Below are 119,350 nucleotides of genomic sequence, written 5' to 3'. Positions count from 1 at the left end.
ATTATTTCCCCACAAGCACAGGTTGAACCAATAAAGGATTTATTACATCGTGTTTCACAAGCCACTTGGTTCTCATCCTTTGATGCATCTAGTGCCTATTATGGGATCAGTTTGCACCAAGAGTCATATCAATATACTAGTTTTGTGTATAAAGGAAGGCAATATTGCCTTACCGTTTTGCCACAGGAATTGAAGAGCAGTCCTGCTGTTTTTCAATCCGTCATGACTAATTTTTTCAATGAATCAGCTCATTCTTTTGTAGTTTTATACCTTGACGATGTTATGGTAAAATCGGTCACAGAAGAAGAACACTTATCTCGTTCAGAAAGAACCTTTGAAATTTTCAAGCGGGCAAATTTTTACTTAAACTTTCAAAAATGTAAGTTCTTCGCTCGGGAAATAAAATTTTTAGGTCATATCGTTAGTGGCAAAACTGTAAGGGTCGACCCTAAATTAAACGAACCTATTCGTTGTTTTCCGGTTCCGAAACCGAAACGGGCATTACAAAAGTTCCTAGGCCTCATAGGGTGGAGGAGAAAGTTCGTACCAAACTTCTCTGGACTTACCGCTAAATTATATCAGCTATTAAAAAGGATCAAAAATTCACATGGAACGATGAAACATTGGAAACTTTCCATAAGTTAAAAGAGGTTATCAGCAATCCGCCTGCTTTCAGTCAGATTTCTCCCTGCCATTTCACATACACAGTGATGCGTGTATGGAAAATCTGGCTGGCTATCTTGCACAATATCCTGCAGGGCAAGAAGATCCTAATGTCATCGGATATGCTAGTCGACGGGTAAAGCCTTACGAGTTGTCTCTGTCGATTTCTCAGTTAGAAATTCTGTCCGTTCTGTTCCTATGTGAACACTTTGAACAATATATTATGAGTCGTATCACGTATGTTCATACTGACAATGCAGCAGTTACTCATGCTTTCACTCAGAAGAACCTCGAGCCAAGAACCACTAGGATCCTACTCAAATTACAGAAATTTGATTTAACATTTCGGCACTGTCCGGGCCGCGAGAACTTTATCGCTGATACACTTAGCAGGTATCCGCCTGAGGTATTGCTTGAACCCGAAACCCATTATGTGCATTTCGTAACGAAAACACAATATGCTGACATTGATTTAGATCATATAAAGAAAAATCAGGAAACTGATGAGTTATGTCAAACGTTTTTAAGGCAATATGAAAATAGTGGTATTCAGGGTAGAATCGCAATGCATTGTGGGTTAATGTACATAAAACCTTTGCGAGTTCAAAAATTTCTTTTAGTAATACCTCAGACTTGTATTCACCAAATTATCAGTATTGTTCACTCCACAGGTCATTTTGGAGTCCAGAAATGTTATCGCTTTTGTCGTGCAATCTTTTATTGGAAAAATCAAAAATCTACTATAAAAAACTTCATCCGAAACTGTATTCAATGTGCGGAAACAAAGTTCACAAACCGAACCATAGCTCAGCAAGAGTATCACATAAAAGCAAATGTATCCCATGAGACTCTGGGGGTGGACCTCATTGGGAAATTACCACCTAGCCAGGGATACTATTATATTTTATCGCTAATAGATATTTACTCTCGTTTTGTTACTTTTCTTCCACTTAGAAAAGCTCATACCAAAGAAATAATAACGGTACTAGAGAGAAGATACTTTCACCTTTTACCATATCCCCAAGAATTCTTAAGTGACAGGGGACCACAGTTCCAGTCTAAACTGTGGCAGTATTTCTGTGCTAAGTACAAAATTAAACATAAGAAAACAGCTGGCTATTCACCTCAGGGTAACAGCGTAACAGAGCGCAGCCATAAAGAGCTCAATAGATTAATTTGACTATGGTGTAATGAAATCAAACCACCTGGTATAAATATCTTGTGAAAATACAGGACCTTCTGAATAATTCTTATTGCTCAAGCATTGGTTGCACGCCGGCGGAACGCTTTCTAAGTTACTCTGCTGTTGACAACTACCGGAAGGTGTTCCCATGGCCAAAACAATTAGACTCGGTGATAAATAGATTTAAATTTACGGAAATAGATATAAATTCGCGAAATTATAGTAAACGGCCAACACATTCTGTTATTCTGGAAGAAGGTCAACTAGTAATGCTAAAACTACACAACTTATCGTTAATAATAAAACAGGAATCCGCCAAATGGATGAAAATTTTCACTGGCCCGTTTCTCGTGAAAAAATTGCTAAAAAAATGCGCCGTTTTGCATAATCTAAAAGGTGAAAGTATAAGAACTCATAACTTCCGAAATTTAAAGATTTTTGACTGCACAGAAGATAAACGTAGCGAACTACTTTCACAATACCCTAAGTAGATGTAATATACTATCCTAGTGTGACTGGTAACGTTTGAATGGGATGAATGAGTGTGTTAACAAGCATCAGTAGTTAGTATTCCCAATTAGCAAAATTTTGTTATTCTAACAAAATTTTGTTAATGTGCCGGGGAAAACTGTAATGTACCATTACAGTTGAGAGCAATGGCAACTTTTTCTTTTCTCACCCTGTACCTAGTGAAATTTTTTAAAATTCGATTTCAGTTTAATTACACGATGTATTTATTCTCTTTATTTCAAATTAATGTAATGGATTGAAAGGTCTCATTAGGAATCATATTTTCATTGAATAACATTTATTTATATTTTGATTAATTGTAAATCACATTTTCGCATATACAAGTTGAATAGTTACAAGGTTTACCATTCTGACGTCATACCGAAATATAGTTCCGCTATTGGATATAAATTTTCTTAATTTCAGACCAATGTAGAATTTGGCCAGGTAACTAAACTTTCCCCCATCCCTTCTCACTAGTCCATAGTCACTTTCAGATCCGGTTATATCTGAATTTCACCAATTTCTATTTGCTTTGTAATTTCCGCGGCTGAAAGATTTCGCCCTGATTGGAGGAATCCTCCTATCCCTGTCGTTTTCGGCGCAATGTTATCATTCTTACCGAAGAAGTTTTGGAAGCACAACTCGTAAAATTGTTTATCACATGTCGACTGGACAGGACAGATTTTAATGGAATTAAGGTAAAAATCCAATCTAATTTAATAGTGAAACACTTACAACGGCTTAGGAGCCCCAAAATATACTTTTTATTAAAGAAACAGTTAATACTTCAACAAAAGATCAGGATTTCGGTTTGCAGGGACGCCATGTTGCTGCCAAGATAGAATGGACAGAAAGGAGAGTGATTTATGATCCTTTCACATTCAGTTAGGGATTAGGGACAATACGATCTGTTTTGTGCATTTTGTTAGTGTATCTGGTAGATGTGATTTTTTTTATTATTTAGTAAGTGCATGTATCTCGTAGGTTTCATAGATGTAATATTAATGATCATAATGGCAGCTTAATTTAACTAAAAGGGCTCCTATTAATTTTTTCCGAATTGAACCAGTTCTAGCAGGAGGATGGGTTAGTTATTGTTTGTTTTCGGGCCTTTTTCCTCTCAGGAGAAAGGTCCCTCAATAAACTTTGTTAATGTGCCCCAGGGCTTCAAACTCTAGTAAACATGTTTTAAATAATTGGCCAGGTCAATTGGACCTAGGGTTACTCTTCTCATTTTGTCCCCCTAAAGTTCGATAGAGCCAATTTTATATACCGACAAGGAGTAATGTGTTTGAAGGTACTTGTCTTTAACATGCCTATAATAAATGGTGCTTGTTTAGTTAGTAGTGTTTATGTGTAGTATTTATAGTGGTGTATGTAGTTAGTAGTTCTGTATGAATGCATGATTTTTACTGCGAGGACAGTGTGTTAACATGCGTTAATTTGGTACCATTTGTCTAACTCGAAGTACACTAAACCAGAGTAAATATTATAGTTCTGATTAATAAGTGTAAGGGTATATTTTATTACACAGTAAATTATTTCTCTACCACAGCACCATCGTGTTCGTTTTCGGTAATCAATTGTTTGTTGACATCACGTCATTGCATGAGTTAGCGATTTAGGTTGTTATATTTCGGCCCCTTATTTCTAAATTACATCCAGTAGACACGGTTGTTCGTTCATATGAGCATACATTCACATGAAATAGCATGAGATCTTACTGCTCTGAAAATTACAGCTTGCTATGTCAATTAGAAACCGAAATATCCACTGAAATCAAGAATGCCTATTTTCTTAATAGAAGTAAGCCTACATGATGTTACTGTTTGTTTCAAAATGCAATATTAAATTATCTTTTCCCGTTGCTGTAGAGATATTCCATTGTTGCTTTAGTTCTATCAGCAAATCAGAAATAAAATAATCGTTGACAATTTAACTTTCAGTGAATACACGTATGATTTTTTTCAAAACTGCGAAGTAAATATAATTCTGGTGCTTCGGAACAAAGAGTCCGTGGATCGATGAATGTTATCGTGTAGCAGTTTAAGCGTGACGGATTGTGATAATTATAGATTTATTAGTGCATAATGTAATATGTGTATGGCCTGCGTGCAAATGTATATAATAGGGTGTCTGTAAAATATTACTTCGCGTGGAAATGATATAGTAATGATATAGTAATAATACGATTATGATATAAAATATGAATGAGATGATAGGACACCTGTACTTAAGTGAATAGGCCCAGTGTATATTATATATTGAGAATATGAATATGTTTACTGAAAATCTCTGGCGTTTTGACTTCTACACTGATACATTCATTACAACCGAGTTTGCTATTGGATAGTAATGTGTAGTTGGGAATTATATGTTACTTCACATTTAAGTATCTCATATTAACAGCTCCGGTTCTTAATAATTTCATCAGATAGGGTAGCCTCATGTAGGAATTACCTTTGAAGGTTTACGGAAATGATAATTAAGAAAAATAACTGCTATATCCTAGGATCATCGAAAAGTACAGGTTTGGTCATTTGTACCTTTAACATTCATTGACTTTCCGAGATTTTTTCTTTTCCTACGTTGCTTACATTATTTACCATACAATGTTTGCGTACCCGGACGTCAACCCCTAGTCCTCTTAAGTATTTTCGTTTCTTTTCTTAAATTTAATTAGATGATGGAAATTAACGCCGTCCCAGACTTTGGCATGTCTGCGCAGGGTAGCCATCGGTGATGTTTGGTCACTGAAATCACCGATCCAAAATTCAGTTTATTTTATTTTATTTTTTTTATTTTGGCAAATTACTAGTTAGGGATATCTTAGCTATTACTTTTACTCTAGTTTCTTTACTGTCCTTGAACCTCCTTAGTTCTTCTGAGGGGTCGAATATTTTTTTCTTAGAGATTTCAAAATTGGGGACGAATTTACCTGGTCCCTTTCCCTTCTCCTTTTATCCTGCTGGTCTGGGCCGGATACGGGGCTCAGATTTCAATCTTACAAGCAAACTCTTGTGGGATTGGGATCTGATGGACACAGACTTGCATCCTTGGCAGCAGGACGCCCCCGAGTTTACGTATTTAAGTAAACCGCCCTCTTTCGGCATATGTGAATATTTTTGGCTGTGAGTTGTTATATATTTAAATTCGATCACTCGTCTGTGTAGTGAGTAGTACCTCAATCTTCCTTCTTTCGTTGGCACCGCTTTCTCTATCCTGTCTCTTTCTTCCTTCTTACTTCAAGATGTTTTTTTGAACCTTCCCTCCCCCCGGTTCTGAAACTCATGAAAGCATACAATGTTCATATCACTTATTTCGATAATATGTACTGACTGAGACATCGAGGGATACGATTCGTGGAGGTATTTCCCGTTATTTCAGGACAACTCAGGACCGTTTTTCACGATACTCAACCCACCATGGGAGGGACTGACGAGAGGGTACACTACGATTTCAGATTCCCAGAAGCTTGATTATTATTCATCGATCGTACAAACTATACCTATTGATTACTGACTCCTGGTTTTTCTTTCTATTAATTGGTTATATTGTGTGTATGTATTAGTAGTTTGGGCCCACTAATTTCAAATAATCTTGATTTTTTTTCTTTCTCTGTATACACATTTATATATGTATGCTTACATAGTTTGAAAAGTTACGTGCCTGTTCTATTTGCTGTATTTCCACTTCTTGTGTCAACTTATTAAATAATATCAACCATTTCTTTATACGCGGATCTTAGTAAATTGAATCTTTGTCGATTATCGGGTTTATATATATACATTTCAATGTTGCAACCTTATTAAAGGAAAAGAAGTTTTGTTAGTCAGGGTTTTTGTTTGTTTTGAGCCAAGAAAATGTGAATACTTGTTGAATATGAAAAGGTTACGTAGAAAATTAAGTGTCGACGAAATACTAAGATTGATATTAGAATAAAATTTGTTATATTGAGTAATATGAATATATATATATGAGCGAATATGTATGTAAAAGGCTCAGTATTTACCCTGGATGTTTTAGGTTGCCATAGATTTTTGACACCCGATACTGACCAACTAGTTGTGATTGTAGAGTATTACCGCGTAATTTGTAATAAATAACACCTTAGGGATTTGTTATTAATGTTCGTAACTATTAAATTTTAATACTATGTTAAATGTTACATGTAAATAGAACAAGTAACAGGTCGTGAAAATAACCTTAATCCGTATCCAAAGTTATTTTGTGAAACTGTAGCGAAATCAGTGACTTATGAAACAGTGTGCCCCAAATCCTTCCCCTACGACCGGAAACATAACTATTTGTCATTTGTCAGTTTAGTGACTCGAATCTCTTGACTCCACGATATAAATCAGAAATAAAATTTAGTGATCTTAATTTGAACTGAGATTTGGTTAATAATTTAGTAATGTGGATACAGGACCTAGGATAGGTCCAAAGACCTCCATTGATATATCGTATGGTCAGGGGCGTAATTTAGGGGGGGCAGGAGGGGGCAATTGCCCCCCAAAGAGTTTGAGGAATACATATACTTTAATAGATTGCCTACTAATATTCTAGTACAAAACATGAAAGTCTTATGTCGGTGGTGGTCTTGCCCCCCCTAAGCGAAGTCTGAAATGACGCCCCTGCGTATAGTAGAATGGAAATATGTTACCAATGTTTGGGACTGGATTCGATATTTTAAATCTTGATAAATTTTGAATTTTCATACCAAGTGCGTCAAGTGACGAAATGAAATATATATATAATGTGAAGCAACTATTTTGTCTGTAGTTAAGACAAACGACTAACTACTCTCATGGACGCCAATCATAGTGCATAAAGAGAGTTGATAAAGGAGTTATTATCGACGTGAGAAAAGGACTCATAAAATTGTCGACATTTCCCCTCTTGGAATAGAGACTCAATAAAAAGCTACTAGTTTTTTTAAATTAACCAATTATATATTTTTCCTTTTCCTTTCTTCTTTCACATTGGTATGTATTCTTTGTACTGAATCTTAAATATGTTGACCTTTGATTTTTTTCTTCGTCTTTCGTTCTGTCGATTTTTTTTGTTTTGTAACGTAGTCCAACTCTTAATGTATCTGTAAAAATAAATGTGTTATTCGATATTGTTGATAAGTAACAAATTTCTATGCATGTCTATAAAGCATATTTTTATTACTATTATTATTTTCTTTTCATGTGTCGAAATTTCTCCTGTGCTGTCAAATTAAATTTTCTTGGAATGTAATAAATGTCTATAGAAATGTAGTTAGGTTAGTTTAATTCAACTAAATGCAACCTGAAGTATACATTGTCCTGTATGAATGTGGGTGTGAGTGAAATGTAGGTTTAGTATTAAGTGCACCAAATCTTTTGATATATATATGTGACTTACTGTAATTAATTGTAGTTGACAATTAAAGTCTTGAAAAGTCAATACTAACTCAATTTAAGTTGGCTCTATAAAGGAAGCAAAGAGGACGGAAATAGCCTGAACGAATGATCATCATGGGAGAACTTTGAAAGTCAAAATCTTCGACAAATATGTGTGTTACTTTGATTTTTTCTCCCTGTGGTCAATTCTAGCATGCCGTTAACTTCATCATTTATACTTTAAATACTGGATACTAGTCAAGAAATTTCGGAAATATTGAATAAACTGTTAAATTAAACTTTCTCATCTATCTCAGAGCTAGAGTGGGATAATTCGGTAGTTGGGGTTAAATGGATCTAGGTCTGGGGGGTATGGGTTAACATGTGTCTACCTTTGATCACCTTAATAGTAAATACTCACCTAATAGCTATTGGAAATAATCCCAATTCGATAATTATCCACTTTCCTTTACCACATTTCTCAAAAATATCTAGTATCAGTTTTCCTTTTCCTCATCTACTTACTTTTCTTTTTTCTTTTTCTTCTTCCTATCCCATCTTTCTCTTCTCTTTTTAACTTCTTCTTCTAATTTTAATAAAACTGAAAGGGGGTCGTGACTGAGAATTCTATATATATAATAAACACGGTCATGTATTTATTTTATTTTATTTTTCTTCGGAAGTCCGATATAAAAGTCTTCTCATTTTGATTGAACCTTGTATGTTCAAAAGTAAGACATGGATTATATATTCCTATTAAATTAGATATAAGCTGATAGCTTCATGAATATTCCCCCACCAGGGGTGAAGTGTTCCCACTCACGACTTACTCCATGCATCTCATTTGCACAATACAGGGTTTCCCCCTCTTTTGTTTTTCTTTTTCTCTTTTTTTCTTTCCCTTTTCATCCTGGAAAGTTTGAATGGCATTAGATGATGTGAATGACACTTGACATCATTAAGACCATGGTTGCTGAAGATTGCCTTTGTACAGGGACTTCCTATAGCCCCTGGCCTCTTAAAATGGCCTCCAGAAGCTTTTTTTATCCCTGGTAATAAAAAGCTCGTTGCATAATAAGCAGTGTATAAAAGCTAGTTGTTAAAACTGATGCCTGTAGCCCTGGGGCCTCATGGATTTCCTATAGCCCCTGTAGTAATTAGAACCCTCAAAAATCCTTCCAGCAACCCCTATGTGTCTTTTTGCCATCTCCTTTCCTATGGAAAGTCGGATTAGAAACTAAGTTTTGTAGGAATAAAAAAGAATGGGAATGGAACCCGGGAGTCCCACGCCAAAGGCGTGTTCAGTAACTGCTTACCTATGGCATTAGAAACTAAGTTTCATAGGAACAAAAAGAATGGGAACGGAACAAGGGACTTCCACACCAAAGGCGTGCACAGTAAGAGCTTAACTATGGAGAAGACCCCGAATGAATGGCAGTAGAAACTAAGTTTCGTAGGGATAAAAAATGGGAGTCGAACTCGGGAATCTCAGGTTAAGGGCATGCACAGTAAGTGTTTAACATGGAGGAGTAGAGGAAGGAACATTTCTTTATTTATTTATTCACTTGAACACTCAATGAGTGTGGTCGTACTAAAATGCGTGAACTTGTGAGGAGGGGTACAGATGGGGTACAGAGGTAACACATTTCTTTATTCATTTATTTTATTGTTCATTACTTAGTATATTTTATTCTCTCGTAATTTACTCGATAAACACTCAGGTATAGCACGATGCGGAGCAGGTTCATCTCACGACTTCACGAGACTGATTGAAATCTAGCAAGAAGCTTGTTGTTCTGTGAAGTGAAAGTCTCTATCTATCTCTGACGTCAAAGCTTTACTTCGACTATTCCCATACGTCACACTGTCATTGACCAGGCTGCGCTCTCCGTTACAAGAAAATACATATGTAGCTTCAGTAGTTGGCAATGACCTTTTGTATTTTACCCCTTCTCCTGTTAGGCATACTACATGTGAGTGACCTACCAGTATGATGGGAGCTGAGAGTGAAAGGGGTAGAGGGAGGAAGCAACTCTGTGATGTACGAGTGAGGACATAATCTTGCTGGCAATAGTATCCAGCCAACCTCCCCTCTTCCTTTTGCATACTGTATGTTGCGTACATGCAGACAGCTTTCCCCAAAGTTTCCTTATGAACAGTTTGTCATTTACCTCAGCCCCACATACTTTTGCTTTCTTGTTGCAATCAACTTTCGTCTTGGTACAGAGATAATTGATATTGATTACGTTGGAAATTGTCGTTGAAAAGTAGTTGAAAAAATGATTTGAGAACACATTAACAAAATTTATACTATCACCATTTGTAATCAACAAATTAATGGCCATACAATAGAATGAGGTTTTATCATACAAGCTGTACACGAAGTCCAGATGCAAATCACAATTCCAATCTATGAAATACATTTATGCAATAATGTATATGTCAGTTTGAAAATGTTTTTCCAGACAAGATTTAAAATGCAATATCTTATTTGCACTAAAGAATTGCAAGAATTGTAATATTTGAAAAGTCTGATGTGTATGAATTTTTGAAGAAAAAATGTTAAGTAATGCCAGATAAATGGCCTCCTATTATCTCTAAAGTTTTATAAGCCCTGATTCCTTCCCCTTTTTCCTTATCCTGTGATATTAAGCTGTGCTATACAGTGTGTGTGTTTTATCTTTTGTGAGTTATTCTTGGAAGTTTGTTTTTTCACCACCTTAGAAGATACATGTAAATTGTTCCCCATTTTTGTAAGTTGTTATTTTATGGTCTTCTTTTTCTATGAAAAAGGGTTTAAGAGCTAGATTAGACTGTTGAAAAAAGTAGAATGGAAAAGGGGAGGAAACGGGTGAAGTCCGGGAAAAAACATAGGCACAGTTAACTTATGGCAAAAATCTATCTTGTTGAGTTGATGATCAAAGTTCTATGAAAAACATGTTAAGAGGTAGTTTACAGTGTTTAAAAAAATAGTAGAATGAAAAGCGAAAGGAAATGGGAGAGCACCGGGAAAATCCACGGACACAGTTAACGTTTGCTACAAACATAGCTTGTTGAGTTGTTAAGCTTTTTTATGAAAAGATGATAAGACTAAGTTTACAGTGTTTGAGAAATGAATGAAATACTGGCTCAAGAAAACGGGAGGAAATGGGAGAACCCGGGAAAAACAATATGGACACACTAGCTGTATGGTATAAAGCTAAGTTGTTAACTAAGTTTTATGAAAAGGCGTTAAGAGGGAGTTTCCTTCTATGAAAAACGTAATGAGCAGAATTTAGGAACCAAAAGTTGAATTATTGTTCAACACCCCGGATGTATGAGACGTGGACCTACACTTTTTACTGACCAATTTTCAATTCTTACTAGCTAATTACATAGTTAAGAAAGTTATAATTTTTATATATTTTCACAACACCTTGTTCATACCGATTTTCCGATAATCTGAACCAGATAATTGTGCTGATTAAGGTTTGAACCCGGCTCATTTCACACAAGAGGTGTGTGCTATATGAGTTACTGCACGCGAGTTTTAACGTTGAAACCATAAACTGCTTGCGGTACCACGTTCGGCGCCTGATTTGGGTTTTGAAGTCGGGTCTTTAAGCCAAGGACGCATGTACAGGCGCTTTTGCCCGGGGTCGAACCCAGGTTTCCTACGATGGAGACGAAAACGATACACGTTATTGCCGGGGTTTTAACATTCCCCGTCCCCGCCGTGACCGATTTACGGCACAGATGCTTCCGCCAGGATTCGAACTTATATATTTTACCATAGAAGACGCGCTGAATAGATGCTTTTACCGGGGTTGAAACTTCAATCTTTTACTGTAGAAGACGTTTACATTAAACACTTTTATTTGTTTTCTTTCGTATTATTTCTTAATTGGATCTTTCCTTCTGGGAACTCCTTCTTAAATTTGAGTGTGAACATACTAATTATTTGCTGATTCGCTTGCCGAAGGAAGCTCAGCATATTTAATAGGGGCACCCATCCCTTAATCGTTGTGTACCCCCGAATCTTTCGAAATTACTAAAAACTCGTAATAAATTACTGGAACACTCAGTGTGAACAAACTAAATTTTTTGTTGAGAGGGGTTCAATATTATATGTGAAGTAAGAAAATGTTATTAAAATTAGTTCCCTGATAATTATTCATTAAAAATATAGGAGACAAGGGAAAAAAGAATTGTTCCGACTATGCAATGAAATATATGAAACAGAGGAATGGCCAAAAGACTTTCTGAAAACGAACATGATATCGATGGCTAAGAAATCGAACCCAAAGAGATGTGAAGATTATAGAACTATCAGTCTCATATCTCATGCAGCTAAAATTCTGCTCCGAATACTGAACAGAAAGTTATATGAAAGAACAAATAAATAAGTTGAGGAGGAACAGTTCAGGTTCAGAAGAGGCAAGGGCACAAGTGATGCAATTGGTCTATTAAGGGCGATCGGTGAAAGATTTATAGAAAAAGGGAAAGAGGTGTATGTTATATTTATTGATTTAGAAAAGGCTTTTGACCGCGTGAATTGGGAATTGTTGTTGGGAGTTCTAACGAAGATAGGGTTGGAATGGAAAGCTAGAAGACTCATAAGAAACTTATACATGAACCAACGAGTAAGTGTTAGGATAGGGGAAGAACTGACGGAAGAGAGTGCAATTGGAAGGGGAGTTCGACAAGGAGGCTGCCTCTCGCCAACACTATTTAATGTCTATCTAGAAGAGATAGTGAAAAAGAGTTTACATGATGATGATGTCATTTCGGTGGGAGGTAGAATGATTAGATGCATAAGATTTGCAGACGATATGGCGCTTGTTGCAGAATCTGAATAGAAAATCAATAAAATGTTAGAAAAGATGAGAAAGGGCTTTTAAGAGTATGGGCTGAAAATAAATGTCAGAAAGACAAAAGCCATGGTGATTGGAACGAAGGGATCTGTGTCAAATATAAAAGTAGGAGGACAGAAAATATAACAAGTGAATAGTTTTCGATATCTGGGTAGTATTCTTAGTAATGACATGAAGTGCGAACGTGAAGCAAGGTTAGGAATGGCGAAAGAAGCCTTTAGGAGGAAGAAAAGTCTGTTTTGTGGGACCTTGAATAAAGAGTTGAGAAAAAGACTCATAAAATGCTTCGTGTGGAGTGTTGTACTGCATGGGGCGGAAACGTGGACATTACGTAAAGGTAATGAAAATCGACTGGAAGCCTTCGAAATGTGGGTGTGGAGAAGAATGGAAAGACTTAGTTGGGTCGAGTGGAAAACGAATGAGAGAGTGTTAGAAATGGTAGGTGAGAAAATAACACTTTTAGATATTATTAGAAAGAGGAAGAGAAACTGGCTGGGACATTGCCTAAGAAGAGATTGTATCATTTACGGTTCCATTTACGTTTTCCTATCATGTCCCTAAGGCGGGAAATTTTAAGGAAAAGCTGGATTTTTTGGATTTTTTTCAAACTTTGATTCCCTCTGGACCCCCTTTGTTAACGAACAGATCTGAAAATCAACTGAAAAATACGAAAGAGTGTACTAAATGTGTATAAAACATTTCAAGCTTCTATCTTAAAAACTAAGTACCGGAAAATGTTTACCAATGAGCTAAGAACATTGCCACAATGCCCCAGATGACCCGGATGTAATATAAAATTTTCCTGAGACATCCCTATTTATCCTATGATCATTGTTCGTACATCATTTCCTTCAGAATAGAACATACTTTCAAACGATACCACTCACATGTCTCCATCATGTACCTGAGGTGGGAAAATCACGATAAAATGGATTATTTTTTTTTTTAAAAAATATTCCTTCTTTGTAATTTTTTGCCCCTCAGTACCCCCGTGTTTTAACTCAAAGATCTGAAACAAGTCTGAAAAATACTAAAGGGTATACTAAATGTGGGTGCAAAATTTCAATCTTCTAGGTGCAAAAGTAAGCCCGCCAAAAATAATATCTCTACAATACTCCAGATTCACGTATAAAAAAGGATCTCAGGTAAAAATTTCCTCAGACATCCCTATTTACACTAGGATCATAGTTCGTACATCATTCCTTTTAGAACAGAACAGCCTTTCAAACGGTACCATTCACATGTCTCCATCATGTACCTGAGGAGGGAAAATCGTGATAAAAGGGATCTTTGTTAAAAATATATCCTCTTTAAATACCTTTTTGCCCCTCTGGGCCCCCCTGTTTTATCACAGAAATCTGAAAAGAATCTGGAAAATATTAGGGGGTGCACTGAATGTGTGTGCAAAATTTCAATCTTCTAGGTGCAAAAGTAAGCCCTGCAAAAAGTAATAAAAAGTCATAACAAAAAAATAGTTTTTTTAGTTATGACGTCATCACATTCTACGTCTCGTCGCAGAAAGGCGTGAAAGCATATGTAACGTGTTCTACAATGCCTCCAGGCTTAAAAAAAAAGAAGAAGAAGTAAAAAGCTTTTTTGGTACTTTACTAAATCGAATAATGAAGATTCTAGCCTATCACCGAAAAATAGACGATATAATGTAAAAGAGTTAAGTGGTAACTTCAAAAAAAGGGGGAAACTGCCCCCTCTTGTCCCCCCGCTAATCGCCGCCCATGTGTATCACCCATAAATGTAAATGATAATGAATTGTAAATTTAGTATGTCAAATAGTTTAATGTAGATGTTAATTCTAAAGTTTGATTCACTACCACTGAGGCTACTATCTTCACACAACTCATCAAAATGAAGTTTGACCTTTTTGAATCGTCTGCATCTAAACGATGTGTCAACATTCCACTTTTTTTTATACAGTTTAATTGCTTCTTCCTTTAGATATATCCAGAAAAAGGGGAGGGTGGTAGTACATTGCCAACTAATACAAAACTGAAACGCATGTTGATTTTGACCTATTGGGTGGCTAGGGTGAAGGGCCCCCTTGAAAGGTCGGGCTCCCCCGCATTGTGGGATTTCGCGCCATAGTAGTTACGCCCCTGGCTTCATCAGACACTATCTATCTGATCAATAGTGTCTGATGAAGCCAAAGTGTTAGTTGGCGTAACTGTCACACGTATGTAGTTTTTAAAACCCTTTAACTGGTTATGACGTAGTACTACGTCAAGGCATCCACCTGAGAGTACACATTTCCATAAAACTGTGCCAGTTAAAGGGTTAATGCGAATATATTGTTTTGCTTGGCAAATAGTGTGTTTGGGCCTTATGCAGAGTCGTTCTGACGCGTGATTAGTGCCATACTAAAGAGTTCGACTAACATTTGTTTCCTGCAGTAGTCAGGCCTTTAGTATGGCACTAATCAGACATCCAAACGACTCTGCATAAGGCGGTTTGTGTTTAATTATACGCATATACAAAGCAAAGCTACTACTTATGGAAAATACGACAAAAGTTCGGTGATTTGACAAATTCTGAGGAATTCCGCCGCGCACATTTCTCGCTGTTCTATCACCGAGAGATCACTGCAGGTGCAGGGGCGCACCCACAGGGTAGTTCACTGGGTCTGAACCTTCACCAAAACTTCGTAACTCGTTATACATTTGAGCATTTTGTTGATAAAACTACATTTGTTTAGCTGAGAAATACCTGATATAGACTAAAGATTTAACCTTACTTATCATCTGTACTATTTATTTTCTGATAAAAGCAATCTAATTTTATTTTCCGTGAGATTATAAGTGTCATATACGAAAATTACTTATCTTTTGTTTTGTATTATTGGATCCCTTCCCCCAAAAGAAATGGATGAATGAGCTCCTGGATCACTGCATTGTTTTTACCCCATTCAAAGTACCAGCTTTTTCGGACAAAAATATCGTAATGTGTGCATATTTTTTGATTGTTGTTTTGACACCATAACGATAGAAAAATAAAACTATTTCGTAAGTAATGAGGAAAATGCAAAGGTTAAACACCTAGACACGCCGCTTCACTTTCATTCACGGTTTCATTGCTTCCTCCCTGTTCGCCATCAACTGCTTCTCACTTCTTCCATCTACCACGGAACATAAGGTGGGAGGGGGGAGGAAGAGAGGAGGACAAAGCATTGTTACTCGTTTTCTCTCAAATTTAACACTTATTACTGTGCATCACAATATAATTACTATCCATTATATTCAGTAATTAGCGAATTAACATAGGGGAATTCCCATTTTTGCCATTTACAAGCTTCGATGAACAGCAACTGATGCAATAGTTATAATAAGTGATGATATGAAAATGAAGTTAAACGAATTAATACTTCTTTTTCTTTTTTCATTATATGGAACTCTAGGAATGAATATATGTATGTTCAATTGGGACCCTTCTCAGGTAGCCAATATGTATACTCGTTTGAAGCTCCTGGCTGCACTTCCAAGAATTTTGTTCGGCAGAACTTCCGTTCGAAGCAGGGGTAAAAGTGAGGGTGAACGCGGGAGGAACGTTCCTCCAACTTCCTAAAAAATTGCAATGGGCAAAGATAGTGACCTCACCTGTACCCCTACCATTTCAGATTCACTTTCACCCCTGGTTCGAAATATTTTAACCGTATATACGGAAAATAAATAAAATGTTCTATGGGGTATATAACGCTGATACCTTTGTAAGAGGGAAGTTATGATGAGACCCAACAGCACACAGAAGTCTAAGGTGGAACACATAAACACCATTATCCCTTTGGGGATCTTATCGTACATTTTGTACGATATGCATTTTTCATCGTACATTCCGTTATTTCTCTTCTATTTGAGCTTTTTCGTCCGTTTTTTTTTCAAGTCCAGATACATTGTAGAAGACATTACGTATGGTTTCAGACCGTCCTGCGTCCATACATAGGAGGTGATGACGTCATAATTTTGAAATATAAATTTTCCCTTATGAAGCCTATGTTCATTATTTTTTGGCGGGTTTATTTTTTCACGTAGAAGATTGAAATTTTGCACAAACATTCAGTCCACCGAGTAGTATTTACCAGATTTTTTGTTCGGATGTCAGTGCTAAAACAGGGGGGGGGAACCAGAGGGGCAAAGGGTTGAAAAAAGGCATATTTTTACCCAAAAAATCCAGTTTTTCAGGATTTTCCCGCCTCACATACATGATGGGGACACGTGAGTCACACCGTCTGAACGGCAGTTCCATTCTGAAGAGAATGACGATCGAATCATTATCCTAGGGTAATTAGAGACGTCTCAGGGATTTTTTGAAAAATATACTTCTATATAGGGAAAAATGGGACACGGTGGGTATATTTTTTTTGGGCGGGCTTACTTTTGCACCTAGAAGATAGAAATTGTGCACAAACATTCAGTCCACCGAGTAGTATTTACCAGATTTTTTGTTCCGATGTCAGTGCTAAAACAGGGGAGGAACCAGAGGGTTGAAAAAAGGGATATTTTTACCCAAAAATCCCGTTTTTCAGGATTTTCCCGCCTCACATACATGACGGGGACACGTGAGTCATACCGTCTGAAAGGCAGTTCCATTCTGAAGAGAATGACGGTCGAATTATTATTCCAGGGTAATTAGGGACGTCTCAGTAATTTTTTTCAAAATATACTTCTGTATAGGGTAACATGGGAAATTTTCTGAATTTTTTTCGGCGGGCTTATTTTTGCACCTAGAAGATTGAAGTTGTGCACAAACATTCAGTCCACCGAGTAGCATTTAACAGATTTTTTTCAGATTTCTGCGTTAAAACAGGGGGGTCCACAGGGGCTAAAATTTGAAAAAAGGGAAATTTAGACCCAAAAAATCCATTTTTTCTGGAATTTCCCGCCTCAGATACATGATGGAGACATGTGAATGGTACCGCCTGAAAGGCAGTTCTATTCAGAAGAGAATATGGGCGACACATGTCCCTAGGGTAATTAGGGATGTCTCAGGAAATTTTTTCCCTGAGATCATAGTGTTTTGTGGTAATTTGGGGCATTGTGGGAATTTTTGATACAATTTCTCCCGCCCTTACTATTCAAGATAGAAACTTGGCACACACATTCAGTATACCAAGTACTATTTATCAGTTTTTTTTAGATGGCTACGTTCACACAGGGAGGTCCAGTGGGGGCCAAAATTCGAGGAAAAAATTTTCCCTCCGAAATTTTCACTTTGACATTTTGTTTCCCGCTTCTGATATATGGTATGAGCATGCAAGTGGTACCACTTGAAAGCCAGCTCTATTCTGAAGAGAATAAGGTATGAACCATGATCCTAGGGTAAATAGTGACGATGCAGTAGCTGCTTGACTGAAAGTCTAAAAAATAGCCCAAAAAGCCAAGATCCCTTAAGGGTTATAGGACAATACTAACAAACAAGATAATATTAAATCAATGAATTTTGTAACAATAACTAAATTAACTATATGTTGCCTGAGATACCTGCACCTAAATTTATCAAATGTGTTCGGCGGCGATTGGACGTTACAAGTGGGGGGGCAAGGTATGATCTGAATATGTGCCTATCAACGTTAGTGTTCCTGGTTGTTTCTAACACTTTGTTTGACGAAAGGTTGTATAACTAATAGGATACTATTTTTTCCAGTTATAATACCGTACATAGTGTTTCATATTTAATTAAGTAAATTGACAAGAGCAACGCACATAGGTACTAACCCTTGATTCCTTGCTCATGAACATCTTAAAATTCTGTCTGGAAAATTGTGTGATCAGATTATTTAATAACATATTTGTAAAACAAATAAATAGGAAATTTATCATACTAATGAATGATGAGGCTTTATTTGTAGAAGTTATATTGAAACTGGGGATTAATGAACAACTTACATTTTTGATTCTACACTTGCCATTAAATGTATGCAATTACTCTTAGAAAATGAAAGACTGTAAATACTACAAGCATATGCTACGACGCAATTGTAATATTAATTCCTTTGAATTGCAATTTAAACGCAATTCCTGTAGCTGTCTTAACTTCACGGGAAGACAAATAACCAATACACACTTACGCAACGACAAATATTATATGGTACCATTTCTATGAACCAGTAATATATGAAAAAACTTTACATTTCCAAATGAAACTATATACATTAACCATTTTAAATTATTACTTTTTAAAGGCAAATTATTGAATTTCAGTCAATCAGCTACAGCATCATCTCTTTTTATCCTAGGATCATGGTTAGTACTAGTGCTCTCAAACGGGTCGGGTAAGGTCAACTCGGGTCAGGTCAGCCGGGTCAGGCTACTCGGGTCGGGTTGTCGGGTCGGGTTATTCGGGTCGGGTTGTCGGTTCGGGTCAATCGGGTCAGTCGGGTCAGCTCGGGTCGGGTTGTCGGGTCGGGTCAGTTCACTTTGGTCAACTGAGTTTAGGTTGAGCTTAAACTCGGCTGGAGTCGAAAGCTGCTGTTTTTCATTAGCTGCCTACTTAAAAATAGCAATTTTCAATTGATTTTATAGAAACCATAAATCTATTTTGAACACTTGCAGCTAGTGTTTTTATGGTAAATGCTTATTTTTGTACGTGTGTGTACTTCAATTTTTAAATGTGGAAGATTGATTTTACCAATCGACTGTAATATTAATATCTACGCCAATATGGAGTCTGGATTTAGAACAAAACTAGAAGTTGTTTAAGCAACACCAAAAGAGATATTGGATATGGACGACCAAGCCCAAGCAGGGCCGCGGTGGCTCAGTGGTAGAGAATTCATCTCTGGTGCATGGTGTCCAGTAGCGTAGCTAGGGTTTTTTCAGGGGGGGCAAAGAAGGGCCCAAGAGGATTTTGAGGGGACCATCTCCAATATATATATATATATATATATATATATATATATATATGTGTGTGTGTGTGTATTCAAGGTGAATGTTTCCGTCTTTGTGGTTCATGATTTTACTCTTTGGAAAACAGTGAAAATATAAGAATTTAGTACCTCAAACAACTACGATTCATTAATGCAATTGATTTCTAATATAATTAAATAGTTATTTAATCATGGCGTTTAAAATATGTGTAGATGGTTGACTTAAGTGTAAGCAAACACACTTTTACAGGTAAAGAAAATAACTTATAGGTTCATGCCTCTACTTGAAGAGGATCTTTCTATTCGTGTGGGCAACAGCAAACATATCCACAACTTGTTAAAGATCTAACGATTTAGTAATTTTCTTCTCAATATAAAGTAACACTAAGTTTTTCAACCTATCATGAGTCATTGAATTGCGTATACAAGTCTTTAATCTTTTCAAAGAAGAGAATGAACTTTCACATGTAGCACTAGAAACTGATATAATCACAGAGATGATACCTAGCTTGTAGGTTTCTAGGAATGCGTTTTTGTAGACACAAAGAAGATCAACGAAATTCGTTAAGGAATCAGCTTTGGTTTTCTTCTCGTCTTCATACAACTTAATTGTTAGAGCAACCCTCATTATGCTTTATTTCTTGTTTAATTATGCTTTTTTCTCAAATTATGCTTTATTGTTAATTTCAATGATTATTTTACATTAACCCTAGAAAGGCAAACTTCACTATCAACCCATTAAAGGTAAACATACGTAATATTTACGTACACACTAAATAACGATCTATAAATATACGATTCATATAGAAACTAATATTGTTGCTTTGCTCAAGGTTCCAAAATTGAAGTTTTATTGTTTAGATAGTATGACAGCACAACTATTATCCAGGGCCGTAATTTGTGGGGGCAGGGGGGATAACTGCAACCTAGAGAAGCTCCCCGCTGTTCGAAGGGTCTCATTTTAAGAAAAAAATTCTTACTCCATATACGATACGAACATGAAATTATAAATGAAGCATCAAACAGGTTCCCTACATTACATAAACAAAACACTATACAAAATGTATATAAAACAAACATGAGTCGTGGGCCCATTTTAGTAAAATAGAGATCTACAATTTAGGGCCCTAGAAATAATATTTATTCGTATGGCTTTGAGATTTGTCAATATTATCCCCTTAATTAGTTAGTCATGTATGGAACGGGCCCAGGGGCGTAAGTAACCGCCCCGCAGGTCTTACCGTGTGGGAGCGCCCACAGGCTTTGAGGGGCTCATAAAGACTAAGAGAAAATGGAAAGAGAGGGGGCCCAAGAATGAGAAAAAACAACATTTTCTAGGGAACCAAATACGCGTAATAATGCTTTCCCCCCAGGAAAAAAAAAATCATAAGTTACGGTGTAGCTATTATCTTAAATCTTTTAGAAGTACATAGAAGAGCAAAATAAATCTTATTAACACTTAAGAACAAACGTCTGAGAAAGTCAAGATATATCACTGATTATTTTTGTTACTAGGAAATATTGAATTGTTCTTTCACATTACATGTGAGTTTGGTTCCTAAATCATACACAGTTAGGACACATTTTGATCTGATGTTCACCACATGGTCCTACTGGCTTATTGCAGCTATGGCAGTGTTCCTTCTTGGGATCTCCCCACTGGAATCTGTCATTGGATTTGTCTTCCAAGGAAAACCATTCTTTCCTAGCAATTCAGTAACACCACTAACTTTTACTTGCCTTTCGTCAAATGGAAGTTAATTTGCCCTCTCATCTGAAAAATATACTGCCCTCTCTGTCTAATTTTATGCAGATTCTTCTCTTGAATGCGTGGCGAGACTGCTATTTTCGTTTTTACAACATTTGGAAACTTTACGCTTCTTTGGTTGGATTTGTGGTTTCACATTCAAAAGTTCAAATTGCTGACACAAAATGTTGTTCAATATCAATTTCAGTGGGATAGTAATATGGATCTTTGTCGGAGTCACCTGCTTCTTCTTCTGATCTAACATAAAATTCAACATTATCTTCCTACATTTCTGAATCTGAGGTCTTCTCTAATATTCCTAAAATAGCTTCTTTCTATTTATTGCTCCACCCTCGTCCATTTTTGTAGTAATAATTAATTCTTTACGAATGACAATGGTCCATTGGTGGTAAACATACGTACAAAATGCGTGCAAGAAAACTAACGTTAAAGGTAAACACACGCTAAACTTACGTGTAAGAATTTACGTTAAAAGGTAAACATACGTCAAATTTACGTATAAGGTTCTACACTCAATTGTTTCGCACAGAGAACATAACACCTACAGAAGTAATTAACGTCGGAACATCAAGCCAACTAACCCGTGATAGCATATCTAGAGGTTTGTACTTCTACGCACAGTTCCTGCTACGTCACATCAGTGTTTCCAACTCGTACACGTAAAATTTACGTAGTTTACCTTTCTCGGGTTAATCGTGTATAATGTATAATATTTATTATACATTAAATATTCTAAATATCTTGATCTATTTATCGATATTTTTTGCAACTAGTTTCTCTCATATTTAATGAACTTTCTACTTAATTCATTGTAAAGAGATGTGCTTTGCTCGAATAAATTTTTTCAATCATTTGTGTGCGCCTTACAGGTACATATATACAGAAAGAGAAAGTAAAAGATGCCACCAAAAAGTACAGAAAGTGCTTAAGTTCAAAAAGTCAACATAACAATATAGTATGGAGCTCTTGCATACTATTCATTGTTGGCGGAAAAATTTCTTCTTTTACTTTTTTTCTTTTCTCCACGTCAAAGGATTACACCGAAAAGTTTACAGAAATGAAAATAAGCTTTTCATTGATGCATTGTTATGTTCTCAATGATTTTGCATTGTAAATATTGGTTTTAAAAAATATTAACACAGTATGTTAAACTTTCAGTTAAAGAGAATTTTCCAAGAACTGTGCCATATATTTTAAATTATGCTTTATGCTCTATTTTCTAAAATTATGCTTTTAAAACTAGTTTCGTCTGGACCCTTCGACAATCACAATCATGTTCAAGGTACCAACCATATGTGTAAATTGCTGTTATGCTTTATATGCTTTTTATGCTTTTGGGTTGCTCTATTAATTGTGTTTGGGAGGATTTTGAGTTCTCACTTTAATATTTGCAGATCACTCTCATAATGCTGGGCTATAGGCTCGACAATGTTGTAATTTAAAAAAGTGTTTACTTTTTGGATGTAGAGTGGTGATTGATCTGATGATATTGCAACATGATACAAAGCGGTTTTCCATATGAGAGATTGTCTATCAATAGTAGGGAGAAAAATGTCTCTTGATAGATATATTATCTTGAGAAAATTCGTTTTCTGCATCCAATGAATGAAAAGATTCATCCAAAATGAATTTGTGATATTTCGATGGCGGATGTCTAGTTCGTTTCCACGAGGAACCCCTATATTCTATTTGTTTCCGGCTCTGGAATTCGAGACCATTTTCTTTGCTCATCTCCAAACATTCTTCATAAATTTGTTCGAATATTGTTCATTGAGAGTCATATTTACCAGACCTCATCTTGGACAGCGTTTGAACTAGTGTATTTACAAGGATCAAACCTTCTGACATGTCTGCATCTACTTGAGATAAGGTGAAACTCAAAGTTATAGCATGGCACCAGTAATCTTAATTTTAGCAGCCTGAAAACATTCCCTCGTGTACAGATCACACTAATTTTCCGGATGGAATGATGGAGGTAAATAAATATCAGAAGTTCCAGATTTGTTTTAATACCGCATGATAATATAATGTGTTGAAAGCAGATTTTATGAAAAAAAAAAGAATAAATGGATATGATTATTTGTGAATAAAAGTGATAGTGCTTAAGTGAATTATAAGAAAAAGCCTTGAAAAGTAATCAAGAGGAATCATTAATATGTTTTTCCTTTGTTATAATAACTTATCTTAAGGGACAACTGTGATAGAAAATAATGAGACTTTATAATTGCAAAAAAATCATAAAGCACTTAATTTGAAATTAAAGATTGATAACATTTGGTAATATAATGGGGATTCAGGCTGGCAGAGGGGGAGAGTGAAAACGGAGGCAACAGAGACGGTTTTTTTTTTTAAGCCATGTGCAAAGAGATTAACCTTGGACTTCGGGTAAGAGGTTACCATATACTCATGTGAGTTTCAATTGCTACCACTTGTAAAAGTTAGCTAAGAAAGGCAGTTTGAGCATAGTTTTAGTTTCCTAGCGTAATTAGTTTTTGTGACAAGTAACTCGTATATGCAAATAGCATCGTTAATATAATCTTGTATGTTAGAATTGTCTTTGTGTAAATAAAATTGTAATTAAGCATTTCGAGGTAAAACAGGTTCTTTTACTTAACTTCTACAAAGAAAAGATTAGAACTTACCTCTTATGCACAGATACGACAGCGTGGGATACTGTCGGTCAGTAAATAATAGCTATAATCTGAAGTCATCTACCATAATATAATTGATTAATCATTTTTATTAATCAATAAATAGTTGTTTGGTAGATAAACTCATAATAATAATAATAATAATAATAATAATAATAATAATAATAATAATAATAATAATAATAATAATAATAATAATAATAATAATAATAATAATAATACCAATATATTTAATGGATGCTATGCATTTGTTCTATGTTGGAATAATCAATGGAAATCAATTACTTAGTGTACGAAGACTTTTTTCGTCCAACACAAGTGTAATGTTTTACTGCAGTGCATGTTATTTGTAAGTATGCATATCATATTTTAGTATGACTTTCAACATTGAAGCGAATGAGAATGCCGACTGATTTTCTATTTTTCTGGTTGTTTGTCAAAAACAAAGGAGATAACTAGATAATGGACAGAGGTTAAAATGAATGTCCAGGTGGCGAGGTCAATGCAAGCATTCCACAGATTTCCGTGAATTAGATCTTCCCGTACTACAAACTAAAACGAGTGGAGCTATTTTATTCGGAACGCGACGGTATTCTGCAGTTCGTAACTTTGTTGTCGAGAGATGTTTTGGAAGTAGTTTCACTTGTAGCCACTGGTAACTCACCGTTTGTCGACCTATAATAGCATCATTTGTGTGTGGGGGGGGGGCACTAGAGGGGCCAAGAATTTGAGCAAGGGGGCCCTGCCCTCCTTGGCCCTCCCTTGGTTCCGCCACTGATGGTGTCCATGGTTCGATCCCAGCTTGTGCTAAGTGGGCTTTGTGGTGGAAAAACGCCGTGTAGTGGGTTTTCTCGGGGTTCTCCTGTTTCCTCCCACTTTCTTCATTCCACCATTTCATTCACTTCTCATGGTCACCATATCCCTTAGCCTCGGTGCAGAATCGAGGGACCTTAAACTGAATATTTCATTTTATTTCACCGAGCCCAAGGACACCGATACAAGAACAAGATAAAGATTAGATATGCAAGACGAGGTGCATAGTAATCTTGCTCTTGGCCTTGTTTTGGTGATCACCAAGTAGCGATGAGCGCATTTTCTTGCTTTCCGTATAGTATAAAAGACCATAATCAAAATCACACTTGGTCTTCATTTGTACCGATGAGGCGAGCATTCTTGGCTCTTGTATAGCATGAAAGATAACCAAGACTACGAAATGCAGGACCAAGACTTGACTGCAAGACAAAGGATAAGACGCAGTATTGATGACCAAGACAAAGGGAGCGAATTGTTTGAATTTCATTTGTTGGGCTGAAAGTGATGAAATAAAATTAGTACTTTATAATTAATTATCAACCTGTATTTTTAAATTTTAAATTACAAAATTCATATTATGTATCTTCTTACTTGCAACTATATATAGCCCTACTGTAAAATACGTTTTAATTATCGAGAAAGAAAAATCAAAGTGGCACGGGTCCCGGAATCATAGGAACCTATTTTGGAAAAATCACATTTGTTCTCCCGTTTCCTTGTAGTTAAACGATTTCTTTTTGTCTCCGCCAAGATACTCTTGCTACTGCCTTCCGAGAAGACCCCCTGCCGTCCGAGCAGGTGAGAACACTGACCTTGAAGAAAAATTTCGTCACATAAAACTAAAGCAAGAAAAAAAATTCTCCCACGTCAGACATTGGTATGTTATAAAAAGAAATAACTAAACCTCAAAAGTGCCAAATATTCATTAAGATGCATATACAAATCCCCCGCTTGATCTAGCTAGTGGTTAACGTGTAAGACTTCGGTACACGTGGTCCGGGTTTAATTTCCAATGTGAGTGCATTTTGGCGTTCACCCAGTGTCGTGACCATAGTGCTCTCAAACGGGTCGGGTCGGGTCAGTCGGGTCAGCTCTGGTCGGGTCAGCTCGGGTCGGGTTGTCGGGTCAGCTCGGGTCGGGTTATCGGGTCAGGTCAATCAGATCGGATCACGTTTCGGGTCAGTCGGGTCGGGTCGGGTCAGTCAATTCGGGTCACGGGTCGGGTCGGGTCAGTCAATTCGGGTCACGGGTCGGGTCGGGTCGGTCTTCAACCCGACCCGACCCGACCCGTTGAGAGCGCTAGTTAGTACCTCATTCTCTTCAGAATAGGACAACCTTTCAAACGGTTCCATTTACGTTTTTCTATCATATCCCTAAGGCGGGAAATTTTCAGGGAAATCTGGATTTTTCTGATTTTTTTTTAAACTTTGATCCTCTCTGGACCCCCTTTGTTAACGCACAGATCTCAAAATCAACTGAAAACTACAAAGGGGTGTACTAAATGTGTATAAAAAATTCCAAGCTTCTATTTTGAAAACGTGCGGGAAAGCGGGACGTGCGTGCGTGCGTGCGGGAAAATGTATACCAATGAGCTAAGAACATTCCCACAATGCCCCAGATGACCTGGATGTAATATACAATTTTCCTGAGACATCCCTATTTATCCTATGATCATTGTTCGTACATCATTCCCTTCAGAATAGAACATACTTTGAAACGGTACCACTCACATGTCTCCATCGTGTACCTGAGGTGGGAAAATCATTCAAAAATGGATTACTTGTATAAAAAATATTCCTTCTTTGTACTTTTCTGCCCCTCTGTACCCCCTTGTTTTAACGCAGAGATCTGAAACAAATCTGAAAAATATTAAGGCGTGTACTAAATGTGTGTGCAAAATTTCAATCTTCTAGGAGCAAAAGTAAGCTTTGCAAAAAGTACGGTAATAAAAAAGTCATAACAATTTTTTTTAGTTATGACGTCATCACACTACGTCTCGACTCAAAAAGGCGTGAAAGCATATGTAACGTGTTCTATAATGCCTCCAGTCTTGAGAGAAAACGGAAGTAAAAAGCTTTTTTGGTACTTTTTAAAATCTAATAATGAAGATTCTAGTCTATCCCCGAAAAATATATGATATAATTTAAGAGCTAAGTGGTCACTTCAAAAAAGTGGGGGGGGGGGGGGTCAACTGCACCTCTTGCCCCCCTAATCGCCGCCCATGAGCATAGGGTTAAAAGTACCCAACATTGTATAAATTATGCACAATGTAGGCCTAATGCAAATCCATACATGACCTTATTATATGTAGTTAGTGTACCGTCGTCATTCAAATTTATCTTTGGCGACAAATTGAAGGGTATGAGGAAACTATTGCAAATTACCGGTACAATATTAAGAAAAAGAAAAAGTTACACTGCCTGCAATGAAGACAGGGAAAACGAATATGTATAAAAAATTCATATAGATCTTGTCTGGGTTTCATGCCAAAGAGGTCAACTGTAACTAATCTCTCAGAACTTACGCATTTTATAGCTAATCAAGTTGATAAAAAGGAACAAGTAGATGTAATTTATACAGATTTCTCCAAGGCGTTCGACGTAATTAATCATGATATACTTCTAAGCAAACTTGTGACATTCAATTTTTCACAAAATCTTCAACAACTTATAGCATCCTATCTTTACCAACGGAAACATCGCGTTCGATACAAGAATATTTTAACTAAGGAATATGTCGTAGACTCTGGTGTGCCTCAGGGATCGAACTTAGGACCTCTGTTATTTATACTATTTGTTAACGATTTACCACCTGTAATAACATCTTCCCACAAACTTTTGTTTGCTGACGATCTAAAAATCTATCGCAGTATCTCCACGGAATTAGACGCAAAATGACATTAATGCTATTTCCCAATGGTGTGAATCAAATAAGTTGCTACTAAATATTAGAAAATGTAAAGTAGTGTCATACACCAGGAAAATAAACTATGTACGCAATGCGTATACTATTAATCAAACGCCAATTGAGAGAGTGGATTATGTTACTGATCTTGGAGTCACTCTGCAGTCAAACCTATCATTCGATATTCATGTCAACAGAGTAATTGGTGAGGCCTTTAGGAATCTTGGCTTTGTGATGAGATTAGGAGGTGATTTTTCTAATACTAATGCTCTCAAAACATTATACACTGCCTATGTGCGGTCTAAGGTGGAATATGCAGCGATAATATGGGGTTCTAATAGTAAGAAATATATAAATAAAATCGAAAACATTCAAAATAAATTTGTGCGCTTTTTGACATATAAAGAAACAGGTATATATCCCAAATTTGAGAACTACGAAGGTCTTCGAAACAAATATTTATTACAATCTCTTGAAAGCAGAAGAAGTCATTTCATATTATCTTTCTTACATAAAATAATTCAGAATATTTGTTATCAGAAATCAAAATTCGCGTCCCACATATAGCAACGAGACCCCATAATGACATATTCCATCTTTCAGCGCAAGAACTAATGCATTAGATGTATCGCCTATCAGAAAAATGAGTAGGCCTATATTGTATAATAAGACGTCACAAGAACACCCAGATATAGATGTTTTTAGTTACAAACAAAATTTTCACTCTACATAAATTTGTTGTATCCTGTATATCGTGCTATTTGTATTTTAACGTATATTTTACTTTCATATTATTATTTTATGTGTATTTTAGAGTGTATTATAATTGAATTGTGTCATATTAGTATGTTATTATATATGTATTTTAAAGTGTATTAAATACACTTTACAATAAGGGAAAACTGTAATTAGGCATTTGCCTGTTGTTTTTCCGAAATAAATAAATAAATAAATAAATGTATGATACCTCTAACTTAAGTATAAAATTAGAAGAAATCGACAGTGAATAGTTTACATCTTTTATTTCGGCATACAACTAGCAGATTGAAATTGCATGGAAGGACGAGAAACAAGACCCACTCAAACTTTTTATCGCAAAAATACGTTTTTCTTTTTTTTACCTTTTTTCTCTTCTTTTTTCTTTTTTTCGTAGGGGATGTGCATCTTAGACAGGGTTGCCAACCATACAATAATTTATCGTGATATACGATAATTTGAGCCTTAATACGATATACGATAATGCCCTTGCGATAATAGGTGAATATACGATAATTTTAGAACGCACACTTGTTTGCTGTTTTTGAATGTGCGAACAAACTGTAGCCAAACATAATATTTCTATGAATACGCCAGATCACGTAATAGATGTAATTAAAAGTGCGTTCTCTGATTCCAAAATTGCTAACAAGATTCAATTATGTAGAACTAAGACAACGGGTGTGATAAAAATGTCATTTGAAGGAATTGAATGATACGTTACAGAAACAAAAAAAAAAAAAAAAAAAAAAAATAGCTTAATGGTCGATGAGTCTACAGATATTTCGACTGCAAAAAATATGCGTGTTTGGGCGAGATATTTCAATGAAAATAGTACGAAAATACAAACAAAATATTTTGCAGTATTACAAATTTATTGTGATAAAAATGTGGAAGCTGCACATGAAGGTGCCACTGCTTTATGAGCTCCCATATAATACTTTAACAAATAGTAATATTCCACTTGGAAAAGTAATAGGCTTCACATCCTATGGGTACAACACAATGATGGGAAAATATAATTCTTTTGCAAGTTGGCTACAGATGGACTTTCCTGGCATTTTGTACAAAAATGTAAATGTTATTTATTGCATCTGTGTGCAACCGAGGCTAGTAAACACCGATTTGGAGTTCGAAACTGAAGGGTACTAGGTAAGCTTATTATATTTTAGTGCTATTATTAGTAGTATTATACATGTTTCTAAAATTATCACGTTCGTAACGAATATACGATATTTTTTGCAGTATACGATAATTTTATAGATGAAAATCGATAATTTTGTTTTTCGAGGTTGGCAACAGTGATCTTAGAAAAGATGTTTCAGTTAGCTCCTTTGAAGCGAATCAAATAGTGTTTGAGGGTGAAATGTTCCCCATTTTCTCAATCTAACACTCTGGAAATTCAATAAAGAGTATGAAATCTCACCTAGAGATAATATTCTTGAAAGCATATGCATGACAAAAGGAACTCTCTATTTCTTCTTTTGCGATTTCCATTTGAAGAAAGTGAAACACTAGAAAATTGTTAAAAATAGATTGTCCATATTTAAAGAAAGGAAACTCTGAGAAGAGCAACTAGTACGTTTATTGTACCGTTACAGAAGAAGAACGTATGCGTGTTGACAGCGGAAAAAAATGTAAATAGGTAAATCATTTGGTGCGCTACTGAATTGCAAAGCAGTTTTGATACAGAATTTCTGCATCGTCATACGAATTACACGCATGAAGGCATCAATCATTACAAATTTATGAAGATGTGTACTTCGTCACCTCAAAATGTCAGTAATCAAGAAGTAAGTAATTTTATTGATTGTATTATCTTAATAATGAAAATGATACAATTATTTCTTCAAGTGCAACAAGTTAACAATTATTTCTTCAAGTGCAACAAGTTAACTACGGAGCATGGTGTTTACTGAATAAGAATGGAAATACAAAAATATGGAAATTTGGCCAATAAATCTGCTGATAGAGTGGAGGACTTACGCGTAAAATAACAACGAGAAACTAAAGCCTTATTTATGCAAGCAACATACTTTTAGCTAGAGTAACGAAAGAGATAGTTGTGCGGATTATTAATAGGGTTACTAATGCGGAGAGGAAAGGGAGGAAAATTGCTGAAAAATTCTAAACCACTCTACATCAATGGTTACTCAGATCTTGTCTGGGTCCTGGTCAACTTCAAACACACCAAAATTTAGGCAAGTTCAGGCAAAATTAAATACTCGGCATAGAAAGACATTAACGAATTTCTGCAAGCTGCAGAATTAAATAGTGAGTAATACAACTGTATTGTAGAGTGACAAGTATAAGATTACTCGTGCAAGTTTACGTTAGCCTCACCACTCGAAATAATTGTTGAAAAAATATAATTCTGTCACTTATTTCCTTCTTATTGTCCCTTAAAAGATTTGCGCTGGGCGATATGAAAATACTTCACTTGACATAGATGAAATTCAAGGAAGCTACCAGAAATTATTGTTGAAAAATTACAATTCTTTTCTGATTTGCGTATAAATATGGCTTCCGAATGTATGGTATAAAAAATACACTGAAAAAAGGCCTATGTTTAGCAGAAGGGGTCCAGCTCTTTTCTTTAAAAAATGTTACAATTTTGGAAATTTCCGTTCACATTCGGTTAGTTTAGGGTAGGTTAGGTTAGTTTAGAGTGCATTATATTAGTGTAGGGGTCCTGCATAATTTTCCAAAAAAATGATAGAATTTCGCTTATTTCTATTATTAGGTTAGTTTATGCTAGGTTAGGTTAGATTTGGTTACGTTATGTTACGTCTAAGTACTTGCATCATTCATTTCTCCTATAAATTTTGTGTTCTTACGTGCTTCTAGACTCCTTGTACTAAACATGTTCCAAAAAAGCAAACAATCTGTGCTAAGTGGCCACGAATACAATTTAACCGAGTCAGAATAGGTCGAAGTTGATGAGCCCGCGCGTCAGCAATGGTGAATATACGCGTAAATGTGGCCTCATAATATACCTATTATAGTATGGAGTCTCGCTCCCTCCCGCCACTGGTAGTGAAAAGAAGGGGTTTTGACAGTGATACGAGTTTCAGTAGCACTAGTTTCGGAGTATGTTTAGTACAAGGGGTCCAGAAGCACGTAAAAAACACAAAATTTACAGGAGAAATGAGTGATGCAAGTACTTAGACGTAACATAACGTAGCCAAATCTAAGCTAACTTAACATAAACTAACGTAAGCTAACCTGAAGTAACCTAAACTAACGTAATATTAGTAGAAATAAGCGAAATTCTATCATTTTTTGGAAAATTATGCGGGACTCCTACACTAATATAACATAAACTAACCTAACGTAACCTAAACCAGTCTAACCTAACTTAAACTAACCAATTCTACCCTAAACTAACCGAATATGAACACAAATTACCAAAATAATAACATTTTTTAGAGACAAAAGCTGGACCCCTTCTGCTAAACATAGGCCCTAGTTTCACCCTAGTAACGCTCCACTTGCAAACATAAAATACAGCTTCTTTACATTGTGCAGAAATACACCGCTGGTAGAAAATGGCATCTAATAGAAGTCATCTTTCATATGCACTCAGTTATTTTATCCGTCGTGAAGCATCTAACCCTATCCTTGTATATCTAAAGTATAGGCTAGCCGTATTGCTTTGTAATTAATTCTGTCATTTGTTCTTTATAAATATCTTCTCATGCGAAGTATTGAATTTTACTTGTAAATCTTTCAAAATGTGGTGTGCCGAAACTACACCAAGATCAGATTACTAGTTAGAAGAACTTTACGACGGCTAAAATGAGTGAGTACATATGAAAGAAGACTGCATTAAACACTTAATTTCCACTGGTGGGTTATTTCTGCACAGTGTACAAAAGCTGTAATGTATGTTTACAAATTTAGCGTTACTAGTGTGTAACCATGACAAGTGTTATAGAAACTCGTGACCATGACAAGTGTTATAGAAACTCGTGTCAGTGGGGAATCCATGTGTTTTCACTACCGTTGCTTATGCTCATAACTACAGCTAGGTTAGGTTAGAGCTTTCAGGTTGGTTCTACCAAATTTTGTATTTTTGATATTTTACATTGCACTGACAGAAATTACTTGTATTCATACTCTCATTCTTTCACGAAAAATGTTTCACATCATATTTTACCTACAAATTTTCTATGTGGTAGAACCGTCTGCTCTAGTGAACCCCTTGCTTTTTAGGACCAAGGACAGGTTGGCTTATGGTTTTTGGACTGTAGTTTTCGTGCTGTGTGTCCGGACACCACTGTATTTAAATGTAATTTTTCAATAATTACTTCTAGTGACCTCGTTAAACTTCATCTAAATTAAGTGGGTTATTGTCATGTCGGTAGCTTAAATCTTTTGAAGGACAATAACATTGTTGGCTGGTTTAAACCAAAAAACGAAATATGTTCGTAAAAGTGTAAGTGTTTGTAAAATCTTGATGAACACACATTTGTGGGTCATCACATTTCACTCTCGTATATTATTCGTATTATATTCAGATCTAAATTTCCCATTCATTACTCAAAAGGATTATACTACAAAAGCAACTTCTTTTTTTTTTTTTTTTTTAATAAGTTTATAAATGTTTCTTTGTGATTTTTTTGTAGTTGTTATTATTGTTATGTAATTGCAATCAAAGGAAAATTCTAAATATCGTTTCGTTTCAATGTTTACTATTGATAAAATACATCGAAATGCCGTACCATTGTGTGTGTAGGGGGGGGGGGAGTCATACAGACCCCACAAGAGGCATTTAGTGAAATGAGAAATATCTTTGGTATCTATTTATGTATAAATGAGTCTGAGCCAAAGTGGACTCAAATAATTCGTATCTTTAATCACTTTTCCTACTGATATGCAAATTAAGTCGTTGTATTTCTTTAATTTGGACCAATAAGTCGTTGTTAACTAACTTGGACTAAATTAGTTCTTCTGTACTCCGTAGTACTTTGAAATTGTTCATATGTATTCTAATTCTGTGTAATAGTTTCACTTGTGCAACTGTTCATGTTTTTGTCCTTCTGAAGTGACTCTAGACAGTTATATTAAGAAGCATGTAAAGATCAGTACAACGTATTTTTTTTATCAGGATTCCTTCGTGAGTGAGTCGGCAGACGTATCGCATTTGTGGCCAACTAGTCCTGGTTCTGAGTTCAAATGGAAGACAATTTCTCTCGGATGTAACTCGAGAAGCAGTTCTTATTCCGCTTTAAGCTTATGTGACCCCTTCTAGCATAACCCGGTTGTTGCATAATAACATCAAAGCGAAACAAACTTATTTCTGTCCATATATGATATGAATATATAAAGCAAATTATTTAAACCAAAACAACCTAAAAAAAAAGTTTTTTTTTGTTTTTTTAATAAAAACCATGGTTTTTGCCAACTCTGGACAATAAGAAGAAGATTAGTGAAAGAGCTGTAATTTTCCAATAATTAATTATATTTAGTTGTGTGCCTAAACTTGACCTTCACGCTTGTATGTCTGGTAATAATAATTTTCATTATGTCCCCTTCAGGGCTGGCTGGTTTAAACCAACAAGAACGAAAAGTGATTTAAATCGTGTGAACTTCATGGTGACGTTTCTACATATCAAACCATCTCATTAGTAGTACCTCATTTTCACCATTTAATCAGTGCGTTCCATGTTCAATTCTCGGTCGAACTACAAACCTTTTCTGAAGTGTAAACCAAATAGCGGTTTAGATGACACTTTAAGCAAAAGTCTTCTCCTTGATAACCTCAGTATTACATAAGGATGTTAAGCCTAAAATACGAAATGAAACCAAAATGTTGTTTCTGCTTGCCTGAATGGCTGTTGTTTTATAAAGAAGCTAAGGTTGCTTAAATATATTGAGAGAAGTGGCAAAATTTATCGACTGCGTACGTAGCTTCCAACCAGGGTTGGCAAAAACCATGGTTTTTATTGAAAAAACGAAAAAAAAAGTTTTTTTTTTTTGGTTTAAACCCGTTTTTTTTAGTTTAAATAATTTACTCTTTGTATTTATATTAGATATGGACAGAAATTAGTTTGTATCACCTTGGTGTTGTTATGCAACAACAAGGTTATGCTGGAAGGGGTCACATAAGCTTAAAGCGGAATCCAAACCGCTTCTGGGCTTACATCCAAGAGAAATTGTCCATTTCGACACGAAACTGGGACTAATTGGTCACAAATACGATTGCCGACTCACCCACGAAGGACTCCTGATAAAAATACGTTGTACTGATCTTTACATAGGCCTAGTTGTTAATATAATTGTCAAGAGTCATTTCAGATGGACAAAAAGATAAACAGTTACACAAGTAAAAACATTATGCAAAATTACATATAAATCAGGAAACTCCCGCCTTAGCCATTGGGAAAATCCTGTTATTACTTTATCTGTATGTAAAATTTTAAGGTCAACGAATCATAATCACTACGCTAAAACTGAGGTATTAAATTACAAATTTGGTATGTAGGTATCATTCAATAAAATTAAAACAAAGTCGAATCCAAACTGATGTTGGGCAAGGTTCTAGAACACAGGTCCTCTTTTCCATTTATCTGTAATAAAGACGAAAACAACGTGCCCTGCGGGGCTCGAACCCTCTTTCACTCGCTAATGCTCACTCGGCAATACTATGTGATTAAGGAACCAACCTAGCTACTAACCTATATGGAGGGACCTGTGTTCTAGAACCTTCCCCTGATGGAAGCTACGTAGGCATTGATAAATTTTGCCAATTTCTATCAATATATTCAAGCAACTTGGTTCTTTATAAAACAACAGGCATTCAGGCAAGTAGAAATATATAATTTGGTTTCGTTTCGTATGTTTAGGCTTAACATTCTTATGAAATACCAAGGTTATCACGGAGAAGACTTTCGCTTAAAGGGACACCTCGAATCGCTACTTGGTTTACTCTTGAAAGATGGGTTGTGGTTCGACCGAGAATTGAACACGGGATCTCTTGATTAAAAGGTAAAACGTAGATAAACGTAATGCAGATGGTTTGATATGTGGAGACGTCACCATGAAGTTTACACGATTTAAAGCTTTTTTTTTGAAAAAAACAGCTGGTTTAAACCAGCCAACCCTGCTTCCAACGGTAGCTTGGATTGACTTTCAGTTTTAATTTTGTTGAATGATATTTACATACTAAATTTGTAATTTAATACCTTAGTCTTAGCGTACTGATTATGATACGTTGACCTTAAAATTTTACATGCGAAGCATTAACGGGATTTTCCCGTTATTGCTTTCAATTTAAAGTAATAACAGGATTTTGAGTGTCTCTTGAATTCATATTTTTTGATGACTGAATTTCTTGTAGAAGGTGTTGATCTTTTCTTCAAAACACCGTTGAAGTGCATACAAGGAGTTGATAGTAGTACTACGTAACTACGAGCCGAAAACTGGATGCTTTTCTTCTCTTTCTTTTTTCTTTTTAAATACATCTTGTTTGGGGTTTTTGTCGGGACATTAGACGACTTTCTGAAAGCAGACATAATTCCGTTAAAAGCAAGACGACTGGTCACCATAGTTTACTTACAAAATATGATCATTTTATTATATCTTTTTTCTATTTTTCTTTTTTCTTTCTGAATCGGCTGAAAATACCCAAGAACTACAGCATGTTGATATTTTTAGAAGACACGATGTACACCACATCATAGTTTCGTTAACGAAATATTTATTTATAAAGTATTAGCAAAATAGCCTGACCAGATTTTGATGTACTATCTAAGAGAGGGAGAAAATACCAAGAGCAGACTGTCCCCATGTGGGTATTTTCGGAGGAAATAATTCTAAGGAGAATATTATAGTTAGAGGCAAGAGTTTTTCGCAATGCGCGAGAAAACAGAATATGTCAGAATTAAGTTTTGTGTTATTTTATGTGCATTTTAATTGGTTTCTGTCACGCGATAAAACACGAAATTTTCAGCTTTGTGTGAAATTTCTAATAATACTCGATATAATGCAAAATTTTAAAAATACGCTTTCATTCATTTAAAAACGCCAATTTTCTCTGACGGAACGGTAGAACGTGGCATGAACCGTGTTTTTTGGATGATTTGAATACGGCTATAGAGAACATGTTGCGCATAAGCTTTCACCTTCGCAGCTGGATGGGGAGGAGCCGTTTTAATTAGGTAGTCAAAGAGCCTCTTCGTGGGGAAAAAAGTGGCAGTAATGTGCGATGAGACCACTGACCGTAAAGGAAGAGCTGCCTTTGTAATTTTGATCCGTACAATGGAGGGAATATTGGACAGGGTTCCTACTGGTCAGGGAAGTCAGGCAAAATGGTGCAGGTCAGGGAAACTCAGGGGAAAATACTGGAAATCAGGGAAAGTCAGGGAAATTTTATAAAATATGTAGTTTTTATGATCACAGTATGGAACGTTGTTCAAATTTTTATGGATGATAAGTGGAATGTATGAGCAATTGATTATTATTTGTCTCTATAGAATAAATGTTCTCATATATAAATATTCACAGTTATTTATTCCTTACTTATATGTCAACTTCCGACACTCATGAAAGTCGGGTAATTTCTTGCCAAAGGTTAGGGAGAAGTCAGGGAAATAGACTTCTCCAGATTAGTAGGAACCCTGTCGGAGGAAGAGTGTTTTTTGCTTAGAGTTACTTTTTTGAATGCAGTTAATGCAACCACATGTTCTCAAGTAATAGTAAACACACTGCACCGCTACAGTATTGAGTATGAGAATATTCTTAGTTTCATTTCGGACACTGCATGTTATATGTGCAAGTGCTTCGACACGTTGTGATAATTGGAACGCATATGGTTCATGTGCAGTACAGTGTTGGTCACACAAAGTGAGCTTGATTGGAGATATCGGGTGGAACACTTGAAAGAACTTAATAATTTTGTGTGCAATGTGAAAAATGCATTTTTGAACGCAAGGAAACTCAAAAGGAAGTACCAGAGTTTCCTTAAAGAGAAGTATTCTGATCTTGAACACAAGTTGTTCCCGAGCCTGTTCTGACTAGGTGGAGTAGTTGATTTCATGTTGTTGCATATTGAGACAAATACTTAGAACCACTAGATCAGTTCCTTTCAAAATGCGACGATCTAAATTCAAGCTGTAATGCTCAAAAATTATTTGAAAGACAAGAAACTAATTTTGAAGGCTCAGTTAAGTTTTGTTAGTGATAATTGTGGTAACATTGTCAATTTTATAACTTTCACTGAGACGGACAAGTCTCGTACAGCATTCATCTTGACAGTAGTACATCATTCTCAGTAGTCATCTTGACAGACTCAGTACTCAATTCGACGGTTTTCTGAAGGGCCTCTTTGGTGAAAAAACTGAAGCACACACTTTCATTTATTACCAAGTGAAAAGAGGGCAAGTTTTGAATGCGACTTTAGAAAATGTGCCGAAATATCATTATTGAAGCTTTTCCCCAAAGAAAAGACTCCCAAACTACAGAAATATATGATGCTTTCGGAAAGCTGTTTGATCCTTCCGTAATTTCATGTAATAGTGAACCAGACATTGTTGAGTTAAAGAAGTTTTTAAAAACTTTTGCCTTCATGTAAACAATTCAAGCGTCTGATTATGAAGTACTGTATTTGGAGTTTTATAAAGTGGCCTATGAACTCTTGACAAGTGATTCGTTTGGAAAGTGCAGTGTAGTGAATGTTTTGAATGAACAAAAGTCCCGAAGTGATTATTGTTTGAAGTTTTTTGTAAAGCACTTACATATGTGTGGTTTCCAACAAGCAATGCCAATTGTGAGAGGTTTTTCTTCCAAGTATGCTTATATTTAATGCTTAAATGTAACTTTTGCCTGTGTATTTTCAGAAGACAGCAAAACTTTCCTACGTAAGTTGACAGATTTTCCTTCAGTTTCGTTAAAAAAAATATAATTTTTTATGAGTGAAATTTACAGTGTCGAGTGAAATATCCAGTGTTTTTTGTTTCTAGGCAATTAATGATTTATAAAAGGAACAATTGTAAAAAATGTCAGGGAATATCTTTTCCACAAGAGCTACAAAATGCGAAACTTTACTTGGAAAACGCAACAAAACGCGAAATATGATAAACGAAACGCGAAATTTTTAAATTCTTATTGCGAAAAATTTTCAAATTCTTGCCCCTAATTATAGGATTTTTAATATGTGATTATGAATGTGAACGAAATTTCCTGAGTACTTTGAGACAGTCATCTGATTAAAAATTACTTATCTCCAAGAGTAAACAACCCGTTGACTTTTTCTGAAGAAATAGCTTATACTACATTATAACATTGTAAACAAAATATACATTTATTAAATAAGAAAAAAAATATCTAAGAAGTTTTTTGAGAAAATTGTCTGAAAAATTTTCACCTCAGAACATACAACCATTTTTTGCAGGGCTAATGGTTTACGTCAAATTATAGGGTAGTTAATAAAATATATATTTATGAAATATGAACAGAATCACCTTGATATTTGTGAAAAACTTATCTGAAGAAACTAAATGTAAACTAACTGTTGTGGATTTTTGAAGAAGAAATGACTTAATCTCGTATTATAGTGCTATTAATATATTTATAAAGAAAATCGTCTGAGTCGTTTTTTGAGACAATCACCCTAAAAATCTTGTCTCAAGAGTAAACCCTGAGTAACTAACCCTTGTGAATTTTAAGTAGAAAAATGATCTACAGCGTATTATAGGGTTGATAATAACTTTCACTTCCAGCAAACCATCATTATCATGGGGACAGGAAGAAATTCGAGAAATGCCTCGAGAGGATATTATAGAAAATCTTAAGTTTAAAATTCGATCCGGATACGTCGAATAACAGCCTCTAGGCAAGTGTATGTAAATCGGGACGAATGAACAGATACCGGTACATAAAAAAAAAAGGTTCCGTTTTCATCATGTAGGGGCCATGAATCGTATAAATGTGTTGAGATCCCGAATTGGATTATTTTCATGATTACAATACTTATTTCTTTCCTATCGTACTCAAGTAAGAATACACAAATAAAATAGAATATAAAGGAATATCGGACGTGCGAATGTTATGTCAAAACTATATTCCCTTTTATTAAATAAAAAGTAAGGGGAGAACATATAACTTTTCTCAAAATCATATACAGCGTGATTCAAAATGATATGATCGATTACAACTCCTTATAACTTCTTTATTAATCATCCAAGTAGCTTCAAATCTTACAGTTAAATGCTAAAACTCTCCAAGTGTTTGTGATTAAAAAAAAAAATGAAAATAGTACATCACAAATGTTCTATGTGGGTCCCCTTTGTTACCCTGCATACATCTATTCGATATTCCAATTCCGCCCAGACCCGTTTCAGCATGTTTGCACCAACAGTGTGCACTGCAGCAGTGATGTGCTCTTTCAGTTCATTCGCATCTTGGGGTAGAGGGGGTTTGTAGACAATGTCTTAGATATCCCCACAGAAAAAAAAAATCGCAGGGGGTTAAGTTCGGTGATCTTTGTGGCCAACGTAGAAGCTGATGATCATTTTTACCTGACCTGCCAATCCAGCGGTGTGGCAATCTGTTATTGAGGAAATTTCTGTTATTGTGATGAAAGTGACATGGAGCTCCATCCAATTGATAGATGATGTTTGCACTACCATGTTCGAGCTGTGGCATAAGCCACGTAGTAAGCATTTGTAGAAATGTTTGTCCAGTCACAGTTCCTTCGTCAAAGTAGTACGGACCATAAACTTTTGAAGATAAAATTAAACAACACACATTCGTCTTCGGTGAATCACGCACAATTTCACAGATTTGGTGAGGCTTCTCAGTTCCCCAAATGCGAACATTTTATTTATTCACTCTTCCTGTCACATGGAACATAGCCTCAGCACTGAAACAAAGTTTGCCCAAAAAATCATCATCAACACCTCACAACTCTTGAAATGACTCACAAAAAGTCTTGCGGCACGTGTGATCATTAGGTGTTAAGTGTTGTAACAACTGCACTCGATACGGATACATCTTTAAATGTTTACACACTACACGCCAAACAGTTGTTTGAGGCATTTAAAGCTCTTGCTAACTCTCCTTGTTGACTTTTGTGGGTTGCGTTGAAAACTGGTTCGAACCCTTTCGACATCTGCATCAAAAGTGGACGGCCTACCGGGCAATTTTTCTTTACAAATGCATCCCGCTCTGTTGAATTTGTCGTACCACTTACGTATGGAGTTATTTGATGGTGGATCTTTGTGCGGAACTCGCGTTGAACACTAACAACAGACCGACAAATGTGAAACTGTAAAACGCAAAATGCTCTCTCTGCACCACAGGTAGCCATCTTGGAACTAATCACTCTACCACCTAGCGGATAAATTTTAAACTACTACGCTCGTTCCAAACAAAACTTGAGGATAATATTGAAAGTATTATCAGTTATAGAACGTTTCCTTATCGTTCACATCATTTTGAATCACACTGTATTGTTACTCATCAACCCTCACAATTACAGTGCAGTAGCACTATCTTCGTAAATTAAGAAATTTCTTCCAAAATTTTGCAAATTTGTGGGCTCATGTTGACAGTAGCACCGATTGAGTCTAAAACTAAATGTACTCATTTTTCTATCGTCGAGAAATTTATATATATATATATATATATTCCTTATTGCTTCGCGATGAGTTATCAGTCTCATTTTCACTTGCAAATTCCTAAATGTAAACCCAAACACATAAAGAACACCTCAACATCAGATTGAATTAGCTGGTCCTAGCACTTTTTGTATCATTTCTGACTTCCACCTTTTTTTCAAATCCATATGTGTCTCGTTTTTCTGCTTACTACGATTACCATCATTCCGCTCACTACGTAGAGTTGCCGAGAAATTTATTTTAAAAGTTTGGTAAAATAACATGTATTCTCCCTATCACTTGTTTCTCTATTTTTTAAATTTCGTACGTTCTTAACGGAATTAAACCTAAATTTAAAATAAAGCATCTCTTACAAGTATCTATTTTAAAGTGTATTTTTGGTAATAATGTAGCTCGTATTACGCATTGTAATTTGAGGCGGAGGGGCCAAGGAAAATTTAGGGGGCAGGCTTCCTTAGTCCCTCCTGGTCATGGGTCTGATAATGCATATAAATAGCATTTTTTGAATGTTTTGAAAGGTTTCTAATGTGGAGGTCATTTCATTAACTAGTTTTGCAGACTTTCCTTGCTGCAGCTAGGATCCAAATGATTCCGAAGTGTTATTTGCACGATCCATGACCACAAACACTGTTAGGTAGGCAATAAGAACGATTATTTTCGGAACTAGCCATTACTTGTTACATGAACCTATAATCGAGATCTCGGCACGCGAATGTGGTGAGGAATGATGGATACTGTAAGAATTGAACTTGCATGATCTGGGCAGCCGGATTGGAGGCCGGGTTGTGGTTCGGAGTCTATTTTAATAGATTCTAGCCTTTATAACGTCTATGTTTTATAAGAACGTGGAACACTTAAAATTTCTAAGTCATTGTGCACTTTCACTAAATATGCTTGCACAAGGGAATATATTTCTTGATCTTCGTGCAGCAAACACGCACCAACCTATGTGGGTGGTCACTAGAAGGTGGCTTGTACTTATTCCAGTTCAGTGGAGAGAACTTAGGCGGGGTTTATCTAGAAACAGGCGCGTTAGGAACGTTTGGTTCGTCTGTAAACGAAAGTTTATTTGTACCGTTAGTATCTACATAAGGATACCAACTGATGATGCTAATGTTGATACACTTAAATGCCATAAAAACTATTTTTGTTGTTGTTGTGCAAATGTTCACTTTTACCACCTACAATAAGTGCGATCAGCCCTTCAAGTGGTTTGTCCTCTGTCTCTCCTGAAAAGGGTTTAAGCCTTGCCTGTGCAGCCATAGCTTCGTATCTTCAGCAGCCCTTATTATCTCCGTGTAGGCAAATACTTCATCTCATTGGTCATATTTTTTAAATAGGATATTCTCAGTCGTCTTGGTACACAAGGTCTTTCCTTCGAAATGTTTTGGAAAAAGCATTATGTCTGTGTAAGTGTTCAATTAACTTTACTTTGAGTATTTCCGGGTACTTTATATAGTTGTCTTCCCTCACCTACTTCTTGCACTTCCTGTCAATCCAGCTGATTCATGTACTCCGACAAAATCACATTTCCGCTGCAAGTCGAGCTTCTTGTTGGTTTGCTAATATCTAGGCTTTACATCCATATGTCAAAACGCTACATCTTTGCTTTGTAATTAGAAAGTGTGCTAGACATTACGAAATCGTCGTTTTAAACATTAGTCCAAGATGTTTTCTCTGCTCCTAGATTGACACTGGAAATTAGTTCTTCATGTAAAACCATTTTCGTCACATTTCAAAGCCATTTCAAGAGCAAAGGTGAGCATTTTTGAAGAAAGAAAAAAACACGTTTTAACATTTCGCCTATTCTATTCCTATTCACGATTTATACATTATTGAAAAACTAAATAAATATAAATACAGTGCAGACCACTTATAATGAATTTCAAGGGGTCAACACAATGAGTTCGTTATATCGGAACTTCGTTATAAACAAACTCGTGTATTTTTCCGAATAATGGAAAAAACAAAGGATTAGATAACAAGCAGATACGTTTAAAAAAGAATATACAGTAGCATAGCATTACATCTGAAGATAATTTTATTAATTTGATTGTTATCTAGGCTATCGTACATATTGAGGAGTTCTTACCTGTTCAAGCACGCTTGAGAATGTCTCTAATTTTCTTCTGAACCGTGTCTGCTGCCGCTGTTTGCAGCACCTCCGCTTCCACTTCTTCAAATGCCGGAAAAGCACTGTCCAGCACCGTGTTGCTTTGTTCAAAAATATAGCATTGCAAGTTTTCCACACTTTGAATCGCTCCGTTGGAACTCGCGGGTTGTTTCACATTTTCCACTTCTCCCTCATCATCGGAATCTACTTCATCTTTCTTCGTAGCCTCCCCCACGCTTTTTACAATTGAATTATCAACATCGGGATCCTTGGTTACAAGCGCATCAAGAAATATGTCTTTCCTTTTGTTTACCATCTTTCAATCTAGCGATGCACAAACACGAGTAAAAAAGTCAAGTTGCGGCGTGTTCCTATCTTACATTTACCAAAAAACGCATCTTTCTCTCCGCGTCTAACATAATGAGCTTTAGTGAAAACATATTTATTTTTAACCCAAGGTCTGTCGATCACGAAAGTCACAAAAAAGTCACGAAATCAGAAAATGGTCATGAAAGTCACGAAATCTAGCTTTTGGGTCACGATTTTTTTTTAATTGTAAGTACAGATTGAAAAATGTTGTTCTATAAAACGTCAAAATTCACCACCAAAGATGTCTACGGTCGGCTTTAGACGCTACCAAATCGCAAGCAAAGTACGTTTCTATCGCATGGATGAAAATTCGGCCTAATTCACACCCAAATTCGTTCTTGAAAATGTTAAGAAATTTTATGATTTGCTGTAGAAAAGATCACGAAAAAGTCACGAAATTCATTTTGGAATTTTAGTAGACACTCTGTAACCCCGACCTTGAAGTCTGGTGGATGCGCGTTGCCGGAAATATCAGCACTCAGGGCGATTTCTGCTGTCATCCGAGTGGGAGGAGTGAGTTATGCCTGGTTTTCAGAGCGACAACAGCTATGAAAACTACTTGTGTGGTACGTGAGTTATCCACGAGCGGAAGAAAAGAAAGCATGATCCATTCTGAAAACTTCGCTATAAGCGGTTTACGGAAAATACTATTCGTAACATAGGTCAGTTTTCCGTGTTTTTAAATAGGCGGTGTGACGAGGATTTTTTTTTTTTTTTTTTTTTTTTTTAATTTTCGCAATATCCTATAATTCGCTATTTCGGAGTTCGTTGTAAGTAGGCTGCACTGTAGATGATAATATGCTTATTATTAGTAGTAGTAGTAGTATTAATATTAATATTTTTCTCTGCTTCTCATCTGAGCAAACGACATTGTAATATACCAGCCACCCAAATATATTAATTACTGTTTCTGTTTTTTCTGTTCTTCCTTCAGTACGTTAAAACTGGTACTGTAAATGTATTAATAACTTTGCTTAAATTCTTACTGTTGAGGTTTGTTTTGCATATATCTTTCAGTCTCTGTTGGAAGTTTTGTGTTATTTCTTCTTTTATTACTTCCTGTTCTATTCTTTTCGATTTGTTTAAATCTAGATACTTTATACTTCTTTCAACTTACCAACTTCCATTGTCTCTTACGTGGTTAACTTACATTCTTTGACTATTTGTTGGGCTTGATTAACCTATAGTGTTTTACATTTCTCTATTTTAAATTCCATTCTTATATCTGTTGAGAATATTTCAGAAATCTTTAGTAGATTCCTTAGTTGGGTTTTCGTACTCGCGTACAGTTTGGTATTATTCATATACATTAGGTGCATTATTTTTTATTCTGTTTGTTTGGTTTCATGTTGAATCCATAGTTCGTGGTGTCCAGTAATAACAATGGGCTTAAGCTATCTCCTTGGAATATTCCTCTTTTAATTCGCATATCTTCTATTGCTAGTGTTCTGTCAGGTTACTTTTCGAATATGGTGTTGTATTCCATTTGATCATGCTGTTTTGTCAACATGTTTCTCATTTATTACATGCATTTTAAATAGTGCCCAGTGTGTAGATGTGAGGGGGTAGAAATGGTAGGGCATGAGATAAATATGTAAATAAACAATATATGCAAATGGGCTGATTTGAATATTATGTAAAATAATGTACTAATTATGCAAAGTTGGTAGAGCAAGATTTTAATTCGGTAGAGCAAAATGTAAAACAAATGATAAATTGATAAATCGAACAAAATGAATTTATTAAAAAGTTAACTTTGGCTGAGATGAGACTCTAAATTACAGGGTCCTCCAGTGGTTTTACTTCAGGTCTTTAGAATCAATGCTATCGCTCACACACACAACAACATAAATTTTATTGTTAACCATGTCTTGCTTGTTCAAGACAACTCCAAGACAGCTGAAAGAGAATCATGTTACTTCAATTGCTTACATACCTGACAAGATCTCCTGGAGTAGAAAGAACGCACACGAGTTTCATTTGGATTGACAGCTTTAATTGACTCACAAGCACACGTTAAATATTATATACACTTTTCGTACACGAAAGGGAGAGAAAGAAAAAAAAATATTAATTTAGGTTGAAATTTTGAATTATTATTACGAAATTCTTTTTTTTTTTTTTATTTAGGCCTTTAAATTTTGAAATGTTCGTGCACGTTATTAGCTGATGATGTCACCATTGATTGTTCTTCCTGGCTCCTTGGTGTTCCTGTGTTGACTCCATCTCCTGTGTTCCCTCGTTGGTCTTGTCTCTTCCCATTAACAAGACATGTGTCCCTCGTTGGTCTCGTATCTTCCCATTTAAACGAAACGTCTTGTTGCTCTGGCAGATGGCCACAACGACCTCCTTCACTGAACTATAGCTTTCTTACTGCTATAACTAGTCCTTCTTGCAGTAAGAAGCTAGTGTTTTGGGAACATATTTGCATTTCCCATATTCTTTACCACGGTGCACATCTTCTGTTTTGATATGGTAGTCGAGACGCGGGTTTTCCTAACTACCGCAATCCAGCCTGGTAAATAGCTTAAAAGCGTCTAACTGACACTGTCATTGTATGTTAGTCCGCGAAACTTGCGTGAATTTTGATAGCAGTTTCTTTTCGATAAATTTAAACTTTAGCACACATGGTACAAGTATTACAACACTGATGAAGTTGTATAGTTTCCTGAAAAGTCTTGATCAAACAACAAGATCAACCAACTGAAACGACCAGTTGCCTGTAGCACTATCTAGTATACAGCTCATGATGGCTGTAGTTGGTATAGCTTTTCATTACCGAGAACGGAGCACGAAGAATATAACAACCGCTTGAAGTCACAATAACGAATCTCCCCGTCTCCCGGACATTGTCTTTTAACACCACACTTTGTTGCCAAAGTTTTGGGCTCGCCTCAAAGCTGCCACTTTTCTTACGACGGGGGTGTTTCGGTGAGAGGGGGTTTTCACCACAGGTCGTTGGCCTGTTGGACCCAATTACTGCACCTTGTTCGCTTTACATATTAATTACATAAATGTGCAACTTTATATTTAAATTCGGACATTTGCACTATTGTCTGAAAGGATAAACCTTTCCAATGATATGCAACACTTATTATAATATTGAAAAATAAACACAAAAATTAAATAATCCACTATATATAATCTTGTCACTTGAGTTCTCCACACTCTCTCTCCAGGCTTAGCAGGTGCTGCCTCCTGGTGGGTTTTTTGAAAGGTATCTCACCTGCATGAGGAGTTCTTGTAATTTGATGTAGTCACCAAGTTTTCAGTGTTTTGGGGTAAACTAAACATTTGTTTTGTATGCGACACATTAAAAAAACTAACTATATACATATATACACATTTTGTTTTCATACGAAGTGCTGTCATTGCGTAGTTAATTCATTATAAATAATTTTGTCGTGATCAGTGCTGGTTTTCTACCCAGGACACTGTCTGCTTAGGCATGATCCACGTCGATATTACGGGTAGCATGCATCTCCCCCAATTTAAATTGCTGAAGTTTTCACTACGAATTGAAATAAGCCTCTTTCTTATAAATTGACAACACATAACAGAATACGACTAACCTATACTACATGCAGCTATTACGAGAAATTCAAGAATACTTTTTGCATCAATAAAGAATTATTTGCGGAAGCATATTTACAAACAGGGATGAAGGCTTCTAGGAGGAATAGCTCCCTGTCTACATCTCTCATACAAAGCAGCTTGGAAGTTCAAAATTATAGATCCGCCCTGGCTGGCGAAAGAAATCGTTACAACCCAACCTATCGTAGATATATGTGTGAAAACTGGACAGTTTCGCACTTTTTGACACTTCTTTGTATTGAGGGTTTTCACATGTATCCATGAACTTCTGCAGTACTCTTGTAACAATAGGTGCTCGCGATATGGGGTCTCCACGTTACAATGTCTCCCACCATAGCAATATTGTCGACCATTCTTTTGGTATTGCTTTAGGTATCCCAGATGCAGTCATATGTACTTATAACTTCGTTGTTACGGTTAGCAACTATGCTCCGTATGTTTCAAACCACGCGTACTGTTTTCGCCGTGGACAAAGACTCTTGTCTTTAAACTCTTTTTTTTTTTTTTTTTCTATGCTGCGCTTTCAGAGAGAGAGTTTTTTGAAACTTCATATAAGTTTTGAAATAACATAGGTAGCTAACGGAAAGCTTTACATTGAATCTATATTGGAATTTATATTCATCATTAATAAAGTATTAGCTTATTTAGATCCTTCGCACAATTATTATTTATATAAAACATAATAACACATACATAAATCAACCTAAATCTACAGTATTGCTTCCACAACTAATCCTTTATTTTAGCTACCTATACCTGTAATTAAACTGTCGATATGCAAATTATGTAATTACCCTATATGTAGATTACAAAAAGATTTATATGCAAACAAAAATATGAATGTGCACAATATATTTACATATGATATTGTATGCTTGATACATCAGCAGTGTAGTATTAAGTCGTATGATTTTTGATAGTCTATGTACTCTGTGTATGTGTTTCAGCTTGTACCATGAACTTGGCTTGTTATCTGTGTCTATTATTAATTGTTCTCGACCCATCTGTGAGTATTTTCTGGAGTCGTTTTGCATTATTCTGTTACTATTAAAGAGTTAAGAGTTCAATACAGAAAGGGTCATACAAAAAGCACATATAACCAACGAGCTGGGAGAGAGGAGGGAGCGTATTTTACGAAGGGGGTGCAAAGTAAACATGGTTGGGAAGCACTGATTTAATCAAACCGAAAGTTGTAGAAATAAACCGTCTTAGCGTTAATCCCATAGGCCAAAAACTATTATTAGCGACAAGCGATTTTTTAAATCGATTCAACATCTCAAGGAAACATACGTACATAATACTTTCACAAATCGGAAGTGGTTAATATTTCCTAGTACTTCTGGTGTGAATATTGATTTACATAGAGCAAACGGTGAAATATATCGAAAAGCAGTGTTTTTGGAATTGACCTGACGTCCGAACAATAGGTTCCATCTCCTTATTTAACTCTCTCTTCAAATCGGAAGTGGTAGAAATTAACTGTTTCCGGTTTCACCGTGGATCACTGCAGAACAGAAACGATAATAGATAGCGTCAAGCGTTTTCTTAGTAGTTTCAGCATATTTTGAAATATTTAAAATATTTTGAAAAACCACGTTATTCGACTTGAGAAATGGCGAACGTTGTGAAGTTCAAAATTACATCACTAAATTTTCCACATGCTATTGGATCAGGCGCGTTTCTAAATGAAAAACTGTAAATTACTCACCTATCTTCATTTGGTTTCTTTCTTTTCCTCAGCAATGATGTCTGTTACCCTGCTGTTTCCCCTTAGACAAGAATTGAATCTGAAAAGAGTTCATCATATATCTTGAAGAAACTACTATCTTTAATACGCGATTTGATGAACTAGAGAATATTTCTAGATACATGCTTGAAATGCGTATTCTTAGTTTCCTGACATACGTAAGAATTTTTACTGTTTCACATTTTACATAATATAAAATAGAATTGAAATATCTCTTAAACATTAAATTAATGTGGATTTACAATTGTAGGAAAGTAAGTTGTAGAAATTTATGAGCTTTCTATGGCAATAAAAGAAATGTGCTAACTATTGCGTATCTTTCAGGTACATACTGAACGCGTGGATAAAAAGGCTTTGTTCCTGGCCATTTTGTGGAAATGCTTACGCAAATTAATTATAATATTTCATATTATTTTGGATTTCGTCGTAGATGTTGGTTTTGGATATTACTACAGTGATAAACGAAAAACTATACCTCCCCTTAAGGATAAGTTTCTTTTGGAGAGCGCCACATCTCTGGCAAGAAAAATTCGTAACAAAGAGGTAAGATATTTTAGAAAGTTATTATTAAGTTGTATTCAAGAAATCTTTCACTCGCTTTTGTTAGAAATATCCTTTCTTGAGGTGGGACTAAACAATAATGATGGAATGGAACATAGATGAATTGAAAATTCTTTTAACAAAACCCAACAAGCGCCATTTACAAAATTTTACAGGAGTTTCTTTCTTTTCTTTTTTTTCTTTTTTTGTTGTAAGTTGTACTCAATATCGTTGATTTAAAAGATTTCAGAAATTTAACACTGGTCATCCATGTAGATAGAGATTGATGAAGGAATAATTGAAGTTCATCACTAGCGGCCTGTTGAGGAAGAAATAGTTATAAATTATAATTTTTTACAAAACTCAACATATCTCCTTTTTCATACAACCTAGGTGTTATAAATATACATTCTAAGCATTTAAATTTAATGAGCTCTCAAGTATATTACATTTTGTAGATAATTTCAGAATAAGAAGTTAACAATGCGTTAGTAGATTTGTGCTTTTTCTTTTAAATTAACAGATGAACAGAAGTTTCCACAATAACCAAGACTGTTTCTCAGATCCTAAACCTGTTGTGAAACTCGTAGTCATACATTGAAATGACAACTAAAGCAATAGCACATAATATAGTGTTGGGATTTTTAATGCTGTGAAAACAATACAGGAACATAGTCCTCTTTAATGTAAAGGTTCTTCATAATACAAAATTTTGTCTTCAGTATCACTAGCATTTCTTTGTACAACTTTTGAATATAACTCTTTACTTTCCTCTGAATCATTGTCAAAATAAGATATCAACTTCTTCACGTCACTAGCTTTATTTTTGCTTACATGATTCACTGGTGGAAGTTGAGGTGCTTCAAACATTATTGAAGCACTTCTCTTTCCAGAATTAAGTGTGTGTTGGGAAATAATGCTGAATTCCTTGAAATGCCTTTGAGCTTTCAATGTAACACACTGTAAATTATGTGAACTATTCAGTGTAAATTATGTTCTTAGTTCCAACCATGGTGTATGAAAGATAGATTAGTTGAATTTTGTAGAATCAAGAAAAACGGACATATCGAGTGTTGTGAAAATTTGCTATATTCAGGCGCCTTTTATAAAGGCAAATACAGTATTTAGTTTCGTCACATTTTCTGTTAGTCATTTTGTAAGGCTCATATTAAAATACCAGAATTCGTCAAAACATGCTGGCGTTGGGTTTTGCAAAACTGGTCCTAAATTGTAAAGATATTTGTCTGTTTGATATATATATATATATATATATATATATATATATATATATATATATATATATATATATATATATATATATATATATATATATATATATATATATATATACTGTATAATATGCCATCATTATCGTAGGTATTCTGCCCTTATTGGCGTGTCACTTGTCGCAGCTGAGAAGCTTCCATGTTCCACAGTCCTCCGCTAACATCTTTGTCTTGTGTGATCTTTCTGTTTTTATATCATCCATTAATTGTAGTCTCCTTCGCCCCCTCTCTCTCCCTCCCGCCACCATACCCAATAGGACGTCCCTCATGATACAATTTCTTTTTAGGCAATGTCCCAACCAGTTTCTCTTCCTCTCCACATCCTCATTTCGAAGGTTTCCAGTCGTTTTTCATCACTTTTACGTAATTTCCGTGTTTGTGCCCCATACAGTACAACACTCCACACGAAGCATTTTATGAGTCTTTTTCTCAACTCTTTATTCAAGGTCCCATAAACAGACTATTCTTATTCCTAAAGGCTTTTTCGCCATTCCTATCCTTGCTTTTATTTCACGTTCGCACTTTATGTCATTACTAAGAATACTACCCAGATATCGAAAACTATTCACTTGTTCTATTTTATCTCCTCCCACTTTCATATATAACATAGACTGCTTCGTTCCAATCACTATGGCTTTTGTCTTTTAAACATTTATTTTCATCCTATATTCTTAAAAGCCCTTCCTCAGATTTTCTAACATCTTATTGATTTTGTTTCAGATTCTGCAACAAGCGCCAAATCGTCAGCAAATCTTATACATCAAATCATTCTACCTCTACTGAAATGCCGTCTTCATCATGTAGGCTCTTTTTCACTATCTTCTAGATAAATATTAAATGGTGTTGGCAAAAGACAGCATCCTTGTCGAACTCCCTTTCCAATTGCACGCTCTTCCGTCAGTTCTTCCCCTATCCTAACACTTAATTGTTGGTTCATATATAAGTTTCCTATGAGTCTTCGATCTTTCCATTCCAACCCAGTCTTCTTTAGGACTCCCAACAACAAGTCCCAATTCGCGCGGTCAAAAGCCTTTTCTAGATCAATAAATACAACATACACATCTTTCCCTTTTTCTATAAATCTTTCATCGATTGCCCGTAATAATCCGATCTCTTGTGCCCTTACCTCTCCTGAACCTGAACTGCTCCGCCTCAACTTCTTTATTTGTTCTTCCATATAACCTTCTTTTCAGTATTCGGAGCAAAATTTTAGCTACACGAGATATGAGACTAATAGTTCTATAATCCTTACATCTCTTTGGATTCGATATCTTAGCTATCGGTATCATGATCGTCTTCAGGAAGTCTTTTGGCCACTCTCCTGTTTCATTGATGTCATTGAATAGTCGGAACAATTCATTCTTTCCCTTGTCTCCCATATTTTTAATGAATTCAATTAGTATATTATTTATCCCGGTTGCCTTTCCGTTCCTAATTTCGAATATAACCTTTTCTACTTCAGCATTTAGGCTACACGGTCTATCATATATGCCAACGTGTTAAAATAGCCACGTATGATCGTCAATAAATTGGTTTTGAAGCAAAAATAGATAATCAGGCTTTTCAAAAAAGATTGTGTATCATATGCGCTATTTATAATTGAGATTTATTTTTGAAGCTTTGAGAGATTAAGTCAAATTACTGCCAATATTGATATCATTAATTATTAAGATTATGGTTTTGGCCTTTATAAAATTGTAATGTTACTTCGTCTGTTACTGTATACGATACATTTTGAACAAAGGTGATTTTTTTTTTTCCAATTATCGATTATCTCAGCGGAGTTTGTTAATGAAGTCAATCCTTTAACATCTGGGGTAAGTTACTTTAATGGTGGTCATCCATATCCCACTTAAAATCTAGAACAACCCCTAGCTTCTATGCAGTTTGCGCGTAATAAAAGTATATATAGCTTCAAAATGTTCATAAACCTATATTAGCATCACACTAGTGTGCTTATAAGATTGTTATGTTACAAGGGTTAGTCTTAAGTCTTGTAATATTCTGGTAAACAATATTCTGTATTTTTTACAGTACAATGAAAGCAGGCTAACAATCAAAGTATAGCCGCTTATGTTGGACAGTATGCAGCCACCTCCCTTCCACTTCCTAGATTTTACTTCGATAGTACGTCTTTTACTTAGAGGCAAAATTTTCTACCGTTGTTTTCACCTCTTGCTGCTTGGTAATCATCGTGATTTCAGGAAGTGCGCTATGCACCAAAACAAGTAGTAATTTGAAGGAGCAAGGTCAGAACTACATGGAAGATACGACATCAGTTCGATGCTATCAAGTTCCTGTATTTTTCGAGCCATATGTAGTTTTGCGTTATCCTGTTACAGCAGGGCGCGCTTTCTGTTCACCGATGCAGGATATTTTTGGCGTAGAGCAGCATATATTCAGTTGTTCGGAATGAAGGTCTGACCAATAGAAATGAACTCGAAGTGAATTACCCCCTCGTAGGTATATCACGCACAAAGCATGACTTCATGCACGAAACCGTCCTGTTGGACGACCGGTTCTGAAAGTTGACTTTGCTGAACCATGTTTTTGCACATTTCGATTTCAGAAATACATCCATGTTTCGTGCCTGTTACAGTCTGTTTCAGGAAACACTACATTACATGCATTTTGTAGTAGTAGTTGTCGGCACACATCTACTCTCCTCGGGGCCTGAGATTGGGTCTGCTCATGTGGTGCAATGCGGCCTCTCCTGATGGTTTTCCCGAGTTCATGAAGCGATGCACTACAGTGTGGTGGAGGATGGATTTTCCTCAATGGCTTGTCGTATGACTTTAGATACTGTATGTCTTAGAAACTGTGGTGATCGGACCTTGATTGGTTTTTGACATTTTTACAACTTGCACGAAATTTTTAGAATTACCTGTGAGAGCACAGTGACTCAGTGATAGAGCGCTTACCTCTGGTTCTTGAGGTCCCTGGTTCGATTCCTGGCCAAGTAAGTTTGTTGTGGTCAACATCGTGTGTTCGTGTAATTCATTCACTTGCTTTAATCATCGTCTCTCTTAGCTGACAGGTTATAAACGTGGGACATTAAACTGAAAGATATTGTTTTTTTTCCCCCTCGAATTACCGAGTTGCTTTGCTGTAGTTCACTGTGTCTTCCTCTTTTACATGACAAACGTTTTGGGCTGTTGTCGCATCATTATGCCCAAGTTCGAATTCACGTAGTAACTATTCACGTACCAGACACTGTTGAGCACTCATCGTCACTGCCACTTAAAACTGACTGAAGATGCTGTTGGAGTGCCAGCGTACGTGTTAAATAGTCCACCTGCCAAACTACCTCTTGGGCTAGTTTAACCTTGTATTTACGATATTGTCGAACTCAAAATATGACTCATCCTTGTAGTACGTTCGTCTGTTATTCCACATGATTACTCTTTAACAAAGCGAAATTTTGAATTGTGTTTATTGCAATAGACAACTAGAGCAATTGTGTCGGCAGAGTTTGTTAATGGGGTGAATCTTTGATTGGAACGATGACATTAATGGTAGCCATCCATATCCCATACATGGAATTGCGTGATCCCATTTCTATTTCTAGCAGAGTTTACTACTGTTTTAGTATCTCTGATTAATCAAGTTCGACATTGAGGACTGTGATAGCAATGATTTTTAAATTATGTTCTTAGAGAGATTGCATATTTATATTCTCCGAACATTGTTAATGGTTGTCAAGTTGCTTTATTCATTTATTTAAGGAGCTTTGAGTATAGTATTTATGAACATACAGTATTTTAAACAATAACAGGGAAGTGGATCGAAGGTCGGCAAGGGACGAATATTTAAAAGTACCACCTCGACATTCTGGTTGAAGGAAACTGAGACACATATCCTGATTATTACGCACGCGTGGCTTTTATAGTCACCAAATTAAATCTAAAATAGTAATAATAAAAAGTACTCATCATCATTCCATCCGAAGTATTGAATTGAATAGTTCGAGTTTAAGTATAGTTCGTTTATGGTATGTTCAGGAAAATACATAGGAGGGTAAGAAAAACTTAAGGTAAATACACTTACTCCTACGTGTAAACACTCATTAGGTGTAAGGTAAATACACTTACTCCTACGTGTAAACACTCATTAGGTGTGTAATACAATAATCACACACAGAGCATGTCCGTTTGCTTTGTAGTTTGTTACTACTTTTAGATTGGCTGAAGGTGAATAAGGGAAGAAACAAAAGATTAAAAAGAAATTCATGAATTTCATATGTAACAGGAAGAAGAATGTGCTGTGATAGCGAACAACGTTATAAAGGAAAATATTTTAATTGTGAAAACTCTTACCTTAACAAGGGAGTAGACAGAAAAGAAGTTCATGCATTTTTGAATTATTAATTTGCTTATTTGATCACTCGTAAAATACATATGGGGCACATATTACAAATATACTTCATAATTTTATATGTGTAGGTGAAATTACATTAAATAAAAACTCATTGTTTGTGAGCATTTAGTAATATATTTCTTAATGCATTGTTTTCATTTGTATGTATTTGTTAGCGTGTTTATATATAAAGGGATGTATTTTCTAAATGACTTAAATAGATCGAATGGAATACATATTCTAAGTAAAATTACTACTAATCTTTATTGTATTCTAAAGGGAATAATATCCAATGTTTCGGATACTTTATCGAGTGTCTATTATCAAAGCGTATAGGCTTAGAACATATACAGCAACATAACTTTCACACGCTTAAACCTTCGACTTCAGTGCAAATCTTCCTCGAAAAAAAAAAAAAAAAAAAAAAAAGAAAAGTTTTTTAATTCTATAGTGCATGTATGTGGAATGCTGAAGATACGTCGAGAAGTGGTTTAAAATACTCGTAGTTACCTATAGGTAAAATTCTATGGGTGTTAAGTACGCTTACACTAAATTTAATTCCAAAAAAGGGAGAACGCACAGAGTAGGCCTGGAAAAATACAATACGTTATTAGGTTAAAATGGTCAAAATATAGTATTTTTTTTAGAAATAGAATAAATGAAGATTTCGACTGAGATTGAAGCTTTAATCATGTGAAGATCCTGTTGCTGCGTTTATTTTAAGCCTCTACAATCCTTGATAATGGATAGTCTATAAAATATCTAGAATATTGGATATTTCCTTAAGAATATGTAAAAAATTTAGTACAAAGTATATATATATATTGTGGCAGAGCCTGTATTTTTAGATAACAAAGTTCATAATTTAACGATTCATTTTTGTTTATTTTGAGAATATTGGATTTATGTAAGATATTAAAATTGTTGTTTGGTGAAGGAAAATAACAAATATAATTTATGTCAATGCAAGTTTTATGAAATTATACTATTTTGCCGTCAGCGAATAAAAACAAGCAAAAGCACATAATTAGTAGTCTGCGAATGCAGGAAATAAATTTATAAAATGCTTCAGCAATAACAATTTGTAAAATCATGAGTTGCATTTGTACAATGTTTGTGAACACGAAACACATTCACGGATATGTAGAAATTGTCTAGAATCATGAGATCAGAGCATTCCAAGTGTTGCAGTTGTTGTTCGCGAAATGAGGAAGAACCTTGTTTTTCCAAAGAAAGGAGGTCGCACGTGCCTGACGTCAGTCGACGCCACCAAATTCCTGGAGAGAATTCTCAAACAAAACCGGAGGACAGGAGGTCTCTAGAGGGAGAAGTACGGAGCCTATTGTGGGTGCAAGTACCGAGTCGTTAGACGGAGAAGTTCGAATACAACGAAGTCTTTTGAATGTGACTTGAAAGTACCAATTCAATTACGAAGTTGAAACTGGAGTCTCAATGCGCCAATTTTCAACGAACTAACTTCCAACGGTAGTTAAACTAGGACATTGGATAGAGAAGCCATTACCAATGTGGATCGTGTCTTAACCAGAGAGACACCTGTCAACTACGATATTAACTTGGCGATATCGACACCTAGTAGTCAACCCAGGAGAGCACCATCAGCGACCATCGACAGAAGACATCAATCAAGGTATGTGTGACTTCGAATTCAGTGTTCAAATGCTATGCTCAATGCTTGGTATGCGTTGCTCTTCTGGCAAAGTTTCTAGATATCCGGTTTTAACCACGGCATTTACACAGCAACACATTAGAATCAGAAATATAACTGTTAATTATCCATTGAACTTATGAGTTGTCATTTTAATTTAATCCCGTAAGAAACATGCTTAAAGTATTAACCTCTCGCATAGAAAACAGTAACGTACCCACTCATTCTAGATGGTGAGTGGAAGGTGATCTTCTCAGCTCAACGATTGCATCCCCATTTCAAGGCACGAACTGAGGAGGTTGTCAATATATATATATATATATATATATATATATATATATATATATATGTGTGTGTGTGTGTGTGTGTGTGTGTGTGACAAGTGAACTTCATGACAGTCTTCCTTAAGCTTTAACTTACGAAGGGCTGTAAGTAGAGCGACATTCAACCGAAATATGTTACTATACCGGCTCCCCTTATTTTGTTGGAATTTCAAAACAACTATCTTTTAATTCAAGTAGCATCTTAATCATCTCACAGTATTAACTCAACACGGAAAGTGTGCTTATAGAAGTAGAACTCAGAAAGACGCATGCTAACCAGTACATCATATGAATCAGCACGAATTTACTGGTAGATAGAAATAAAATTTTATTCATACAGATAGCATTCATAAAGCGTGGAAAACATGCATTTGAGTTGTCGTCATCGGATTAATAATGTAGGGATGGCCAGATCCGGATATTTTTGGGTCCGGATATCCGGTATCCGGATATCCGGACACTGGATCCGGATCCGAAAAAACGGATCTTAGATCCGGATCCGAAAAAACGGATCTTAGATCCGGATCCGAAAAAACGGATCTTGGATCCGGATCCGAAAAAACGGATCTTGGATCCGGATCCGAAAATCTGGATCTTGGATCCGGATCCGAAATTTCGGATCTTGGATCCGGATTCGAAACTCCGTGTCAGAAAATTCGGGTGTTCCGAATCAGCAAAATTTTCGAAATTATTGACAAAGTGATTTTCATTCCTATGCTTAAAATAAGATTTTAAGACACTTTTGGTATCTGATCGTGTGACAGCCTTGCGTTCCTTTCATTCTGTTGATATTTGGTTTTCGTGCCTTAATATGTCACAATTACTCCAAATTTGATTGAGTAAAACTGTCGAGTTAGGTGAGAGCAATCTCATTGTCAGATTAGATTCTAGTGGAAATACTTGACCGAAAAGGTAGTAAATCTTTTTTAAAGCTGTCGTCCTGGTGGAAATTTGTCCTTTGTTTTCTGTAACACTAGTCAAATGCAGGGATGAAACCTTAGTCTCAAGCCCAAGCTTCTTCATTAGACTCTGGCTGCTTACTTTTCTAATTCTTTCTGAGTTATTGTGGTCACTGAATGAGGCCATTTCCTAGTCGTGATGGGCTAGGCCATTGCTAATAGAACAGCCCATAAAATATAGATCAAATCAAATTAAGGAGCAACTTCCTTTTCTTGCTCTTGATGAGCATTTTTTTTCTTTCTTTAAAAATACGTTTCTCTGTGACCGTACCACTCCAGTTAGAATTAAGAATTGTAGTAGAGATGAAGTTCTAAATGGCAATTAATGTATCAAAATCAATGTATTAATGTACTGTATGTGTATACAAAATACCATATGGAGCCTCGAGCAGTAACACTTTGTAATTAGTAATCCACTACTATTAACTCTGCATAGGTTGTATAAGGAGCTATATCATTCATGTAAACACATAGGCGGATGCAGGGGGAGGGCGAAAAGTCGTTTGCCCCTACCCAGCGCCACCATTAACAGTGTACTTTAGTAGTAATTTGTGGCAATTTCAGATCATCAAAGTAATTTTTCACTGCTAGCATCCCCAACCGCCCCCTAAGAATCCATCCGCCCCCTCCAAGAGTCCGTTCTGGATTCGCCCCTGCGCAAACATAATTTTATACAACTCATTCAAGAGTACATTTTGGTAGCTTTTTAAAATTTTTATCTTAAAGGATTGTCATTTCTCGTGGCTACTTATGCAATTTTGTCCACAGGCATACATGCAATTTCCAGTCATTACGCAAATACATTTATATACTTAATAGACCTCGGCTAGTTGGGGGCTTCGCCACTAGACCCCCGTTACTAGGGCCTCGCACCACAAAAGCCTCTAATCATAATCAATTTAAAAAGAAATGTCTGGGGATTTGCCCTTAGACCCTCTGATATCTCATTTGATCGGCCTATGACCTCGTACCTCGTAAACCTACAACCATACCGAATCTCAGTTCAAATATCAAATTGTATATAATAACATTCCGGTATCCCGAGACATACCGAATTTCAGTGCGAGTACATGGGGGCTTTCCCCCCAGCCCACACATTTGTTCGGTCTACAGCCTCGCACATCATACGCCTGCAAACATAACGAATTTTTAAGGGGCCGCGGTGGCTCAGTGGTAGAGCGTTCACCTCCGGTGCTTGGGGTCCCTGTTTCGATCCCAGCTTGCACCGTGTGGACTTTGAGGTGGACAAACACCGTGCTCGTGGATTTTCTCGGGGTTTTCCCGTTTCCTCCTACTTTCTTCATTTCATTTATTTCTCATAATCACCGTCTCCTTTAGCCTAACCGGCATAAACGTGGCAGTGCACGTGAAACACAAGCATTTCATTTCACAAGATAACGAATTTTTGTTCAAATAACAAGTTTCATTTCTCTAACATTCCAGGATTCCGAGATATAAAAGTCTTTTCTCCCCGCCCCTTTACTTCCCCTCTAAGACATACATAAAAAAACGCTTAAGTACATACCTAATTATTTCAAATGTAAAGTCCAAATACCAAATTCTATGCTCCTAACCTTCAGAGGTTCCCAGATATCGACATGTTATTATAATAATTACAATCCCCACCCTCTTTCCTTTCCATCTCTTTTCTTTTCCTTTTTACTAAAACGTCAAAAAACACTGAAACACATGTCAAATTATTTTCAATGAGAAGTGCAAATACCAAATTTCAAGTCTCTAACCTTAAAGGATATAACATATTAATACAATAATTGTAATCCCCACTTAATTTTTTTCTCGCCCCTTTTCTTCCCTTCTGGGCCACACATAAAAAAAAAAAAAAAAACGTTGAAATACGTATCTAATTATTTTAAGTGAGAAGTCCAAATACCAAATTCCATGTTTCTAACCCTTTAAGTTTCCGAGATATAGGCATATTATTATACTAATTGCAATAACTGCAATTACCACCCGTTCTTTTACTTTCTACATCTTCCCTGCCCCTTCTAATTTAAATATCAAAAAGCACTTTAACAAGTATCAAATTATTTTCAATGAGAAACCCAAATACCAAATTTGAAGTATCTAACGTCAAGAATCATCAATATTTTCCACCCCATTTCCCCCCTTCCTCGTCGAATTTCCCAAAGTCCTTCCTTAGTGGTATCCTACGTCACAAACCCTATAAACTGTCCAAATTTCAAGTTTGTAGCTTAAGCGATTTGGTCTGTACGGTGATCTGTCACTCAGTCACTCAGGACTTTGCTCTTTTTATATAGAGATATTTAAGATTTTATGGGAAAGCCATGGATTTTGTCCTAAGGCCGCCAGTGTCTTAGAAATGTAATAGCTTTGCTACAAACTTTAAGCAATTAACTGACTGATCTGCGTCTATATGTATTATGTAAAATACCGCTTATGATATTTATTTTGCTCGTAATAAAAAAAAAAAAAAAAAATAGAAATGATGATGAAAATTCAAAGACATCCATGATTTTAGCGTAATGCTGCAGGAGTTCAGATCATTGAATTAATCATAAGAGCCGATTGTATAAGATAGACTACATTAAATTCCAATGTGGCACAAAGAAAATATGCAGCATTACTATGCAGTTTTTCAACGTTATAACTCATTCTGAAAATATTATCATAGGTCTCACAAACAATCGAATTTTAATCCTAACTCGATTAATATATAACAAAAGGCAGATCTATACAACTACTGACTTCAGATGAAAGTGGCATACTTGTAGTACGTTTAAAGATATACTAAAGACTAAATGATGGGGTGTGCGGATGGTCTAACCCGAAAAATGTGAAAATGAGATTTTGATGTAATCTTTTGTCATTTAAATTGAATTGTCTTCCCACTGAGTTAGATAAAATTCACCTAGTCAATTTTATACATATGGATATTTTAGTTCTGGGTCTCAATCTAAGGCCTAAAATATTCAAAACAGGAGTATGAATCTGAACTTCGAAATTTCGGGTGTGGATCCAGGAACCGGATATCCGGATCCGGATCCAATATTCAAAACTTCGGATCCGGATCCAAGATACAAAACTTCGGATCCGGGTCCAAGATCCGAAATTCCGGATCCGGATCCAAGATCCGAAATTTCGGATCCGGATCCAAGATCCGAAATTTCGGATCCGGATCCAGGAACCGGATATCCGGATTCAAGATCCGAAATTTCGAATCCGGATCCGAGATCCGGATCTTATAGGATCCGGATCCGGATCTTGTAGGATCCGGATATCCGAGATCCGGATCCGTCTGGCCATCCCTATAATAATGGCCAATTGACATGATAGTTGGATTTCGTTGTCTATATTTGTGGCTTTCAATTCAGAAGTGGTCTATTTCGTAATTCAAGGAACTTTCCAATTGCTTGACGAAGCTGGCTACAACTGCAATTTTATCGTATTACGATAAATCTAAAATGAATCCAAACGACATGTATCCAAATACCCATTTTACTTCGCTTCGTACCTACTAAGGTATTAAATTCATTAAATGTACAGTAGACTTTACTATCCCGCTTCCATGAACGATCTACTCAACTTTTAACGCCTCATAAAAACCAATTTTGCGAAGAAGCGATCATTTACAAAGTTTTTTTTTTTTTTTTTAATAAAAAAAAATCGTAAGTTTCAACTCCTTTTCTTAGACCTACCTTTTCTAATCAATAAACAGTAAACTAAGTTTAGGTTTTCTTTTTAAAATTAGACCTACGTTTTACGTTAGTCTGTTGTTTATTTTAAATTGTGTCTATGTACAGTCAGTGACAAAAGTTCTTTCCGTTTGGTAAAATTCATTTTGGAAATGACGGTGGTATGGCTGGAACGTACAGAAAATTACATTCTTTTTAATTTACTGAAAACTGTACTCGAATTGTCCTTCCATTGTAAAGTTATTTACTAAACTAATTTCATCAAACGGAAAGAACTTTTGTCGCTAACTGTACATCATTTGAGTATAAGTGAGTTAGTACATTTTATCTTAAAGTGTGTATAGCATTTTTATTTTTTGTCTTCCTTTTCCTATAATATTTTTTAAAAACAGTACGTACATAACATACTTTTAAAAAGTTTAACAAGTGTTTATAAAGTACAGTACTAGCCTGTACTAAGGGGTCAGAAAATATGAATGAAAACGGATTTTGATATAAAAAGTGTGCTCTCTGGTATGGGTAAGACAAGCAGTTAGGATTGATTATTGAATTCCGGCCTATCCGGCTTTTTTGTTATCCGGTCTTCCTTTCCGCTATATTAGTCCGGATAGTCGGTGATCTACTGTGTTGTATATCTTATTTACGTTAGAAATTTGATTCTAGGTTATTCTACTTCTATATGATAAGTAATATAACAGCGTAAGATATATTTTTAAGACTTTTTGTATGTTCTCAGCTGAAATCCGTGGAACTTGTTCAAGCCTGCATCAATCGTATCAAAGAGATCAATCCTATTTTAAACTGTGTTGTGGATGAAAGATTTGAAGCAGCTCTACAGGAAGCTCAAGAAGCTGATGATCTTTTGGCCTCTGGAAAGTTATCTGCTGCAGAATTAGAAAATGAGAAGCCATTCTTTGGTGTGCCTTTTACAACAAAGGATAGTACATGTGTTAAGGGTATGTGCAGGATTTTTTCCATGATTTTGTGAACAAAGTTTTTTTTTTTTTTTAATCGAATTTTTGTGTCGTGTATTCATGTAGCAAAAGAATCTTAAAAGATATTTTCGTTAGATTTGTAATAGTAAATAATATTAAAAAATGCAGCAATATGTAACCACACCAATACTAAAATATCATTAATAATTATGACTGTGAAAAGTTGCTAAGATCGTTGGTATTTACAAAATTTGATACATGCCTTCTTAGAAAGTGTGATTGATGGTTTAGAGTCTCTTAATAGCTAATAATTAATTTTTTGTGTTGAATAGCTAATAATTAATTTTTTGTGTTGCAGAGTAAGAAAATCATAAGCGAATATTTAAATCGTTAGCGCAGCGATTTCTGGCATCTATGTTGGATTCTGTGTAAAAAAGACACTAAAACATTAGATTCCGACAGTACATAGATTTGTTGTTCGCGTCAAAACGTGTAGTGTCATTTTTTGTTCATGTATAGTTAACGATCTTTCATTTAATTCACTTCACTATACAGGAAGGTTGATCAGAACATCTGTATTATTGCATATAGACTAGTTTTGAAACAGTATTTCTACCTTTTCACTAATTTAATGTAAAATATTTCTGAATATACGTATTAGAATTCTTCAAGTAATGTGTATACTAAGTTTATGACAGAAATACGTATTTAAATAGCATTTTATGCGGTTACTGTACATGTTCCTTAACTCTAGTTACCTGTTCCGTCGCAAACTCAGGTTTTAAATTCTCTTCATGTGCAGTATAATGTTGACGGAAATTGAAAATTGCAGTCGATTTAGGTTTTTTCACGTGTAGGTGGTTAGCGGGTTTTTGAACTTTAATGTTCCTTTGAGCACCGAGATTACATGAGACGACGTACAGCTTAACGTGGAATCCAAACCACATAGACTTCCACCGGAAATCGAACTCGGCTCTCGCACATGGAAAGCATATTTGTACTATGGTGCTAATCTTATTTGATAACGAACTTAACACAATAATATATAAAGAAATAGGTTTGTTGGAGAAAAGCTGTCACAATGTAAGCCATTTTTCTTTTCACTACTCCTCCGACTGTATATCACTATAAAGTAACATAATATGAATAACACAAAGAAATGTTTCACCTACCTACCATAAACAATTGACTTGTCAAGCCTTCATTCTTGATTGCAGATGATGTCTTCCTTGGGTCAGATTCGCACACAGCAAAGCTGAAATCTTAAGAATGTTCTGAGTACTGGGCTGACAGAATGACAATTACTTGATTTAATCTAACTCACATTGTCAAGTTTTTATTAAAAATAACACGACTATTGAAATTTAGTATTATACTTGGATCGTTCAAAAATGATGGGCATTACAATGATTTTGTGTTCACAGGCACCATTTACTGAAAAAAAAAAAAAAAAAAAAACGAATACAGATTATATTACAGGTATTCCCCGCCAGTGGCTATGCGCTTTTGCCATCGTTTTGGCAGCTTCCGTATTTGCATAGTAAACCATTCTTTGGGGGTATCCCGGAGTTATTCATTGGTGGTGAACTTCTTATCCCGCATGACCTCTTTCATTGCGTTAAATAGTGCATAGTCGCTCGGAGCCAGATCGGCGAATTTGGAGGATGTGTAAACACAGTAAACCCAAGTTCACGCACGGTGGCAATGGTCTTATGATTGGCCATGTGGCCGCACATTGCCGTGTTGGAACAGAACGCCACAGCCCCATTTTCCGTGGAGGCGTTGTTGAATGCGTCGGCAGAGTTGGTGCAATGACCTGGAGTACCGATCACTGTTGACGGTTGTATTGGGAAAGAGCCAGTCTACCTGCAGTATCCCTTCCTGGTCCCAAAACACAATCCATTTGTTTCTGCACGAATAGTCCCGGCCGTGACTTCTTGGGACTAGGCTCCCAGTATGCTTCCACTCGTAGACTGGCGTTTCTTTTCTGGAGTCTCGTTTAAGAGCCATGACTCATCGACGGTGGCCTGACGCTAAAAGAACTCCGCTGGATCTGTATTGTACTATTGCACTAACTGTTGGCATATTTCTAGACGCTTCTGCTTTTGCTTAATGGTGAGGGAATGGGTCATCCATTGTGCATACACCTTCATCTTCAAATCCTCTTTGATGATGGTGTGGAGGGTTTTCCGTGATAGACCTGTTACCTTCTCTAGTTCATCAATCATGATTCGCCTGTTAGTCTGTCAGATTCAGCAAAATTTAACATCACTTAAAGGGAGTAGCTGCAACATACTTTAAGTTGTTCCATATAGTGCCAACAGTGGAAAAAGGCATGTTGCCCATTCTGGAAGAGTAGCTTTCTTAAAATGGCGGCCAAAAACGAAATGGTGGCTTAAATTCTTAAAACCGTCATAAGTGTCCCAATTAACACCCATTTTATTATTTTTTTTTGTTTCTATTCCATGTTTTTTTGATCGAGGAATCTATTAGTCTATTGTAAAACATGGTTCAAATATGTTTTATGATCATTACATAATAATTTGAAAGCGGAAAATAAAATTTGGTGTTATATTAACTGATTTCGATAATTAAATTCCATGATATTAACAGATTTTTCTCCCCAGATTTAAGATGGAAGCATGAGGGAGGTGCATTATCTGTGTAGCATCTGCTACTGACCTCACTGAAACAAAGGATGTGAAAGCTGCCTGGGACATGGGCGCCCGGAAAGGGGGGCAGGGTGGGACCCAAGCCAACTTCTGGCTCACGAAAATGTATTAAATTTCTTAAAATTTTCTTAATACAAATAAAAAATACCATACGTAATATACCAACTAGAGATTTGAGCCTCTCCTAGAAAATTATCTTAAGGTGCTAATGCTGGGAGAGAGTGAAATATGCTGCAAAAACCCGAGTAAATCATCATATAGAATAAATGAGCTCAGTGATGACTGTACCAGTATTGCAGACATTAGATACCACCGAGAATTCCAGCAGGACTTGCCACATAAACAAAAGCTTCAGAAAATACAAGAAAAAGTATCCAATCACAAGATGTGAGACCACGTCGCAAGACAAGTTGGTATCATCAAATATTCTGCCAAAAGTATTTGTATCCTGTGAGAGAACAAAGTATGTTAAAGGTACAAAAACACATTGACAGTTGTGATATGAGAGCTAATAACACAGTTTACTCAGCAGCCAATGAACATTGTACAGGCTGAACAAATAGAATTAACTATGAAAATATTAGGTATTGCTACTAAGGACCTAGTGTCAAGTGAAGCTAAGTATCATTTCACATGTTACAGAAATTTTGTTAGGATAATACACAAACAGAATGACTCACAGCCAAGCATTGACAATTTGGAAATGAACTGTGAAAATGTTTCATTTGTTGAAGTTTTTAAAAGTTAGTAGAACACAGTCAAGAATCCTCGAGTTATTCTTTTTAAACAATTTGTTAAAGTTATGGAAGAAGAAGAAGAAAACTTAGGAGGAAAATAAAGTTTCTTGAGAAGAAGTAATTTTATGAGGCAAATATCATTACACAACAAGAACTTAGTATATGTTAGTACTGAACGTAGAAGAACACCAGTGTACCAAGTTTCGTTAAACATTGAAGTTAAAGTTAGCTATAGAAAATGATAAACTGCCACAGAAATTGCACCAACAGAAGACGACTTGCATCCTGAATGTATTTCTCTATACAGGGTTTGTATGATAAGTAATGAGACCAGGTCTGGAAACATTGTTTTATTGATCTGATCTGTACAGGGACTTAAAAGCTTTCGAAGTACTCTCCTCTTGCGTCGATGCACTTCTGCAATCGATGTTTCCACGCTGCAAACGCCCCCTGGAAGTCAGCAGCCGGCATGTCCTTTAGAAATGTGGTCACGGCTGCTTGGATGGCTGTGACGTCTGCAAAACGGGTTCCTTTCAAGCGTGGCTTCAGCTTCGGGAAGAGGAAGAAGTCGGCCGGGCTCACATCTGGGCTGTAGGGTGGTTGTGGAAGGACTTCCACCCCAATCCGGGTCAAAAAGGAGGTCACTAAGAAGGCGGTGTGGGCAGGGGCATTGTCGTGATGCAACTTCCACCGGCTAGCGATCGCCGGTCTTTTCCGCTTGACGCTCCTGTGCAGTCTCTCAAGGACTTGTTTGTAGAAGGCGGCGTTGACGGCTTGTCCTTGGGGTACAAACTCCTTGTGGACCACCCCCACATTGTCAAAAAAAACAATCAACATTGTTTTCACCTTTGACTTCGACATTCTGGCCTTCTTGGGGCGCGGGGACGCAGGAGTGTGCCACTCCGCGCTTTGACGTTTCGTTTCAGGGTCGTACTGGAACACCCACGACTCGTCACCTGTTATGACGTCATCTTCAAAGTTAGGGTCACTGTTCATGAGGTTCAACAGTTCCTGACAACAATCAACACGTCGTTGCTTTTGTTCGTCAGTCAACACTCGCGGCACCAGTTTCGCACAGATTTTTCTCATTCCCAATTGTTCCGTCACAATCTTGTGCACTGTTGTGTGGTTCATATCGAGTTCATCAGCAATCAATCTCAACGATAATCGACGGTCTGAGTTCAGGAGATCCCTCACTTTTGCCACAGTTTCGTCCGTAGTCACTGTTGTCGGGCGTCCAGCCCTCTCCAGATCCTCAACGCTTTCCCGGCCGTTCCGGAACGCACTGTGCCAACGAAACACCTGGGCTTTGGATAGGGCTTCCTCTTTGTAGGCCTCCGTGATGAGAGAAAGCGTCTGAGTAGCCGTTTTCCCCAGGCGAACGCAAAATTTGATCGCATAACGCTGTTCGATGGAACCCTCCATGTTTGTTGATTTTCCGCCGTGACAAGAATGTTCACAAGGGCTTTGTCCAAGGCTTGTCCGCGCTCCACTAAGGCTCGGAGCCAACTGACGCGCGGTGCGTTGCTTTGCTCGGACCCCCCCCCCCTACATCCTCCATCACCGACAAACCCGCTCCAGCGACACGCGCGCCGCGGCGCGGCGAGTCTCATTACTTATCATACAGACCTTGTATGTACTACCAAGATTAGATACGTCTGTTACAATTGTAATCAGTAGCACATCTAATTCCACACAATGCAGTGCAATGGTTTTGAGTTTAAAGAATTCTCTTTATTTTCTTTTTCAATGGGTATATAATGTTTCTCGAGGTGAAATTAAACCTCCCTAAAAATGTTTTACTCTCATCTGTAGTGATAACTCTGTGTAACAACACTGTTGTACGGCTCCTGAATAGTCATGGTCATGGTATCAGCTATGATATCATTGAAAAACTAGAAACAGAATATGTACTAAATGTTATATCTAAACAAAAACAAGGACATGTGGCACTTCCTGATAAATTTCTAGTGTCAATGAATCCAGAGAGAGATGTTACCCTACTGACTGAAGATAACATTGACAATTTAGAACAAACATTAACATGTGGTGGCACATCATGGGTGATATCAATAAAAATAAGTAACTACTCCTGAGAAGTCCTGCTCGAGAATCGGAGTAACTACGCCTGGAGTAATCTCCTCCCTCAATTTCGTATCAATAAAAGAAGCCACTACTCAGGTCTAGTCTGCTCCAGATTTGTGAACGTTTACTCGCGCTTCCTCTGCACGTAGCACTGAATCGTATCAATAAAAGAAGTGATTACTCATTTCTCCCATTCATCGCGCAGTCATTTCGTTGTTTTTAACCTATGACGTAGTATCTTAAAAGCCATGAAACGGGCAAGTAGCAACGATAGCTTCAACCAAAGTGCATTTGTGGATATTTTAAAAGAGTTTCCAGTGGTACTTTCAAAGTCACAGCTACCAGAAAGTAAACGGAGGAAAGCCGAAACTTTGAAGGTAATTACAGTGAAATGCAACGAAATATCAAATACATCTACGACTGAGAGACGAATTCAAAAGAGAATCTTTAATATTCGAGCGAGAATAAAACAAAAATAAAAAAGAAGAAAAAATAAAAAAAGAAAAGAAGAAAGTAATACTGAAACCATGGAAATGAACCTATTTGAGCTGATGGATGTTGATTGGAATCCAGCAATATCAAGATTAACACGACAAGCACATATCCAGCAATATCAAGATTAACACGACAAGCACATATCACGTGTTGTCCAAGGTCTTTGTAGATTGTTTGGCTTTAAGAACGAAATCAGACACTTGGCTCCTTTGTTTTCTTTTTAAAAAAAGTCCAGCCACCCACGTCATAAATCACGTCCATCTGATTGCATTTTCCACACCATACGTGTCCCCTTTCGCCTTGACATAAACAAAATACATTCTCATGTATACACCCTTTCTATCAACGTTGAGTTGAGTTGATTATTAGTTTAACGTCCTTTTCAGTAGCGAGCCTATATGAGACAGAACCCACTGATTAACGTGGAATCCAAACTACATGAGCTCCTGCCGGGAATCGAACGCGGGTCTCCTATGCCAAAGGCATGTACGCTAACCGCTTAGCCACGAAATAGCTCTTCCTATTAACGTATTACTCTCCAAAATACTAGGTTTCTTTAATGCCACTTGTATATAGTCAAGTGCTCCGATAGCACCCGGAAATGTATATTGTTCTTGCCACTCTGCCTTTGCTGTTTGTATATTACGCACACTTCCGGAAACAATCCATTTTCAGGTAGTCATAGACAGTACTTTGAGCCACACCAGAATCCCCTGACATTCCGACCTGGAATCCCGGATCACTCACGTAACGCAAGAAAACCAAGGGCACCGATTTCTCTGTAAATTTGGGGGGAGAGGTTATTCAGATGCAGAAGGTATATATATCGGGATTTTAAGACAAATTGCACTCTAATTATGCCAAATATTGTATATTCATAAATACAATAGGGGGCCCACATGTGCTTTGGGGGCCCGGGCCCCCACAGGATCGGCGCCTTTGAAGAAAACCCGCATCTTTTCATCATTACGTAGTCCACCACCCCGAATTTCGGTTGATTCTCCTTAAAAGATGTTGTGCTAATCACTACATTTTCTTTCATAAACTTATAATGCTTTTTGTAATCTCCATTTCCAACATTTCTATGCAGTTTATAAATTTTTCTACTTAGTAAAACAATCATACTCTGCCATATTTCGCACGGAGTCACCTATTTAGCTTGCTCCACAAATTTGGAGAAGTTACTAGCATCACAGAGGAGTCTTTGATTTTTATTGATATCAAACGCGTAGTAGTTACTCGGCTCGAGAATAGAGGTGTGGTTACTTCAAAAGGGCGGGGCTTCTCCGAGGTCAGCCGAGACGACTAGTGCTCAGTTCTCTTTTTATTGATACCAATGCGAGTAACTACTTCAAAATTGGGCGTAATGAGTAACTTCTCCGTTTTATTGATATCACCCCATATCGTGTAAATTCAATAATCGCTGTGCGACAAACTGGCGAATCACTGCTGAAGTCAAAAATAATAGTCTTGTCTTCAGAATCTGGCACTTTATTTAGTACTGCCAGAGAACTACACAGCTATCTAATACTCCAATAGAACCCCCTCAAAAACGGCCAAAGAAATCATTACCTGAAGATTTGACAACGAAAAAAATCCTAGAATACTACCGTGGACAGCGGCTTCCACCTGGTGAATTGACACATATTCAAAATTTAGAGAATTCTACCAGCTACAAAGCAGTTTCAGCTCTGCAGAGGGTACAGTACATGTTATGGTTTAAAAGCCTTGCCTCAAGACTAATTCAAGTCTCCTGGTACCAGGCTGGACATGGTTCTTCATCACATTACGGGATGTTGTATTTGTCATAAAAACAAACATTGGTTTTCTAGGTACTGTTGATTTGCCAGCCACTGACATAAAACAGCCTGTGATGTTTTGATATTGCAGAGGATGTGCAATAAAAGACCAGATGAGGTTCTGTTGTGATTTGTATTTTCGATCCATTATTTTATTGCAAAAGCATGTGATGTGTACTGGAAGCACAAGGACCAGTTCAGGAATATATTGCTGATGATGGGAGGATTCCACCTACTGATGATGCTGTTAGGAATAGTTGGTCGTAGGTTTGGAGCTGCTGGTTTAAAAGATCCAATTGTCAACAGTGGAATTGTAGTGGAAGGGTCAATTGACAATGCACTAAGCGGAAAAAGATACAATCGAGGTATTCGAATGCATAAAGCAGTTTATGAGGTATTAGGTTTGTTGCTGATACAGGAATACTAGGACTTAGCAGTCATTTCACAACACCCCTTATTACAGGAACAATTTATGACACTTCTTGAAAAATTTCAAACGAACATCTGCCAGACTACATATGAATTGCTGTAGCATAACAGAATCACAGTAGATTGGAAGAAAACCATACTGGAGTTCATTAGGAACTTAGAAACAGGCGATAGTGGTTAAGCCAAGTTTTGGATGAGTTACCTCAATCTTGTGGATTTGGCATTTAACCTTATAAATTATTCATTGTAGCTTTGGAAGATTCAAGATCGCTAATAACATTCCAACTGAGCGAGCAGTATATATATTTTAAGAGTATACATCTAAGTTATATAGGCCGAACCTGTAACACAGATATACAGGATGTTTCAAAACAACTCCGACAACGTTTGGGAGGTGATTCCTGACACCAAGACAGAAAATATAAACCAACCTGGGTGCTCAAATGCTTCCTTTCGGAGTTATAGGCTGCCGAAAAGATGAAAAAATGAACTTTAAAGATCCATAGCTCCAAAACTATGGGACCTACCGTAGTCAGATCAAGACTTCATTTAGAAACTAGTATGTGCCCTATCCAAATATTCATGTTTCAGAATGCTGTGGTATTTCCGCATCAATTTTTATAGAGGTAGTTGGTGGGTACTTCAATTATATGCCCCTAGCCAAACTCCCTCTATACAAATTGTTGTGTGACTTCTAGAACATGTATTTTTGGATAGTGCACATATTATTTCCTAATTGAAGTCTTGACCCGATTATGGTATGTCTCATAGTTTTGGAGCTATTGATATTTAAAGTTCATTTTTTCATGCTTACGGTAGCCTGTAACTCTGAAAGGAGGCATTTGTTCACCAAGGTTGGTGTATACTTTTTGTCTTATCTTCGTGTCAGGAATTACCTCCCAAACGTTGTCTGTGTTGTTTTGAAACACCCTGTATATACTCTTAAAATATATATATACTGCTTTGGTCAGTTGAAATTTTATTAACGTTATATTTGCAAGTGAAACTGGAGATTGGGATTTATATTGGAAGATTAAGAGACATTTACACCAGATATAGCTCAAAGCGTTAAAACTACACTTAATATGTTATTTTGCAGTTCTGATTATACAAAAATAAAGGTGCTACTAATGTCGTATTTATAAAATACTATATTCGGAGATTCAAGACTATACATCAAGCATATTAGCTATGTTAAGAACGTTATCTAATTTACACAGAATTCCGCAATATGCAAGAGAATTAAATAAACGTAGAGTTTTAGAGTCAATTTATTGTTTTACCCATTGTGTTTTGGTAAATTTTATGTACTTTACATGCAATAAAGCCAGTTAATGCATTTTGTAATTAAAATTCATATTCCTTAAACCCGAAAACCATGTAATTGAACCTCAAAACGTTTAAAAAACATGTTATTTGAGAGAATTATGAGTGGTTTTAAGAATTTGATGCCACCATTTTGTTTTTGGCCGCCATATTGGGAAAGCTACCAATTCAGGTTGGGCAACATGCATTTTTTCACTGTTGGGACTATGTTGAACGATTTTATACTGGCTGCAGCTTCTCCCTCTTTGTGATGTTATTTTCTCATTTTTGGTGGTCTAACTGACGGACTATGTAGCCCATTATCAAGTTATTGACATTCTGGGCATTGTTTGGTTTGCGAGCAGTTGCTGGACGCTCAGTGCTTTTGGGTTTTTCAGCGCAATCCCTACCGTGTCTGAACTCTGATATCCAACAAAACACGCATCTGTGACTTGCTGCTGTGGTTACTAACCTCTTGTGGATGTCTGAAGCAGTCTTTCCTTCCCTACAGAGAAACCACACTGTCCACCGTTGTGCATGCTTGTCTGCTTCCATGTTGTTTTACCGCTGTCCACTGGCGTACACGCAAGCCGAAACAAGTGCTTCTGCAGTGCAGCATCCATGGGAAGCACCAACACCATCTGGTGGCAGTAGACGGTACTATAGTCCATCTTCACCAAACTTCGACACATTTCAAAGTGATGCTTTGCAGGAGTTATAGAGGAAGTGCCAATTAATATTGAATGAACTAAATATTTATTATTATTATTATTATTATTATTATTATTATTATTATTATTATTATTATTATTATTATTATTATTATTATTATTATTATTTACAGTTGATGAGAAACTAATTTTTGCTTCCGGTTCCGTGCATTTTCGCTACGCTATTGTATAACAACGAACTTCGAAAAAAAGAAAGAGGTAAAAGGAAAGGAAAATTAAAATGTTTATATTTATTTTATGTTGTTTACTGTGTATATGAAAAGAAAATATTTTATTTTTTAAAGGTCTTCATCATACAATGGGTTTAGCTGCACGACAGTCGTATATAGCCAACAAGGATGCAGAAGTTATTACACTTGTGAAAAAAGCAGGTGGTATTGTATTAGCTGTAACCAATATACCAGAACTGTGCATGTGGTATGAAACCCGCAATACGATACATGGACAAACACAGAATCCATATGACACGACTAGAATGGTTGGAGGATCATCTGGAGGAGAGGTATTACTGTGTTAATTCTTTCTTTCCCAAATGAATAAATGAATATATATATATATATATATATATATATATATATATATATATATATATATATGTATGTATGTATATATTAGGCTGGTTCAAATTTTTTTTTTGCGAATTTAATTGCGCATAGTTGCTAATATTGTTCCTTTCCTACAAGTATATTTCGCTGCAAAAAATCAACTCAATTGGATAATGTTTAGCGGTCGCTCAAGCGACACGAAGTTGTGCCATAGGATGCATATAATTATGTCGTATGGAGAAAACCGAAACCTGTTTCGGTGTAAGCCGAACCGGCTTTGAAGAAAACCGAAACCGGTTTCGGTTGTCCTACCCCAGTGCCCATAATACCTGTCACGCAACCGCTGGCTCCGATGTCCAGGTCTGCAGCTCCGAAACATCCTTACCGTTGACAGACGTGTGACATAACATCAGACTGGAGGTGGCAGTTGTTGCGCAACGGTGATTTTCTGTTCGACGCTCTTTGTCCGCAATTGTTGAAACTAGGAACATCAAACACGGCCCATAGATGGCCACTGGACTGTTGTCCAGAAAGTTTATAATGAGTCCGTCGGATGGTGAATGACCGAGATATGAGCTTTAAAAGTCATGTACGACTCATCAGAATTGAAATACAGCTTATCAAATGAAAAAAAAAAAAAAAAAAAAAAACACAAAAGTTTTATTAGAGGCATGTATTATCTAATTAGGAATATTCAGAATTTCACAATATAAATTTTGTAAGGTTACTTTATCGAAATTGCGTTATCGATGTAATAATTACACCACAATACATATGTAACATGGATTACGAAATTATTGCTGAAATAAAACGTATTAGCAGACATCACTCGAAATCAAATTTAACACATATATTACATAAAATACTTTGACACATAAATACAAGACATGCCATCATAATAGATTATATCAGAAAATACAAGATAAATATTTTATATATACATATATCTGGTGTAATTACAGGTAAACATACTAGTACAGCCCCATGCAAACAAGTTGAGGTGGTAATCTATTAGGTAGAGGTTTAATAGTTAGTGGAACTAAAATTATCATAACCAAAGGTGCTGTCATAGCTTATAATATGGACATCGTCTCATCAAATTATTTAATCGCTATTTATTTATTAATAAATGAGTAGCTCCCTTTTATTTATTTATTTATTTATTTATTTATTCATTATATATATATATATATATATATATACATATATTTTTCTTCATATACTTCTTCCATAATTACTTATTATTATATATAATCAATTATCCTTAGCATTCCATAACAACTCATCAATATCTTGTTGCTTTATTTATTATTCATTTCGTAGTATTTTATTTTATTTTTTAGATAGTAGTTACTTATGCATATTATAGATGATGAGACTTCATATGATTATTTGCTGTTGTTTCTCTTATTTTAAAATACGGCAATTAGTTCTATAGCTCCATAGCATTGAAAATACAGTAAAATATATCATATTAGTAATGAATTATTTGTATCTACCTAAATTGCTGTATCATCCTTCGATACTGAATATGATATTGAATGAAAACATGTTTTGTCGAAAGAACTGTTGATTTAGTTGTTAGGCCTGAAGCTGAGGATTCCAATTATTATTATTATTCGATTAAATTTTAGTGTAGCTTCATTTTAGGGGAAAGATTATGTATTCAGGAGGCATCACCTACTGGACAAGATTCAATTTCTTAGCTGGACATCATTTTTGTAGTGGATCCTCCTTCAAATAATAATAAATCTAATATGAAAAAATACAAATTACCGTTGGTATTGCTCCGTAGTTGTAATTCCGTTTTTGGTACTCTCAAATCCCATTAAATTTCCTGCTAACTTGAATTTTACTATATTTTTCGGATTATATTTCTCGTTCCAATAATTAAACCGCAGAATGTACGAAGTTTCTTCAAAATTGACGTTTAATTAAGAAGACTCAAGCTTTATACATTTTAAAAAAACATTTGTGTATATTATTTAACTTTAACTTGCTTTCTCTTTTTCGTATTCAGGTGCAGAATTTATACACATGTCACCTAATGCTTGAATACACCGTTATAACTTGAAAACAAATTACAAGTTCATTGCTATAAACTGGATTAATACCGAAACAAAACATGAAACAACTAAAACATGAACCTAATAAATAAAATAAATATCAACATAAATACGAAATGGTACTGACATAATAACTGCAGATTTATAATGGTGATGACAACTATACAGGTTCAATTTAGTGGAGCAGTACACGGTGGAAACAGGACCCGTTTTTGAAGAAAACCGGTTTACGAAATTTTTCAGAAACCTGTTTCGTTTTTTCTAAATAGCGAAAAACCGGTTTTTGTGCCCACCACTAGTTATTTTATATTGTAGTTAGGACATAGCCTGTACAAAATTCTTCTGTTATCTTCACAGGTATTCACGCATATGTTGAACATTTTATGCATTGCATGCGACTACTCTGAAATTTAAGAATAAGATAGATGAAAAACAGACAATGCCATATCCTTTTTGAGTTAAGCATTTGGTTCAGTTTTCTTTTGCTTAGGAACTGACTTGTCTTATTTTTCTTCTTCTTTTTAGTTTGTAACCAGAAATTGTGTTCTTTAGGTAAAAATACATAAATATATATATTGCAGTGGTAGTATAGTAGAATATGCTACTATACTACAGGGAGAATGTTACATGTCATTTTTTAAAATTGTTTTATTGAAAAAATTGGGCTACTAGTCTTACTTGACATCTTCCAATATCAAACACTTGCATATGTGTTATGAAATCTTTACTGTAGAGTAATATATGGCCCTGGACGCTTGGGTTGTTAAGCAACAACTAACAATCCTAAATATGCACTTATATTTTGATTATAGTTGAAGTTATGGTAGTACAGTTGTGCTGTTGTTAATTTGACATCAGAGCAAAAGAATGCAGTTACAGTAAAAATTTTCATACCATACGCAACAATCAGAACAGAAAAATATTCAAGATTGTTATATTTTACCAAACAACGGAAATTGATTCTTGTTAAAATTCAGTATACCATAGTAATCGACTGTCTTATGTGTAGAGTGTAACGATGACATTGTGCAAAGTACTAATTTAGGTGATCACGTAAGTTAGGAAAAAGTAGCAGTGTCAATGTAGAACACGTGAAGGAGTTTGATTGAAAGTAATTTAGTTTCACTTTAGCGTTGTACGCCATGGACAGATTAGTGTTAAGTATGGTCAATTCTGGAATTTTTACTTTGCTGAATCCGGAAATAATCCGGAATTCAAAACACATTTCAATTTCGAAAAAAAGATCTGAGAACTGAAATTTCCAATTCCGGAAAATAAAATTTCTGAAATGCGAATAATGTTGGCCATCCCTAATTAGTATATTTTATGCTGGACATTGTACTAACACACTCATCTCAACATCGGTAGGTAATGTATCGGGCAAGGAATATCCGTAATTACTCCAGAAAAGTACATGGGGAACCGATCTTTTATTTTCCATATCTTGGAATCAGATGTATGGATCACCTCCTATCAACGAACTTTCGTAACTTATAACGCTATACATTCTGGCCAAAATTGATGGTGATTCATTAAGTAGTTCTTGATATTTTAAATCTCCCAGACAGACAGTAAATAATGTAAAGGAGCTTTTGGTAAACAAACCAAAGTAACTAACTTTTAACACTGAAATATGTTATAGCATTGTTAGGCATTAATTTTATGTGTATTCATTTAATCTGTGTTCTGTTGTATGGTGTCTTTTTTGTGTTAAATACTAAGAATTATTTACCATAATCAAATCCATAATAATAAAAAAATGAATACAGTTAAGTAATGTGCTGTCGGGAACGTCCTCTAGTTGAAAAGTTGAAAATCCAGGTGTTTAATTCTTAATTTTAACATTGTAACGAAATTCCGCATATATTTAATTTTTTAAATGTATATATAAAAGTAAGCAAGAAAATTCTGTCGCTTTTTTAGCCATCACCTTCGAATATCGATATGTCAATTAAGACGTACCTGAAAGATCACAGTCCCCATCAGCATCGACGACCTTCTACCAACGTTCTGGAAGGCCATCGCGATAGAACATGGTGGGCCGTGAAGTGAAGATATCAAGTGCATTTTGCACCTCTACTAGGGATTTGAATAGCGTCCACTAAGGTGATTGTCCAAGGAATGGAACAGGTGATAATCGGACGGTGCAATGTCCGAAGAGCATAGCGAATGCAATAGTGTTTCCCATGTAAGGCGTAGGGAACGTTTCCCGGGTTTTAGGGTTAGGTATTTCCCGGGGGTTAGGAATTTTCCCGGGTCATCCTAGCCACGTAGTTCTTAGCGTTGTCCAGTAACAGGAGAACCCCTTTGCGATTCAGAAGTGCTGGCTCCAGAGTTGTGGGTTTTTCTTGACCATGACTCAAATGCTGACAGTACACAATTGCATTGATGCTCTCACCAGTTTGTAGCAGTTCCCGATGCACGATACCGCGAGCACTCCAGCACACGCACAGGAGGACCTTCTGATGCAGTGCTGGTTTCGGCTATTTTGGAACCGGTTCATGGGATGCTAACCAATGACGACGGGGCCGTGAAGCATCGTACAGGACCCACTTCTCATCACATATCAATACCCTGTTCAGAAATTGCGCATTCCTCAGACGAGACAGCAAAGAAACAGGTGTCTGCTCACGTTGCCTTCTGACCCAGAGTCAAATCATGTGGGAGACATTGACCCAACTTGCAGTGCCTACCAAGTTGATGGAGGTGCTGTCGAATGGTTTCTCCACTTACACTGAATCTTACAATGAATTGTCGTCACAGTTTCTCACATGTCTGGCCACTGTTCGCCTTAATTGATATCTGAAGATCTTCAATTTGTACGTGTATTGGTCGTCGGATACGTGTTGTGTCTTCGAGTGTTTCGTCACCGTCCTTAAACTTGTTAAACTACCGTTGCACTATCCGCGTAGTCACGACACCCTCATCAAAGGCGTGGCTTATCTTCCACCCCGTTGCAGTGGCGTTTGACCCAAGTTTGAACTCGTACAGTATAACGCCCTTATGACGCTCTGTGGAGGTCCCATGTTCACTTTGTCCTTACGCAAGTTCACGGTGTAATTGAACTGCCACAACCAGGTTATGTGTTATATATATACCCACATCAACAACTGACCTTCGCCTTACTTCCATTCGCATTCAACTCACGGTGTGAGGGCCAATGGAACACAGACCTCCACCAAAAGCGACAGAAATTTCTTGATTACCTTATATATATATATATATATATATATATATATATATATATATACACTGAACCTTCATATTTATTGGATACACTAGCAGTCTACAGAGTTGCATGAACATTTGAAAACTGTAGAAGTACGTTATAAAAATATTAATTCAATTTTTATTTATGTTTTTTTTTTTTTTTTTTTTTTTTTTTTTTTTTTTTTTTTTTAAATAGGCATGTGTTCTGACATCTTGTGGTTCCCCGATTGGAATTGGTACAGATATTGGTGGATCTATTAGGATGCCAGCTTTCTTTTGCGGAATATATGGTCACAAACCTACTACAGGTAATAGTATCAGTTAATAGAAATCCATAATTCAATGAGATGAGGGAAGATTCTTAGCGAAGAATTCATATGGATTTTTTTAAATGAATATACTACTCAATGGTTTTTTGTCGCTTTGGTGGCGTAAGGGTGAGTTGCGTCTGCTTTTTAAATTGTTCTCTTTTGTTTTGGGGAGGGAAGAGGATGTGTTGGTCGTGGATAATTTTTTTCTCGTATACTTGAGTATTTGCCTTTACGTTCAGTCAAAATGACCAGTGTAAAAAATCTTAAGCCAAATACATTATCGCCTGGTTTTGCTTCGTAAGCATCGTGTGAACGTATCTTACTTTTATTATCAGCACTTTTTATATTTTTACTACTAAAAAAAAAAGTGAAAGAAAAAGCTTGTCTCAAATATCATTGCTCTTCTAAAAATTACATTCGAATCTGTACTAGTGCTGTACATTGTAGAACCGAGCGAAAGTTATTATTATTATTCGGGATTTTCATTGCCTTACCCTTTACCACTTTCACAACGCTGTATAAAAGTCGACGACTTTTTCTTATATTTTAGCGGAACACATTTTTAGAGTAGAAAGTGGGTGTAAAGTAAAATGCACTCCCTCATTCTTGACTGATTTCAACTCAAATATTAATGATTGTGAGAAAGCCTCATAAAACGTATTATTTTAAACTGTATATGTTGTTCATAAGTTTACGATGTTTGATCATTGAATTATCATTTATTATATAATAAATAAATTATTACTTAATAGTGCATAAAGTTTTTTTTATTAACATAAAACAAAATGGACAATTAAAATAATATTTTTTAGTGTGAATATTTGGTACGTGGAAAGTGAGAGAATAGTTAAAGCATTTAAAAATAAAAACAACATGAGGCCAAGGTTGTGTAAAGTAAAAAATAAACTTTTCCACAACAAGCTATAACGTAACACCTAGCTAACCTCAATATGTACATTTGTAATCTAATTTATTGTTTGCAAAAAAAGTTAAAAACAAAATATTTGGTAATGTTTTAGTAAACAAATACACGGATTTTCCAAAACTAAAAAAAAAAAAAAAAAAAAAACTTTTATATTTGTATACATAATAATAATATTTATTTATTAAAAAACTATAATTTAAACATTTTAAAATTTAAAAATATAATGCCAACTAGTTGTAACAAACAAAAACATTTACAAGTATAAAAAAACAAATTTTATAAACCAAAATCGTTCTTTTAAAATCATTTAACAATCATTTATTTGGCTTCCACCATTTTGAATTTACTTCGTTCCGTTCAAAGCTTTAACATGAAGTTTCTAAGTAGCTGTTGTTAGGACATTAAGTATAAACTATTAAAAAAAAAAAAAAAAGTATAACTAACGTATGGTATAGTAAAACAAATTAAAATTATTTATTAGCAGTTTACATGCTTTTGTAGTTATTGTATGCTTTTTTCTTTTAATATCGTAATTTATTTGTGTATTTAACCTATGTGTAATTGTTTCTTTTATTCTAAATATTAATTAATTACATTATGCATTCTTATTATTATGTTTATTTAATCTCTCCTATTTTACTCTCTGTCACATCTAAATAAAATGTCATAAATCATTTGGGTAATGGTCTCCATATAACAGACAATACACTATAACTCTAATCCCACTATACTACCCGTTCCATTATTATGGTATACTTTACCCTTTACGAAAATCAATTTTATATTTATTTTTTTATATATGTTATGGCTCCTCAATTTTATATTTATTTTTTTTTATAGATGTTACATTACATCATTACATACATTACGATTTCTAACTTCTAGGGGCCGCGGTGGCTCAGTGGTAGAATGTTCGTCTCTGGTGCTTGGTGTCCCGGGTTTGATCCCAGCCCCCGCCAAGTGAACTTTGTGGAGGACAAACACCGTGTGCGTTGGTTTTCTCGGGGTTCTCCCGTTTCCTTCCACTTTCTTCATTTCACTATTTCATTCATTACTCATCATCACCGCCTCCTTTAGCCTAACCGACATAACCGCGGGACATAAAAGTTAAAGATTTCTACCTTCAGCCTCCCTTCCCCTTTAACCTGAGCAAATTAACGAGTTATCCCTTCATTCTGCTTACCTGTTCTTTGACTCGTTCTCCCAGCTATCTATATATATTTTCCCATTCCTGAGCGTTAACGATAAACCACTGGCAGTTCGTCACAATAGAATTGGAATATTGACGAAGATTCAATCAGCACTTTTCTGTGATTTTCTATTCCATATTCCAGTGTTCAACAGGAAATAACTTAAAATGAAACACACACTCTTCTTTCAGAAAATTGAAGAAGCAGAAAATCATCGTAATAATAATTTTAATTCTGTGATATTGCTAACTCAGATTAATGAGCACTAAAACGTCGGAACGACAAGAAATCTTGAGCATAGTCTATGGGAGGGAGAAACAGGGAAATCGTTGTAACGTTTCACCAATCACCAGTAAACAGTTGGAGGTGAGAGCAGGAAAAGAACAAGCAAGAACATATTTCTGTTCCTGTCAATAAAAGCAATGGAAGAAAGAAAATGGTTGTTTGGGGACACTCACTAACACTATTTGAATAATCTCCAATATACTGGGTGTATCAAAAGTCCTGGAGCACAGGCCAACTTCGTTATACGAAAAAAGGAAAGGGAGAAAGATACGAAAAAATGAAAGAGAGGAAACTTGTTGGAAATAGGTGGTTTTAAATCTAAAATGGTGGAACTTTTCCAATGGCACCAATGGGCGTCACGCTGTAAGGCGCCCTATGTTAAATGGAAAAAGTTACCAGTTTAGCGTACAGTTCCCTTGAGTCGTCATCGTACCAACAATACAACATTGTTGGGGAACGGATGTGAAGTGTTCTAGATTCCCTCACACAAGAATGTGTACGTTCATCATGCCATTTTAGCATGCTCTTACGTTCCGTTGGAACAACCTGTTGAACTGGAATAGTGACTTTTTTTATTTAACATAGGGCACCTTACTAGTGTGTATCCCAAACTGCTAGTGCGATTGGAAAAATTCTGCCATTTTAGATTAAACACCACCTATTTCCAACAAGTTTCCTCTCTTTCCATTTTTCATATTTTTACACAACGGAGGCGGCCTTTTGGTACACCCGGTATAATTGCCAGGTAAGTAGTACCTTTTAAAACTTAGTCAAAAAATCGTTTTATAGAAATAAGAACACGAAACTGACACTGAAACAACGAGGGAGCTCAGCTTCTTAACGACAATATTGGGAAGTGAAGGGGTCTGAGATCCCAGATTTTGGCGCTCATGCGCCCTTGAAACCTTTGTAGATGCATATTTAACTTCTTAAGGACCCCCCGATTTTGACTGTTTCGAGTTTACATAAATATCACAGGAATGTCACTAATATTAACGTCTTTAGAATGAACATTGGATCATTAGTCTTATCCTAGATAATATAGTTAGTACCAACGATATACTCTGAAACTAGGCGAAGAAGTGGTAATGACGAAGAAATTCAAGTACTTGGGATCATCCCTACAGGAAAATGTAGGAGTAGAGGAAGACATAAAAAGCAGAATTAGCAGGGTCTGGATAAAATGGACAGAAATATCGGGAGTATCGTCATTGTCTGACCGTAGGGTACAGATGCACTTTAAAGAAAAGGTTTGCAAAAGAATATGTGACCTGCTATGTTCTACGGAGTGAAATATTGGACGACGAAGAAGAGAGAGAAACAGAAGTTGCACGTTACAGTGAATGTGTGGAGTGATGCGGAAGGACAAAACTAAGAATGAAGTGATCTAAAGGATAGTAAAAGTAAGACTAATAGAATTAAATTTTGCAAGAAAGTGGACTTCTATTATCTGCATATACATATTTACGTATAAGAAGAAGAAATTTGGAATACGTGGCTCACCGATTGAGTGCTATAGAACTAAGTGGGAAACGGGTGCGAGGCTAACCAAAGAAAAAGTGTGTGAAGAACTATAGGTGCAGTGTAGTGTCACAGTGGATATGAGTGATTAAAAACAAATAAGAGGACAGCAATCCGAAACTGACCGGGAAAAAGGTTTAGAAGAAGAAGAACGATATACTCTGAAACAACTTGCTCGTGTAATGTCCCATGTACATGTTATGTCTACTTACTTTCGGTTTAACCTTCATCAACGTGACTTAGCTTTCGTCTGGAAATGTCTCCATCGGGATAAACATAACTTTCGCTTTAAAAGTTTATCTATAGTTGGCATTTATGTGATCGTGGTCCCCACTTCATCGCCAGAAGTAATATGCCATATGTAAATTTGCAACTGACAGTATTTCCAATCGAAGAAAATACATTAAACTAATTTTTGCCGAAAATACAAATGTCTTCGTAATTGTAAACAACAAAAATAGGCATGGTACCATTAATGCTTTACAAACGTACAAAAATTTAAATATATACGAGTGTGTTGCATTGAAGATGCAACTACTGTACACAGATTAACTGGATTTGACTTTAAGGCCATTTCAGGAGTATTATTGATATTTAGCCAAGAAGATAGCAGTAAATGCCATCTCCATGCTCACTTCGGACAACAGATGTGTTCTGTTTTACAGAACTGTAATTTTAAATACATTCTGTTTATCGTGAAGCACTATATTTGAAGAAAGAAAAAGTAAAAAATGACTTGTCTTTGCTATCTCTTAGCAGATCAAAGTAACAAATAATTACCCATATGGTATGTCAGGTGTAGATTCGACTACTCATTTATGTATGGATTAGCGATCTCAATTTCTTTCGGTTTGAATGCAGAATTTAGCGAAGTGGTTTAGTTGTCCGTAGGAAATATATTTTACGCCACTCATTGCCACCTTACTCATTGTCTACGATTCATGGTAAGATGTATATTCACATGAATCACACTTTCAACTTGCAGTAGATATTCTATCGACCTGTCTAGGTTTCCCGGCGATCGGCGCCTTGCTCCTCCAAGTACTCCACTTAGTGCTTTCTTGAACAGAAGTTATCATGTTATGCATCCATTTGATATACTCCCTCATCCTTCTTGTAACAACGCACTGATATCTCTTTCTGAGAGTTATACTAGCTTGATAATTTCTGCAACTTTTTCTAATATTAGGCCAGTTTTTCCTACCGACTTCATTACAAACTCTACGCAAATCAATTGATCTCGAATGGTATCATTTAAGAAAAATCCATAAATTCATTCGTTATCTTGACGTTTTAGTTCGGTACTTGTTTCATGGTGTGAAAGCGGTCTGTATAGTTGCAAGAACATTGTACTGTTTCAGAAAATTATTTTTAATTTCCACATAATGGACTTCAGTAAATTTCTAAGTGCTGCAAATTCTTGGAGAGTTTTATATCGCTTGGATTCATAACAAGGATGAATATATTGACTTGTTTAGCTTGTAATATTTCGTTCACAACAATATTTTTGTCCGGATCATCTAATAGAAGCGCCGTTTTCTTTTTCGTGCGGTGCAAAAGGTTCGATAATTTGAATATACACTCTTCATTTTGCCATCATGTTGGTGATTTCAGTTACTCATCGGCAAGTGTGCCCTAACACTAATTGTATCGAAATTACGCTAGCCAATCTCCAGTCAAATTGTAATTGTACCGTGTACTATAAGTTGTACTTGATAGCAATAACTAGGATCACGTGTATTATACATAAATTCTATACAATATACATAAACAGTTCATTGTCAAAGGCAATTAAGCTAGTTAAATTACTCAGCTGATGACGCTTTACGATTATTTTATTTGGTGAGTACTGGGTACGACGATAGATCACCGTAGACCCTATAGCTGTGATATAAGAAATTACTTTTCTTTATCATTTAGAATATCTTGTAAAACACTGTAAAACATTCTTCAAACCTTCACTTCAAACCTGCAACATTACCAACTGAATCAATAACATTATATAAAAATATTGTTTGTATTTTTTTTCCTTTCAGTGGTACTGCATTTACAGAACATTTTCTACCCAAGTTCATTTCTTGGGTTTCATTCTACCCTTTCATAGTCTAGTCCCCGACGATGAACAATATCAAGTGTTTGAAATCTGAAAAAGTATATAGAAGCAACGTGAAAGGCTAATAGTGGTTAAATTCTATGAAAAAAAGAGTTTGAACTCATATTTTACTCATATTTTATATTTACAAAAATTTAATACACATTAACGAAGTTTTATTTCATTTTATAATCGGTATATTCATGATCACAATACACAGTTTTTTAAAAATAAAATTACATAATGATTTCTCTTGCATTATAATGTTCAGTAAAGAGGTTTGTCCGTCATTAATGTGCAAACTTTGTGATCTAAATGCTGTATGAAATGTTCCTGTTAATATGAAAAATTTAAAGAGATAAAAAAATATATTTCAGCAATAAAAAATATTTATAAAATAATTGTGCATGCATAGATTTACAGTGTATGTATTTCTTTAGGCGATTTGATCTTGTTAAGTTCAGCTCGGGAGATTACATATCTGAAAATTTGGCTGTTGCGTGCTTCTCTTATAGAAGGTTTTTCATTATGATATTATAGTAGGCGTTGGTTGTTTTTTCGGAATTTGGCCACCTTTTCAGTACCGAGGCTATGTGAGATGGATACCTACAGCTATACATGAGCTCTCACTGGGATTCGGACCCAGATCTCTCATGCCAAAGGTACATGCACTAACAATATAGCCACAAGGATACTCATTATACCATGCATATTTTGAGATACTTCGTACGTCAGCATGTAGTCTGAGGCGATAGCTGCGAAGAACTACTCTGCGTAAAAGAAGCAACTTGTTAATGTTAGTCTGTAACGCAAGATATGAAATTCAAAATGATGAAGATCAATCATAAATCGTCTTCAGATGGCAATCGTAAAATAAAGACGACTTCATTCTATCATGTGTAGAGGAGGATCTATAGAGATGAATTTGTAATTATGAGTTCTCCGTGCTCTTTTTTTTTTTTTTTTTTTTTTTGGTCCTTTTTTAAAACTGTGTTTAGTTCTTATTTTTGTTTTAATTATGCATCTTCATTGAAGGAAACTGAAATTCTTGAACTACCGCTTTTTTTTAAAAAAATTATTGTTTGAAGAGTCCAAGAAGAACAAAACTAAAATGCAGTACTTTTATTCTGTAGAGACTTCAAATTGATGTAAGCTGACATAAACTTATATATAATGACAGATTTGAATATTGTTAGTATTATATGTTATCAATGTTGGTAGAAATCGTAGCATCTAAACAGTGTAGATATTATTTATGACGGTTTTTTTTTTTTTTTTTTTTTTTTGTATATGATATCAACTAGTCGTGGAAGAAAAGTAATTAAATTTCATTCAGCATGAACTCATTACTACGAAGTGACGTTTTACCCGAGGAAGGTAATGAGTTTTAGCAGTGATATGATACGGTCAAAAGATATGAGGTATCTGAGAGGGAAACTATAATTAATAATTTCCATGAAGATCATTAGAGATAATGTAACTTACTAACAGAATCATTCAGACATTTTCCATTACACTTGGGATAAAATTCTCGTAGTAGTGTACTACCAGTAATGATACTGAAGTTATATGAACTCTTTATTTGGCATAAATGTGCTGATGTTATTGGCAGAGTTATTACTTAGAATTACAGAAAAATTTAAATTATCTATTTAAAATCATTAGAAAGATCTGTTAGTTTTATAGGTTTTAATTTATGCTATTAATTACAGGATTGACACCATTGAAGGGATTAAGCAGACGAACTGGCGAAGAAGAACATACCATGGTAGCAGCGGGTCCTATGGCAAAACGTGCAGAAGATTTAGCTCCTTTTCTTCGTATTCTTTGTGGACCAAATGCAAATAAGCTTCATCTGGACCAGTTGGTTAGTTATTCTTAAATTTATGTTGGCAATTAATGGGTCGGGAATACCCGAAGACACTATTTAATATGTTAAATGAAATAGAACTCGGCTTCATACACTTTTAACGTATGTTCCTTGCAGAAGGTAGGTTCTTCCAGTAGTCTTGCTGCCGAATATCTTAGTGATTGGTTTAGCAAATTTTACACCAATTCGAGACGTTGACAGAGTGATATTAATGAATGAGACACTGCTGTGTGGGAATCAGCAGGAAACTTTCTCAAATTTGTCACGCAAAGAAAGAAAAATGTAACGGTCTTTCATTAGCAGAATAGTCCGTACATGGAACTAATGGGATCTTCAGAAAGTTCGGTGAATTTGTGTATATTTCGAATGAATTGTTGTCTTACCTAAAACAGCAGTTACTGTCTTTCGAAGTAATCTCCATTGATGGTAGTGCACTTCTGGAAACCGCTGTACAAGTCGTGGGAACTCCTGGCGTAGTTGTGTTTAGGGATGGCCTTCAGCTGAGTCGTAACATTACGTTGGAAGTCCGAAATGTCCGAAAGCCTCTGGATCTTCAGGGATGATTTCAATTTGGGGAACACGAAAGAGTTCGGGGGAGACAAGTCTGGGAATTAGGGTGGGTGATTGAGTGATACAACGCTCCTGTTGGCCAGGAACTGCTGCACCAGAAAGGCAATGTATGCCGGGCATTGTCCTGGACCAGAGTCCAGTCGCCTTACTTCCATACCCACTTGATCTGTTGCAGCAGATGTTTCAGTATATCTGCGTAGGTAGCGACATTTAACGTGGTGGGGGGCGCAGTGGCTCAGTGGTAGAGCGTTCACATCTGGTGCTTGGGGTCCCTGGTTCGATCCCAGCTCGCGCCATGTGGACTTTGTGGTGGACAACCACCGTGCTCGTGGGTTTTCTCGGGGTTCTCCCGTTTCCTCCCACTTTCTTCATTCTACCGTTTCACTCATTTCTCATTATCACCGTCTCCTTTAGCCTAACCGGCATAACCGTGGGACGTTAAACTTCAAGATTTCATTTCATTTTTTTCATTTAACGTGGTGCTCTCGTAGAGGAATTCATTATGGATGAGACCCTAAGAGTCGAACACCACGAGGTTTGACTTGATGCGGAATCTTATTTCCCACCTTCTTGCTTTTCGCCGACAGGGTGTCTACTGGTCATGTAAGTCATGAAAGTCATGAAAAAGTCATATATTTTGCTTAGTGGTCATGAAAGCCATGAAAAAGTCCTTTATTTACCCAACTGGTCATGAAAATCCGATATCTCAGAGTATATTTTTATACTTCATACTTTTATACCTCATACTGCATGTACTGAAACAGTTGTATCAGGTCAGTAATTGTGAGAATTTCCCCCACCAGGTGAGAGTAAAGTGCTGGCTAACTGGTACTTTACTGTCTTCCTAGCTGCTCCCATTTCATCTTCTAGTCTCTGTAATATAGTAACAACTTTTTACTATCGAACTTTCTGATCTGCTATTTCTTTACTTCTAAGAAATGTACGTTGTGTATTTTTGGGCCTTTAGACTTATGCAAATAATATTATTCGTTTGAGTTTGCAGATTTTAAATTTGATTATCTATTTTTTTTTAAACGAATTTCTTTTATAATTTGTTTTGTCTTTGGGCAGTTCTCTGAGTGCTTAATTTCAGACAAATTTCTGCTAAATGGATAATTATACTCAGAGTTAAAACTTCAAATACAGTACAGAGTGATTCACTGGTAAGAGCAGGCCCGCATTTAGGTAAGTGCTATTCTGTGCTCGAGCAGAAGGCGGCAGAATTTTAGATTCTTTCTTTAAGATTCACAATAAGTGATATTTAAGACTAGCAACCCGCATAGTTCCGATGCACCACTGATGGTAGGGGTTTATTATTACTAATGGTAAATATTTATCGCCATGGTCATGAAAATTTGAACAAAAAAGTCATGAAAAGTCATGAAAAAGACGTGAATTTACTTTCTGGTATTCCAGTAGACACCCTGGCCGACCTTGGACCCCACCACTCCATACTTTGATACTTGCCCTCGGGGTCGCATCTCAAGAACTAGGTCTTGTCGCCCGTGACGATGGTTATAAGAAACTTTGGATCTCGATCCGCCATGTCGATGAGGTCTCCACAGGCTTCAGGCCAAAGTTACATTTGTTCCAGTGTCAAAGTGTGGGACATGAGTTGGGAGCAAAACTTGTGTTTACCCAAATTCTGGATCACTATGAAATGGACCGTCTCACTACCAATTCTCACTTCCTTCGCTATCATTCACACTATCACACGACGATCCTGGGCCAGAAGTTCCTGCACTTTCTGTACGTTGTCTGGGGTGCGTGCAGTACTAGGCCGGCCAGTTCTGTGGGCGTCTTCCACGGTATCTCGCTCTTCTCGGAAACGTTTAAACCACTCATAAACACACTTCAGGGGTGACAGCACGTTCTTCGTAAACTGTTGTCAGCATTTCGTAAGTCTCTTTCGCGCAGTTTCAAAGTTTGAAACAAAACAGCATATTCGTTCACTACTCCAGTTTGATATCCATTTTTGGTTTCGACCGCGTGTACTACACCTTCACACAGTGTGCTGTTTATACACAATAATCACACACTCAGCGCCTCTGCTCGGGAGCTTTTTCAAACATGTTTTGACCTGTGAAGCATGGGATGCGGCTGTGGCGCACTTTTACGACCGTGAGCAATAAAACGTCGATTACCGAACTTTTTGGACAGAGGTTGTATGTTGGTATATACTTAAACTTCTTTCGGCGCTACCTTTTCGTACCTTGCTCATCGTGTCTTTGCATTGCCGATCCCTGTTGTTGCTTAGTACTAGGTGAAACGCTTGACTGCTTGCGAGGGAACGAGAAGAAAAGAAACATTGCGTTTCTAGATCACCATTGAGAAAGTGCACACTAAAGAAGCACACTCTACAGATGCTTCTTTCTTTCTCCCCTTTCAACGCCACTGGCGTCTTGCACCAAGTAGGTTTCAGGTTCGGGAAACGCGTATTTCTGCTCTGTTCATCTGATAAGTAACTATTGGGTAAATAATCATGTGCTCCATTTTTTCAAGCTTCAAGCATGTTGAAGCCTCTTGACGCTTATTACGTTTGTTGGAATAATTTTACTTACTTGCTAGTACTACGGAGTTTATTCCTGTTTTAAGCCCACTTTTTTTTTCGTTTGTTTTTTGTTTACCACTAATAAATTCATGGATCTATGTTGTCCTTGCCTTCTCCTGTCTACGCAACCTTGGAAATCCTAATCGTTTAGCATTTATAGTTAACTTCTTACATGTCACATTACAAACTTTCGTTTTCCTTTATTCCTAATTTTTATGCTATTTCTCGAGTTCATACAACATTTTTTTCCCGCCAAAAATAGTTTTGTGGACATCACGATGGTTTTTCAACGTTTTTGATACTTCTGTATATTTAAGAAATCACTTGTTTCTAACTGTACTCGTCTACCATGTACACAATATACACAGTATTCACGACTTTATCTGTTGTAATAAACTGGTAAGTAACGGTTTGCATTTTTTGCTCACTATGCAACAAATAATAATAATAAAAAATAATTTTAAAAAATTGTTAAATTAAATTAAACTCAGAATTGCGCAAGGAGCTCTTGTGTTTTTTCAACTTCCTTTCACAGTCTTGTAGGGCTTCAGACAAATGCAAACTAATATCTAATTGCTCTAACATGTGTCTTTAAAAAAGCGTCTTAAAAAGAACCTTTTAAGGTCATTTTTTTAAAAGTAGGCTTGTTATTTATTTGTAAGAATTTTGTTTCAGCCAGTGGTTCCAGTATATTATTAGGCGTAAAATTCCTGTTCAGAAATTGAACATTCTGGGCAATCTAAATTAAAGAAAATTTTGAAGAAAATTATTTTAAAAATATGTACATATAAAACAGAGCCTCCTTAACTTACGAAAATCCGCCGTGTTAGTTTTGTATTTTCAGACATCAGTGTTAGCCAATTTCCGTAGTAACTGAAATCTTATTCTGGTTGAATAGTGATTTTTGTTGGATGTTTCAATGAAATTTCAAAAGTTTCTGAAGTTTCAAAATTGACTAGTAATGGCAATAAAGAGGATCACACGAAACTTACATTATCCATGTATGGGATATAGATATCCACCGTTAAAGTCACCATTGTCTGTGAAGATGTTAACGGATTGATTATTGACGAGCTTAGCCGAGAAACTCTAGCTGTCTGTCAAAAAGAAAAGTTAATAATCCTATTGTCCTATTGTTTGTTCAAATTATCCGTGACTGCAGTTTATTAGATACAACTTATCTTTTCTGATAGTTGCTTTCCTCTTTCTCTCTTTTTTTCTTTTCTTTCTTCCTGCACGTGGTGATAACAAGCAGACAAGAACTGTTTCTATGGCAACAAACACCACGTTCAGCCAATTATAGTGGCTCATTTCTCTCGCTCTGCAATGGTAAACATTTCACAAATGTTGCAAATTTGAATTGTCAACTTGAGCAGTGGACCTGCTAGTTATTGGGAGAATTCTTTTTAGTTCTCTTTTGTGTCATTTAAATTTATAAAACTGAAATTTACTTGCAGTGAATAATTTCGTTTTTCAACCCGACCCAAAAGCTGGCCAGACAGAATTGAGCACCGCTTGCACGCAGCGAGCTGTCAGAAAGGACAAGTAGTATCAATTACAGTATAAATTCAAAGTTCGATCCTTCGTCCAAATGTAATACGATTCAAACATGTATCAGTTTTATGTTGACTATGATTCATTTAATATTATTACTTTCGAGCGACGATAGCGGAGGAGAAAGTATGGTGATCATGAAAAAAGTTGAATTTGAGATTTCAATGGATTTACACATTTTATAGTTCCTAGTATCGAAAAAGTCATTTTGAATATCTGTCCGTCTGTTCGTTCTATGTAAACCGTACTGTTAAACGTATCCACACTAAATTTTAAACTTAAGTTGTTTCGTAATTTTCTCAAAGGTGAGGGGAGGGGGTCTAATTGTCTTCTTATCCCCCAAAATAAGGGTAGTTTACTGAACAGTTAAAATAAAAAAACGCGATCTTTTCGAAAACGGCTCTAGCGATTTTGTGTATATTTCACATGTCAATATTTCATTGACAGTGGTATATTGTAGTATAATTTATTTTTTGGGGGGGAGAAATATGCGAAGGTTTGTTTTTTCTTGGGGGTCAGTTCTTTTCGGACAATTTTCTCAAAAATCGGCTCAGGTGATTTTATATTTATGTTTCATAAATAAATATTTCATTAATAACCAAACAATATGACGTAAGTTATTTGTCCTGGAAATATATATATTATCACAGATATTGTGATAAATTATGTTGATGATTAAGGTTCTTCAGTACCAATTTACCCATATCTATCACTTATTCGTGCTTACCTCAGTCATATAGTGTTTATTTACTATGTGAATACTAATACTCACTCAACCTGACGTAGGAGAATGGGGTTATAGTTATTTATGAGAAACAATGACTACTCAGTAATCTACCTTGGCTATCTCATTTTATTATGTGATCTTATCTACACAAGATGTGGGTGTGACTCTTACAGGGCTATTCTAGACCCGATAAAGATAACGGATTAGTATGTGAGTCACCCACTTGTAAATAGATTATTAGCATTATCTCAATGTTCTAAATAACAGACGTGATTAATACATGGATTGATAAACAAATCAAGAATGCATAGCATTACAAGAGAATACTGCTATTATTATTATTATTGTTACTGTTATTATACTACTCGGGTTTATCATAACCTACGGTTACGAGAACTGTGAGAATTGCATTGCCTGACCATACTGATGTGCAAAATTAAGAAAAACCATAAAATACACAACTTACATGTTCTGGTCCATCAATACTGTAGACTTAACCAAGAAGCGTTAAGACGAGACGCTCGCGTATGCTCGAGACGAGACTAGACCGCGATTGCAGATGCGAGTCAAGACCGACCGAGACTCGATCTAAGACTGAACCAGGCTGAACGAGACTGAACGAGCCTGCATCCAAGACTGAACACCCTGGTTTAGAAACCAGGAGTTTTTATATTTGCCTCGTTTGTTATTTTTCTTTTTCATGTCCTTCCGGGCCAGTACATACTAGACTATGATATAATAGTTTTGTGACGTATGCATGGAAAACACAGCTTTTACACTTTTACTGAAGAAATTGTTTTGTCGTATGGGTATTATTCAGTTTCCTGGTGTCCTTCTTCCTGTTTTTAACCAAACCAATAATAACTTATTTTTCCGGGTGACATTCATTTTTAATAATAAAATGTATAATCTTCGAAATTATAAAAATTTCGATCAATCTCGATGTCCTTGTGATAATATATATATATATAAATATATATATATATATATATATATATATATACGAGGTATAGTTTATTCTTCAGGGTAAGTTTTTCCGGAAATTTGCTCTAAACTGACTCAGGCGATTTTGTCCATATCTCACAAATAAATATTATATGATCTGACAATATGGCATAATTAATTTGTCCTGAAAAAAAAATCCATAAAGGTAGTTCACTCTAAAAGGTTAGCACTTTCGAACATTATTATTCGAAATGTCGCTGGCGATTTTGTTCATATTTTTTTTATAAACAAACATTTCATTATTCTTCCATAATGTTAGGTATATTACTTTTTACAAAAATATTCAGAAGGGGTATTTCTTTTCAGAAGCTTTTCTTCGGGCGAATTTTCTTTATGCGAAAATTTCCGAAAGCTTCTGTAACCTGATTTGGTTTAAGGAGTTGGGGCGAGAAAATGCAGTGGTCCTTACCTGTTATTTTTAGTTTGTTACCAATGTTTCATTAGAGGTGCGAGGAACGTTGAGTTTTTTTTTTTATTATTTTTATTTTTTTTTATTTATTCTCTGACAGTTCATCTTTCTGTGAAGCTAGAGGGCCTGAGCGGTATTCTACACACCCCAGTTAGAAGAATTACAAATAGTAGATCATATAGAAAATAAGCTTAAACATTGTTGCATACTTGTCAGGGAATCAGTTTGTAGACAGAGTTCTAACATGTAATCAAAAGTAAGTTTTGTATAATATTCCACCATCACTATTAATTGGCACTACATGAACCCGTTTTCCAACAACCAAAACCACCATTGCATCAATAGAAGATTATGTGTATTTAGTGGACAGCTCAGGATATCATGTGTTGCATGTTGCTGTCCCCCTGCCAGACGATCAATGTTATACTACTCGCAACAAATGGAACGTGTGCATGAGAAGTTAAAAATTCTTGACATTGGAAGTCGAGGAGTGTTACATACTGATCTTGAAAATCAAGAAAATTAAAGTGAATCAGGAAAAATTAGGGAAATGCTTCAAAATGTGCCGAGATTAAGGAAATTTGTTGTATTTCATGAAAGTCACTTTTTCTTTTTCTTTTCTTTTTTTCCTGCCACAAGAAATAAAGAAAACTTCAAGGAATCCAGGCAGATTTAAAAAAAGATAATGATAGGAAATAGGCTGGAGAAAAAAGCTATATTTAGAAATAAAGAAGGTCGTGAGACACCGAAACGTGTTAAAATTTCGAAATTAGAAAATAATTAGTTTGTTGGTTGCAGATAATCAGAGATATTCTAAATTATGATATATATATGTTTACTTGTTTATGTGTATAAGTGTTTTTAGAATGCCGGGATACAAAGATATTATTGTTTGTACTGGTGTTTTATTATATTTCAAATTCAGGAAGATTTACTCAAAATAAGTACGCATTTACAGTAAGAAAGCTTATATTGTTATTTCAAAAATAAAAACAATAATGCTGGCGCTATGGGAATAGTGAAGACTGATTAAAAAATGTATTTTTTAAACCCAACAATAAATGACAGTGTTCGCAGTGTCACAGGTAAGGGAAAATTAATTTAGTCATGGAAATTCAGTGAAAATGAAGGAAACAATACTAGAATTTCGGCGTGAAACCAGCATCAATAACCAAAACCATCTTTGCATGGTGACTTCTCTGGATATTGTGTGTCGTGAACTGCTATGATCTTGGCAGGCGATCAATATGACTGTAAACTCGAGCAACTGAAACATGTGCGTGAAAAATTGAAAATCCGTGAGATTGGAAGTCGCAGAGGTATTACTCCCCCCCCCTTTTTTTTAGACCTCTGATCTCTGAATGAGGTGACTTCATACTGGACGTCTCCTTTGGGTTGCGTTCTCTTAAGTTCCACCGAGTTTCACAGTGGGATTCATAGCCTACCAGAATGTTGGAAAAAAGTTACGGACATATTACAAGCTACCAATAGAAGAGTAAAAATGAAAATAATAAAATGATAGTAATATTGTAGTATGTAATATTATATGTAGTATTGTTGTTATGTATTGTATTATGTATTAATTTCACATTTTAAGTAATATCGAAATAAATCTATATCTGTGCTTTGTACAAATGTTGATTTTTGATGTGTAAATGGTGTCTATAATTTTATACAAATGTTAAGTTTTGACATGTAAATGGTGTCTACAGTCAATCTTTACAGGTTTTCGGGTCAGCAAGTGCTGCAAGATTGAGGTTGACTGAAAGTGAGGTTTTAAGATAATATTCATTGTTTAAGAGAGGCTTCTTGGTTGAAATATATAAAGTATTACTAAACACTAAAGTACTGTTTTCTTAAGATATGTTTGTGTTCTGTAAAAGCAGTGTGGACACACGTGTAAGCATTCAGTACAGGAATCTAGTATATTGATGTTCCTTGTTGTGGGTATTATTCGACGAAAGAAAAGTACTTTGCTATATGAAATATGTTATTTTCTGTTGTCGCAGCTTGTGATTTGCTTCTATACACTGATTGTATATTTCAGACGCTGCCGGAAGACTTACATATCTACTTTATGGAACATGATGGAGGTGACTTGCGTGTGAGCAGAGTGTCCAAAGACATGAAAGCAGCTCTTTATAATGCTGTGAGTCACTTCCAGGAGAACAAGTATCCGATACAAAAGGTAAATAATTCTAAATTTGGTCACAATACGCATAAGAATCACTTTTAACTTATATATATATGGAGAGGGCTTTAATTTAGAAGACAGGAGCATGTTAAAATATAACCGAGATGGAAAAGCTTAAGCGTTTCTAAGTAAAAACTGGCAAAAGGTGAGACATCTAAATCATTAAAACTTACTATATATTTAAAAGATTCATTCAATAAATAACCGGAAAAGTTGTATAAAAAATACAAAAGTTCGACAGAGTTTGTGCTTTTGTGTTATTTTTTGGTGGTGTCCTAGAACTATTATCAAATGGGCCTGGCACGCTGCCACGCAAAGTGGATGCTGGGAATCAGTGAAACGGGACGGTGGCACCCTTGCATTTTTGCACCAACATGGAGGCATCATTAGATTTCTGTTAGCTGAAGGGTTGAAAATAATCGAAATCCAATGTCGGATGGCAGTGCAATTTGGTGAAAGTTGGTCGAGTCGAACACAAATGTACGAATGGGCAGATAAGTTCAAACCGGGTAAAACAAGTGTTGAAGATTTGTCACGCCGAGGATGCTCTGTCTATGCAGTCACGGGGAACAACATTGCAAGAGTTGATGAGTTGGTACGGAAAAACAGGGTATTACGGTGAGTTATATTGCAGCAAAAGTGAACATTAGTATCGGATTAGTCCAGTCATATTGTTCATGACGTACTGAGGTTCAAGAAAGTGTGTGCGAGGTGCTTTTCAAAGTATTTGGCATCAGAAATAAAAGAAAGGCGCATGGATATGTGCAGGGAGCTTTTGCGACATTACGAGGCTGAAAGGGAGGCATTTTTTGACCGTGAGAAATGGCCGCCCACTCGTACCCTTCTGTTCAACTCAAAGAATTTTTCCATCGTATTGCACTGCCATCCGACGGTGAACTTTGATTGGTTTCAACCCTTCACCTAACAGCAATCTAATGACACTGTGCTACTTCACGTTGGTGGAAACCTGCAGGAGTGTTGCCATATTCTTTCACTGATTCCCAGCATCCCGTTTTTCAGGCAGGTGTGCCAGGCCTGTCTGGTAATAGTTTTAGGACACCGCGAAAAAATAACAAAGAAGCACAAAATTTGTCGAAGTTTTGTATTTTTTATACAACTTTTTCAGTTATTTATTGAATGGACCTTGTATAATCTGAAAGAATTCTCAAAATGAATTGTATTATATGTAAATTTAATATTACTTAAATTTATATTAATTATTAAACATTAAAATCACATATACTACAGAACTTAATTTTTACAAAGGTAAAGGACATTTAAATAGATTTAAAGAAATCATTAGTAAAAACAAACCATTAAAGTTCTGCATTAGTGTATGGATTTTAATGCCCTAATGTATTTAAAAGAAACACACCACACGGGTGGCAGTATTTGCATTAAAGTTCCAGTTAACTTAAAAGAAAACACAAAAATAATGTCTCATATAACTCAATGAACTAAGAAAAAAGGTGGCGCAGGTATTTTAACGTTGCTCATTGTCGAAGGAATAAATAATTGAATCAGTTATCCTTGATAGAACTTGGGACTGAATTAAGTTGCCTATTACAGTGTGCGTAATTATCAGTTAACGACCAAAATTAGACTAATTAATACATTTGTTTTCTAGTGTAATAAAAAAATGTTACATTTCTATTGACTTTTGAATCCAGTGCATATATGTGATCACTAAGGCAGTTGTGCATATACTTCAATAAAAATATGACGAAAAAAATATCAAAATTGTTCTCGATAGTCTTATCCTTAAGTTACGATTGACTTTTCTTTCTATAGCGAAAAATTAAAACTATTTGGTCTAGGAATTAATTCGTGCGGTTGGTACGCACACATTGAAGGTGTAGTACAAACACAAAATACATAAATACCTTAAGAAAAATATTGTCCATCGCTAGCCACCACTTTCGCCCATCTGTCAGGCAATGTACGGATTCCGTGGCGAAAGAAGTCCTCATCCTTGGAAGCGATCCAGTCAGAGACCAATGTTTCGATATCTTCTGAAGAAGTAAACCGCTGTCCAATCAAATCGTTGTTCATGCAATCGAACAAGTAGTAGTCCGAAGGAGCAACGTCTGGTGAATACGGCGGGTGGGGTAAAACTTCCCATCCGACATTTTCTAAATAGGTTTTGACCGGTTTTGCGACATGTGGGCGAACGTTATCATGTTGAACAATAAGTTTATCATGTCTGTTCTCCCATTCTGGTCGTGTTCTGGCCAGAGCTTGCTTCAAACGCATTAATTGTCGTCGATAACGTTCTCCATTCATAGTTTCACCCGGTTGCAGCAGCTCATAGTACACCACACCTTTCATATCCCACCATATGCACAGCATAACCTTTGCACAGTGAATATCTCGTTTTGGTTGTGATGGACCTGGTTCACCTGGTTTCACCCAGGCCTTTTTTCGTTTAGGGTTCTCGTAATGGATCCACTTCTTATCACCCGTAATAATTCGATGCAGAAACCCCTTTCTGCTCTGTCGTTGAAGCAGCAATTCGCAAATGGTTTTCCGTCTTTCAACGTCTCTGTCTTTCAATTCATGTGGAACCCAATGTGACATCTTTTGAATCATTCCCATGGCTTTCAAGCGTTTGGAGACTGTTGTTTGATCAACGCCTAATGCTGCTGCAAGTTGTTCCTGCGTTTGACACGAATCCTGCTCGAGCAATGCTGTCAATTCTTCGTCTTGAAATTTTTTTGGCTGTCCAGCTCGCTCTTGATCTGCCAAGCCGAAATCACCACTTCTAAACCGTGCAAACCACTTCTGACACGTTCGCTCAGCTAGAGCATGGTCACCATACACTTCCACCAAAATACGATGACTTTCAGTCGCACTTTTCTGCATGTTAAAGTAATGCAGCAGGACACCCCGCAAAAACACTTTATCAGGCACAAATTGCGCCATGTTCACTTAACTACAAACTGGTGTTGTTGACGCTTTAATCCACTGCCCTATACTACGAACGATACGCGATGACAGGGGTTTGCAACACATGTGTGGATACACGGAACTGTGGGACGCTCCGTTCGTTGCGCCATCTCTTGTCCACCCGCACGAATTAATTCCTAGACCAAATATATCTTCGTGTGGTTGCAAGAAAGTCGTTAAGTTGTAGCAAGGCTAGATGTTTTAGAAATAAAATAAAAGCAGTAGTTGAGTGCTAAGGAATAAATTAATCAACATATCAATTACTCAATAATACCCGTATTTAGTTTAAAATTTATATAAAATAATACTGGACAACAACAACAACAAATACTTTTTGAATGTTTCCCAAAATAGTTGACCAAATCTAACCTCACATTTCTTTTATTAGCTACTGTTTCCAGAAATAGCTATTGTAATGTAGCATTGGATGTCAATACCTTATATTATGTATTACATATTTTCTTGGTATTTAATACATTTCTCCAGTGTAGTAATAGAATGTACTACTAAATGATTATGTTGAACTCATTCGTGGCTAAGCGGTTAGCGTACGCGCCTTTGGCGTGGGAGGCCCGGGCTCGATTCCCGGCGGGAGCTCATGTGGTACGGATTCCACGTTAATCGGTAGGTTCACGTCTCATATAGCCTCGCTGCTGAACGAGACGTTAAACTCAAAGTCAACTCGACTCAAATGATTATGTTGCAGTAAAATATTACCTAACTTTTACAAATGCATATATTGTGAGCAAAAACTGAAAAATGTTTACAACAAAGTGCTATGTCGTATCAACTTCGTTTCATCCACGTGAGAGAATTCTTTCAATGTAGTTTACCGCTTTTCGACTACCCAAGGAAACTGCTAATACACCTTTTCATGCAACCTTTTCTTTACCACGAAGGACTTGATCAAAGGTTTCGTTTCGTCATACAATAGTTTACGAATTTGTGGATCTAGGAATATCCCCTTCTTTAATTTAGTCTCGCTTAACGAAGGAAGCAGTTCACAGAGGTACTTGTACGGATCACCATCTTTATCCAATGCGTTAACCCCAGTTTGATATGTAACGGGTTCAAAAAGATGTTCCTCGTAGGAATTAAAGGGAGATGTCCTCACTAGGCCGGAAATTCCTTCTTGGAGGCCACATCTTTCTCATGTAATGAAATAACCTGTCCTGACTGTCCCAATTACACAAAAAAGTAGCAGTATTTCGTGAAACCCAGTTGCAACCGTAATACAACAGCGACCACTTTTAGTCGTGACATAACTGCCATTGATGAACATTTTACTGAACTGCTTCGAGTATTTGTTTCATGTTTTGATATGTTTTCTTCATGTGGACAGCACATAACCAATAGGCGCTGATGGAAGAGAATTGGAATTGTGTAGCACTACTGCTTTCATATTAAACTTAGATCTCTCTATGAACAATCTCCACTCCTGTGTTTTGTATTTGAAATGCAATTTGTTCATCAAACCTATTACATCATGACAAAATACTAGGGTATCGTGATGTGTTAAACTTCAAACTGCTTTTGACGATTCATGTGTATTAACAGTTTCACATCATCTTGTAATAAGTTCCACTCTGTAAATCTTGATGCAGCAAGCTCATCTTTATTCTTGGGTACCTCAAGATATCGAGCGAAATCATTAAGTTCGGTTTGTGAAGGTAGGTGTGACTCCTTTACTGTTGCACTGGTGGCACAAATTCCGTATCAGTTGATGAGGGACCAGGCTCTGCTTCCATGTCATCAGTGTCCTCTTCATCTTCTTTGTCTTGAACACTATATTCGTTATATTCGTTTGGAGGACTAGGTATAGGAAGATCTTTGCCATGAGGGGTTGGTCTGATGGCTGACGGGACGTTGGATTGTTGTGCAGAAGATTCTCTTTTTTCTCTTTCTTTTTTATTTTTTTGGACATCCCATGCTAATTGGTGGTACCAAACAAACATAACAGTCGTTAAAATGATTGATTGGTTTCCTCTACACCATCGGAATGCCAAACATCATTGAACGTCCCTTGTTTTCTAACCATGCATGTAGATTCACGCAACATCCATTGGAGCATACATGAGTTGTCTGTGGCTTGTCCTGCTAAAATAATGAAAATATGCTATCTTCACAAGCGGCATCAATGGACGTTTCTGCTTTGCAAATGTGACTTTACCACATATAACAGAAATTGTTTGAACTGTTGACACATTGACAAGGCATGTTGCTGTTTATAATTACTCTGCATCCTTTAATACCAAGCAAGGAATAAAGAACGAAGCAAGAAAACCACCATTATAAATGCAATTTGTGTGGTTTCCACTTTAGTATACTTTGTTACATTTTAGTATACTTAAAACCTTACTTCTTTTACTTGCAAACAGGACTAAGAATAATGAAATCATCATATGCGCTGTTGGAATGGTATTTGGCAGGAACATTCCCAATATCCCAATATATTTTCTAAGATATATTAGTGTTTCATACTCTCATCCATAGTCGCTCTAGAGGACCCCAAGCGTTCAGAAGGGGATTTTTTTTTCAAAGAAAGTTCCTGATTTTGCTAAATTTTCCTTTTCTCGTACGTCATAGTGGCATGGCCTATATAGAATATGAAAGCCTATATCATTCTTCCAGAGAATGAGTATTAACCGTGATATTCTGATGAGCAGTGTTGTAGCAGTAGCTATTTAATAACAAGGTCTCCACAATTGCTTGTAAACAATCCATTACACACTATAATTGACTGTTTCTTGAAAATAAGAGCTAATGGTACTATTTCATTGTCCATTTCGTGTTTGTGGGACACAATTTAAGAATTTGGGACTAAATTAATTTCAGAAACATTTTTACTGTTGACCGGTGTAATCAATAAAGGCATGTTTTGTCAGACCTCAGTGAATATTTGACATTTTTCCGAGCATATTGAAGTTATTTGCCCAAAATATTATGTCTCTCCATTATCCATGCTCGATGTGATAGCCAGCCGTATGATTTTGCTTTCCAGAGGCTATTTACGCTCGAACCCGACGTAATAAACGACGCCGTTTGAGAAGTCCAAATATACAGTCATCTATGCGACTAGTGTTTGGACTATTAAAAGAAATACTCATGAACGGAGTAGCATGAATACCAATTGTATCTTCGTAGGAAAAAGGCCAGGCCGTATGACGTGATTGGTATTGTCGCTATACAATGTAGGTATTTCGTCTGTGTACAATAGAAATATGACATGTTCTTGGTAATAAGCAACATTGATTTTGACAGTTTTTTAACGTTAGCAAAAGGCAGTGAGTACCATAAAACTTTTCGAGAAACTTCTGTAGCATTGGCCAAAAGTTACGTGGCCCGAATTTTTCCACCTTACGTAGGTAGATCCAACAAATTTCCAATCGTCATCAAGGTGACGCTCGTACAGTTTTCTGCCCTAGATCTGTCGCTTCGCGATATGTCGTGGTGTTAATACGTGCATGCTGACCTTGCAGCTTCAGTTTGTGATGGATTACACGATAGATTGTTGATTGGGTCATGTGTAATCGTTTCATCATACACACTCTAGTAATGGATTTTCAGTCTGCCATATCCCGGATCATCAATGGTCTTGCGAGTTTCACTAAGTTAGAATGTGATTTCGTTGGATATGGGTTGTGTACGAGGCTACTATGCATAACGTTTAATTGTAACCCTAACAGTGGCTCGTACTACCCCAGAGTCATTGATCCGACACTGTTGTACTATGCAGGAATGCTAAAGTTTGCTGGAAAAGGAGTCATGTCTATCCTATCCAAAAGCAAATGTATCTATCCTTTTACCAGCGGCATTTTCCCTACTCAGTACCTTCACTGCTACACAACAGATGAGAATTTATGCATGTGTGCATATATTTTGGTTTCTGTGAAGCTAGATTTGGTAGAGTCGCTGTCCGCAGGTTGTTCGGATGGGAACAGATGAGCCTTTTATAGATCAACTTCTTAATGAACTCTGTGCTAAAACTCTGAGATTATTCTGTTTAGTATCGTAAAATCGCAGAAATTTTGAACCCCCGAAAAAAAGTTTCTTTTGTGTGTGTGTTTTACCAGAAAGGTGGGAAAATAAAGAAAATGTTTTATTTGTTTATAAGTTTTCTTATCATACATTATTTAATGAACTTTAAAATTTAATACTGTGTGCTTCAAACACAATAATTATAATGGATGCAGTTTTTCTAGCTAATAAGCGGTTAGCATACGCGCCTTTGGCGTGGGAGATCCGGGTTTGACTCCCAGTGGGAGCTCATGTGGTTCGGATTCTACGTTAATCAGTTGGTCCACGTCTCATATAGCCTCGCTGCTGAACGGGACGTTAAACTCAACTCAACAATGCTATCGTTTGATGAAGGAGGTCGTGTGAATTCGCCTTGCACTTACAGTCTACGTTAATCATAAAGTAAAACTTTCCCAATCATCTCCGTCAGGATGCATAAACATGCTTTGCCAACCTTCATTCAAGCTTGGGAGAACTTGAATGACAAGATTGGTCGCAACGTGGTCGGCTGCGTATGAACTATCCTAATTGAAGATTAAAAAAAAAAAAAAAAAAAAATGAATACTAAATTTTACCTTCTTTCCGTGCTTATTACTGTATGCTGCGAGGGATAGTTCACTACTTATAAATTAAAATGAAGTACATGCCGCAACCTAACTCTCGCGTTAAAATTAAGCTTTACGCTCAAAGAAAACTAAGTAATAACTCAAACAATGGAAGTTCGCTTCAAATACTCATATTTAACTATGAAAATAATCTGCCTTACATGAAACAAATATTAAGCATGAACACCATGAAAATGAAGCTTGTACTGTTAATATCAAATATACAGTTTAAAAAAAATCACATATATAAAATTGCAAATTACTTTTTTTTTTTTTAATAATTTCCCTATCTAGCTAAACATATATATATAAATAGATAATTGTCTACATGAAGTAACCTTTCGTGCACGATATTATTAGTAGTGGCTAATTTTCGTTGCTTTTCTTTTCTTTTATTGCTATTATTATGACGGTAGAACTGGCGCACTAATTAAAGAAAAATCACTGTATTTTGTCCCAACGGTATGCTCCTATTAATAATTTTCTTGGGAACGTTCCTAGCGTTGACTCCTTGTAACTGCATCCAACATATATTCAATATTACTTACAAGATGTCTCTTCAAAAGCGGGATCTTCCCTTTGGTCTCGTCCTACGACCACTGAGTGTAGATGGAATCAGTGTAACATCACTAGTAATAAATCCTTTTAACACTAATTTTAGCAGGTATCGGGCCTAGGAATAAGCGTGGAGAATCCTTCTAATTTCTGCTAAAAGTATAGTTGTGATCAAACCATGATTTTACAATGACGCAATTCTTCGCACGGTTTCCTCTCTAGTTGTCCATGCCCGATTGCTTGGCGCACTTTTTGGTCACCACAAAACACGTGATGAGTAAGCAAGTACTGGACATAACACTATTCCCTATTGGTTAATAATTGAAAAGTTGTTCAATCACGAGTGAACTTAGAAGTGGTTGGATACGTGGCATGACATAGCAACTTTAGAATGTTGCATGCAACTTCGCAGAAAGAAATTTCAGTGCCTTCGAAACAAAAGGCTATTGTTCTCTACACACACATACACAAGAAAGGTCAGTTTTCGGCGTCGAAGAGATGACGTGTACTGTAAAAGCACCCACATGGTTGCCAACTGATAGATTTATCACTAAGAATTAATTATGAATTCAATAAAATATGCGCATTAAATTTTCTTGCTTCGAGAGTCAATAGCAACAACAACAACTAATAATGTTGGAATTGAATGAAGAAAGAAAGATTTTGATTCAGCATTCAGATCTATGTGAGAGTAAATCTATTGGTTCACTCGTCATTAGTTCTCTAGAACTATTAGGAGCAGAACATTGGAATTTTGTAGGAACAATATCCTTATGTCTTAGGATGTAGAGAAGTAGAGATTTTGCAAAATGTAACCCGTAAAGGGATAAAAGGGAGTCGTAAAGTTATATTGCTGTTCAGATTTCCGAAACTATTAGATGTAGAATTTTGAAGTTTGGTTTGAATAATCCCCATTCATCCTAGGCTGACAATATGATCGAGCTTTACGTAAAATGACTCCTAAGGGAGGAAACAGGACTGAGTGGTTACGTAACTCCTGTAAAATCAAACTTACATCAACGATTATTATGAAAACTACAAAAAATTGTATGTCTTTCAAATATTTTCCATAAACCTTATTCTTCCGATGCGAAGAAGGGTCATTTTGCTAGTTATTTTATAAATTGGACTAGATGTGAAGACCATTACGAAACGCACAGATTGTTCATTCTAAATCGGAGTATTTTGATAATTTACCATTCTATATTATGAATACTGTGTATTTTACAACTTTCTGAATTATAACTTTTACTCATTTAGTCCTTTGTTTGATTCCTTTTAAAAACCAAAAAGCCAGCAAATAATCAATTTATGGCTTGTCAAGTAAGTTATTACGTGTACTTAAAATATGTTAAATACAAACTTCAATTCATTACTTCTAGTGCCACCAGAGGCATACTAAAGAGAACAGAGGAGTCAATTTGCACCTAGCTCGGGGGCACGGTGGCTCAGTGGTAGAGCGTTCACCTCCAGTGCTTGGGGTCCCTGGTTTGATCCCAGCCCGTGTGGACTTTGTGGTGGACAAACACCGTGCTCGTGTTTTTGGGGTTCTCCCGTTTCCTCCCACTTTCTTCATTCCACCATTTTATTCATTTCTCATCACCGTCTCTTCTAGCCTAACCGGCATAACCATGGGACGTAAAATTAAAGATTTCATTTCGTTTGCATTTGCACCTAGCTCCATCAGATAGAAGGAAAGATTTTGTTAGTCTACATGTTTTTCGGATAAATACAAAGAATATCATATATAAACTTCTTCAAATTGAAATTGCACACACAACTCTCTTTAAAAGTCTGTATTCTCAGAGGTGTATATCATGTGGTTCGGATTCCACGTTAATCAGTAGGTCCACGTCTCATATAGCCTCGCTGCTGAAAGGGACGCTAAACTAAAATCAACTCATCTCAACTCAGAGGTGTATAGAGCTATTACAGTATTTTTGTTTAAAGTAAAGATTCTATTGAAGGTTTTCTATTGAAAAATGAATGGCTAGGATTTTTTGAACAAGACTCTGCTTTTAATGTTATTATAGACCTAGTAAATGTTGTTTGCAAACCGTTACTATATGATGAACGTCCAAACGAAGCTCAGTGATTTTCGCATATATTGTAGATAATTTATTCATCTATAAGGTATATAAAAACGTTCAGTTGTGTTAAAGTACTTTAATCTAAATTGTAGATATGGTGCATATAACAGTGCATTAGCAAAAAAAAAAAAAAAAAAGTTTAAATTATACTAGGTAATTAATTTACGTTAAATGGAAATAGCAAGACCTTGTAGGTCTTCTGTTAATAAATAGCCATATGTCTTTGCTTCCAAGAACAAATTCTTCTTTTTTTTTGAGTGCAAGTGTGCATATTCGAAGGTGGAGGGGGCCAAAGCGTGAATTCCGACCCTGGCAGCAAAAAGTGCAGATACGCAACTGGGTATGACAGGAATAGGATATTGTATAAAATTTGAACTGAAATTTATGACAAAGAAGTGCTAAAAAGATCAAACACTAATATTTTCGTTTTTTCCTAAATTTTCCGAATCTTGGTATAAAACGATAAAAGACAGTTTTTGTTTTCCTTTCTTAGAAATTTCTGGTATTATCCGACTCTTTACAAAACTAATTCCGTTTGCCTAAATGAACATTGATGGAATTAAGATGAAGCAAGAAACAGAAAATCCCGTGTAAACATAAACAGTACGCTGTTGGCCATTTTAAGTTTAGCTGACTTGAATTCAAATCTGACAGTTCTCTTCATCAGAGAAGAGGCGCTTTCACTGAACCATCTTGTTCTTTAAAGCAATCGTTTTGTATTTAGAAACATGTTTTTGAATAAAACATTCCCTATATTATAATTTTGTGAATTTATATATTTAATAATTTGTTTTCAGGTACATTTAAGTGCAATGAAATATGGTTATAAGTTATGGAGATACTGGATGAGGAAGGAACCTGAAGATTTTGCTACTGAACTTGCAAATCGAGAGGTAAGCTAATGCTGACTACGACAATGTTGATTTCCTTAGTAGTTGGTGCCTTGCCTTGAACAGAGTCACCCTAGGATTTGAATTTTTGTGGTAGGCTGTGTGAAAAATTAAAACTTCCCATTTCATTACAGTATTAAATATATTGCTTGCTGTTTCTAATATTGTTGTCACTGTGATTTAAGTATATCTTATTTCGCTGTATTACATCTTTGTTGCGGTATAGTATTAAAAAAGTATAATACAGTGGAGAATGAAATTAATTAACATCTGATTCCTTACAAAAGATAGGATATGCTATTTTTAGAGTTTTAACCCGCAATCACTTAGGTGCTTAAATAAATGCAAACACATAAGTTTATATATAATTAAATAATAATAATAAATAAAATTTTATTTTTATTAATTTCTTCATCAGTTGTGTTTTTCTTCTCATGTATTATTCTTACGCTGTCGTGCACTCATACTGATCCACCCGTTTCATTACTTTTATCTTGCACTACTAGAATATTTGTACTTCCATTATGGCTACACTATCACATAACTCTGCATTTGAAGATGATGATGTTCACCCGAACGTTTCACGGCTGTTTTTTTTTTTCTGTTATTATTAGTATTGAACCGAGCGAAGCTTCTGTCATTCGACTCGATCAGCTTTTGTATGTATGTCTGTCCATCCGTCTCTTCCACGAGATATTTCGTAATATTTATCCAATTTTAATTAAATTTGGTATATGCCTTCCTCTAACTTACAGAAAAATACCAGAAATAACCCTATTGTGTGTGGTTCCAAACCGTCACAGGGTGTCTATCGGTCACGAAAGTAACGAATGTCACGAAAAAGTCATGAAATCATAAAATGGTCATGAAAGTCAAGAAAAAGTCACGAAATTTAGCTTTTCGGCCACGATTTTTTTTTTTTTTTTAAATCTGTAAGAGGAAAATTTTGTTCTACAAAACGTCAGGATTCACCGCCAAAAATGTCTATGGTCCGTTTTAGACGCTACAAGATCGCAGACAAAGCACGCTTCCATCGCATACATGAATATTCGGCCTAATTCGCACCCAAATTCGCTCTTGAGAATGTTATGAAATTTTATGGTTTGGTAAAGAAAATGTCAGGCATTAAATCTTCCTTGTCTGTGCATATGTATACCTGAAAATGGTAACTACTTGAGTGGTGATTATATTACCTCAAAAGGAAGAAAAGAGTCTAAACGACATAATGCAGAGAATGCACCCTTCCGGAGTTAACAAAATGTCGCAGATGATGGAAAATAAATTTTAAACCATTCATAGTTGAAAGCTATGGGATCTCTCACGAGTAACTGAATGAAATACTTAGGAATTTGTGTGGGCTTTATGTAAATATGTTTCTGAATACTGCGGTTCCTACACATAATTTTGTAAAAGATTCCAGGCAATGAAAAATTTATGTTAAACAAGAATCTTTGTGGGTATATTAAGATGACACTGATACTGAAGTATACCCTGACGAAGCTCTTCATTTGATACTAATAAAACGATAGTATGTTGTATGGTTAATGAGACAGCCTAAAATTATGATTTATTCGTAAACTTCAGTTCCTAATTAACTAAGATATCGTCCAAAGATACATCAGAATGATGTGCTTAAGGGTAATTTCTTATTCGTTATTTCCGAGAAAATCAAGAACAACTAACTTTCATGCCACTAAAAAGTATGTCGTTTGTTTCTAATAATAATTAGTAGTTCTTTTGTTGTATATGTTTAGGCACCGTATGAGTAAAAAGTACGTTGTTAAGTAGCAGATTGCGTCTTCTTCTAACAGCGACACACACAGTCCTAGCAGTAACACACACACTTAACAGTTACGCACCGGAGAACATTCAATAAGAACTAAGTGGCGCCCGTGAAACATGTCTCATCTAATAGTATGTTTAATCACCCTAAGCAAGTATACAGGCAGATATTCAGGTATATAGAGATGCTGAATGTCTGTCTTGGGTATAGTATTTTACATTTGCTGTACGTTTTGATACGGTTAGGCGATGATCATTGCGCAGTCCGGTTAGTAGTCAGGTGCTGTCCCACCGTGTCCCACATGTATTTAGTATCAAATGGAGCACATCGGTTTGCCGTGGCGGTAGGTATAGGGACATGTGTGATCCTTTAAGAAGGTAGGGACAAAATTGACGATTTTATGGATATACGACACATTAGTCATGCTTCCCTGAACAAATACCACTGACGAGCGGGATATGTAGGTTATTGCGACCCATACCAGAATGTTGGATGTCGGTCATGTCTGAGAATGTAAACACACACTGGATTTTTCCGCACTGACCGTCGCCCTCTTTTTCAGTTAGGACAGCCCGAAATAACTTTCTGTCTAGGCGCTGCCCTGTGTGTCACATCTTCCCTTGAAAGCTTCGTATACAGTATTCAAATATTTTAGTAGTTATGAATTCTCAGCTTAGATCAGAAAACACATGCATGCCGACGGCCATCATTTTGGCCGCCACACAGTTGTTAATGTCCTTTAGTATTATGTTACTGGTAATACACTTCTTTTGCATTAACCTTGAACCTCTCTACTTGTGTTTTTTGCAACGAAATCTTATTTCGCTTGCCATTTAGCCAGTTTCCTGTCGCCTCTTGGACAACTTGAGAAACTGTGATTTTTATTTTAAGCAAACCATTGAACATAAAATACATTAACATGTACTATTTTACTGGTTTGAGATTTTGTTCTTTCATACTAATTTAACACGTTAAATTTGGTCCTTATTCGCGAGAAAACTATTTGTCTTTACCATCTACATGCTGAGAAAAATAAAATTATTAATTTAGTGATTCACGGTTGCCTTCTGCAGGCTAAAGGAGACAGACGGTAATAGAGCACGAGTGAACATGGAAAATCTGCGGAATGAGAATGTGAAAAGAAACAGAAGAATCCTGTTGTTTAGGATCAAACTAGATCACACCAAAACTAAATGTTCCAGTGTCCCCACCACATTGATAGATATATACCTATTAAAAATCTCACAGATTTGCTCTGGATGCAATAACAATCCTGAGCGTCCTTTACATCTGTTCGAAGATATATAAAATGGTGCATCTTGCTTGTAGTTGCTATACATTAACAAGAATTGTTGAAATCTCGTAGATGAAATGTTGTTAAAAGCAACAATGGGAGTAACATTTATATCCGTAGCAACTATTCCTAATGGTGTTTTGAATATTAATAGTGTGAAACATGATGGAGTAATAGCTAAACTTGACAAAGCTGTAGTAGTGATTTATGTTGAAAAGTTTCGCCGTTTGAAACTGATATTATGAAAATATTTCGATTATGAAAATATTGAAATTCACAAATATTTTTTTCACTATTGTTATGTATGTGATAAATTTCCTGTATATGTTTTTTCTTCTTATTGCTTATTACTTCTTTTATGCCTATATATAAAATATCTCAAGAATGACTTCAATTAGTAGTAGAAACCTTTTATTAAAATAAGAACCGTAGACATGTAAGAGTAAAATTATTAATATAATATTTATATATTTGTTATTTTCTAGGGTTCTGTGTGTTTATGGACCGAATTCCCGAAGAAGATTCTCGGTAAGAGTCAATATACTCTTTCGTCCCTGTTGCGACTTATAGATGATAATGTACTGCCCCGAGAAAATGCTCAGTGGGCTGAGAAAACAACGAAAGAACTACTTAAGCAATTTCTGGTAAGTCAATAACTTCTATTAATCAAGTTTGTCAATTGTAACGGAATCGAAAATGCTATTGATTCCGGTACAGAAACTTAATAAATTTTTAATTCGATGTGTTTTGGGTCGACATTTCGATTTTAATCACGGAATCGAAACCGCAAGTCAATGTATTTTGAGAAGAAAACCGAAACACATTCTGGTATCATTTGCAAATATCGTTGCCCAAGATTGTTACAAATGACATTGAGCAAATGAAAAATGATAGCTCGAGGTGATTCTTCTCTATGTAATATTGCGTTCACTTCAATATCGATTTCGGTTGCAGTGCCAGAATCAGTTTCCTTCTAACCAATTTCGATTCCGGCCCTTGAAACGAAATAGAAAAATTGGTGGCGGTACCGAGTCCAAAAGCATTTCTCGGAAAATTTCATACGATTTCGCACCAGCAATAATTTTTTCGAGAAAATGGCTGCAGTTCCATCATGAAAATCCAGTAAAATGCATTTACATTTTTCACTTTATCGTTAACAAGCTTGATTGTAATGTATCAACTCGTGTAAAACCGTATGCATGTAATGTATTATAGCCTAAAGGAGGCATGTGCAAATTAGAACAGGAGATGGGCCAGTCACAGAGAATTTATTGACGTTGATTGCCGTACGAGAGAATGTATAACATTTTCACAGAAACTGAAGAACAAGATTTAATGAAGAAACTCATTCATCATACACTAACATTACAGGAACACAAAAACTTTTATAACTGTAACCAAAATATTTACTTACTAAAGAAAATCTATTACTTATTTTATTTTAGTGGGATACCTGACCCATCATGTTCTGAACCAGTCTAAAATGTTTGGTAGCACACTGGATGCTCCAGTGCGGAGGCTATTTTCAAGGTGAACATCAGTTGTCTTAGCTCCCTGCTTGGATTTAATTCGTTTCATGGTGAAAAGAGTTGCTCACATAGATGAGTCCTGCCAAACAATGCCGTCATACTCTTGTTGAAAGTAGTTAAGGTATTTTTGGCCTGGAAAGTATTTCGCATAAAAATCTTGTAGGCAAGTGTCCTTAAACACTTCTTTCAAAGCCACGTTCTCCTGAAATTCAATAAATTCTATTTGTGAATTGTTGGGAGCACTATTCATATCAGTGTTTAGTGGTAATGAGTAATCTCTTTAAATTAACTTCTGTTTTCTGAAGTCACTAAATCTGCCAGTAAATTCTTCAAGCAAATGTGCCAGTGATTCTACGTAGAAAACGAAGTAACAGAATGATTTACCCCGCTGCAACACTGCTGCAGAATGACAAGTGTTGTCATTTCTTATTTGATTTTCCCACAATTTAGTTTCCTCTAAAAGGATCTCACATAGTCCATAAAGTTCATGAATCTATTGATCGTGTGCTTGCATCTTCGAATTCAAATTACTGAAGTAAGAAGTAATATCCACACCACAAACAACCTCGTTTCATTGCGTAACTGTGCCATATAATTTCCTTCCATGTCCATGAAAAGCATCACTTCATTTATCAAATTATACAAACGCTTCAGCATGTTTCTCTTACCCAATCACTGATTCCTGAATAATACATGAGATCCTCCTCCCCCGCTGCAAATGCTTTAAATTGGCGACTATGATACCTTTCAACTTTATAAAGTCGACACAAAGCACCACTGTACTCATGACGTGGGCAGATTTGAGCTCGAATAATCCTAGTATTTGAATATCACACAAATAAAGTCTCTCTTTAAATTAAATTATAGAGTAATGATAAGTCATATTCTGCATTTCAATATTCCTGAAATATTGACTTCTCATTATTATACTAATTTATATAATGTCCTTATCTCAGAACTCTTTCAAAAACGAAAATAACGAAAAGACTCCCTTGGATTTAAAACATTTTTCTAGCAGGCTTAATCTAAATAAAAAAAAATAAATAAAAAAAAAACCGGAAAATTGCTGCTACTTTTAGGCTGAGTCCACTGTGGAAGCCCTGTTTTAAGCAAGATCCCTATTTCAGCAAAAGTCGTTAAAGAGCGAGTTTGAGAAAATACGTATCGAACAACAGGACCTAGCGATTTCCTAAAAGTGAAAATGAACTTCTCATTCACAGTGTATATATATATATATATATATATATATATATATATATATATATATATATATATATATATATATACACAGAAGTCACACGGATTTAGATCGGGGATCTTGCTGGCCACACATCTGGTAAACCTCGATAGATGATGCGATCAGCAGTGAAGGTTTCATGAAGCAGATCCTTCACTTGGCGGCTGATGTGCGGTGTTTCCCCGTCTTGCATAAAAACAATCGTTTCCAAACAGTTCCGTGCCTGTAACTCGGGAATCACATGTCGCACCGAAAGGTCCCTATAACATGCTGATGTTGCGGCACAGGCGACAACTCCTTGGGGTATCATCTCTTCAAAGAAGAACGGGCCAATAATGAACGTTCCTGTGAATCCACACCACAGAGTCACGTACGCAGTGTAATGGCTGTTCCTGCACAACATGCGGATTATTCGAGCCCCATACCCAGCAGTTTTGCGTGTTTACTGCCCCTTCTAGTGTAAAATGCATTCCATCCGTGACAAAAATCGAAGGGCAAACTTAAGGCGTTGCGGTAGATTTTGGGGTTTCAGTTGCTGTACTGTTCGAATCCTGTAAGAATACCAGTGTAAAATAGCCCTAAGACTTTTCCTCACGGTTGATTGTGGGCCGAATCCCGTGACACCTTCCAACCACTGGAAGTGAAATATGGAGCACGTTAATCTCCGTGCCACAGCAATCTCGTTGGAATGGGTCGTTCTTCTCTTCCTGGATCCACACGCAACTCATTTTTTGTCTCGAATTTCAGTACCATCTTCTTTAAGCCATTTCTTAATAGCGTCCTTTTCTCATTCCTTTTAGACCAATATTACCTCAGTGCTGCACTGTAGCACTGTAATTGCTCCCTTGAGGTCGCGGCGGCTCAGTGGTAGAGCGTTCACCTCTGGTGCATGCGAACCTTGGTTCGATCCCAGCTCGTGCCAAGTGAGCTTTGTGGTGGACAAACACTGTGTGTGGGATTTCCCCGGGGTTCGCCTGTTTCCTCCCACTTTCTTGATTCCCCCATTTCATTTCTCATCACCACCTCTCCTTTAGCCTAGCCGACATTGCCGTGGGAAGTAAAACTTAAAGATTTGTAATTGCGCCCTTTCTGATAGACCAATTTTACTAACAGTGCACGGCCACTCTTATCAATAGCCATACTGCTCCTGATGCGATTGTGTCTATGAAGTGTGAGCTCGCGTGTGTTACGGGCTGTACAGCGCCACAGTTTCTCCTGGTAGCGGAAAATGGAACTGATATTTTTCTAACGTAACTCGCTCTTGGATGCTCTCATTAGCTATTTACCAAATTTCAATGTAATACGTTGATTACAGCCCACGCTGGACCACCGTGAATAGCGGCACTTTAATTGTAACCACGTGTGTATATATACAGATATGTACTGAGTGAAAGCTACAGTTAATGTTCTGTTTTTATTACTTTGCAGGAAACGATTGGTGACAACGGTGTGTTCTTATATCCTAGTCATCCCTTTCCGCCAATTTATCATAATTCAGCCTTCTTTCGCCCATGGAATTTTTCGTATACAGCAGTTTTTAATGTTTTGAATGTACCTGTGACACAAGTGCCTATGGGACTTAATGGAGCTGGACTTCCTGTGGGAATCCAGGTGAGGACATAGTTCTTTGCATTAGATTTGTGTGCTCTTGAAATATAATGATAGATAGTTACGAATAAACACTTATTTTGAAATAAGGGTGTAGGAGTCGGCTGATTGAAAAACACCCAATGAGGATAAAAGACTAATTTATAAGATATGGCCTCCTTACCTTATATAAAACCCTTTTTTTCTTTTATATGTAAGAATTAATCATCATCATAGGTATTCTGCCATTATTGGCTGGTCACTTGCCGCAACTGAGAAGCTTCCATGCTCTATGGTCTTCAGCGAACCGCTCCGTCTTCACGTACGATTTTTCTGTTTTGATATTGTACTAAATAGATTGTACAAATCATTTCGTGTTATTTACTTTTATATATATTTCAGACTTGAAAACGTACCTAAAAATACACACTCAAGATGAAAGAATTAACAAAATAGTTTAACTTTCTTTTATTCAGTCAGGAAAAGCAATGAGTTCAAATGTAACTTCTTATGCGTTGAGGCAAAGATGGAAGGAAAATTAGGAATAGAAAGGGTTCGATTTCCGGGTTTCGTTTCCAGTTGAGTTGGGTGCTGTGAATTTTTTTTCAGTATGGGGGGGGGGGTACACAGCGATACACTACTGTTTTAGTGTGTAACAATGTGTTAAGAAGTTGTAATTATACTGCTATTCATTATTGTCCAGGAAATGTCCAAGGAAAGCATATTTTTTGCAAATAGATTTCCTTCGGCGGAATGACTTTTCTTAAATGCTGGAACTAATGATACGTTTCGCTTCTCCTCAAGGAGATTGCTCTATTCGAAAGAGGGAAAAATTAAATTCAATGAAAGGATGTAAATTTATATTGGAGTATTGAACATCTATAGATAATGGAAAACAGGGAAATATTATCTTTTTTCTATATTTCTATTTTTCAGGTTGTAGCTGCACCGTATCAGGATCATCTTTGTATAGCTGTTGCACGAGAACTCGAAAGGAAATTCGGAGGTTGGGTGGCACCATTCGTCGTCGAATGAATGTCTTATACTAATGATAGAAAAAAAAAAAAGGTTATGGGGTTTATATTTAATTAACGTTTTCATTCTCTTCGATTAATTTAGCCATGAGTATCTTGTTTATTCATTTTCGGTTACTAGATGAGGCAAAAGAAATACTCATGTATTTCAACAAGAGCTGCTGGATAGTTGTATGTTGGCAGTATTAAGCTCCATTACCTCTAGTTTCTTTTTTTATTTTTTTCTTTTATGTACAGAGAAACAAAAGATAAGAGGACATAAATGTTGATATATAGTTAGTGTTACTACTAACGTTACTATATTTTTTAAAAAAGTAATATTGCTGTTTGCAAATATTTAGTTTATAAAAAGGGTTTAAATAAGCTTTGAGCTTTGGTTTATGTTTTGTTTATTCTAAGGAGTAATAAACTCCGATGTTCCATCGAAACTTGAAACTAGAAAAACCTGATGAACCTCTTACTTGATTTTGAGAAATCAATCTCCCAAATTATTAGTTTCCTTTTGTCATGACATTAATTGCAAATTTATTTGAAAGTACTTAATATATCTAGCCTGTAGCTAAGTAGATTTTTTCCTTGTTTTGTATCGTTGGCTGGCAGTAATTTTTACGAATTTTTTTGATCAATATTGCCCAACGATTCATTCCTCAGTTCAAGTTATTACGTGAACTTTAAGTCCATTTTCTTAGTAGTATGTTTTATATTCTTTTCATTTGGAAAACAAAAGATAATTGAAAGAAATAAGAAAATGAATTCGAAACAAATACTAGTTATACGCACAAGTTTAAGAAGGTAGTATTTAAGATTTTATGTTGTTTATTTTCTTAAGAGTTGTGACTGTGATGTCGTGTGGGACATTTGCATTTGTTATACTACTAAATTAAATTTTACTAAGCAGCAAAAGTTAAAGAAGGAAAGAAAAATGTATATTTTTCCTGTAGTTAATTGAAAATTTCTCAGAAATGAATTGTGTAGCTTATTTTCATCTACAAAAAAAAACAATTATTGTAATGAATATAGATTAGTGCGAAATTGTTGTAACCTTAAGTAGTCGTAATAAATTTGAAATTAATATTGATTATTATTAAGACGACATATTTTCAAAAAAAATATTTTAACACCGCACCTGTATAAAGTTGAAAAACAGTAGAGAAATATTTCAATCAAATTGCTATAAGAATCTAATTATGTTTCCTGTTTCGAGTTGAAGGACTATGTGCGGAAAGTTTCATGTTTTATATATAATGATACTGTATAGATGCTTAATACAATCAAATATTTGTTGTTGTGTCAATCCGTACTTCTCAAACTTCTTGATACATTATTATGAGAGATTTTAACAGTATTACTCAATGTGCGGATATGTAGTCTTTTGTGAGAGTACGGATATGTACTCTTGCGTGCTGGAATGATTATCAGGATATAATGTCTCTCTAAGTTGAAGATATCCTGTATACTTGATGCGAGAGAGTGTTTTCTTTACTTCAGTTTCTGTGATAACATTTTCAATGATATCTGTGTTTACGCGTAGTAAGAAACATTAATAATCTATTGGGCTTATAAATTAATAATTCATTTGTATGCTTTCTAAAGCATATAGAATGTAGATAACGTCACACAGATATTCATATTCATTCATACTCAGTGATATTTTTTACCATTTTGTAGCAATATGAAACACAATTAATAAGAAATAAGTAAGTATATCTAGGAATTTTATTGTTTACGAGTTTAATTAATAATTCATTCGGTTTCTTCGCTATTGGTTCATAGCGTTAGAATGAGTATCTTTTTAAGAACTTACTTAATATATATTTGAAATTTTTACGGAATTTGTGTTTTAATGTTATGTATTATGGAAGTGCAGAATCACATGTACACTCATGTCCAAAATGATTGTTTCATATCTATACAATCATTTTCATATCTTGTCTTCTTGTAAGAATATAATTTGATAATGAATTTGCAAGGTACTTTTAATACTGATACTATGTGTATAATCGGGAAATATATATTTGTGATAAATTTCATAGAAAAAGAATTATAAATACGAAAATTAGAATGAGTAAAACAAAATTTAGCTAAATGAACAAGAAAGTTTTATTTTCGTTTTATTGTTCCTATTTACTACTCTTTTAGCATGAAATTTGCCACATACGTGTTTTTGCCGATTATACACATACTAACATTACAAGAAATACCGAGCGAAGTCGTTATCAAATTATATTCCTACAATAACATATTTGTAGACATGCGACAGTAATTTAGGACATGAGTGTACCTATCACAAATCCATGGACTATATGGTATACCCAATCAAAATTGTTCCTAGGAAGTAACACAGAACTAAAGTTGAATTTTAAAAACCACTATATTTTATATGATTTATCTGTTTCTCTGCAGTTGGGCTAATTCTTTTTATGAACAAATTTTATTTTAATAATTATTTATTTATAGGTAAAACAAAGCAATTGTATGTCAGTTCAGTAGTCAGGATTTTTTTTTCCCGCTATGTTAAGTACGGTATATATAAGTTCGTAAATAGGCATGAACTGCGTAAACAAATAGAAAGTGTTTGAACAAGTGTGTATTATTGCTTCCTGGCAATAATAGGAACATACTTCGGTCAGTTTAGATTTATGTTCAAAAGTGACTTCTTTTTTATAAAAATGTCTTACGCGATTAACTTTGTCAACATAAATAAGTTAACCTATAAAGTATAATGCTTTTTGTTTGAAATGGACACTTAATCTTAGGAAATATGTGCTGAATTCATACTATTCACGGAATTAATATATATAGGGTCCCTAGAAGATTATTCGAATCTTTAGAATGGGAAGGCGTGTCATCTAATATATCATTAAAAGACCATGGAAAACAGACAACTTTTGTGTTTCCATGTAACGAAATGTTCGCGTGGAGCATTATGTACGAAGACCAAGCAGGTGCTTACTGCTTTGGTATTGCAGAATTTCCACCTATGCTATGCTATATTGACGGCAATTGCACAAGAACATACAGTTAAATGGTGGCCATTCAGTAAATGTTGCCAGACACGAAAAAGATTTCTTTATACAAGTTCGTTTTTATAACACTTATTTTTCTTAATAGTTTGTCAGTGGCATACCTTTCCATCTGAAGCTTTCGGGTGACACTTTCAGAGTTCTATGATAGAAGACTGTGAGAAGGGATTTTCATTGTAATATGTAATACCGGTACTGTCGTGAACTTATTTAAACAAGAAATCGCATTATGTGATTTTAGTAATAATTTTTGTTATCCCAGGTACGTATGGGATAATTGCTTGTTACTCTGCAGTGAACATACATTCTTATACTAACTTTAATTTACCATTCGTTTTCATATATCCTTGCTCTCTGTGAGCTTACATAAAAATGTTATATGTTAGAGTAAAAATGTGGGTGTACTCGTTTTTATATTCGTCTTCCATACATTAGAACTTATTTTTAAAAAGTCAGAACGAATAGCTGAAAGTGGTTTTCTTTGTTCGAATTTTGATTTTATATATATATATTGATTGTTTTGGCAATTGTACTTACGCTTTATTTAAAGGCCAAATACCTTAAGCATTCCGTATTCGCAGATGTTATTGTTACTTTCTATATTTCTGGAATAAAATAAATTCTTGTTACTTTTTTGTGTATTATTATTTTTTTTAATATGTGTTATTCCAAGAGTTAATTAATGAAGAATGATAATGAATTTATAACTTATCAACATCAGGCACATGGGCGTCGATAGGAGGGAGCAAGTTACTCCTCCCTTGGTTCTGATATTCAATTTTGAATTATATTAATATTAGACTTATTTAAAAATGACTTATCAGAAGTAATTAAGAACTTGCATTAATTTTCTTTCTTTTTCTTTTCTAAAATATCCAGTCTATTTATGTTTTGCGTATCTTTAAGAAGTATGGAGAGTCAGTATGGATTTTTGGAGTAAAGAGATTTAATGCTTC

General features: G+C 35.8%; 1 protein-coding gene across 2 annotated transcripts; it reads left to right on the top strand.

The window, feature by feature from the left end:
* Positions 1 to 29,681: 29,681 nt before the first annotated feature.
* On the top strand, positions 29,682 to 119,023 carry LOC145693309 (fatty-acid amide hydrolase 2-like). Of its 2 annotated transcripts, none has more exons than XM_081769176.1 (11): positions 29,682 to 30,122; positions 49,112 to 49,330; positions 62,328 to 62,547; positions 73,064 to 73,281; positions 78,797 to 78,908; positions 86,637 to 86,791; positions 95,658 to 95,798; positions 106,815 to 106,910; positions 110,470 to 110,628; positions 114,179 to 114,361; positions 115,274 to 119,023. In XM_081769176.1, the coding sequence occupies exons 1-11, from the start codon at positions 30,093 to 30,095 to the stop codon at positions 115,370 to 115,372; spliced, it is 1,632 nt and encodes a 543-aa protein (XP_081625302.1). In that variant the 5' UTR covers positions 29,682 to 30,092; the 3' UTR covers positions 115,373 to 119,023. The 2 variants fall into 2 exon arrangements, with proteins under 2 accessions (XP_081625302.1, XP_081625301.1); XM_081769175.1 differs by having other exon boundaries at positions 29,683 to 30,137.
* Positions 119,024 to 119,350: the final 327 nt, after the last annotated feature.

The sequence above is a fragment of the Thermobia domestica genome, chromosome 8 (genome assembly GCF_964235325.1).
Source record: "Thermobia domestica chromosome 8, izTheDome1.hap1.1, whole genome shotgun sequence".
Classification (NCBI taxonomy): domain Eukaryota; kingdom Metazoa; phylum Arthropoda; class Insecta; order Zygentoma; family Lepismatidae; genus Thermobia; species Thermobia domestica.
Note: the sequence above shows the minus strand (reverse complement) of the source record. Positions and strands in the feature narration are given on the sequence as shown.

Coding starts and splice junctions, on each gene's coding strand:
- LOC145693309 (XM_081769175.1), top strand. CDS start 30,093: ATGAAGATGTGTACTTCGTCACCTCAAAATGTCAGTAATCAAGAA. Junction 62,548..73,063: donor GGATAGTACATGTGTTAAGG/GTATGTGCAGGA, acceptor TATTTTTTAAAG/GTCTTCATCATACAATGGGT. Junction 106,911..110,469: donor CTGAACTTGCAAATCGAGAG/GTAAGCTAATGC, acceptor GTTATTTTCTAG/GGTTCTGTGTGTTTATGGAC.